The 144,179-nt window shown below is 31.5% G+C and overlaps 12 protein-coding genes across 16 annotated transcripts in view; 8 read left to right on the top strand and 4 right to left on the bottom strand.

The window, feature by feature from the left end:
* The window catches only part of LOC124543322 (SET and MYND domain-containing protein 4), a 15,932-nt gene extending 13,246 nt beyond the window's left edge, over positions 1-2,686 (top strand). Inside the window, exons 10-13 of the mRNA XM_047121508.1 lie at positions 921-1,104; positions 1,468-1,686; positions 2,129-2,270; positions 2,347-2,686. Coding sequence (XP_046977464.1) covers positions 921-1,104; positions 1,468-1,686; positions 2,129-2,270; positions 2,347-2,538 — 737 coding nt within the window. The 3' untranslated portion in view covers positions 2,539-2,686. The remainder of the gene's footprint in view (positions 1-920; positions 1,105-1,467; positions 1,687-2,128; positions 2,271-2,346) is intronic.
* A 5-nt stretch (positions 2,687-2,691) lies between these two features.
* Positions 2,692-22,365, bottom strand: LOC124543321 (outer dense fiber protein 2-like). Of its 2 annotated transcripts, XM_047121506.1 has the most exons (22): positions 21,825-22,365; positions 20,333-20,530; positions 20,022-20,246; positions 19,929-19,941; positions 19,685-19,809; positions 19,419-19,605; positions 18,842-18,951; positions 18,648-18,733; positions 17,922-18,066; positions 17,476-17,538; positions 16,909-16,989; positions 11,076-11,201; positions 10,466-10,501; positions 6,139-6,189; positions 5,913-5,993; positions 5,548-5,829; positions 5,126-5,236; positions 4,886-5,038; positions 4,297-4,445; positions 3,711-3,872; positions 3,414-3,501; positions 2,692-3,339 (listed from the first exon to the last, which is right to left on the bottom strand). In XM_047121506.1, the coding sequence occupies exons 1-22, from the start codon at positions 21,828-21,830 to the stop codon at positions 3,154-3,156; spliced, it is 2,664 nt and encodes an 887-aa protein (XP_046977462.1). In that variant the 5' UTR covers positions 21,831-22,365; the 3' UTR covers positions 2,692-3,153. The 2 variants fall into 2 exon arrangements, with proteins under 2 accessions (XP_046977462.1, XP_046977463.1); XM_047121507.1 differs by lacking the exon at positions 17,476-17,538.
* A 3,528-nt stretch (positions 22,366-25,893) lies between these two features.
* LOC124542989 lies at positions 25,894-75,068 on the top strand. Of its 3 annotated transcripts, none has more exons than XM_047120966.1 (9): positions 25,894-26,018; positions 65,334-65,425; positions 69,588-69,782; positions 70,159-70,266; positions 71,399-71,500; positions 71,733-71,865; positions 72,543-72,777; positions 73,491-73,684; positions 74,052-75,068. In XM_047120966.1, exons 1-9 carry the CDS (start codon positions 26,009-26,011, stop codon positions 74,165-74,167), a joined length of 1,185 nt encoding a protein of 394 aa, XP_046976922.1. In that variant the 5' UTR covers positions 25,894-26,008; the 3' UTR covers positions 74,168-75,068. The 3 variants fall into 3 exon arrangements, with proteins under 3 accessions (XP_046976922.1, XP_046976920.1, XP_046976921.1); XM_047120964.1 differs by lacking the exon at positions 25,894-26,018 and adding an exon at positions 32,406-32,514; XM_047120965.1 differs by lacking the exon at positions 25,894-26,018 and adding an exon at positions 64,379-64,533.
* Positions 75,069-76,994: 1,926 nt separating this feature from the next.
* LOC124543273 (selenoprotein K-like) lies at positions 76,995-80,260 on the bottom strand. Its single transcript, XM_047121435.1, has 4 exons — positions 80,048-80,260; positions 79,525-79,600; positions 79,274-79,351; positions 76,995-78,426 (listed from the first exon to the last, which is right to left on the bottom strand). The coding sequence occupies exons 1-4, from the start codon at positions 80,064-80,066 to the stop codon at positions 78,327-78,329; spliced, it is 273 nt and encodes a 90-aa protein (XP_046977391.1). The 5' UTR covers positions 80,067-80,260; the 3' UTR covers positions 76,995-78,326.
* Positions 80,261-80,917: 657 nt separating this feature from the next.
* On the top strand, positions 80,918-81,980 carry LOC124543066 (rhythmically expressed gene 2 protein-like). Its single transcript, XM_047121095.1, has one exon. It carries the CDS (start codon positions 81,169-81,171, stop codon positions 81,898-81,900), a length of 732 nt encoding a protein of 243 aa, XP_046977051.1. The 5' UTR covers positions 80,918-81,168; the 3' UTR covers positions 81,901-81,980.
* A 1,444-nt stretch (positions 81,981-83,424) lies between these two features.
* On the top strand, positions 83,425-91,949 carry LOC124543343 (ephrin type-B receptor 1-B). The gene has a single exon (XM_047121543.1). The coding sequence runs from the start codon at positions 83,810-83,812 to the stop codon at positions 86,846-86,848; it is 3,039 nt and encodes a 1,012-aa protein (XP_046977499.1). The 5' UTR covers positions 83,425-83,809; the 3' UTR covers positions 86,849-91,949.
* A 7,612-nt stretch (positions 91,950-99,561) lies between these two features.
* On the bottom strand, positions 99,562-101,693 carry LOC124542898 (UDP-sugar transporter UST74c). Its single transcript, XM_047120808.1, has one exon. The coding sequence runs from the start codon at positions 101,425-101,427 to the stop codon at positions 100,435-100,437; it is 993 nt and encodes a 330-aa protein (XP_046976764.1). The 5' UTR covers positions 101,428-101,693; the 3' UTR covers positions 99,562-100,434.
* A 133-nt stretch (positions 101,694-101,826) lies between these two features.
* On the top strand, positions 101,827-112,753 carry LOC124542986 (modifier of mdg4-like). Of its 2 annotated transcripts, none has more exons than XM_047120962.1 (9): positions 101,827-102,185; positions 102,255-102,446; positions 103,337-103,510; positions 103,599-103,786; positions 103,880-103,990; positions 104,186-104,256; positions 104,380-104,620; positions 104,841-104,906; positions 107,597-112,753. In XM_047120962.1, the coding sequence occupies exons 2-9, from the start codon at positions 102,261-102,263 to the stop codon at positions 107,712-107,714; spliced, it is 1,155 nt and encodes a 384-aa protein (XP_046976918.1). In that variant the 5' UTR covers positions 101,827-102,185; positions 102,255-102,260; the 3' UTR covers positions 107,715-112,753. The 2 variants fall into 2 exon arrangements, with proteins under 2 accessions (XP_046976918.1, XP_046976917.1); XM_047120961.1 differs by having other exon boundaries at positions 101,829-102,138.
* A 1,404-nt stretch (positions 112,754-114,157) lies between these two features.
* Positions 114,158-115,760, bottom strand: LOC124543228 (cytochrome b-c1 complex subunit 1, mitochondrial-like). The gene has a single exon (XM_047121365.1). It carries the CDS (start codon positions 115,691-115,693, stop codon positions 114,287-114,289), a length of 1,407 nt encoding a protein of 468 aa, XP_046977321.1. The 5' UTR covers positions 115,694-115,760; the 3' UTR covers positions 114,158-114,286.
* A 2,465-nt stretch (positions 115,761-118,225) lies between these two features.
* Positions 118,226-119,602, top strand: LOC124543437 (cytochrome b-c1 complex subunit 1, mitochondrial-like). The gene has a single exon (XM_047121663.1). It carries the CDS (start codon positions 118,226-118,228, stop codon positions 119,600-119,602), a length of 1,377 nt encoding a protein of 458 aa, XP_046977619.1.
* A 6,682-nt stretch (positions 119,603-126,284) lies between these two features.
* On the top strand, positions 126,285-129,000 carry LOC124543260 (actin-105-like). The gene is made up of 4 exons (XM_047121420.1): positions 126,285-126,397; positions 126,806-127,036; positions 127,165-127,456; positions 127,657-129,000. Exons 1-4 carry the CDS (start codon positions 126,285-126,287, stop codon positions 128,146-128,148), a joined length of 1,128 nt encoding a protein of 375 aa, XP_046977376.1. The 3' UTR covers positions 128,149-129,000.
* A 1,519-nt stretch (positions 129,001-130,519) lies between these two features.
* On the top strand, positions 130,520-132,743 carry LOC124542978 (actin-1-like). The gene is made up of 2 exons (XM_047120945.1): positions 130,520-130,966; positions 131,052-132,743. The coding sequence occupies exons 1-2, from the start codon at positions 130,620-130,622 to the stop codon at positions 131,812-131,814; spliced, it is 1,110 nt and encodes a 369-aa protein (XP_046976901.1). The 5' UTR covers positions 130,520-130,619; the 3' UTR covers positions 131,815-132,743.
* The last annotated feature ends 11,436 nt before the right edge of the window (positions 132,744-144,179 follow it).

Below are 144,179 nucleotides of genomic sequence, written 5' to 3'. Positions count from 1 at the left end.
GAGATTGTTAAAAAACAGGAACCATTATAAAGTCTAACGTGACCAGTGAATTATGCAATTAATTTATATTGCTTGATTGTTTTTGTAAATGATTCGTACGGGAGAAAATAGTGAATTCTTTTTTTTAATATATATTTTTAGCTTTATATATTGGACTATTTAACTACTAAAGTTGTAAATACACGTACTACTAATATTGTGTAAACGTCTTTAAATATAAATTAAGTAGTGTTCTGTCGATACCGTCAAAGTTACTAAAACCTTTTTAGAGTCATTTCGAGCTCAAAAAATTATATTAAAGGATCACAAATTTTATTTAAGCGTAATTATTTGTGACAATGATTTATCGGGTGCGAGATAAAAATTTACAAAGAAAGGAAAAAAATCGCAATATTTTTTTAATATTGTGTTTAGTATAAGCTACCCTATCCGGCTTCACACGATTACAACAATAAAAAAATCTTGTTGAATTTCTCGACAATACTGTATAGTAAAGAGTAAAGTAACAGCCTGTAAATTTCACTGCTGGGATAAGGCCTCCTCTTCCATTAACGAGAGGGCTTGGAACATGTTATATAACATATTCCACCACGCTATTCCAATGCGGGTTGGTGAAATACACGTGTGGCAAAATTTCGATGAAATTAGATACATGCAGGTTTCCTCACGATGTTTTCCTTCACCGCCGACCACGAGATGAATTATAAAAACAAATTAAGCACATATATAAGTTGAGATGCACGTGTTATAACCACTGGGCTATCTCAACTTTAATTAGTATACTACATGTTGAAAAACTGTTTATTGATTGAAACTGCATGAAAATCCGTTGCTTAATAAACTGTCCAAGTTTACTTTGTGTTATAGTATGAGAAGATGGATAAGAAATTTATATTAATATAATTTTCTCATTATTTCAGCCGAAAAAGTGATCTGCGAGCTGATCGTTCGCAATTTGCAATTACTTCAGTTTAATGCTCACGAGATCTACGAAACGGTCCGCGGCCAACACTTGTTTAACGGCTCTAAACCAATTTACATTGCAGTCGGTATATATCCGACAGGAGCATTATTTAATCACGAATGTTATCCCGCTGTGGCTCGGTAAGCTTATCACATAATAAACATAATATTTATACATACATATGTACATAATATTTACGTATGTATCTATGTACGAGAAAAAAAAAAGTATTTGGTACTGATGTGTCCCGGTTGAAATGGTGACTGAAGTCCCAACAGACAAAACCTTTGATGCCAGTATGATTATTATTTCATACGGTTGCTGATGCGCCTACCGATAATTTTAAAACCACAGCATATATTTAAATTCTGCCAGCAATCACTATGACAGTACCTCATTAGTTTTATAATCATTGTTTATAATTCAAGAAAATATGTTTATGTGTGTATGGTATATCCATTGGAAAAACTACGCCCTTACTTAATTTTATTTTTTTTAACTAGATATTTTGATCAACAAAAAATTGTACTACGTGCGATACGTCCGCTGCAACCAGGAGAAGTAGTATCTGAAAATTATGGACCACACTTTTTGATGCGTAGTCTTAAAGAACGGCAAAGAATGCTGGCCTGTAGATACTGGTTCCGATGCGATTGCGTTGCTTGTAAGGAAAATTGGCCGACCCTAAAGCAAATGAACGCGGAGTCGTCTTTATATCTCAGGTAATATTCATTAAACCATTATATTTATAAAGACGAGAAAAAATTACATGTCATCTCATCCGATATATTGTACGACACAACTTAGCATCGGCAAAATTCATAAAACCGATCACATCCAAATTAAATACGCTAGACCAAATTATCAATATATTTTTCTTATGTGAATATGATCTTTACATAAACGTAATAGCTTGTAATATACGTGGCTCTTTAAAAGGTCTAGCTAGATTTAAATACTAGTACCTATAATTGCACTGGGTAACTCACCAGCTTAACTATAGCGTATCAAGACTATTAATTTTCTGGCTAATTATTCTCGATAACTATACGGTCAATTTAATCTGTCTAACATGACAATTAAAAGGTTAAAAGTGGCTATTTAAATTAAGAACATTCTCGAATTTTGAATGATTTTCTACTTTAAAATGTCCTATTATTTTAGGTGCCCAAATGCTAGCTGTACTGGGAAATTCAAATTGACTAAGAATCCACCAAACCGATGTTACAAATGCGCTGCAGCTATTAATAAAGATTTAATAAAAACATATACAGATGATATTGACAAATGCTTATCTCACTATCAGGTAAAGGTTTTCTGTTTATATTTATTTTTTTATTTATCTTTACACGTTTGTAATTTATCATAATATTCGTTACTAGAAAGGAGCATCGCTTATGGACGAAGAACAGCCTGATGAAGCCATCAAAACGTTATCAGAAGCGGTTGATGATTTCTACAACGCTGCCCGGCCCCCCCATTGGGAAACGCATATTGCGCAAGAATCACTCCGGTCCTGTTTTGCTGTTTCAGGAAACATACATATCGTTCAAAACGAGACAGAACAAAAATAATCATCTATTTAATAATTACAAGCAGGACAGAAACAAACACTACATACCCTTATTTATGTCAAAAGCGTTTTTGTAATAAAATATCTGTATAATATTCTACAATAATTATGTTTTAAACATGATCTTATAGAAAAAAGAAAAGCATAATATTAGTAAAAAATATATTTGTTTCTAAAGTTTCATTCCAGAATTTTATTTCAATATAAAGCTTAAAAATAATTTTGTGTAAAGGAATCTAACATTATCAGAATCAAGAGGGATCAAAGTGAACGATAACAATGACCCTTCTCAACAAAAGGCAATGCTACTCCGTTGCGAAACTACCAAAGATTTTCTAAGTTTAAAATTAGAACGAATTCCAGTGGACACAACTAGTGAATTTCTAGTCCGAACTTAGTTTAATTTCACTTTATTATCATTATTCAAACATGAACAATCCTTAGAATTTATTATATAAACATTTTTCCTAATTTTATTAAGGATACAATAAATCATAAAAGTAATGTAATGTTTACCAACAAGAACTATAAAAAATACAAATTCTTCGATCAAAACTAAGAAGACCATAACGAAGACTTAAATCCACGTCAACAAATAAAATCTTACTTAACACGGTTAAGGGTTATCAAAAAATGATTTGCACGCGCATTCCATTTGATCGGCATCACCTTCGCCTTCACCTGTGCTGGAGGCCGTGCGTCTGAGGGTCTGAACTTGGGTCTGCAATCCCAATATACGTAGCTGTGCCTGCTCGAAGTTTTCATTGAGCCTCTTTATCTGACACTGCATACGACATTGCAACTGCGGAGAAACATTTAGTTACATAGAAGTTTAATAATAATTCCAATTATTTATTTCCACAAAAATAAACCTACCTCCTCTCTGTCCTTCTCTGCTGTCTTAACTTGAGCTCTCGTACTTGCTAGCTGTCTCTCCAATTCTCCAATAGACGTCTGCATGCACCTAAACAAAAATAAAAACCTTAGCAACTAGAAATTTGCTTGATTTGAACTGACTGATTTATGTTTCTATTACGAAAATGTATGCATTAAAGTGTCACACTCAATCTTTCTAAGTCATAACAATAACGTTATATTTTAAGAAGACTCAGTATGTGACACACACGACGTAAAATATGTATCTTTTTCAAAAATGTTTATTTTAATACGTACTTTCGCAAGGTTTCGGTGCGTTCATTAGCCCGCTGTAGAGCGCGTGCAGCCTCATCTCTCGCACGATCTAGCTCTCCACCTAGCTGGGCGCATTCATGCATCTTCTCGTGCAAACGTTTCTCATTAGCCAAGACGGACTCCTCCATACGAATCACATTAGCCCTGAAAGTGATAGTAAAGTATTATTGAATTAACTTGACAGTAACAACAACAACACCCCGTAAATTTCCCACTGCTGGTTTAAGGCCTGCTTTTCTTTGAAGAGAAGGTTTGGAACATATTCCATCAGGATGTTCCAATGCGGGCTGGTGGAAATGGATGAAGGTTGCCTCATGATGTTTTTCTTTACCGCCGAACACGAAATGAATTATAAACACAAATTAAGCGCATGAATATTCAGTGGTGCTTGCCTGGGTTTGAACCCGAAATCATCGGTTAAGATGCTCGCGGTCTAACCATTAGGCCATCCCCACTCTTACTTGACAGCAGTAGGGCTTAATTTAAGTTTGAGTTAAACATCTATTATTCGAAAACGAATTATCTGTTTCTCGTTTTAGTCACAATAAAATTAAGGCAAAAACTTTACTTTAATCGTTCGATTTCACTCTTCAGGCTCAAATTCGTTTCCGTAAGTTGTGATATTCTTTGTTGCAACAGAGCCATTTGTTTCTCATCGTTACTTCTTTCCGGAGGTTTCTCAGGAGGTTTCAGACTGTTATGCAAAAGGACGTGAACCTGTCAAATAAAAAAATAATTATATTTGAATAACAGCTTGTCAAATTGGAACCTTTTATATGAATTTATTAAATAGTAGATTATAATAAAACTTATGGTATGATTAATTTTCTGGATATCGTTATATTTAACGATATAAAAGAAAGAAAATATGTTTATTCTACGCCATTTATATATATTTTAATGTAATATTGGACAACATCACACACATTACCCTGATCCCAATCTAAGTCGCTAAAGTACTTGTGTTATGGAAAATCAGAAGTAACGAACAAAAACACCCACCGGACCCAAAAAACATAGAAAACTAATGAGTTTTCCATATTTACTCGGCCGGGGATCGAACCCGGGACCCATAGTGACGTACCCATGTAAATCGGTATACACACTACTCGACCATGGAGGTCGTTTTGATAAAATAATAAATTATTGAACTAAACCTTTTCCCTAGCCGAATTTAATTCTCTAGCCAACTGTTCGGCGTTGTGTTCGGCTATTGCTTGCGATTGCTGTGCATCCTTAAGTTTCATCTGTGTTGCCTTCAAAAGGTCAGGAATTGGCGCCAACTCTTGTAATTTTTCTTGGAATTTCAGCTAGAGATATATCGTTAATTAATTTTAATAAAATGTATATTGTCATCTATCCAACTAATGTAACATTTTCGTTATATTGATGCTTACTTTTACTCTTTGAATCTCGAGATTAATCTGCTCACTTATCCTAGTGTTATCCATATCCATCAAGTCCATCTGCCTTCTTTGTTCTTCGACTAGTTGTTGAGCTTGAAGGTACTAAAAGAAAAAAACATTTAATATTTATCTTTACAACAGTATACACAGTATATATTTAAGATTGAGCCTCTCTATTGAGCGTAAGGGATACTTTCTCAGAGGACCCACTCTTCCATAACATCGCATATTATATAAGCAACTAAAGAAAAAAGTAACTTTTATTTAATATAAATAAAATTAATAGAAAGTAAAACAAAACTGATATTATTACTTATTACAAAGTTCATGTGTGTTCTTGTGAGTATTTAATAACACAGTATTGAGTAACACAACAAGAATATTAAGTGACTTTTCAAAAACACCCAACTTACCTTCACTCTATAATCTTGCAATTGATTGTTCTGTTCTTTCATCAGTGTTCTCAATTCGTCTATCTCTTCTCTTGCTTCTCTGTAGCATTGCTTGAGAGCTCTCACGTTAACTTCTTGCTCGAATGCTTGTTCCTTTGTTCCCATCATCATATTCGTATGCGTCGTTAAACCTTCAAACTTCATTTCTAACTCTCTGAGTTTGTTCTGAACCTCTCGATGCTGACATCGTTCCTTTTCCAACTCCTCTTTCTTTTTTAACAAATCCGTTCGTAACATTGCGCACTGGAGAAGAAAATGTTTAGCTAGGAACTTGATATTCCAAAATATTCTCGAAGTTACCTATTAATAAGTTTCATAAATACTACCTCAGTCACTTTGGTTTTTAAACTCTCCTCAGTCTGCCGAAGCTGTATTGTAAGTTTCTGCACTTCTCTCTCCGCTGGAGTCTTAAATAACAATAAAACATTATTTATTTATTAAGCTTATATACAGATAATAGATAAACAGTAAAAGAGAATAACAAATTACAATTATTACGTCATTAAAAGAAAATAGATAAGAAATCAAATAATATACAATAATGTATGTTACCGGAGGTGCGTTTGGATTGCAAGGAGCTGGACATGGTGGACACACGCCGCACTAAAAAGTATTATTATATTATTAGTAATGTTAGAACTTTAGTACTAAGTAACTAAAAATTGTAATATCTTACTTTGACTTCAGAAAAAGATTCGAAAATAAATATTTGTCTCTTACTAGAAGAAACATAAGCTTAGACTCATAAAGTTTGGGAGATATAAATCGGTGTTTGTACAAATTGGAAAAATGATATTGATGTTACCCTCTACGTTTTATTTGCAAAAATATACAATAAAGAAAAGGGCAGGAGCGTTATATTTCAAAACAATTATTCTAAACAAATACATTTCACAAATATTGAGTAAAATGAATCTTCATTGTTATTGCTTTATTTATATAGTATACTAGCGACCCTCTCTGTCTTCGCATGGGTGCAATGCTGATAGTAAATATACTACCGAATTTGTTCTTTTACGACATCACGTTAGAAACATCTAAAATGATTTGTGTATCTTTACTATATCGTATGTATTATGTACAAAAACCGTCACGATAAACGAATCGTGCTTGCCTAATAGAATATGTAAACCGACATAAAATAAATAGCATCTTTGAGACCAACTTAAAATAGACCATTAGTGGCAATTACGAAGGTAGAAGTACTTACAACCAAAGCTGCCGGAGATATATACGATACGACAATGTACGACAATGTACGACAATGTACTATAAAACAATAAAACGGACGGACAATATTACATAGATAGGAAATTAAATCAATTTACAAAATGTTTTAATAACATCCTATTGACAACTTAATAACATATCATTTTTTAAATAAATTCTACGTAAATATGCTGTCAACGCCAAAACTAAAATTATAAATAGATTTTAATTTCATGAATTCCTAAAAATCACAAACATGTTATTTTATATTATAGTGATGCGAATAACTAAAAATAATTGAATTAAATTTCATATAATTAAGAAGTAAATAACAACACGACAAACGGCTCTACAAACATTTTATATGACGCTTCATAAATAATTAGGTCAATTAAGTATCACCAACGAGATTAATCCATAATTCCGGACGCTGCCGTGAATTACAATTACATCTAAAGCGGGAAATAATTGAAAAAAATATGTAGTATTAAATTTTTAAAAACGCTCATGAAATATAGTATGAAATTTCACTTTCATAAAAAGGCAGAGATGAAAATCAGTAATTAAAATTAGTGACTATAGCATCTTTCATCGTCCCTCAATCAGATCTACGTTTTGCATCCTGTTGAAAGTAATTCAATTTTAACTGGAAGATGCAGTTTCAGGAATACGAGCAAAATTCGCCAACTTTTCACTCTTTTAATCTATATCTATAATTTTCACTCGAAGTTAAGAGAAAAGCTATTTGTGGAAACCTAAAAAAATTCCAAAATTAGGCTTACATTGAAACTGCATAGATAAACAATTTCCAAAACCGCTCACTGTGTACAGAGCCTTCGCATAGCAAGGATATTAATGGCCGTAATTTTTACAGCCATAATCTACGCGACAGGTTTTACGCAGGAGATCCGCATGCGATTTTGATACGAAAAATACACGACAAGTACACTTCGCTAATACCCTACACAGAAAATTAACGGGCGTTTAATAAGCTATTTGACAATGCGAAAAATAAAGTGACAATTATTGTAATCAGTATTACTATATAACTTTAAAAATGGTTATTTATAAACGAAAGTTGAAAATAATTGAGCTTGGGCATGGATGTGGATGGATATAGAGGTAGAGGACGACCAAGAAAACGATGGATGGACTGTGTGAAAGACGATATGGTTAGAAAGAATGTTACTTGTGAGATGACGTCTGATAGAGAAGTATGGAAGGAGAAGACATGCTGCGCCGACCCAAAATAAAATTGGGAAAAGGGCAGGAGGATGAGAATGATGAAAGTTGAAAATAATAGTTAATTTATTCAAAAATCCATAAATAAAAATGCATGTTTTAAACGTTTGTCATATGACACAAAACGCTCCTGATTGGCCGGGCTTATGATGAAGTCACTTGCTTGTTAACCGTGTTTGCTTACTTTGTGGCTTTGTGCAAGCCCGTCTGGGTAGGTACCACCCACTCACCAGTTATTCTACCGCCAAATATCAGTACTCAGGTATTGTTATGTTCCGAGTTGAAGGGTGAGTGAGCCAGTGAAACTACAGGCACAAGGGACATAACATCTTAGTTCCCAAGGTTCCCAAACCTATACCATAAAAAAAGAAACATATGTATCACACATTAAAATACAGGTAAGTGACGTCACCGGCCCTATTGCAGCGCCATATTGTCCAAATTGTTGTAGTAGCGTTTTCGCGCGCTTTTAAATATGATAATTTTCGGCAAATATGTACTACAAATAAAAAATCAACTTTTACTGGGTTCCTTAACCTCTACCACATGATATATAATGGATTTTCAAAAACCATTATATATTATATATTACATTTAAATCTTATCTCAAACGTAAATGTTGAACTAATGTTTGTTCGAATCAATTGTTGTACCTAAATTAACTTACTTTAAAGAAAATTAAACAATTATTACAAATCGATGACAATGAACAGACAACTCAATGGTTAGATGTGTGTATGTGTAGCTTATTGTAAGATAAATTTTATTCTTCGTTGTCAGTATAGTACGACACAACTTAGATGTAGTATCGGCAAAATTCGTAAACTCGTTAACATCCTAATTAGGTGCGCTATCCCAAATCATCATTATTTACTTCTTGTCTGAATATGATCTTTACACAAACATAATAACTTGTAATATCATATTAAATAACTAGCTGTGGTCGTGACCTTGTACGCGTTTGTATTTAACAAAAAAATATATTGTAGCCAAAGTTACTCCCTATTTTATCAGTTATCTGCAAATGGAAGTCCCGACAAAATCGGTCCCGCCGTTCCAGAGATTGGCCGGAACAAACAGACAAATAGACCGACCGACAAAAATTGTAAAAAATGTTATTTTGGTATATGTACCGTGTATATACGTACATATGCTTTGAGTAAAAAAGACATTGATTATATATTATTACAAACAGACACTTCAATTTTGTTATATGTAAGTATAGATATATTCGTCAATTTGACACGTCACTGACACACATCTATAGCAACGAACAGCGTCGAATGGCGAGATATGGAGATATTTCTATTAGTTGTATAAATCGGCAGTGATCGGTTTTATTGAGTTTGCCGATGCTACATCTAAGTTGTGTCGTACTATACACGAGTGCACAACAAAAGCCTTTACAATGCAATCTAGAGTTCTGTTTGAGTCATGGCACCGTTGAAAATGTAATAAACGTAATAGGAAGAACAATACTGTTTTTTATTGTTAAAATATTTGAAATTCAGTATTAACCTCAGTTACTAATGAATATGTTTGAATAAATTAATTATCGACATTATTTACAGTACGTTGTATTGTACGTAACCTTCCATTCTCTAATTTACTTAAACCAAAGTAAATTGAATTTATTTAAGTATGGATAATTATAATAACTGGTTGATCTAAAGCGAAATTTTGCGGTTATTAAAAATATACTTTAGAAATTTCGAAACCTATAACAGGTTTTATTTAAATTTCATTTTATTTTAAACTGAAACTCACTCATCTACATTTGGCGCCTAAATTATGAAACTATGAAAATGTCAAAAATTATTCATCGGTTCCGTAAGAATTGGAATTTGTCAAATCAATTTATTTTAATTTTGTTTACATTTCATTTTGTTTTTTTCCTTCTCATACAGCCTCTAGTAGTAGTAGTAGGGCTCTCTAACTGGTCAGTAACTATTTTTCCGTTTTCTAAAATTAATATTTGATAAATTTTAACAATTGAATAAATTTAAATCCAGAATTTTCTCTTTAATTGTCCTACATATCTAAGGCTAGAGCTCAATAAAATGGAACCATAACCGATTTTTGATGTGCAACCGACTTTTTTTAAGATTTGGAAAAAATCGGTTTACGCTATTAATATATATAAGATTTATAATCATTCAAGCACCACTATATGTATATAATATGTGCGTAATTTGTGTTTATAATTCATCTCGTGCTCGGCGGTGAAGGAAAACATCGTGAGGAAACCTGCATGTGTCTAATTTTATAGAAATTATGTCTCATGCGCATTCCACCCCGAATTGGAACAGCGTGGTGGAATATGTTCCAAACCCTCTCCTTAATGAGAGAGGAGGCCTTAGCCCAGCAGTGGGTAATTTACAGGCTGTTACTTTTTATAATCATTTTAAATATTGTAAATATAACTTACAGCTCTGGTCATCGGAGGAACTGGTGGCCCTCCCGCCTGTGGATGTGATAAACATATTGTTAATCTTAAGTACGTGGATTTTTAATATCTGTGTTTATTAATTATTGTAATATAGCCTATTAGGAACGGTCCAGCGAATGAGCCACGTTGTAGCAAGTAATCCTAGTGTCCCGTAGTGTTGTAAAAAGATCGTTACCAAAGCGTCACCAAAAAATCAATGTTTTCTAGTGTCAGAACACAGCCATAAATGGTTTTGCCTAAATATGACCTGGTGACTAGATGATGCCTAACCACCCAGACTGGTTTGCACAAAGGCCTACCACATAGTCTAAGTGCCCAACAAAGTTATCTACTACCGATACAATTACCAAATTTATTAAAAATTTTGAGGGATACCAAGACAATAGCAACCAATTATACATAAATAGATTATTAGTTTCATACATTTTCTTTAAGAAAGTCCGCTATGAAGACGCATTTAAAATTATTACAAAATAAAAAATGTAAATGAAATAAAAAACTACACTACAAACGTGTTCTCTAATAGTCGAATTCGATTCGTTCCATCGAGTTAGCGAATGAGATCGTATTACGTTCGTTTTAAAATTACCGGTTGTTCGAAGCACGTGTTCCTCGCTCCGCCGCCCCGGCATGCACTTACTGCCGCCGCTTTCACGTCCGCCATTTCGACGCGGATGTTACGTACCTCGAGCTCTAAGCCGCCGAGTTGGTTCTCCTGTAATATAAAGCAATATTAAATAATTAGAAAACAAAACTTATTGAGAATTAAATTTTTAAATATCCTGTTCACTATTTTACTTTACATGGACCTCTAAGTTTCTTGCATTTTGAGAGCGTAACGGCATTATTTTATTACTAGTGCAAAACATTTACCATTTTTGATTTTGAGCTTGTAATACCTGATACTAATAAAATTATTATATTTATGAAATTTCTGTTCTATATTATTGATATAAACTACCCATACGTTTAAATGTTGTAGATTTTTTGTTTATGTTTTCTACGAGAGAAAATCACAAAAGAAAAAAATATTGCAGTAGTTTTGAATTAGTACAGTTACGGCGAATAAAATCCTAAAACTAACTTCCATAAAAACTATCATCCTACATTTCAGCCTAACACTTGATTAACATTCAAAAAAAAATCAAAGAGAAACCCTAATACCGACATTCATATCTCTAAGATCAGATATAGCACTAACCTATTTTGTGCACACTCGTATTTGACCCACTTAGGATGAAATCGCTTATTTTACCTTTTATTTAATTAAGTACGTTCGGGCATCAGTCACTTCAAACATTTTAGTTACGAGATTATTACAGTACCATTGTTTGTATTATCTGACACTTTGATGGATATACCTTCCACAGTAATATGTTACAGATCTATTCACTCCACTGCGACTAATAATTAATATATTGTATTGTGTGTTAAATTAATATTATTAAGTAGCTAAAGAGCGGAATGTGTTACAATACTACTTAGCAAATATTTATATAGAGTAAGTCGCAACACAAAATACAATCAATTGATGATTCTCAAAAGTATGCAGATCTCAAAGTGATGAATGAATGAATTAATTAATTGGCAGCTAAGTCAGAGAGTTTTCAGTGTGTGTAAGATTGAAGAAATATAAAAGTAATTTAAAAAATTAAAAAACGAGCTTTGAGCGCGCACTAAAAATTACAAATGGAACGTTTTGTCCAAAAATAATAGTTTCAAGTTTATTTAGTTTATTTATAGTTTTAAATCATTTCATTTGATACCCATATCATGGGGTGGATTTTAAAAAGCCAGTCCGCCATCTTGAGGACGCCGCCGTATTGGATTTGTAACGACGTTTCTTAGCTAGACATGTATCATCAGAATTAATCGAAGACCGGGAAGTGAGTCAAAAACATTCCAAATTTTTAACCCCCGACGCAAAAAGAGGGGTGGTATAAGTTTGACGTGTCTGTCTGTCTGTCTCTCTGTCTGTCTGTCTGTCTGTCTGTCTGTGTGTCTGTCTGTGTGTCTGTCTGTCTGTGGCGTCATAGCTCCCGAACGACTGAACCGATTTCAATTTAATTTTTTTTCTATTATTGGTGTTTTACGGGCGAGCGTTCTTAGACATGTTTGATGAAAATCGGTTTAGCTGTTTAAAAGTTATGGGAGGTTAAAGTGGGGAAGAAAAACCGAATGTCTGCAAATATGCTCAACTGGGGTACCAAATGAAAGGTTATGACTTGTACATCACAAAAAACAATAGTAATTAAATAAAATTATTAGAAAAAAAAAATAATTAAGAAACAAAAAATATTAATTAGTAAGTAAAATAAAAAAGAACAAGATTGACCTTAAAATGTAATCTTAACTTATATGTTTTCAATCGACAAGAACCTACGTATTTACAAGTTAACCAGAGATATTATAAGGATGTTTACCTTTAAAAAGTAGAAAATAATAAAAGAAAATTAAACCTAAAGTACCTATGTATAAGTATGTATTAATATATTAAAAAAAAAAACTTTCCGTTGGGGGACCGAGCGCTATTGTACAAAATAATAATAAGTGTTAGATAAAAGATGAGATAGGTAAGCATGTGACACTAATTAATTAGGAGCGGTCCCCCAACGCGAAGTTTTTTTTTTTAATATTAATACATACTTGTACATATAGGTACTTTAGGATTAATTTTCTTTTATTATTTTTTACTTTTTAAAGGTAACTTATGTTTTTTGTGGCGGGGGTTTCTGAATTTTTTTATTTTACATACATAGTTAGAATTGAAGCTAAACAAAGCATTTTAAATAAATTGCAATTGTGTTTATGCACACACATGCACGGAATGATATTCTAGACGTGCTAACCTGCGTAGTATTGAACAATTAGGAGAACATCGTCACTAACATCGATAATTGTACCTCAGAAACCCGCACGTGCCTACGACGAGTGACAACTGTTCAAAGTTTCAACTCAATCGTAAAATTTTAATACTACTTATTAGCCAGCTGTTATTTACATGCAATTAATATTGACCTTGTAGAAGTTATAACGTGCTTTGTAAATGTACAAGCTAATATAATTTTTATTGTTACTAAGACCCAACAATTAAAAATTGTCCGATATGATATATGCAAAACATTTTAATTGTTGGTATAAATACAAAATGAATGTATTTGAAAAAATCATGTAATTGAAAAAATCGTATTTATACAAATCGTTACAATACAATCACAAAAACTTGCAAACTAACGAACTTTAGTTCTATAAACTGCGATTAACCACATTATTTACTTATTAATATCTACACTAATATTATAAAGAGGAAAACTTTGTTTGTTTGGTTGTAATGAATAGGCTCAAAAACTACTGGACCGATTTTAAAAATTCTTTCACCATTCGAAAGCTAAATTAATCCCGCATAACATAGGCTAAATTTTATTTTGACAAAAAATAGGGTTCCGTAAGATATTTTGGGTTTTTCGTACAAAAAAGGAAAAAATCTACCAAATAAGATTGATTTTTTGCGTATGATACCTAAACTATAAAAGATAGTACTATAAAATGTTCTAACTCCGGTCCTTAGAGGGCATATTGGCCTCCGACAGTAAGAACCTCATCAGATTCGTGGCTGATGTTGGTCTGGCTAAGGTGTTGTGATCACGAATTTGAGGTTTATCACAATAGATCCAAGCGCCGGTTGCAGTAATTCTTCAAATGTGACCGTGCCTCAGCAGTAGGGATATTAGAAGACTGATTATGAACCGTTATCTACGCGGGCAAAGCCGCGGGCGACCGCTAGTATATAATAATAGCCTAAGGTACTCCTTACTAGTTATAACCTTTTTTTTTGTTTTACAAGGAGGAAAGCTATTTACGCCTCTCGCCCGGCCGGGGGACCGGACGGGTATGTGGGAATCAACCGGGGCCATAAGGACTCCGTGCCAGGGCTGAAGGCCCTGTCCTACCCACTAGAACCATGCTCGGGTTTCCACCATGCCGCCGAGTGGTGAGTTAACGGGATCGCCCAGGGCACGCCTAATTATAACCTGAACCAACCGTTCTAGACATTACTTTGTACAAACAGATAAACAAAAATTGTAAAATTCAATTGTTATTTCGTTGTTATTTTAATATTATAAACAGACATTCCAATTTTATTATGTATATAGATGTTCCATTAAATATGACAAAGATCGAATATAGATGGATCATATGTTATACATATATGTATCTTCTGGATGTATTGCACTGATATGTCAGAGTGACCGACGGCCAGGAGAATATTGTTATTATTGTCTTTTTGAAAAAAACTTTCAAACTTCACCTGTCTGCTAACTTACTGTTTCTACCGTATTTCGTCTTTAAGAAACATAAATCCAACAAAAATAAGTCAAATTACTATGATCATATATATTCAGGCTTCGTTAACGAAAAGCCAGAAAACATACCAAATTACTGTAACAACTTAAACAATACAGTTACATATTAAAAATGCATAATTTATTAATTCATTGAATGCGGTTTTATAGATTATGTGAATTTTATCGTTAACACATTATTGACTTAATAATATTATAAATAATCTCGACTGATTGAGATTCCATTATTCGAATGGTAATCATTGTAGTCACAAGTCAACCACAGTCAATATGCTCTGTGGATAATTGATTGCTGATGAGAATGTTTATTGATATTGTCCTTAAATACAACATAATACCAATCACTTTAAATAAAAGATCCTGGTATTGTGATCTGTATGAACTGATAATATTTTCGACATGGTTATAACGGAAGTAACTATGAAAGTATTTACTTAGGGCTTGCTTACACTAGATTCAGCGTTGCCAATGTGTGGGGAATTTCCCAAATTGCGGGGAATCGCTTGACGAGATCTACCTCGAAAATTTGATTTTATTGTTAGGAAATAAAAAACAAATATACAATAACATGATATTTTTCCTTTATTTTTGTGTGGGGAATTAGTGGGGAATTGGGACATTTTTTTTTCCCCAATTTGGGGAATTTCGCTAAGATTTTTGGGGAAAAGGTGAATAGGCATTGGCAACCCTGACTAGATCGTCTGTTGTCGCCAAACGTCAACTGCCTTCCTTGCTGCTCGACGCTCAATATTTTCGACTGCCGTAGTTATCGGGCATTTAAGCTTGTGGCCTCGTATATCGTTGCTAGCCTTGTGTATAAACCCTAACTATACTCGTACGAAATTTACTATATTGCATATTGGTTCGGAATACCCATTGAATGATTTATACCTGTATCCTGTCTAACTTAACATCGTGAACATTTTTTATCTATATGTCAACACATGACTAGCTCACTCACTCCCGATTAGACGCATGTCTATTAAACAGCTTGAATAGTCTACTTGACAGTAGCCATACATCTGACATACTTTTTACTAATAGTGTTGTATCTGCTTCTCTCGCTTTTATTCACTTTGTAGGGTGAGTCAGCCAGTATAACTACAGGTGCAAGGAACAAAACATTTTAATTCTCTATAGCCAGTTTTACGGGTGATTGTAACCATTTACTAAAAGATGATCCATTCGTACGTTCAAACAACTATTAAAAAAAAAAAAACAATCGCTACAAATAAGCATCCAGCATTACCTTTTGAGTTATGCATATTGTGCAACGTTACGATTTTCTTCTGTTTTGCTTACATTTTCGTTTATAATGTTGCAATTAATAATGCTAAGGTTTTCAATTTTTTATTTTTTGTTTCCTACTCTATAAAAGGACGTATGTTTCTACATATAAGTTATGTTTTTTTTTTCCATTGGCCACCTCTGCAAATATATCCTCTTGCAACGAGACCAGCTTATAACTATTTCGAACCCCGATGAATGAATGATGAAACCAAACTCTTGGATATATTTATCGACTTTAAGAAACATTCTACCCAATAAAAAAAAGTATCGCCAAATTCGAACTATTCCATTAAAAAGTTACTCAACTTATTTAATGGCAATGAAATGCTATTGAGCGGCGAGAAAATCACTTCATGAAAATTACACGTATTTGCCAAACTATATAGTGATCGGTCGAACGACGTCGAAGTTTAATTACCTCTAACATATTTATCGAATTAGTATATGAAAAGATTTCATACTTCCAGAGGTTAGTACTCGTAAATCGATGTTTACTGATTTAAACCAAAATTGTATCATATTACTTAATTTATATAAATTGTTCGTCTCAAGTTCAGGGGTGAAGGAGCACATTATGAAAAACATAGATGTGTCTCACAGAAAACTATTACGAGTGTGTCCAAAAATTTACATGGAAGCATAAGCCCTAAGCTCTATGAACTCTTCTACTTGGGCTAATTTACGGTCTAAATATACCTTACTATATACACCTGTCAGTTATTATATTCAGTTATCGTTATAGTTTAAAAACATATAAAACATACTTACAAGTTCTAATGTTGAAGATTTGTAATTGTTAAGCTTTGAAAGTAGATCTTCGACGTTTTTCACTGGGATTTTTTCGTTTTCCTGTTAAGAAAACATTTATTTAGATTAAAGAACATTAAAAATTACAATCATCACGTATCATCATTCTTCAAATTGCGAACATAAAACATGTAAATATAACATTAATTATTGTAGTAGGCACAAAAGTAAAAATAAAATACAAATTAAAAATAAAATACAGCAAAGACACGCACAGCATGTATATGGAGATACAAAAATGGATATACAAATATGTTGCTAACAATAAATTCAAAATAAATATTAAAAAAAAAAAAAACAAAAAAAATATGATTAAAAATAAAGCACATTAACGGTGGCCGGTACGCTTAATCTGCAGTCGGTGAGTTTCGAACCTACGCTCTCATCAAGAAATTGATTTCAATCCGATGTAAGAACCTCTCGGCTACGGCATTTGAATATATTAGTGGTAAAGGTTTAACTTATGTGAACGAGGTTCGTTTTTTAATACATTTAAACATTTCTAAAATAACTTAAGAACCAAATCACCTGACTACAATTTTCACCTGCTTGATGACATGAAAACTCTTGGCTCATCGCAGTAGCATCGCCCTATAATATACATACTTCGTTAATAGTCGATATTTCACTGCACTATTACATTAAATATATCCCTTCTTTCATAAAATATTCTACTTCCAAATATATTATAAATATGATACAATGTCATACATTACTCTGTTTCCCATGTAAGTAGCTAAAGCAAGAAATATCGACGCTATCACAAATACCCAGACCCAAGACAACATAGAAAACTAAATGATTATCTACACCGACTCGGTCAAAAATCGAATCCGTACTCATGAAAACCGGTGAATACATTACTCGACCACGGAGGTCGTCATACAGTATTAACATTATTCTAATCGTCCACTTAACTATAAAACTCTTAGAAGATAAAACAATAATCCCATTATTGTATATATACTAAGTACCTCAGGACTATTCTTATTTAGCTTTTCATGCAGCAATGCATTCTCATTGTTCATTAATTTTAATTCACCCTGAAGCCGCTTGATCTGGGACCGGCACGTTTCCAAATTCTGATCCTTTGTCATCAATTCCTTATAAAGGATGTACCTAAAATATACATTATATAAAACTCACCTAAAGTTAAACATTTTCAATTTTTATTTTTTCATGATTTCATAATTATATCGGTCCGGACTGACGGCTTTGACAACCAAAGACCTACGTGACACAACAATCTACGACAAAATAGTCAACGTTCCACTTTTGAATAGCAATTTAAATACGTCAATTTTATTAATCTAGTATGTTTAAACAAATAACTTAATTATAAGTATCAAAAAGGAAGATAATCTGGCTCGTCACTGTATTTTTTTATATACTTAAAATGTGCCTAATTAAATACATACATTATTAATATATTAATAATGTATGTATAAAAGTTGTATTCTTTCGTATATTCACTGGCTGATAGAGTATACTTTTAATATTCAAGTATAACTCTCGCACCAACGAATACATATAAAATTATGTTGTGCAAGAATGAATAAATATAGGTAACTTTATAATATATCACACATCACTAACGGTCGCCTAAAGCCTTACAATAAAGTAGACTACAAAAGGATATCATATTTCACTCTTGCAGATTTTATATTTAGGATTATATCAATTCAAATTCAAGATCGAACCTCTTGACTTCTAAATCCGCATTATCCGCGACCAACTTCTCCTGCATGTCGTAACTTTCACTCAATTTCCGTGTCAAGTCAATTTCCTTAAAGAAACGCAATTCAGCTTAAAATTTTTATAATTTATCAAAATATACATGGTATAAGGTACATGTAAAATACTAAAACCGCTATTTTCTGCATTGCACACATACAGATTTACTTCGAGTCAGCTCGGACGCGCCGACACCTGGAATCTTATTTTTACGAGTCGCTAAAAGTACCGTCGGATGGTTCATTTTCATTTCCTGGTACATTGATGAATCTGTAAAATTTGTTACGGTCGTCAAACCGAACATCAGTTAAGTTTATTATTCAATTATCTTTTTTTATGATGTAGGTAGGCGGACGGGCAAATGGGCCATCTCATGGTAAATGGTCACCACCGCCTGAAACATTGGCGATGTAAGAAATAATATCCATTCCTTACATCACCAATGTGACAAGAACTTACAAGATGCTACATTTCTTATGCCTGTAATTACACTGAACTCAACAATACTAAGCACTGTTGTTAGGTTAGGTTAGTTTAGTGGGTGGTACCTACCCAGACTTACGCAATGTCTACTATCATGATCTATTATTATTTTAAATATATTTTAAGAATGTCTAAGATTGTCTTATTATTTCTTAGGATTTAGATAAAAAAAGATAATGGAATAAAAATGTTCCGCAACTGGAATACATATGTGAAAGCATAAAAATTGATAGGAAACGCAAGATTTTGTTAACCGTAGACATCGCTTGGAATGTAAGAGGTCGGTTGGCAATGCTCCTTGGATTTTCTCATTTGCAATACTTCGTCGCCCACTAGTTTCTGTATAGTTTTAGTAAGACGATCAAAGCGTTCCATTTCTCGAAGTAGTAGTTCATTCCTTTCACCGAGTTCCTTTATATCGGCTTCAGTTAGATTCTCTTTCTGAAAAAATTACGTAATTATAATTACTAATGTTATTATTTGTACTTATCTATTACTTCGAATGAAAACACCTCTAAACCTTTTGTATCTCGGTTAGTCTTACTCTTGAATCTCTAATAATTCTTGTACTCTTTCGTGTTTCCGTATGAATGTCACGTATCTGTTTTGTGAGCGAGTCTTCCGCCTCTGCGGGTGACTGTGAAACTGCAAGTACAAATATATCCTTCTTATTCTCATGTCAAACGAAATGTAAAATTTCAAATAATCGAGTATATTTTAGCAACGTCAAATATTCGAGTTGTTCTTAAAGTTGTATCGCTTACGTTCCGGTGATTTCTGAAATAGAAAACGTTTGTGAGATATTGATTTATTTTATTCTATGTTAGGATCTTATACGATAGAAAATTATTCACTACCTTAGACGCGTTGCCGCAGTATTTGTCTGATTTATCGTTTTTCCAAATCTTCTGTAACTTTTTACAATCCTGACCTTTGATATTTGAGGTCATTTTTGTGCATCTTATTGAAGAGTCGGAAGTTATTTGCGTAATATCTGAATCAGACACTGTATCATCACCCCGCGCAGACTTATCTTTCTCTACGCGGTAATTTTCTGAAGTAATCTTAGAATTGTTGAAAGGCTAAAAAAGTATGCCGTTTTTGGGAAAAATAATATAAATTGTTTAAACAAAAAATGTATAGTGTCAAATTTATAAATGTAACTTACCAAATTTGATTCAGAAGCTGTAATCCTCTCGCGTGGTGATTTCGAAAGTACTCTCATTTGATAATCAACTTTTTTAAGGGTACCCCATAGCTTTGGCAAGACATTCAGCTTGGGACTGATATCGGTCTGATCTATTGAAGTGCAACTTTTCGGTGATTCCCGCAGACACGAACGACTTTTGCGTTGAATTTTTGAAGGCTAAATATTGTTTAATTTAAGTGAAAGCAAAGTGTTATTGAATATTATTATTTTCAATTGTCAGTGTAAATTATTAATATTACGTATACAGTTTATACAAACAGGGAAGTACAAACTCACATTTTAACGTATGTTTTAAAATAATAAATACTCTATCGAATCTTTTACTTGAAGTAATATTTAATTTAGTTGTTAACAAAACCAAAATAAAGGTATATGTTTTTTATTAATTTTCAATTATATTAATGACAATCTTGCATGTCCAACTCGATATTATAACATTGCCAAAGTAAAATATCTGAGTACATAATATTTTATGAGTTATATTTAAAAGATTTTATTTCTACTAATACTATACAGATGTATAGTATTTGTAGAAATAAAATATTTTAAATATTAGTATAAGTAGATACTTACATCTACTAATACTATAAACGCGAAAGAAGCATATGTGTCTACCTATCTGTTACGCTTTCAGCCAAACCACTGAACTTTATTCGATGATTTAGCAAGAAACAACGTACCGTGATAAGGTACAGGGAACCGTGGAAGAAAATAGACATTTCTTTCACGTCACACACACCACCACGCAAACTCATTAATCTTTATTAAACTGATTAATTAATAGGATCTTCTGATGCCATACGACTTCACAAAGGCTGTTGCAGCTCTTAGTCTAGGTAATTATATTAACGTTCGCGTATTAATTATCGCTCAAATACCAACTGAGAGAAATAACTGACAGCTATGCCGTCTTATATTGACGACATATTTATAATTATATTGTTGCAGTTCAAAGCTAAGATCTGAATGTTTATATTTTAACATAGTGAATTAACCCCGAGATAAGTACGGTGATTTCACGAGATCCAACGTCATTACTTATGAACTTTTATTTGGTTATCAATTATTAAATAATAAACGATACGAATTTATACAAAACATACTATAAGTGCTATTTAGTAGGTACAGTCAGAGTAAGAAAACCTTCGTCACTTTTCAAATTCATTCCTTTATCAAGTCTATAACTCTAAGTATTTTTTGAATCTAAGCATCGAATCATTGTCACGCACTATGTCATTCTCGATTGGTAAAGCAGATTATCGCTCCAACCGTTTCTTACCCGGACTGTACATATATAATTTCTAACATTCATTCTGACAGCTTAAAATGTTATGTGATATGTGACTGCGATCCAATGCCTTATCGAATCACAATCGTTTTAACAGTAATTGTCCTGTACATTGAATTAAAGAGCCAATTTTATAGACAACAACAATGAAAGAATGCTTACCGTCATAACTGTAAATGCACATAAGCACTACTTTTCATATAAATACTTGTATAATAAATGTTTAAAACTGGACAGGAAACTAATGTCAAATATAGTTACGTCAAAAGTGTCAATAACTTTTTTTAAAGTAAATGGGGCCAGGATGGTATTCAAAATTGAAATGTATTAAACTCTTTATTACATAAACCGCTTTAAATCAATGAACTTATTTAAACCTTGGTCTCTACAAAAAAATCTTAAGAAAAACCGTTTTTACCGGCTGTTTAAATCTTCTAAGCAGAACTTAATGTTTTGCAGTCTTATTAGCTAGCTTCCAGGCTAAGAATATTAACTAAGTAAATTAACTATAATGTAATATTATAAAGACTCAATTCTCAAATCAATTGATTAATTTAATTGATGTCGATATGTTGATTACAAGGAAAATGTAACACGCACACATATTTAAATGTTGTAGTAATATATTTTTCGAAGTGACAAATTTTTTGAAAACATACATTCACCAACATTTCCTTCGTGGTAACATGTCGTGGGTATTGAAAGACTTTCATAACTAGTGGGAGTTCTACTCGTGTTCATACAAAGTTATTAAAACCAGCTGTACCCGCTAAATCACTTATATAAAATTACTGTGAAGTGGTAATATTTATAGAAGAATATTTATTGTACACTTGTACACTAAATAATCTTATATATATTAATAATTTAAATGTGAAAGTGACTCTGTTTGTTTGTCTGTTTTTTGATGAAATTTGGTGTGAAGCAAACTTGAACTACAAGAAAGGGAATAGGCTATTTTTTTTCCTGTCACATGACAACCAACACCCTAAAACGCCTTTGTATTTTTTAAATGTTGAAAAAGAGTAACTATTGTCTTTCTTGCCAGTTCTTGTTGGTAAAATCTACTTTACCGGTGATGAAGTGAGACCGGGAGATGATAATGACAAAATATTTGGTCATTTGTATTTGGCGGTTCTTCAGGGGTCTAATTACGTAAAGGCAAAAAGGAAAATGATGGTCATAGCGCTCGCACCGGCGGCCCAATCGCGTGGGCAATCGAATACGTAAGAAAAATAATAAGCGTCGAACGATTTGTTCCACAAAAATGCGTGTGTTTTCAGATAGTCGAAAAAAAAGAAGTAGCCATTCACGAAAATCACCTTGCCATACTTTTCCGAGAGTTACCGCTGGCCGCCATACCAATGCACAGGAGTAATTTTTTTTTTTCGCTAGAAGAACCGCCATACTGGTACAAATGACCAAATATTGTGTCATTATCATCTCCCAGTCTAATAGTATTTACTAGCTCTCGAGAAAAATAAGACTGCTTAAATCGAATATATTGAATAACAAAAAAAGACTAGTTTATTCTATCAGTTAATCGTTTACTCCATACATTATTACCAGCAGTCATATAAAAGCCCGAGTACAAACTACCTAATTTAATGTCTTGTAAATTTAACAAATAATAATATTTTTTCGAAAATTCAAGTACATGCCACTCATCAGTTATTCTACCGCCAAACAACAGTACTTAGTATTGGCCCACTCACCCTTCAGGTTTGGAGGGTGAGTGGGCCAGTGTTACTACAGGCACAAGGGACATAATATCTTAGTTCCCAAGGTTAGTGGCGCAGTGACGATTTAAGGAATCGTTGATATTTCTTACAGCTTCATTGTCTATGGGTAATGGTGACCACTTACCATCAGGTGGCCCATATGCTTGTCCGCCAACCTTTACCATAAAAAATAAATAAATACAAACCGCCTCAGCTTCGTATACGTGAAACTTATTAATGAAAAAAACGTCAAGTAGGTATTTTCGTTCATATTATAACATTTATTAACGATATTATATGAGTATTTCATACAGCTTAAAAGGGGAATTTTATCTGTATTAAATACCCAAGGACCCAAATAGCCATTTCTCTGAATTAGTATTAAGAATGAATTGATGAGAACGGCCTCGCAAATAACCGATACTACAATAATGTTTTATACTAATATGTAATGGATAAAAATAGTTAATATGACTATACTTTAAATATGTACGTGCTATTATAGGCCCTTTTAAAAACTACAATTTTCTGGGACAATGTTTTCATATATTCTCTAAGGTGCTAATATTAGTCATGTAAATTTACGAAAACTGTCAGTAAAATATTTAATATTTACAAATTATAAAACAAATCTTTCTTGTTTAATACTAATTTGATAAGTGAATACAGTGTTAAAATCTGTTGAAAAGTTTATAAGTAGGGATGTACTTGTCGAAAGGCGAAATAGGTATGACTTTTATTTTGTACCATTTATTGATATTGAAAATTATCTAAAAAGTAAAGTAAGAGCCTGTAAATGTCTCACTGCTGAGATAAGGCCTCCTTTTCGATTAAGGAGAGGGTTTGGAACATATTCCACCAGGCTGTTCCAATGTTGATGGAATGCACATGTGGCAGAATTCCGATGAAATTAGACTCATGCAGGTTTCCTCTCGATGTTTTCTTACACCGTCGAGCACGAGATGAATTATAAACACAATTAAGCACATATATATAGTGGTGCTTGCCTGGGTTTGAACCCACAATCATCTGTTAAGATGCACGCGTTCTAAGAACTGGACCATCTCAGCTCTTAAAAAAAATTATCTTTAGTTAACTTTAATTATAAATAAAGAAAAAACTAATAAATGAAATAAATGTCTTGTTACATAAAAAAGTTAAGAAATTTTTTGTTGTTGTCAAAGGCGACTGAGGCTTTAGAAGAGGCTAAAGAGCAGAAGGCTCTTCTGATGGAAAGTGACTATAACTGCATATGGACATCTGCAACACCTTGCTTGCAAGTTTACTGCCCCGAACAGTGGCGACCGCAAGATTATCATTAAACGAATTCATATTATTATAATAGTGCTATTAACAGTAGCTCCTGCCACCCGGATTAACCCCCGTGAAGCAGGAGATACATTACGTATCCTGAATAACTGGTCTACTAAATATCGTGATATTCGATTAAGAAGTTAAAACTTGAATAAAAAACACTCAAACTGATAAGCAAATTCACTTTCTCATTTATCATATTACTTAGAATGATTTCGATGTCATTTTTAAACGCTAACACTCAGTATGTTAACAAATCTAAGAAATCGATTGACCTAGACCTACTTATAATGGTCGCATCGATTTGGAACTTTCCAAGTATATGTAATTCGAACGTCAATTGAATAATTTAATACCATCTTCAATACATCGATAGTGAAAAACGGCTACTAAATTAGACCTTAACTTACACTATCACGATTTTAAAGAGTTCTTATAATTTGTTTATAGAAAGTTATAAACGCATTTTTTATTGAGATATTTCATTTATAAAAGAAGGTAATCTTGAACACCACACTATTAAATGGAGTACTTAAATAGAACATTTTAAATATTAGAAAAGAAAACTTACAATTCCAGAGGCGCTTCTATCTAACACATAAGGGGTTTCCGAAATACGCATATCACACAAACGCTCGCCATTAAAAATTACGCCACATTAATAGGGAGTGGGGGTTTCAGTATTTAATTTATCCAATTTATGTTCTGTACTAGCTAATCATCCCGACTTCGATTAAAAAGATCGGCATAAAACCGATGAAAACAATTGACGAACAAAAATGCAATACAATTATTTTAATAATTATTCTGTTGGAAAAAATTGAGCATTATAACCAGTGAATTGTCGATCTAAGAAATCATGTTTTGTAACGCATTGACGGTAGTAAGTATTTATATATCTACCAGTGCTGGCGTCTATCGGCGAAGGTTACCCTTAAAATGTGTATACTGTTATATTCAATTAAAATCAAAAATAACGTCAATAAAAATACACACATTCTCTTGCGATATATATGTATTCTAATTTACAATACAACTCGAATACCTATCAATATTTTTAAACACAATAAAATATGCTTATTTGTAAATAATTAGAAATTACAAACGTAAAAACGAAACTGGTCGCTTTTAATTCTTGTCATAAGGTTTATAAAGGCACAGAAAGCAATATTTGACGTGTAAATAAAATGTTGCAGAGTTGTAAAAATAGATAATGCGGTTAATACAATTACATGCGTTCATAAGGTTTCCTTTAGTTGAAAAGTCAGTACATTATCACATCTTGTGGTGTTTGGGACGTCTACTTGAAAAATGGCGCAAGGTAAGTGCAGGATAAGATAATAATGATAAGATATCTTGCTGAGCGCTTTAATTTGCCAATTTTCTTGTTATCTTTAAACGTATTGTAATTACAGTTCTAATTTTTTATTTTACTATCAAATACGCGTTCTTTTTTCTATTTTAGATTGAACCACAGCGTATTCATGCCTTTGCGAAATTTATATATTTGTAGTAATTGCAAACAAGATATCGTATGGGTTTGGAATAAACAAAATTATTACGTTTTATATAATGTACTGGATTTTTCCTTTTCACTGAGTATCGTGTTATGATGTATTTAAATTAATAAAAATATTAAAAATATTTAGTTTCTGATTTTAATCTAAATCTGTATGGATAAGACTGTAATCCTGAATATGATAAAAAGTATCTTAAGATAATATAGCCATTATACAATTTTTTTAACCACTGAAGTCTTCCGTGCTTATAAGGCTTTAAATAAAATACTGGAAGTAAAAAACATATCGGGTACAGAGAATAATAAAGATGTCTAATTAAATATAATATATTCTTTTTTTAAAAAAAATAATTGTACTTTAATAAATATGTACGATAAAAAAGTCTTTATTTGATTTTTATCTTATAGTAATGGCATTATTCGTCGTATCACACCGTCGTCAGGTCTTTAATCTTTTTTGAAATTAATTAATTTGCATTTAAATAAATAAAAAAAATATTATTATACGCAAATTGACTTCAGAATTTCCGTGTTCGAAAAGAGAATATGTAGAATTAGCTTAGAGTTTTTTAAATGAAATTCTTAAATTCGAACTCTCCATATTACACTTTAAAAAGTAGCGTAGAGCGGGCGACCAAAGCGCTACGGGCGGCAATACGGAATGTGCATGTGGATTCATAGCAAGCAGAGTTTCATTGGCTTTTGTATGAGGCTTTCCTGTGCGATAAATTCGAAACTGGCTGAAAATGTGCAGGAAAATTTCAAGGACATTTGCTCATACTCTATCGTACCTCCATGATGCACTTACACTGAAATAGTTGGCAAATTCTATATATACAAACGTTTTGTTATTACTTTTTCTGAACACTAAAAACGAGTACATTTTCTCTTCATAATTTAATTAACAAAAATAACGCACCTAAAGCCAAATAAGCCGATTTTCGCAAATCCAATTAAAAGTATAAAGGCTTATTATTCATACTCGTATGTAAAGTTGTACGTATTAGGCAATATTATGAAGTGTTGCCATAATTATCTTTATTAGCGTATGTTATGTAACGTATGTATTTCTGTAAATATGCGGTATTTAAACAATGAATTTAATGATTAACTTATTTTTTAAATCATATAATAAAATAAACAGAGCAAAGAAACAAAGTATTCTGCGCATAAAATAACATATGTATGTAAATAGTATGTATATATTTTTAAACGATATATTGAAATCGTAGAAATATGTAATAATATATGCATATTCAATATATGTTGTGATATAACAACATAGGATAAAACAAAGTCGCTTTCTCTGTCTCTATATCCCTGTGTATATTTAAATATTTAAAACTACGCAACGTATTTTGATGCATTTTTTTAATAGATAAAGTTATTCGAGAAGAAGGTTTTTATACATAATACATGGACAATTTAGTAAAGAAACACTTATAATTTTAGAAGTTTCCACTATGATGCCATATCATTGTACCCGTGCGAAGCCGGAGCGGGTCACTAGTTTAAAATATAATACTATTCTAAGCTTGGAACGTAATGATATCTCGATTTGATATACAAAATAATTTGTAATAAAATAACAATATTATGAGAAACATACATCTTATCGTATACATAATAAAAATAGATGCATATTTCGAGCAGAATGTTCTTTATAGAATGTGAGACGAGAAATGTAGAGATAGAAATATATTGAGTTCCGCACGACTGCAAATGAAATGAAAGTAAGGGCAGGAAAAGACGCGATCCCCGTAATGAAACTTATAGAATCCAGTAGAAAATATTTTAAATCTACTTTAGGTAATGTGAACATCAACGTACGAATACATTTTACTATACTCTAACTTAGAATCATGTCAATTGAATAATATTTAATATTCAAATACTACTACTACGTAGATACATTTTATTCACCATCTTCATCATCATAATCAGCCCTTTTCCGTCCACTGATGGACATAGGCTTCTCCAAGTGCACGCCACTGTGGTCTTTCTAGGGCTAATTTTAAAAAAGTTTAAAAACTTTATTAGTAATTAAATAAATTTGTACTTTACACTTGATAAGAAAAATCAATCTTCTAAATAATATTGAAAAAAAACACACACAGGGACAAAGTAAGCTTAGTAAGATCATAGTAATACAATTACTTAAATGTAAAACCAACATGACAAGTATTTTTTTAAATTAAGTATATAAGTAGGCGGACTGGTAAATGGCAAAATGAAAGTTAGTGATCACCATTGCCTATAGACTTTGGTAAGTCATTTTAATCGTTCGTTCTTATGACCTTCTTACTTTTGGATCGAAAATGCTAAACGTCTGTTATTATAATCATTCATTAATCAAACAGTAACACAATATTCATACTGGCTGTAGAAGATTTGATGAAGAAATGGTACCAGATGGGCTTACATAAAACTCTACTACCAGAATTACTTTTAAAATATAATGTGTAACCGTAATAAATAATCTAATATTGTCATACCATTACAAAGTGTAAAACAAAATTGCTTACCGCTCTCTGACCTTATATATGCTTAGATCTTTAAAACTACACAACGGATTTTAATGCAATTTTTTTCAATAGATTGATTGATTCCAAGAAGAAATTTTATATGTACAATTGATGCACAATATAGCAGAAAAAAACTGATCATTGTAGCGGTTTTTAATGTCATGTAAATAAACATACTTTTTGCACTTACGTTGCAAACCCTTGCTGAATGCTACAAGATAGATATATCAAAATAATGTAGGAACAGAATATTGTACACCTACAAATTAAAAAGAAATTTTATATTTAATTTAGAATCAGCATTGCTCTCGTGTGAAGCCGAGACGGGTTGCCTGTTATGTATATTTCTTAGAATTTAGAACAAAAAACGGTAACAACATAAAAGTTCCACGCTCGGAATTCGTTTCCAAATATACAAGCAAATAATATATACATATATGCCGAATAATATGTAGATGCTTATATGACGAATTTTTAACACGCCCAACATCAAAGTTAAATCAAATATAATTTATTCATAAACTTAATCACATCTTTATACTTTAATATTGTTTAATTTTCGTTTCTCGTTTCGTAACTGTAGCGTCAATATATTGCCTCGTAGCTTTATTGCGATTGAATATTAAATTCAGCGGTTTTAATACCTTATACATGAGATTTAAAATGGGAGGAGAGAAAATTTAAAATGGAATACATTTATCGCAAAAAGGTTATTTTAAATACCGAATATGATTTTTTGGTTTAAAAATGGACATATATGTAAATTTTCTTTGTATTTTATATGCCCGAGTCGATGTATGTGTGAATGTTAGAAAAAAGCGATTAGTTCACATATAATCTATTCCAATCACAAAAACAAAATTTGACATCGGATTTTTTGATATCCATGTTTTTCAATAAGGAAATGTGAAAAAATTACGTTTTTAAAGTTGTTATCGGAACTTTGAAAGTAAAATTGGAATGCTTAAGTTAAATTGTGTTGTATTATAAATAAACATGAGCTAGTGGCATACAAAATAACTATCCTATTAGCAAATCGCGTGGCAAACATAAATCTAGGCTTTTTTCAACGCCATTCCTTTTTCGATTGGAACAGTCAATAAATGTATTTAATCGTGCAAATTTTAAAACTGCCATTGTATTGGAATTGGTTTTTAATGCTACCAATTATTTAGCACTATATTATGAGTTTAATAATTAGCTACCAAACCTTTCTACATTCGACAATAGAGAACCAACACCTTCAAAAAGATATATAACTAAATATCTAATTTTTACTTTTCATATATTATCTGTCAGAAGCATAGGATATTTTTTTACAATACACAAATAACCTAACTAAACTATGTTAATTATCGAACTCATTACTATCATAAAAAAAGATTATGCAACAATTAAATATTAATATCTTATTCATAGAACAAATAAATAATAGATTTTGACTAGTTAATTTTTTGTAAGGTAATTAGTAAATAAACATTCGTAATACATTCAATATACGAAGAATACTAATATTTATTTTGTTTTTTTTTTTAAATACTTGAAAATACAAAAAAAACATGAGCTACTTTATAACTGTTATAATTTTATAAAGTTATTTAAAACTTGCTACGTATAAATATTAATGTGTTTTCAATAAATACGTCTAATTTAATTATTTTCGATACTACGAAGTTTTCAGTTAATAATGAGATCAAATCATATCCTTTCCGTATTTGTAGCATTACCTATAAAAATAAATTTCCAAAAATTAGTTTGGAATCAACCCGTTCTAATTCTGCTTACAAGACTAATCATATTATTGTATTATGTCTGTGAGTTGATAGTCTGTTCGAATTAACTATTTTACTATTATTAGGCATAGATTGTGATTATTTATATAACGATTGTCAGGAGGACACGGACATAACTGCGGGTTGATAGTGAACAGAAAACAATGTATTTGTAACGTACTTGACCTAGTTATACTTATCACAGTCCTCTTATTTGTGTCTATTCATTTGACATTAACACCGATAAGAATGCTAGGCCTTCTGTAGGCCTTCTGAATTAAATTTTTTCTAACGATTATCATTAATAAGGTTAATGAAGTGATTACTGAGCCTTTCGAACTATTTTTTTTTAATAATTTTTACTTGATTTTACTGATACTTATGATTTTTTGATATATCAATTTTATTTTATTGATCTTTAAAATTTTATGCATTGAAAAGAAAAGGAAAAATTTTAAGTACAACATAAAATGAAAAAGTAATTATTACCTTTGGCAACCCAAGAATAAATATCATATAATTCTTCTATGAATAAAATATCGCTTAAGTTTTAGGTCGGAAAATAGAATTGAAAAAAATTATGTGTTTGAGCTTAGCTCTCAATACATGCACTCCATATACGCGGGAACAATAGTTAATGCAAAGATAATTAATATATAATTTTAAGTACATTAATGTAGTCATATCTTACCTTATTTTCAATAACCGACTATAGACTATGCTATGATGATTTAATATATTTGTTTCATTATCATACTGAAGGGTAGGAGAGAAAAAAACAAAACGTAATATGCGAACTATTATTACCGACCCCGCATGACCCTTGGGGCGGTAATGGTCGCCATTACATATAAAATAATTAAATGAATGCCATGACATTTTGAATAAAAAAAAATAACATTAAATCTAAATATGATGATTTCAAACAATTTGGAAGTACTTAAATTACTACAAACATATTTAATAATCTAACGCGCATGTGTGAAGTAATTATTTGGTTATGATAATCACGTATAAAATATATTTTTTAATAAAAATCAACAACGAGTAGTATGCAACAACATTCACACTTTCTGCCACATAAACAAGAAGGTTTTTATCACTTTCTTAGACTCTCGTATCGAATGTATAATTAATTTTCTTTTCATCATTAAAAGAACTTTTATTTAAACGAATAATACAAATTATCTAATTGGGTCTCATAACAGAATTTACCTTAAACCGGTATGACTTGAGCGTTACGCTGGTGTTCGTACACATAACGTGTAAAAACCTTAAACTGTAATAGATAATATTGTCCTATACAATAATTTACAAAATGTCTAACTGAACTGTGGAACGAAATGTCTTTAATTTTGTCTGATATTTCTAATTATCTATGTACATACATTTAAAATTTGACTATATTATGTTTTCCATGTCGTATATATCGTAAATCGTGTAAATAATTTAATACCAACTATGAATTATATACGTCTATTTAAGATTTATATATTTTCCATACGGTTTTTATATGACTTTAAAACAATACAGATAAAACAAAAAATATTGAATATATTTTTATAATCAAGCAATGTTTCGGATCGTAATAATAAAAACTAACATTTAAAATAAGGTTTTATTAAATTATTTAAAAAACGCTCTATTTGTTTTCACATTTACGTTAAAAAAAAGACTTTTTGTATGTAATAGTAAGAAAAATCGGTGTAGAATCGTTACTTACTTAAACTTGTAAAGGAAAATAATAGTTATCCAATCCATGTTAACACTGTAAAACTATGATGACGTCTCTTACATTGTACGCTGTGTAATATACATTTTTTTTTACGGATGATGTCCACGCCTCGCGCCTTTCTTATAGACTCACTGTTCCTTATTTAAGACATTTATGTGTCGTACTCTAAAGCGTTTCCATATCAAATAAATATTAATTTTACTATTGAGTCTGTGAGTGAAATATGAATTGCCTTACATGGAGTGTTGTGTTAGTGATATTATCAAGTAAGTTTTTTTTTTTTTTAATAATTGTCTTTTAACGATCTTTGTGATATCTATTGCTAATTATTATCTTAAGTGTAAACGTGAATTAGGACTGATTCTATATTTAAAAAACGTATACGACGTATTTTATTGGATTTTACTTCCATTTTTAAAAAATTACACGTTTTGGAATTACATTTAATATTATTTAATTTATATATTCAATAGGATTTCTTTACGTAATTTGATTACGTAGATGCTGTAAAGTTGGAATGGAAGATAATTTGAAAAAAAAAAACTTATTATCATTTATATATGTTTTATTTATAAATATCCAATTTCCACATTACATAAAAACATAATTTTCATCTACCATGAATCTTGCTGAATTGTGAATTAAACTATTATACAATCTAAACGATAGATATATTCGTCACATATCAAAGTCATTAAAGCCATATAAGTCATTTATATCATATTATAGTCTTTTCGTTCGCTAGTATTACATATACATTCGCATTCGTGTTACCAGCAAAAATGTTCAAGGGTTAAACCACTATACAGAACGTTGGTAGGGGAAAATGCGAAAGCGATCCCGTGAAACCCGCTGAAGGGGGACCGTTAGTTTTTTAGTGGGTATTTCAGCGATTAGAAAACAGGATATCTCTACATATAGGTACCAAATTTTATGTGAGAAATACACGTAAAACGTTTTACCAGCTAGGAAAATTAAATTAAAAAGTTATATTAATTAATATTTAATAATTAATACCAGATTTAATATTTCATGTTCTTATATTGAGTGACAACTTCGTATATTCGTACGTAAATATATTAAAGATATTAAAAAAAATAATCTCTGCCTAAAATTTAGTGTAAAATAATTTGGTAAAGCTAAGAATCTTTTTAAATAACTAGTTTTAGAATAATTTAAACCGTATATTTTAATTATGTTAATCGTAATGGCAATGAATTTTTTTTGTCGTTGATTTTAGTGGAATAACGATTTTTTTAAACGGCCTAAAAAATAAACACGTCATTTAGAAATAAACGAGTTTTAAAATACTAGTCGCTGATGGATTTTAATGATTGGAAATTAACTCGAACTTGGAATGATTATTTTTCAATGATTTATTTCCCAGTATTTCCTTTATCGAATACACGACTTGTTATACAACGTATATACTGCTATTACCTACGATATTTTGTATGTGTGTGTCACTTAATTCCTTTTAAATAGCTCGACCGATTTAAATGTTTTTTTTTTTTAACTGGCTAGCTAAGGTTGGACCCGGTACGTTCAAGAAGTTTTCATTCAGATTTATTATTTCACTCGTATGAAATCGGGATAGCATGTATGTATAAAAATATTGGCAAAGTATGTAATTTTTGTAATTAGTAATATCAAATTAATAACATTACGAGTTGAAAAGAAATGAGGTCGGAAAGTATGCGACGGCAAAAAGGGAGAAAAATCTGAAACTAATAGACTTCGTACGGTTAGTAACCCTACAAACGGAATACGTAAAAAGAAACGTCGACGGCACGTACACGTGTAAGATATTGCTAAGTAATTGAAAAATGCTAATCATATACGTGAATACAAAGTAGACACATGTTATTACTAGTTATATAGATTGGAAGATTGTTTGTTTGATTTTTCCACGATCGCGATAAAAAATTAAGTAAAATAATAATAATTATACGAACGTTCGTTTTACTATAGCAGAACCTACATATGTTCCTTAGAAAAGTCAATATTTACGAATACAAAGACCGCGAATTTGTGTCTGATGGTGATGAACTCTACATCATAAGGATGAAATTATCACACATCTTTATCTACCTATCCGCATTAGAGCCCGAAGCCCTTCCTTAAATGAGATTAAGATACTTATGCCCAGTAATTTTCCCTCTTTAACTGCCAACATGCTTTAAATAAAATTTAATAATTTTACGCATGGAAAGACAGGACCGTTGACAAGTCTATGATTAAAATTAATTTATGAATGAAAGCGAATGCGTAAAATTTTATTCATATACTCGTATAATATAAATTACGAGTCATACGAAACACATTTATTCATGGAATCCTTTGAAAATTCAAATTAATCTTTTAAGTGCGAGCGATTCTTAAGAAATATTAAATACGAAAAGATTTTCATCTTTACCCATATCCTCTGAGTGTTCACGCCGTAATTGGTGTAATTGCTTTTGAAAATCTAAATGTTCCTGAATTTTTCCTTACGCTTGTTAGTATAATTTTAGACTTTGTACAATGAAGCAGGTGTACCGTTGCGTTTCATCGCTAATGTAGCGTCGCCGAATCTATAATCGGCTTAAAAAAAAAGCCAACAAATAGAAATTACAACGGTTACTTTGTAGAGATCTGGATTCCAGCAATTTATCGGCTCGTATTAAAATACCAACATATTTTCTCCAATTCCTTGCATTTCAGTGAGACATTACTTACATAATTGCTATTGACTTTAAGTATTAGTATTTTGAGATTAACGATACTTTAGTAGTTGGGGTATAGTTTTTTCATTATTCATAATTTATCGACCAAAGAAACTATGGATGGATTGTTTGAAAGACGATATGATTGGAAATAATGCTACTTGTGAGTGAGTGAGACCCGAAAAAATATAGGGATAGGGATGTCATGTCAGATCTGTGTCAAAATCAAAAATCTAAATCGAAATAAACTTTATGCAAGTGGACTTTTACAAGCACGTTTGAATCGTCATTTAACAATTAAGTGAAGCTACTACCGGTTCGGAAAGTATATTCTACCGAGAAGAACCGGCAAGAAACTCAGTAGTTACTCTTTTTCAACATTTAAAAAATACAGTCATGTTAGTTAATACAATTATTTAAATTAATAATAATATATATATTGTTATACTAATAACAGGAATGCTAGTCAAATGTGGAACATTAATAAGAATTGAATTAAATGTTACGCTCTGTAAACTGCCAGTCACTTATACTTTAAATCATTATGACTAAATAATTCGATCATGATCGATATGATATATAAACATAAATTTTCATTTAGAACCAAATCGTAATCGTAAATCAAATAGTAATAACATTTTAAAACCGTTCTGGCAATTCGTTATCTTTTCATGCGTGCCTCTAGAATTAAATATTCTATTAAAGTGAAATAAAATTATTAAATTAAATAATAATTGCTGCGCCATTTTATCAAATATATGAAAGTAATAGTAATACTAATTTGACATATACTAGCTGTGCCCGTGACATTTGTATGTAAGAAGAAATTATTATTGTAGCCTAAGTTACTCCTTATTACATAATGCTACCAGTGAAAGACCCGTCAATATCGGTCCAGCCAGAGATTAGCCGGAACACAAAGATAGACAGACAAAAAATATTGACATTTAGTTAATGCGGTTATTTTGATACTAGAAACAAACACTCCAATGAAGACGATTCCTGTATATATTTGTTTATCTATACTAATTATATATTATAAATACGTTGATCTACTAAACTTATGATCCAATACTTAAAATTATTTGACTGGTAAAAACCGTCATTATTTCTGGGTGCTAAAGGTTATATTGATATAATATTATTTTGTTTATTGTTATAGTGTACCCGTTCAAAGCCGGGGTTTGTTGCCAGTTAATGTATATTTTTTTTCGCCAATTCACGAACGAAAATTGACACATGTGTGGCTATTGTGATTGAGCACTGTAGTCAAGGCTCGATAGAATTTGTGATAAAATGGATTGTCGTTAGTTTCGTTATAAATGTGCTAGTAACTTGTCTATGTACATGACGTATCAAGGACTGTATTTGTGACCACCATGTTTGTTTCAAGTTGGCGTATCGGATTACTAATGGAACATAAATTCACGAACGCCTATAGAGTTATATGATAAATAAAATTTTAACAAAAAGAAAAACCGACTTCAAACAAAACACTATTTTAAAACAAATAAAAATGCACTAAAAATTAATAAAAATAATTGCGTATTTAACGACCTCAGTAAAAAAACTTTGCAAAAGAGCTATTCGTATGCTATGTCGTACATCATATGACATCACATCATATACACAAAATTTGATTAAAGACAGTAAGAAATTCTGCCCCATATCGCACCCTAACTGTAAGCCGTTTAGGAGTTCCGTCAATACATAGTATGAAACAAAGTCGCTTTCTCTGTCCCTATATCTTTAAAAATACGCAACGGATTTTGATGCAGTTTTTTTTAATAGATAGTGTAATTCAAGGGAAAGGTTTGTGTATATAATAAATGAACAATATAGTAAAGAAACACTGACAATTTTAGAAGTTTGCAATGTGATGTCGTAAATAAACAAATTCTTTAGTTTATTTAGTAGCAGTATTGCTCCCGTGAGAAGTCGGGGCGGGTCGCTAGCTGATTAATATATTCGATTATGACAATTACATGAACATAACCACGTTCTGGAAAGTGATTCAAATATTCAAGTAACCCATAAATAAAAGATTCGACCGAGTATTGCTAACGTGCTCCTCAGAATTGTTCCGATCCCTCCCGTTCCCTTAATTTGTCATGGATCCTATGCTGAGAACCTTATCAAACTTTCACCAAACTAGCCTTAAAGTATATCCTTTATAATAAAAAAAAATCATCAAAATTGAGCCAACCAATTTTGAGTTATTCACCTATTTGTCGCGCACATACATAATGCAAATTTAAGACTTATCTCGTTTTCATACGGATACCATCATCGGAAAAAAATAAAATTAAAATGGGACCCCACGGGAAGCACTACCTTTCAAACAAAAAAAAAATATCAAAATCGGTCCACCCAATAAAAAGTTATGAGGTAACAAACATTAAAAAATATACAGACGAATTGATAACCTCCTTTTTGAAGTCGGTTGAAAATGATAATCTATACCTTTCGAAGGATATACTTACGGATATTTCTAATCCTTCATAAGACACAATGTTGAATTTAAAATGGTTTCTGACAGCAATTAAAAAAAAAACTTTAAAGCATCTATACATCTTAACCGATAATTGCATACAGATTATCGTCGCTTATATGTTTTTTTTGAAGAAAACATGCACATATAACTTTTATTGACACAGAATGATGAATTTCGAACAATATGTCACCACTGCATAGACTCGTCTTTGTATCATTTTCAAAACGGCCCTATATCGTAATCTATGACGTGACGTCATTAAGCAAAAAATCCAATAGCATTTTTTATTTTGCACCATCATCATTGTCTCGGCGTTTTAAACAGCATTCAAAAAGGATATGCCTGTTCCGTCAATACTTATTGGGAATGCCTCTACTCTTGGAATAATCCTAGATTAAACAGTAATAATAACAAAAACCTCTTATTAAATACTATCAATACCTGTCCCTGTTCGGGCGGCTATGTTTTTTACTTGCACAAAGCCCCACCGGCTTTGTGCAAGCCCGTCTGGGTAGGTGCCACCCACTCATCAATTATTCTACCGCCAAACAACACTACTCGGTATTTTTGTGTTCCGGTTTGAAGGGTGAGTGAGCCAGTGTAACTACAGGCACCAGGGACATAATATCTTCCCAAGGTTGGTGGCGCATTGACGATTTAAGGAATACTTAATATTTCTTACAGCGTCATTGTCTATGGGTAATGGTGACCACTTATATCAGGTGGCCCATATGCTCGTACTTCAAGCTAGACCATTTTCTCGTCGTTGATGTTTGCTGAGAACTACGCTTTAAAAAAGTTTATGTGCTATGTGAAAAATAAACGATAATCCGTTTTTGTTGAGTTCTATATTTTAGTTATTTTACCCGGGCAAAGTCGGGTTTTCGTTTAGTAAATAATAAAGGTCATTGTGTGTCAAGATGTAAATAATAAAATAATCAGTTTCCAAGTTACACAAGTCTAAGTCGCCATTACCGAGAGACAGTAACTGGAAAAATAAACATCCTCCGTCACGGATGCTGGTGTTATTTATTGGAAGTTTGTATTTTTCAATAGGAACTTATATTAAAGTCCATCGCTATCATACGAACTTCTTAGAAAAGTCGTGAGTTCAATACATCAACTTTTCCTTGAGCGTACATGTATAAAATACTAAAGTTTAAGTGTTCAAAGTATGATACTATAACAATGTAATTAGTTGTTTTTATTTGTTACTAAGAGCTGAGATGGCCCAGTGGTTAGACCGCGTGCATCTTAACCGATGATTGCGGCTTCAAACCCAGGCAAGCACCACTATATATATATGTACTTAATTTGTGTTTATAATTCATCTCGTGCTCGGTGGTGAAGAAAAACATCGTGAGGAAACCTGCATGTGTCTAATTTCATCTAAATTCTGCCACATGTGCATTCCACCAACCCGCATTGGAACAGCGTGGTGGAATATGTTCCAAACCCTATCCTTAATGGAAGATGAGGCCTTATCTCAGCAGTGGGAAATGTACCGCCGACGGCGCTTGATTTAATTTGATAAGTCATCTCGTGTTGCGATCAGGACAAAAAAAGCGTCTGTTAGAAGTTTGAATGAGTTTTTTGCTCATCGCGTTCACACATCATCTATTAAACAAAAAAGGTTACCTCCGGTCCACCAGTTGTAGTTTAATTGGGCTGATACTTATTGATACATCCTGTAGTACAACTCAGTACGGCTTACCACTGTTTATTTAGTATTAGAAAATTGTATCTAGATAGTGGTATCTATGTGGATCTTCAAGGTTGTGTGGGTCACACATCACACATACCCACACATAATATATTTTGCCGCAAAACATCAATGCTTAGTATTATTAGTATACAACGTAACATCCTAGTTTCAAAAATTTGGTTCATTAGTTGCTCAGTTACATTTGTCAGTCCGCTTATCCATAAAAAAAAACAATATATAGAATTTGCGTAAGAATAATCTCAGCGTAGATTATCTTTTAAATTTAAATATTTAAGAGAATATAAAAAGCTATTAACGCGGATTGTATGTCGTTTATCCATAAGGCGGATCAAGACTAACCGCTTTTGTTGTCATAAATCTCATTTCACTCACATTTGAATTATTTATTTCCAAGTCAAGTATTATCTTTGTATTGATTTCTTGAACAATTTTTATTACAGCGAATTCATTTCATTTAGCTAAATACAAACATATTAATGAACACAATACAATTATCTTAATATATAGAACATTCAAGTGCAGTAAGTTATATAACATGACAATTTTTTTTATCTAATATGGTAACTCATATTTATTTTATAAAAATGTCGGAGTATATGTACAGTCTCAAAAAAACAGGTATGTCGCAAAGATATACCCTAAATTAAAAAGTTACTTTCAACCCCGGACGCCACTCGAGCAGTGATATAATTTGTTTAAAAAGTTCTTACGGCATCTCGATCTTCGTTTGAGTGATAAGTGGGAAGTTCAAAAGGGCTGTTGGTCACGTTCGGTAACGCGAGGTAAATCCAATTTGAATTGAAAACTGGTATAAAACTCCGAACTCGAATAGACTAACTTTTATGCTATATAACGGAATTCGTTTTACTCCTTAAAACAATACCATTAAACGTTTATTGACGCCGCATGGATGAGGCAAAACGAGGGAATTAAAAATGCCCTTAGTTTTGGATGAAATTCGGAGAACTAACTGGATGTATTAATCTGTTTTTTCTAATAAAGATTAATGGTTGAAACGAAAACATTTATCAAACTTTAATAAAGAACTGTAGATGGTGATTATTACGCTTACCGTATGAAACGTAATTTAAATATGTATTTCTTTAATAAGGATTTCGTACTGATAAGCATACATTAAATATAGATAGATAAGTACTTTATATTGTAGTAAGTTCAGTGTGATAGGCTTGAACAAAGAGGCGGAATATTCTCCAGTAAAAGATTGTTTTTAATATTGTTGTATTTGGTTTTTTTTTGCGGTGAAATGAGACATTGCTCATTCGCCTCTAAACCCGTATTTTAATACCCCTGATACCTATAGGAATACGGGGCATGATTTATAGTTTCCAAGGTGACGATAGTTGGAAAATAAATGCTGATATAATAAAATATAATGGTTATTATACAAAAAAAAATTAAGAAAACAGAAATTTTTAGAGATATTTTATTTTATTCTTTATTGATAACACTTGAACAGCTTTCAAATAAAAAAAAGATTGCCAAGATAAAATAAAAGGAGAATGAGGTTTCTGTTTTGTCTTCGTGTATTCAACTAAAGATGTTATTCTGATGATGTTTTTCATTTTGTTGTAACAAAATCTTATATTGTAAAAGAAAAATAAAATGTATGTTATCGTAATCCGAAATTCAAAACAATTATAACAAATCATTTTTTATCTCTTGATATAGTATGTGACGATGAAATAGCTATGGACATGTACTTACATATCGTCGTTGCCCCTGCAATAGTCGCTATGTTTTTTTCATATTTTTCAAATGCTGTGCCCTTTTTGTTATTTCAATATATGTAAATTTCGACGTATGAATATATAGTGTGACTGAATAATAGTAATTACAAAACTATTTTTACAGTTCGTGAGTATTGATATAACGATTAAAACGGTGTGACAATTGAAAAATATTTAAAAAAAAACACATAGCATAGCATAGTAACATGCACGCGTTCTTACCACTGGGCTATCTCAGCTCCATGTTAAAACAAAACAGAGTAAAATATTCAGAATTCAATTCTCAAGGTCAAATATCAATCACTTAAAATTTAAATAAATCAAGCACAAGTTGTCACCAATTCAAATATATTACGTTTATTAGTGTTAAATGTTATTATATATGTAGGTATATAAATAAACATTGCAAGACCTCTCTAATCTATCCCTTCCTTAATTTCACATTTATTTAGAAACATTGAATAATCGTTTGTACTATATAAAGAATTTGTTGGTTCACACGTATCAAAATATCTTATTATCGTAAGTAAATTGTCAACGCATTACGAGTGATACACAAAGTAAATCCTTACAGAAATTTACTGAAGTAATTTTTGTTTCATTAGACATTTTATAAGGTATTCCTCCCGCACACCTTTAATATCGTAATGCTTATGATTGAGATAATTTTTCCGTATACCTTCTCTGTGAAAATAAAAAAAAGGTAATTTGATATATGTTGTCTATAAAAAAACAAATCTTGTTACAATGTAATATTCCAATAAGAATTCAACACTAAATAATAACTATAATAATTATCGTTGCATAAATATTTAACAAAGATTGTTACGGCTTTGTTTGAAAATATTTTACTTATTGCACTGCACAATGATTCCGATTATGCAATATTGGAATATAATCATAAATCCTTACGATACACTGTCTTGTCAAACAATATATCTAAAACAATCTATTGTTTCAGTTATATTGTATAATAATATTATGCGAAAATATTTTTTAGATATGAAACTATTTATTACAAAATATAATATATTCTTCTTTTGATAGATATTTATCATCAAGGTGTATTTTTTAAGAAATCATTTATTGACGTCTTTATAAAGACGATTACGAGTAGCCAAAGTGACAAAGTGTTAATATTACCTATATTATATTATACTATACAAATGAATCTTAATAGGCTATTTGACTTATATTGTATATTATGTGTTTAAAATGGTTATCTACTAAAGAAACTTGAAAATAATACTTCATTTATTCAAAAATCAATAAATAAAAATGCATTTTTTCAAACTTTTGTCAATTGACATAAAACGATTCTGATTGGCCGGGCTTAGGATGAATTCACTTTCTTGTAAACCTTGCTTTTCTACAATATGTACCACAGATTAAAATACGACCCCATTGCAGCGCCATATTGTCCAAGTAGCGTTTTCGAGCGTTATTTAAATATGGAATTTTTAATATGATGTTTTTCGGCAAATATGTACTAGAAATAAAAAAAAAAACAACTTTTACTGGGTTTCTTAACCTCTACTAAATAATATAAAATGGATTTTAAAAACCAGTCAAATATCCTATTGAAAATAGCACGTTGAAATCCGGTCAAGCTCTACTGAGTTTTCTTCCAACAAGATAATCACAACCCATGAAGGAGGAATGTGGTGGAATAAGAGCAGAGTACGCCTTTATCCGCATTATACAAACATATAAACTCATAAACGAAATCGGAGTAATTATTGGTAATATTGTGAGCAATCAATTTCATATATAAAAATAGTTGATTTATTACTATAATATACTCAATTAATAATTGGAACGTAACGTAACCTTCGATTGTGTTATTTCAAACATTGTGTATTTATATGTATTGTAAAAACATATATATATATATATATATATACTTCATCAGCGAAATAATAAGTATATATATCGAATAGAATAGAGATTTTTTATAAAACTCCGTATATCATGAACCGTACTCCCCAGTAAAGAAGACGAGATCATATCATCGTCAAATTAATTCGATAATCAATAATTGTCTCCTTCATTCTCATTCACTTCGTTTTTATTGTTTTCCAACAATAAGGTTCGTTGACTTTTTAAGTATGAGAACAAGTTTTTTTTATGATTGGAAATCTTTTTGAGATAGCTAAATGTCGAAATACTTTTATGTTACAAAAATTAAACAAACTTAGGTATATGTATGTATATATATTACGATATTATAAAATTATGCTTTCGAAAAAAATATGATAATTAAAAAGTACACGAAAACTAAAGTAGTATTAAACCTTTAAAGCGTTCAATTTTAAAATTAGCTTTGAAGCCATCAAGCTTAAATAGCTAAGCTATTCAAATTCGAATTTGCAGGAACTATTGTAAAATTCGAGAAAAGTCTTTCTATAAAATTCACCCGAGTATCTGTCGTCATAAAAGTAAGTAAGTAAAGTAACAGCCTGTAAATTTCCCACTGCTGGGCTAATGGCCTCCTCTCCAATTAAGGAGAGGCCTTGGAACATATTCCACCATGCCGTTCCAATGCGGGTTGGTGGAATGCACATGTGGCAGAATTTCAATGAAATTAGACACATGCAGGTTTCCTAGCGATGTATGTTTTCCTTCATCGTTTCTGTCATCATGACTACACAAAATTTGACAAGCTGCATTCATCTAAATAAAAATGCATAATCTGGTTGCATAAGTTCGCTGTATATATATATTATATTATCTAAATTAAAGAGTTCTCTTACGGGAACTATAACTATAAAAAAATACTAAATCTATGAACATAAAACTTTTACCTAAACGATGCATTTATTATATATATAATATAACACCTATTTAGTACTTACGTATATTATATATAATATATAAATAACATAATGGAAAACTACGTAACATAAGTTACTGAATCAGTATAAACTACGCGTTTGTAGTAACAATTATAATATCACTGTCTCAATTAAATCGCATACAAACGCAAGTAGAACTAAATTAGAATAACATCGTGTCCGCTCGGCACTCATTGACTTGCGTGCGCACATAGCGGCGTATAAAGATTAAGGAGTTAAGTCCTTGACAGTAACCGAAGCACTTAAGATTTTTTAATGTGATTTTCGTAACGATCTAAGTATTTTCACATCAACTGGCTAGTAGAACAAAAGTTGTTGTGAAATAAAATTTATTTTTTACTTTCACTTATTCAATAAGCTTCATTTGTCTATAACTACGTATCACAGTATTGTACGAAAAAAAGTACGGCTAGAGTGAGTCGAACTCACGCACTGAGGGTTCCGTAGCAACAGATAATATTAAAATATTGATAGAGCAAGAAATTTACAATTTGTGTTTTTTTTTTCTTTATTAAAGATGCTTCTTGTCAAATTCACCTTTGCGAATTTATGTGAAATGTTTGTAGGTTTAATTCTACGCGGCATATTATATAATATAGGTATTACTTTGATTTTTATAAGTTAATGCGTTCCTACTTAAAAAGTTATTTTTTTCCTTTAGAGGCATACAACCCCATAAATATGAATGAGAATTACCCTGAAAGCCACCTAACAGCCTTCCCTACACGCTCCCCTTACCCTCAAGAGCGGAAACTAGTATTCTATAACTTGACTGTAAATGTAAATTATGAGTATTAATAATATACTTTAAAACTAAAATAGACCAAACGAAAAACTGTCCTCAGCATTCGGAATATCCGCCCGCTATGCAAACACTTGAATCAAACACGAATGCATTATTATTTAATTCATATTATCCATGACAGTAGATAACGATCTGCCGGATCTATTTATATAACCATGATCTTGTGGTTTTAAATTTTAATTTATTTATGTGAGTAATTGCATTCGCTGTTATTGCTATTAAATATAACAATACATCGATCTATACATATAATAAAATAGGAGTGTCTGTTTGTAATATTAAAATAAACCTTTTTTACTCAATGCATATTTATACACGGTACATACACCAATCCCGTCTAATCTCTGGACTGGCTGGACCGCTTTTGATGGGACTTTCACAGGCAGATAACTGATATAATAAGGAGCTACCATAATATATATTTTTTTAAATTCGAACGCGTACGAGGTCGCGGGCACAGCTAGTTATACATAAGTTTTATTATTGAACAAATATTTATTGTCAAAGTATATTCGTTTCCATATGTCACTTTCAAATTATTCCGTAGAAGTGATCAACCGTTGAAAAACAACAATAAATAATAAAACTGTATCCAGTAAGTATGAAAGACCTTATGGGCGCGGTTCTCGAAACCTTGACTGAGTCGCGTCACGAGACTTGGATGGCTCAGAGCGTGATTTCAGGGTTAAAAATTAACACTTCTATTACACAGACCTATCCGCTCATTCGGATTATTTCTATGTTTCGAATACTATAAATATAAATTTCTTTTGCCTTTGTGTCGCTCAAGTATTCGTGATATAAAAAGTATTTATATACAAAACTTACTTATATCTATAATACTAGTAATTAATGTGATTTATTATAAAAAAAGTTTTTTTTATAATAAATCACATTAATAAAATAGGTAGTTATGACTTTTTCAATTTAACGATTACTATCGAAATAAATAGGTTATTTTTATATTTTATAGTTAAGTTGGTAAGTGGTCAACACAGATCATAGACATTAATGCCCCATAAACCTTTTGACCTATGTTTTTTCTATGTTTCGTCCCTTGTGCCTGTAGCTACGAGTACACTTGTACTCTCACACTTTAACCCGCAATACATAAATACCAAATATCATTAGTTAGCGGTAGATTATTATCTGATGAGTGGATAGTACGAAACTACGAACTCAGACTTGCTTGGAAAAAAATAATCAAATAAAATATTCGAGCACAATCAATATTCAGTTCATTTATAACACTCGATTGAAGTCTGGTGCATGAAGTAGTTTTAATGGGTTTAATTAAACATAATGGATAAACATTAGGGTTTCGGTCCCGGGACGTTTCGTGTCTCAAAGTCCCGCTTTTGTAAAATTTAATAGTCTCGTGACGGAGGCCTTTCAACGAGAAACTCGATACTTGCTTAATATTTGACAAAATCTAAAATTATACTAAAGTTTTACTCGCTGATACTTCCAAACCTTCTACTATAATGTGATGTATAATATTTATTCATTAAATTTCACCTTAGTCAAATTTAACGCTTTATAATTACATTAATAAATTTTATTAATATAATTTAGATAATTTTGCTTAGACCCCAATTAATGTTAAAAATGTTTAATTGGATTTTATGATTACTAAAACGGTTATTGATGAATAAACATATGTTAAGAAGAGGCTTGAAGTTACTGAATGTCCCAAACTGTCTCTAGAATGTCTTGAGACCGGAGACTGTATATGTGTAGACTTCACAACTCTAATAAATATTCATAATTGAATATGATAATTTCTTATTAACAAATGTCAACGAAAATTGTTTTAGTTAAAAATACTTGTGTATACTTTGTTGGCGATCCAATAAATAAATAAATAAATAAATAAACACCTAACTATGCAATATCAGATAATACATTACATACATTCTATTTATTACCAAACTCCGAAACTTATTACAGATATGATGTTCTTATATTATATAATTGAATAAAATCTAACGGAAAATAATGAATTCTCCTCAAATTAAACATTATATTTATTCGTGACAGACAATTGGAGATGCATTATATAATAATTTACACCGAAAAAAATAATATTGACTAGCATTATAATTCTACAAAGACAAAAAAAAACGTTACTATTAATAAAACTATTGTTACAAAAATAAGGATAACAACAACGATATGAAAATGATCTGTAATTTCATAAATTAAACTAAGACTACTAACGCAAAAAATATACTTGTTAAATAATTAATATTATACTTTCATATTTTTACATAACAATTGGGTTAATATAATCAAAGAGCAATCTTACCTAAAGGAAAATACCAAGAATACATTAAAAGGTACTTCCACAGTACTGCGAATATTATAATTTTTTATGGTATTGGTTGGCGGACGAGCATATGGGACACCTGATGGTAAGTAGTCACCATCACACATAGACAATGAAGCTGTAATAAATATTAACTATTTTTTATATCGTCAATGTGCCACCAACCTTGGGAACTAAGATGTTATGTCCCTTGTGCCTGTACACTGGCTTACTAACCCTTAACACCGGAACACAACAATACTAAGTACTGTTATATGGCGGTAGAATAACTGATGAGTGGGTGGTACCTACCCAGACGGGCTTGTACAAAGCCCTACCATCAAGTAAAATTATTTTACTTATAAATCTACATAAATACGTGAAGAACTCGCTTTCAAATTTGACATAGACAGTTTTTATGTGTGTTACAAATACATGATATTAAATTAAATGAAACATCATAGTTTCGTTCATACTGCCAATGTCAGCACTTAATATTACAAACTTAAAAACCAAAACGCGTTTTTTGACATTTCCTTGTTTTTATTTATTGTAATAATGACAAGGTTTCGCCCAGCTAAGCCTCATTTTTTTTTCTATCTTTCGTAATTTTTAAATGATTCGAAAATTATTACGGAGTAAAGTGATTATATTGTCGTACAGGCTTTTTAGCGGATTAGGAATTACCGAAAATTTTATTGAATGTTTTCGAAAATAAAGTTGAAAACAAAGCATTGTTTCTCTATGACATAAAGACGCTTTTTTGGAAATGAGGCGCTGTAGAATTTAATTCAAAAAACGTCTGAAATTGAAAAATATAATAAAAACTTACACTTGTTAAAATATGTATTTGGTATTAATATTTATTTTTATACTCGTATTCATATTTTATGTCACAATTTTCATTACTAAATATATATTATATAATAAAAATATTTTCAAGAGTTTTACCAAAAATAATATTTAATATATTCAAAAAATCCCATCATTGATACATATTGAAGGAACAAAAAAAAATTTAAGAACACACTTACGTGTACTCAATATTGTGTAACCATAGTAGATACAGTGAATATAACAATAGGAATAGTTGTAGCTATAGCCTTGAACTAATTATTATTTATTTTTTAATAAGGATTCGTCTATTTTTCCTTTTACATTGAAGCAAACCTTCCTTGAAACTTCGAAATGCCTATGATTTATAGACAAAGTCAATTTTGAAGGTCGAATCTTACAACCTATTTCATCAGAATCTAGCGAAATTTGTCTCATGTGGAATACATGTTAAAAAGACCTTGTTATGTAAAAAAATATTTGTAACGAAAAATAACATAGAAGATAATTTAATTGCACAAACGAATGACAATTTTACACAGAAATTTAAAAAGGTCAAACTACAACCATTAAAATGTTTTTAATAACTTATAAAATTTAAATATAAATTCTTATGTTAAAGTTATTTCAAGTAATTGTTTAAATAATTATCTACTTTCAAATGTCCTGGTAATATTTTACATTAAAAAAATACTGCATAAAGTGTGACCTAGACCGAGAACAGTGTCGCGAGATTTAATACAATCGATTTGCCACAAGTGTGCAGCAGAGAGCGTGTGTTATTTTATTACATAACGCTCATACTTTGCCATCAACAAATTAACTGTTGATTGGAGGGGCAAAGTACAATGTTTCTTACTATTATTATAAATGCGAAAGTTTGTGAGGATTGATGTACCTACATATATGTGTATGTTTGTTACACTCTCACAAAAAAAACATTGAACGGATTTCGATGAAATTATATATTTATACAGTAATATAGGTTATACATCAAAATAACACATATACTACAATTTATAATGATTGATTATATAACGATTATTAAGTACCGATACGAAGCCGGGATGGATCGCTAGTATTTATATTATAAACAAATTAATGTCTTTATATTTTATTATAATATCGTGAAAAGATAGATTTAATATCACACTCAGCGTTTAACTTTTTTTTTAGAAAGTGAAACCTCTTTGGCCGCGATAAAAGTAAAATTTCAAGGTCGAATTTAATTTCAACATTTCCAAGTGCACTTTTTTATCTATGTATTTGTTTTGAATGTCATGTTTTTGTAGTGTAATTTAAAAAATAATAACATTTAATCTTCAATATTTTTCCGTAGACACCATAAACGGTTGAAACGCGAAATTATTGAAAACGACGGAACCTTAGGAAACATTTTAGGAATAACAGAACATAAAGAGTTACATAATATCACTTGTATAATAATTTATCAATCACATTATCAAAGTGTTGTTTCGAATTGTATAAAATTATAATACGATAATTATCTCCGAGAAACTTATTATTTATATTATAAAAAAAGCAAACCGGATCGCATGAATCTTATCACAATAATAGTTTCAACCTAGGATAATTTTCTCCTTAATTGTTGTAATAAACAAGTAATTAACACGTACCAATACATTAGACACAAAAACTTAAGTAATGTGGTTCGACCTTTACCTCATACGAGGCCGACCGACTATATTACTTGATATCAATTTACATTACGTTAATGTGTTGTATTCAAAACATTACAGAACGGAACTACTTGTATTAAAACGTAAACAAACGGCTTAGTGCACGGTTTGATAGTTTTCTATTGTAAAGTACGTTCGGAACTTACAGACCGCCGGTGGACCGTCCGTGGAAGTCTATCAAAGGCTTCAAAATAGAAACTGTTATAATCTGGAAAGTTTACCCTGACAATAGCTGAACTTTGATATTCCAACACTATGTTGACGGCTATAAAGTTCGTCTAGGTACCACCCACTCATCGTTTATACCACCGCCAACAGCAATACTTTGTATTGTTGTGATTTAGTTAGAAGGGTTAGCCAGTCAGTGTAACTAAATGAAATGGATTGTGCCCATTGTCTAAGGCTAGTGATGACCACTCAGCAAGTGGCCTATTTACCAGTTTGCCTAACAATTTTAAATTAAAAAACAACATATATCTAAATAATACCAGATTACATCGATCATAAGATCGTATTGTGTTTTTTAGTATATTCTCTTCAATTAATGTTTTCTGGATACACGAAAACTTACTAATCCAATTTATATGTATCTGCCTGATTATGATTGTTTATAGTTTTATAAAATAACAGTATTAACTAATGTTTTCAGTCAATATCCTACCGATCAAAACCAAAGTCACGTTATTTATTGATTGTATTATCAAATAATTAATCTGCGACGACTATTATGTCCGACATAGGACTTTTTTTTTATAAAATAATTATAACGTTATTGTTAATTGAATGCTTATTTATAAATATATCGTATTGTTATTTAAACGGACATTGTAAGTTCATCTATATTTAATCACCGGAAACACTGTACAAAGTCATAATACAGTGATTTTTTTCAAAACTCCGCCTCATTCTGATATTTTTTAACAAATATTTTAGTGCATAGATATTTTAATACACTTGTAAACTTATTTTTCGCTAAGTCAAATCAGAATTGATGGCTAGTATGAAATACAAAATGAGTGAAATGTTTTGTATGGATGGCTAGTATTAAATACAAAATGAGTGAAATATTTTGTATGGATGGCTAGTATGAAATACAAAACGAGTGAAATATTTTTTATGTATGTCGTGCATGCGGTTCTCATCACGATCATTACAAAACAAAAATTACTCCACGTAATTTACGGTATAACCAACAGTCGGTATATAGTTATCTCATCAGTGTATAATTATCAAAAAATTGTTCTCAAGGTTCTATACATTACTGTAATTTTTATTCCTTGATTTAAACTGCGTTATTAAAATGAAATACTTTTGAGATCCGTAAGTCTCTTTTCATCTTGCGACATTCTAAATCTTTGGACGAATTTAAATGGGATGACTTATAAGTCTAGTCTATTCATGATGAAAATAAAATCTAATTCATTTCATGCGAAAAGAAATGTTTGCAACATTGTCCCGTTTAATCGCAAAACAAAATATAAATTTTCAACAACAGCAACAGCCTGTCAATTTCCCACTGCTGGGCTAAGGCCTCCTCTCCCTTTGAGTAGAAGGTTCGGAACATATTCCACCACGCTGTTCAATTGCGGGTTGGTGGAATACAAATGTGGCAGAATTTATATGAAATTGACACATGCTAGTTTCCTCACGCTGTTTTCCTTCACCGCCAAGCACGAGATGAACTATAAACACGAACACGGTACATGAATATTCAGTTGTGTCGCCTTGTTGCGCTCGCAATCATCGGTTACGATGCACGCGTTCTAACCACTGGGCCATCTCAGCATAAATCGTCTACATAACAAATTTTAAAATGTTTGGCTAACATACCGAATGAACGAACAGGCTTAACAGGTGGGTGTGATGCGATGAAGTTTGCTCAGATATTAATTATACAACCAGTAACAAAGGATTTTTCAACGTAACTATATCTTCTAAATAGCTTAATAGTGAACGCAAGTTTATGTTCAAGTTAGCACGTTTCTTTGTAAGTTAGAATTGAAATTGAATGAAATGGTCGTTGTTTGTAAAAAGTTATAACATAATTTGGGGATGAAAGATTTATATGGACTAAAAATATAAAAATCATATAAACCTTGCGTTTTTGAGTGAAAACATTAAATATGTAAAATCGGCAATGAACGTCTGTTTGATGTTAATCACTTATCAAATAATTATCTGTATTAATTTAAAACAAAGTAAATATAAAAGTTTTTAATGTAAATTATATTCATACACGCGTCAGAACATATCGCTGCCGCGGGCTCGTGCCTTGCGGGCTCGGAACGGAAATCCTTCACTCGTAATAAATAAATAATCATAATACGAACGAACCATCCATTAATTAAAATTCTTTACAATATCAATGACAACATACTCGACCAAAAAAAAATATAATTTTTCAAAATGGTAATGATGAATAAATGCCTCATGGTCAGTTTGTGTGTTTTTTGTTTAGTATTAAAATATTAATTTACTTGTAATATGACTATCTATTTAAAATATTGTAAAATTTCAAACAAACAACACACAGCTTAAGTCGTTGGGTCAAATAGAATTTAATCATGCAAAGGAATTATTAATGAATTACTAAGATTTTTCATAATGCGTCCCCTAAGGGGGCTAAATGAAGGATGAAGTTTGTATAAAAATACTTTATTCTCTTGTTAGTCACAGTTGTATGGTTCTTCAGGCTTCCTTGAATGAGTTAACGACTTTTAAAGTTTTTTTTTTATGTAATTACCTCCTAAAGGTTACCCCTTTGTAAATCTCAATTACACAGACTTTAGGGAGTATTTATTTTTGAATTATTTATTTATATATAAAATATAAACTGTAAAAATTTGGAGTTCGCTGATTATTTTATCTGCTTATAAATAAAAGACGTATATATGTCGTGTTATTGAAAAACCAACATACAACAGGGTGAATTCAGGATTGAACGTTTGTAGAGAAGATAGCCTTTTCAGAATGATTTAATTATGCAAATGTTTTAGGCTTAGTATACATGAGTATAAGGCAGACAAAATCGAATTATAAATATTTTAAATTTATCCTTTAAGGGAGTGAAATTAAGAATAAAATATTTTATGTTTTTTGTTTTAAAAATATGAAAAAGCCAGAGGAATACTCATATAAATATTGAAAAACAATTGATTAATTAAAGGAAGGATTTGTGGGTTTCGTAAATGAAGGGTTGAATCAAAATAAGAAATTTTCGGAATACTTATACACAGTAACCCTAATTTACTAGTAATAAAAATATTTTTAAAATGTTTATTTTAATTAATAACTTAATTACAAGTTACAACAATAAAAAAATTAGAATAGTTATTGTACTAATCTTGACCGCAAGAATACTAGCATCATTTTCCCGGAAGTTTCCTACTGCCCGATGATCTGGGCAAAAAATAAACCGGTTGGTTTCTGTCACCGGTTAAAAACCCGTTATATATGTATGTATCCTATGCTAAATTGCAAATGAACCGAAAGCTTTATATTGGTGTTTTTTTTTAAACTAGTTTTGAACGCATCATGAAGTTATCGAATCTTTGGCAAATAAAATTAAAGTGGATACATAACAATAGTTAAATGAAATAGTCTTTTATTATAAATAAATATATATTAACCAAGAACTGTTAGTAATAATATGTCTAAGTTATGAGTAAATTGCACGAAATTTAGGTTTGATTACATTAACTCCATACTTATTTTCCATTGGAATAGACTTTAATATAAGTTTTACAATATTTGCTGTATTGTTAATCCATTCATAACGATCCATCAACTGCAACGAATTAAATAAATTAATTAAAAGGTTATTGATAATGTCACTGTTATACATAAAACAAAATTAACAGTATTTGTCTATAAATTTAAATATATTACCAGCAGCTGATATATGTTTGTTTCCACTCGAGGTAAAGACATGTTTTGAGCATTAACATATTCATAACATTATATGTATATTCACGTTTTCGCACGTGCTTATTTATACAAATGTTTGAATATTGTGCTCCATACTGTACAAAGTGTAATTTTCTGTCATCATATAATTAATTATTATCTAGCTGAAATAATTAAATGTCTCTAATATACTAATAAAACGAATTCTGTTATAGACACTTTATTTTCGTACCTTATGATAAATAACATACCCTGTTCGATTATCTGTATGTAACAGTTGGCCACTAACTGTACGCACACTAATAAAATAGTATAATATTTAGCCAGTGTGACACCAAGATATTAAAATTGGCTCGTTTATTTTAGTTACTTTTTAGTTCGTACAACATACTACGTTCGTAGATAGAGTGTCGTCACTCTATCTAAGTTTTAAATAACATATACAATCAAGTAAGCGTAGCCTAGCACTAGAAAATTATATAGTAATACAAAGAAAATATCTCCTCGGTAACAACCTCGATGGTAATATTGACTCACCCTTCATCTTGCTTCAGAAAGAAGTAGTGTTTTTAGTGTTGCCCATTACAACATTTTCGAATACAAAGAGTTACATTTGATATTTAATATTTTATTTTTGTTTATTTCTAACTGTGTTTTAATGAAAATGCTCAACTGCATTTACCAAGCGAGTTATAAACAAAGTTTTTAGCATCGCTTTTCGTCAGCAAATTATGACTCCAATTTTAGTGCGCATTGTGGTGAATTCATGTTAAACAGCTAACTATTGCTAACGCAGTGCTTTTAGGATACATTAAAATTTCTATGATTTATAATAATGAACGCAATCAGAATTAAAAGTAACGAACTAGGCAAAATAATATTGCTTGGACAATCTCGACTTTACGCTAAACTAAAAAATAAATACAAAATTTGTATTCGAGTCGTTCTCATGTCGTACGTTCGATTGACTTGAAACTTTTTTTAACTAACGTTTTTTTTATATAGATCTATTCACTCACGAAGGCACTACCCCCTCCCCCCCATTAAATGTTCACGTAACACGTTTGAGTGACGCTCGTGCTTACTAAATGTCTTACTGTTCGTGATACGACTTAAAACTGTAATACAAATAAGTTTATATTTGTTAAAAATAAATAATAAAGTACGCCACTATAAAGTAGGTTTCGCAAGAACCGTATTCGATATTTAAAAATGAGCCAGGAAATTGCTAATCTCTATAAATAAAAATGTCTGCATACGCCCGAGAAGGTTCCTGACACGTAAAAAAAACAAGATATTTTCATTATATCTTTTATCTACATTAAATTATTCAATACAAAGCCGAGACGGGTAGCGAAAATGAAATTAAAAAAAAATACGAATTATAATTTTGACATTCAAGTATTTCCACTTTCAATTTAATTTAACACCCTTTTGATTTTTATCAGATATGTCATAAAAATTATAAATAAATTAAAATTAATTGTTTTACTTAAAATGTAGATAATAATTTAAATTTAAAAGAACAATATAGATCCATAGAATTAAACAGTCATTAGTATGTGTAACGTTCGTGCTTACAAGATGTCTTAGTGTGCGTGAAATGACTAATTTATATATGTACTAATATTATAAATGAAAAAGTAATTCCGTCTGTTACCTCTGAGACGAAATGGTAAAGAGATATTTTAACCCCCAAGAAGGACATATGCCACTTTTTTTTAATTTACCCCTCGAGAGGGTAGAATCGTTCTTTGGTGAGATATTAATATAGTTTTATACGTTTTTGTTTCAAATAAAGTCACCAAACAAAATACAGTTATAATAGATAATATCTGCAAATCTCATTTTTTATTTGTTTAACGTGAATGAGCGCTCCTTCGTAAGTGAACCGATCTATACATATTTTTAACTTTAGTGAATTTTAATTATTTTATAATCATTATTTATTTTTTGTTATATGTAATTAAACTCTGAGATAAAACTTTATATCGTGCGGTTTCCGGCACCGTAAAATGGGCCAACTCCATATCAACTCACGGAGCTGTTTACATATTCGACTACACGTTTACTGGGCTACCTGCAATTTTCTTATGGCAAGTTTATCCCCCATTAATATCAGCAGAACTTCAAGAATTGATACGGTGGTAAAAATCCAATATACTTGCTAAAACATCTTTCAAATCATTTCCATGCATTCTAAAGCAAACAAATGGTAAAGCAACGATAAATCATACAAAAATACAGCTAAACTTTATCTCTTTATAATTTGTAGATAGTATGATCTTCTGATATTCTATACTTAATAGATAAACAGAAAATAACATATTAACCGCCTGTAATAATCTCATTACTGGGTTAAGGCCTCCTCAAATTTATTTTGAGAAAAATAATGGAGCTTATCTCACCACTTTGTGATCGGATTCGAAAAGTGACAGATTCTCAAGCCGCATGCAAGTTTCCTTAAGATGTTTTCCTTCGCCGTTTCATGATGAATTGTATAACACAGACAATTTATAAGACATTTTAGTGATTATCCGGATATTAACTCGGATTTAAATCAAGATTCAGGTCTGCTAATCACAGAGCCCTCATGACTCATCTGCAAATAATAAAACTGTCACACGTTTGGTCGTCGATCTTTAATCGACCATCATTATTCAGACATCGAATAGTAAACGCCCTTATCACACAGGCCCTTCGTACGTACTCATATAAATGTAAATTCTATCATTATAAAATATCAATATATTTTATTAGTTGTCGACCTCGTCATAACACCGTAATACATTATTCTAATACAAATTACTAACGGTACGTGAGAGTTGCATGGCCAATAGTACTAATGATGCTGTCTTAATTTGATTCGGATAACGATTGAAGGATAACTATGAATGTTTTTGTTTCAAAACTTCCACATAAGTATCAAACAACTTCTCTATATATGGATTGTTTGTTTTACTGAATAGCCTCCAATTGTCAAATAAAATCAAATCAATTTTATTCAAGTAAACTTCACAATGAAGCGTTTTTGATATTGTTATCGATCTATTAAATAAATATAATTAATTTAAATGTTAATATATTTCACTTTGAAATTTCTTAAATTGTCTACTTATGATCTCATAGCTTTTTTATCATAATTTATTAAATAAGCGATTTTTATCCATAGAGACATTGGTTCTTTAAGCAATTTAAGCCACCCTAAACAACGTCATAAAACATCATCGTCATAAACCCTAAGCGGCCTACAAGAAGTCGACATAATTTTATTACCATTAATATAAAGACGTAACTATATACATTTTTACTTATATTTGGTTGCTCTTAGTAGCAAAGATACTTTGTCTGCTGGTGATTCACACTGACCTGCCGGCTTTTTCTCTAAAAAGCCCAGGTTCGTCCCCATATGGAGTACTGTTCTTAGCTTTGGGTTGGCGCCCTACAATACCAGTTTTTGACCTTGACATTGTCCATCGCGGGGCAAATCGAATCAATAATAAAAGGTTATTTAGATCATTTTAGCCTTATACAAAGGGAAATGCTCCACGGAAATATTTAACTTGGTGCCATTTCCGCCATCGTACCCTTCGCCACCGTAGTGGCGTATCGTCCACAGCACGTCGATTTTTGGCATCCCGCCAATTTGCGGTTTCAAAATAATTCTTTCCAAACACGTGCAGGCTGTAGAATGATCTTCCCCTATGGTTTTCCCAGTGCGCTATAATATGGGAGATTTCAAAAATCTAATGTTCCTTCTAGGCTGGCAACGCATCAACTATTCCCCTTGTGTTGCAGCTTTCTGTGGGCGACGCAGACCACCTATCATTAGATGGACTTTCAGCTCGGTTGCCACCTACATTAAAAATAAGAAATATTACCCACTGTGCTCTGTATTTTGTTCCGATATTAATAGCTCGGATAAATGTTCGCCCTATGGTCAAATTACGTTCGGTATCATAAAATCATGCTACTAACTAACAATAAAACAAAACAAACGTATATCAAGAGATATTTTTGTTTTCTATAGTCTTACTAGTATTGTTTGTAACTTGGTATTTCGTAGTTATATTTTTGTTTCTTACTAAATAATGTATAACCAAATTACTGTACAAAATCGAAAGTTGCGTGAAGTCGGAAATAATATAATATGTTTATTTTAAGTAGTTCTAAGGACGAAAATAAATTTTGTTTATTTTGGTTAAAGCATTGTTTAAAATTATTAATTTTAAAGTTCATGGGACGTAAACTTAAAATTTGTTTATTTAAATTATTCTATTTTTAAGGACCGAAATATTCATTTTGATTATTATCAGAACTGATAGTTCTAAAGAAATAAAATAATAGTTACGCAGTTAGTAGTATCACCAAAAAACGAAATTATCCATGACAATACAAGACTAACTAAGCATCAGGTCTCCGGATCTTCCATGAATATGATGATAAGCTATGAATTCCTTCTTTTCAAATTATTTACGGTTGCCCAAACGAAACATTCAACAATTTCATTCTAAATATTGTTAAGAAATAGTCTTTATACAATACAAGCATTTTTTAATTATTATACGAGATTAAATCAAGGAAATGTGTCTAATATAAGGTAAATATTAATTAAGCAATTAAATGCAGACCAAAAAACTAAGTCATAACATTCTATAATAAGATTTCATATTTGGTATGTATATTCAATTATTTAAAATAGTCGTGAATTGGTTGCTCTACTAATCTTGTAATAAAATAATCTCATTTAGACAAACATATTTAACATTATTCATAACATTTACCAATAAGTCCTACATTGGATTAGGTAGATTAAAAAAGAAACCGTTACATAAATATATTTTTGAATGAAATACAACGAACGAACGAAATACTTATAGGCTTTTGTTGTTTAATCTAATATAACCCACAATATTAATTTAATTACTTAATGTACAATATAAAAATAATATACAAAAATTACTTAAAACATTTTTTTGAAACGAGAGTGCTCGCTTTTTAATATATTTAGTTAAAAATAACTGTGACCTCGCTAAATACAAAAAAAAAGAAAATATAACTATCCTTCACAAATATCAATGCCTTAAAAAAAACTTTTTGAAAAATCGAATGGCGTTATATCTGAATTAAGTAACTGTTCTTAAATAATACTATACATAGTAAATTTTCATTATTGTTCAGTGGGAAACGTGAATATGTACGATATATTTACATAAGTTATATAGTTATGGTCCACGATGTTCTAACAAGGCATTCATATTTGCTGAATAAACTGACAAAATTTCAAGGTCAATGTTAAAATTGCCTGAATTACTTATAAAATCCAAATTTCCAATGTCTAAATAGTAATGTACTGGTGATATTAGACAACAGTATATGGATATAGTAGGACCTGTTTTGTGCGGAAATGAAAGGCGCACAAAACAATGATACGTAATAAAATACCAAAATATTAAATTTAACGTTGCATTTACTCAAAAATATTTTTGTATAGTTACAATTTTTCTATAAATATCTGTGTTCTATTTTAAAAGAGATTTATCGAAGCCAATGGAATGTTGTTATGTATAGCTTAGCTGGGTTAGCTTAATTCAATTTATTAACAAGACTTAGGATAAGTGGATGTAAAAGGCCATTTAGTCAGATATTATAAACATATTAAGTCTAAATATAAATGCTCAATATGTAAATTCTTTCTCGAGCTATATAAAACGTTAATAATGTTTTTTTTATTACTCTAGTGTAATTATTGTTGGAACATAATAAAAAGAAATATTACAAACATTTTTACGAACATAATTGCTAAAATGATTTTGTTTTTTTTTTGTGAAATTTGTCCTGTCCTAACTTATATTATAAATAGTAATTTGATTGCATCGTTTCTGTAACGTTTCAAATGGAACGCTTCCACCATCACTTCGAACGGGTGCAATTATTTGTGAAAAAATGAGAAGTGTCCTTAGCAATAAATTATTAAGTATTTTTATTTACTTTATAATATTTGCTTATTCACTTGTACATTTATAATGTGTCATAAATGACAAATATAAATAGTACAAAAATCGGCTTTAGTCTTAATTTTATTGTTAAACGTAAGGTCAAAAATTGTCCACGGCTTATATATTTGGCTAATTTTAATTGCAAAAGTCGATGTTTTATTGATACAGCCATATTCCGACTGCCCATTCACATCGATCGATTTCGATTGCACTTAATTTGGATTCGGCGATATCCTCTAAATTATTCATTCTAATGGCATAGTGTGGAAGACAATTTGAATCTATATTAAACGCCCCAGATAACTAACCCACTTATCTGCATGAGTATAATGAAAGAAAATAATAAAAATGAATATTGATTTGTGTTAATTAAGTCATTTTCGATATCGAAAAATCCGAACCAAAATAAATATTGAAAGCTGCAGCTGCTATAGGCTATCAGATACTAATTGATGTATTGTTTAATGAATCACTGATTCCACGATAGCGTAGATAAATAGTAATAATAATAATTAAAGAAGTTTACTCATCAAAAATCCTTTACAAAAAGGAATGATCTAAGCTTTTAAATGCTTATATTTAAAACTACAATGAATTTTTTCCATGATTTTCTGAGGTAGGTTGTCTGGTTTTACTATTCGAAAAAAAAATTAACAAAGAACATTGCTCGCCTCATAGCAGAGTGACCTACTTGAACTCGTCGGTTCCCGCTATTATTGTCCATGTTACGGCACCATATGATAGACGTGACACGTTGATTGTTGATTATCATCAAAGTATAATCGCAAATCCTTTGGTTATAATTTGAGGACGCGTAAAGTTTAAACACTTTTCCTTTCATGAGAGAGAAAAAAGATATGACGCATAGGGAAAAAGAAAGAGAGCTAATATATTCTGATACCACAGAAGCATATAAAAAGAAAGTGACGTATAAAGAACAATATAAAGGATTATAATAAGATAGTATAAGACAAATGCGCGTTGTAAATCTTCGCTTTAGACCTGAGGTAGCATGCACACGTAAAGTTATTTTTGTAAGCGTGTCAAGTGTACGATTCTGCAGGAGCATTTTTTTCATCGACCTTCTTCCCCCAGTTACTTAATCTTAATCATTTATAATATAAATAATATTTTAATGTCCAATCCAGCTTAAGTGAACATATTCACAAAAAAAATCCAGAATTATCCTTCGACTTACGTCTGTGTCGATCTGACACGTCCATTGTACGTGAACTTGGTTTTACCCAAGTTTGTATTATGACGAAAGAAATAAGGAGAATCGAAGGTTCATGGTGTAATCCCCGTTTAATTTGACCACGTATCGACTTCAAGTTCCTTAAAGATGGAAACCATGTTTTTGAACAATTTTTTCAGTAAGACACATACACGACGTCTGCAATTATAGATTTTCCTTTAAAACATATCTGCAGTAAATCGAACAATATCTAGGTTTCATTCGAGTTTTCTATAATAAACAAAAAAAACTTGGTTGCAAATCGCCATGCTCTGAGACCCGAGACCAAAATCAGGGACACACAGTTCGAGAGGGAAAAAGATCTTTAGATTTCTGAAGGATTTATAACTTTTCATGGAGTTGTATGTTTCCAAACTTTGTCACGGAAAATATTTAATAATGAACCCACTGGATAAAGTCATGGTTACAATAAATTTAAATATATATAATACAATAATGTTAAACGTCTGTTACAATAAATAGGTCCATTATTTCAAACATTATACAGATTTGTAGAGATACAGATTTACATATTGGCGGAATTAAAAAGAAAAAGAGAAAATGCAAAATTACAGATACTACGCTTACTTTATGTAATAAAAGGAAAATTAATGAATATTACATTCATTATATTTATCAGTTATTAGCAGTTTATTTTACCATTAACATTTTAGTTCTAAATAGAACAGTATAGAGAATATTTTAAGTTAGAAACAGTAGCATCTATAATGGGTATTTTTCAACGGAGGCCGAGTTGGCTATAAAGCTTACAACCTCAGTGAGCTTACTGGTTCGTCGTCTCTTCTATTTTTGAACATAATGTGCAAATATTAAATATTTTCTATATCGCTCGAAAGTAGCCAGTTCAAATCAATAAAACCTCGTTCATTTGCTATTCCTCTTCCTATTATATTATATGATTCTTCATATATCTTTTTAGAGACAGTCGAAACAATTAGTACATAAATCATATACAATATAATAACGAAAATATTTTCTAAGTTTTTTTTTATTCTTAAAACTTAATATTGATATCTTTTTGCGAGTACCGATATTGAAAACATTTAATTTTTTTCGTACCTTTTAAAACAGAACGTTTGTTATTTTATAAAGAATTGATATAAGAATCAATTATTACGTTACCTCGGATAATCTTTTTTAAACTTTTTTTTATAATTTAATTATAAAAGAATATTACCTCACATTGATTTACGAGCGAGATATTTTTTTTTATTTAAATAAACTATATCAAAATTAAAAATAAATCGAGATACGGTTTTGATGTTTTATTTTTCAACTGAATATAAATTAAAACTAAAGTTAATGTTAACTATTTTTTTATGTTACTTTATTAGTAAATTATTTTTTTAACTTTATCTCGTAAATAAATATTGACTTATTTATTTATCTATTTACTTTGACAGATCGATCAACCGAAAACAACGATATAGTATGCATACCCAAATATCAATGTAGATGAATCTAATCGATTCCATATAAAATATTTATGAATTTTATCAAATGATGTGATACATATATATTATAATTATTAAAAGGTAACCCTTTTTTTGGTTTAGTGTTGATTTTTATACTTTTACAAATAATATTAAAAATAAAAATAATTTTATCGCCTCATTGCTTTGTGGTAGAGTTTTGTGTAAGCCATTCTACATACCATCCATACATCATATATTCTTGTTCCGGTTTGAAGGGAGAGCGAGTTAGTCTAACTACAGGCACAAGGGACTCACTTTACGAGTCTCTTCGATCCAGGGAGCACCTGTTGGTCTCTTTACTGGGCTTATGGCCGCGTCGCTAGCCGCAGTAGCCGTACATTGTAAACGACTTACCTGATGCTAAAAGGAAAGCCCACTCGGGATTCCTTTTGCGCTTCAGATAAAAGAAAGAAATATTAACAAAATAATAAATAATAACACCTCGCCTCATTGCCTCCACTGGTGACAGGAGGGCTGGTTCGTTTTTAGCCCAGAGGATCGGAATTGCGATTCAACGGGGAAATGCTGCTAGCATTCTTGCCACCATTCCACGCGGTCAAGATTTATACAGTAACTAGTTTTAGTTCATATTTGTATATATATATTTAAGCATTTAATGTTGTTAATTCTTATGTTAATAAAGATTGTTAAATAAATTGATATAATTCAAATTTGATAAATATATAAATAACTTATAATTTACCTATTTTAGCATTCGTTTTTATTGTACTTATTGCACTTGTGTCTATATGGATATGTTGAAAGAATGCATATGTGGGTATGTATTCGTTTAGTACTATTAGAAATGTTTCTATTTTTAATTTTACTTTAAAGGTCTATTATTTTATATTCTATTTGTGATTATGTTGTACGCCTACTAACAACCTTTCTTGTATGTTTTGAGGTTGGCTGGTACAGAATGCTGCAGCGTTAAACCCACCATTTGTACAATCTAATTTCGTTGTGCAATAAAGTACATAAAAAAATAAAAAATCTATAATTTTTAAGTAAGATATCGTCTCTACAAAAATGCAGCAGTAAACTGATACTGTAGTCTCGAGTATTCGATATCATATAGATATCAACACAAGTAATTGCAAACAATGAACCCAATATAAATGTAGTTCATAAAACAATAAATAAATCGAGACCGTATAGATGATTTGTATATTTTTAACGGATGTAAAACAATAGGTCGCTTGTATGATGTCAGTTGAAAAAAATTGTAATATAATTTTATCATTTATATATCAATAGGAAAATCCGGCAGACGCTATCCCGGCTGATCATATTTATTTATTATTGTATGTACTCGTAAATGTTGATAACCTGCTCTTTCGTAATATAGACATTTAAACTCAAAGGATATGTATACGTGCTAAGTTAGATATAAAAAGGAACGAAATTGTATGGTAATCTGCCAAGCATAGTGGGGGAGTATCGATATATCAAATATTAGATTTATTTGTCAAACGTAATGGAAGAGTTCGTATTGGCCCATCTCGGTAGCAATGCTATTGAATACAGTCATGATTACACTATCAAGTTGCATGTTTATTTTGTTTCGACTTGAAAATGATCTAACTTAAAAGTAATAGACACATAGACAGATATTTTAGTAATAACGTTGTTTGTACTTTCGTAAACATATATTATTTTTAGGATCATTAACATTTAATGAAATAGTTAAGGTCAACATATTTTTGTATATGTGCGCTGTTAGCATTGACTTAAATATTATATCTTAAAAACCATCCATAGTTTTAGTTACGGTGTTTTTTTTATCAAAAAAATTATAATTATTTTTTACTGTTTTAATAAACATTGGCATCAAGAAAACACAAAAATATACAATGTTATCTTTTCGTTTATTTACTAAAATTTTATTATATTAAAAATAATGACAAATTATAATAAATACATATTGCCGTAAAACTTCAAGATAACATAAAATATCAAATATTAAATGTTTTATTTTTTTTAAAGATGCACCGGAAGACTCCTATTATAGATTATAAATTATTTATTGGAATCATTAAAAGTGAATAAGAAGCGACTTCGATACATATATATACAATACATACAGTTACGTTTAATATTTTCGATGAAAAATAATAGGCGTTTTTTAAAATTCATAAGCTTAAACTAGTATATTGTTAAATAACCATAACAATAAATGTCAGATGCAGATTAGACCACAAGATAATAAAATAAAAAAGGATTTCTTAAAGGATGGGAATTTCAAGGAAAAGTTCCATATCGTTTTCTAAACTGCATTCGTACGGCTGAGAGATTACAAACGAGACATTTCAGTTTATCCTCGATTGTGGTTTGAGCATACTATAACGACTATATTAAACACTGAGAACTATCAGCAGTACGCAGTGTCAATCGCGCCACTGTCAAGAGACGGCCCGTAGTGCAGGTTAATTTAAAAATTTCGAAATTTTTATCGCGCGATGAAGGAGCTGAATGGTAAGTCTGAGGCTACCTTAATGTTCTTAATTTAAAGGCTTCCACGAACGAAATTAAGTTTCAAATAAATCTTAAATTGTATATAATAATAATTTGTGATTAAAAATTATAAAATAAAACAATAAATAAGACCTTTTTAAAATACATATGTTATCTATGTAATCGATTAAAATTTTAAGTTTCAAATTAAAAAAAAGATATTGTTTATTATGACATTTAACCGAATAATCGATAATATAATAAACAAATTAATTTGTGTCGTATATTTCCAGACTCTGGCGAATTTATTTTTATTTTAATGAGATAAATACAATTACATTCGTTTTAATATTTAATCCACAATATGTTATCGATAATGCAAGTGTTTTGAACATGAGATGTTATTGTTTGGAGATTAAGATAAGCTCTTTAATAAGGATAACTTGAGATGCGCTATGAATGAACATCTTTTAAAGTTCATCGTAACAAAAAAAATTTAATATTTTGAGAATTATGAGTGCGTTAATCGATGAAAAAATTCTATACATTTATAATGTTTTTATTATTAATCAAAGTGTGGAACGGTTGTATACAGACATTATTTTATTCAGCAAAAGGTGAAAAGAGACAGACATATAAAATCATTTGTTTTGTTCCTTTCGTTAGGCATGGGAAAGTCAATGGGTACCTTACATCTCGCACACATCTCATGAATTATACATACATCAAAAATATTAAATATGCGACCTCACAAATGGTGTCAGACCTTACGATGCACGTGGGAAGCTAATGATATAAACAATTTATATTTCAACTTACAGGGACAGTGTTATGTGAGAAACAACTTGGCAGGCGTCGAGTCGTCCCCGTGATCTACCTTCAAGGTTCTCACTACGATGTAGGCTTTGACGTCGTAAGTTTCATTAATTCATTTTTATCTGTAATTTATAATACCACCGCTAGTTAATGTGTAACATATACCTGCCTATTGTATATACATATATGCAACATAAAAGTGTTTCCAATCAGCTCAACTGTCGATTTATAAGTTTGTTTCAATTGTCTATGCGAGCGTTACAATTCTTTTAAAACATTCAAACAGTAATGTTTTCCATAAATTATATTTAATATGCCTTCTCACAATTGATCTACATATGCGAGTGTTTTGATAATGCTTAATTTTTTACGTTAAATGTAACTCGTTTATCTTCATATAAACACAAATATATTTAATGTAGAATAGCGATAAACTAAAATTAAAACAGTGCATAGCGATTATTGTTTTAAATCCATTAAATAGTGTGACCATCGTTACTTTTGGGATGATTATATACTGGATAGCTAACTCATTATATTCCCAATAGCCTATTCCAACAAACAGATAAATGTAACACATTTAGATATCGCATGCAATTTCCCAATAGCTCTGCACATTATACAGTATTCAAACAGTTCTTGTTTGATATATCTTTATTTATGAACAGCGCTATTCCTATCATCATCTTATATCCAGTTTTATTATACTTCCGATAACAATTACACTTATATCAACGCCATTTTTCACGAAGCCATAACAAATACGATAGATATGATTCAAAGTCTCGACTCATTGTATCGTATTATTTCAATGTCAAAATTGTTTCTTTGTTTTTAATGTTTCTGTGATTGGAATAGGCTCTATCGTTGACATACAAAAATATTATTGGGCTCTACAAATTTTTTACCTTTCATTATATCGATAACTAGACTAGCGATCGAACTCATTAATCTGGTATGTACTGCGTAACGGATAGTTCACTATTTCCCCCTTTGATAAAAATAATAAATGATAATAGCATCATTACATGAACAAGACATCATGTATTTCAAACAATGACTTGAAAAGCGTCGCATTAAGGGCTTGTATTTGCATTAAATGCAGAAAGATAATTTTTATCAGTATGTTTGTTACGGAAATATGTTATTACGATTTCACTTCAACAAAAGGTGTTTAGCACATATAACTATAACTATTGTTGAAGATTTACCTTCTTACGTTATCTTTATAAATATAAATGAATGATAGATCTATGTTTGCCATCTATGCGTTATTACAGAAATTAGTTAGTTAGAGTTAGTTTGTGTACAATATGGTTCATGGATTGAAAACAAGTACAATTAATTGGACTGGTTTATTATTGGGAAAGAGATACAGTTATAATAAATAAATACCAATTAAGCCTCCAAATAGCTACTTAAAAAAAAAAACTAGGTAAGACTAAGTTAAAATGTACTAGTCCCCCAATTTCATCTAGACTATTATTCTACCCTCCTACATATATCAGGGAAGGATAGCTAGTCTCTACACTCAGATCTGAAGAACAATATCTGAGAATACAAATTAAGTTAACATCTACTACATGTAATCAAATTAAAAGATAGTATTTAAATATTTAATCAGATCAAGCATTGCTATCATGTAGATCTAATACAGCAAAGGTAAAAGATGGGTTAATGTCTTAAAAATTAACAAGCTCTAAACCTTTTTAAGTCTTTCTATGAGTAACTTAAGTTGTCTCGAATAATCTCTTACACGCAAGTTAAGGTGATATTCAAGGTCAAAAGTCACAAAATAATTTACTTTGTTCCTTATGTATATTTTTTAATTTTATTGTTATATGTATAAAGTTCGTGTAAATATTACAGTCAGTGTAATCAATCTATTCCGAAACAAATTCCGAAACTAAAGGTTTTAAAAATATAGAGGACAAAAAGATTAAAAAAGAGACTAATATAGAATACTAGAAAATTATAAAGAAATACTAGAGATATATTAATTATTTTCATATATTTATATTTCATAAATACAAACTAACATGAGTTGTGTTACGAACATGCCTCTAATAATCTGTTTTATTTAGACCAATTCAATATTACTATCGATAAACTCTATCTAAATATGGAATAGAAAAAATGAAAAAAAACACATAAGTTAGTAATTCATTTTAGTTGATATTTTAATGTTACACTTCTGACATAAAATTCTATAATAATATACAGTACTAAAGACATACTTGATGCACAAATAATTAAGAACCGCTTTTATAATATATTATTAACATACTTTAATCTGCTTAAAATACTCGTAGTCCATGATCATTGCGTAGGTTTGCCGCTACTTGCAATAACTTTCCTGTATCTAAGGTTGTATATTATTAAATCATAGTACCGTTATGAATGCATTTAAATTTCTTACTTTTTTCCCATCTACGTTATTTTATTTTGTTTATTCTGATCCCAGAGATAATTAATCTCAATCAGTTGACGATCAATCTTATACAGTGGTTTGTTATTCAGAGAGAAATTACTCACAAAATTAGTCGCGGATTCAATGTTGTTATCTCGCTGGAATATGCACGTTATGATAATACTAATTATTATTAAACAAATATTTGTACAATATATATGTCGTACATCGTCTTAAAGGTGTCTGTCTGACTTTGACCTAGAAGGTTGAGGCCTGAACATAATGATTGTCATTTTATATACTTTTTGAAGCTCAGTGTGCAAACATTTTTTGCTTCTAATCAACATAATTTATATTCACTCGACACGTCATTTAAACAAAAGATTAATAAAATAATGGGATAATTTTATTATGATCATCAAAATATTTTGATTATTTCTATTTAATTGTATTGTTTAGAAGGTATTGTTTTCTTCTAGTGTAGTAAACTCTGCTACACATAAAAACGTGTCGATAAAATGAATACAAGGATGCTAATGCATAAACAAGTTATATATTTATGATAAATCAAAATAAAAATGTACTTTTTTCAAAAAAGCTTTTACAGGCATTTATGAATAGTCTTTTTATAAACTAGGTATACTAAATGAAACGGGGCAGGTTCGGAATGTACATGAGCAAGAAACTCAGTATTTACTCTTTTAAACATTTAAAATACAAAATTATTTTACTTAAATAAAACTATATATGTATGTCATATATCCTGCCAGGAAATAAACATATATTAAATCAACGCTTTTTTATCATCTATTTTATCTTGAATTGGATAATATTATTTTTTATTAAATGAAATTTTACGTAATTAGTATCACTAAATAGCAATGAGTGTCTATACATTACACCACAGCGGTATAATTTTAAATACTTACCAAAAGTATTACGTATGTAGAATAAATAGAAATATATAACTCAGAAGTTAAATATTTGAACCAATATATATATGTAATATAACCTCATGAATAAAAAGAAAAGAAATAAGTAATTTAGTACAGCAATTAAAGTGCAAGATAGTATTGTCTCAACATAGATTTAAATGAAGCAAGTGATATTACTCATATTCTATTTAATTTTATCTGAGTAACATCAAAGTGTTTGTATGAAAGTTTCGACAACGTACAAAACGCATTTTTTCACCAATCGATATCGAATATCATAGATTAATCAAGCTAGACCAATTATATCACGTCAATTCGCTGTCAAATGACGTTTGTCCCTTTGTGGTTTGAATAGATTATAGATGTTGTAACTACGAACAGACTTTCCAATCCCTTTAAAAACAAATAAATTCTGTAAAATAATATCTCATATTTTCACATATTGCGATATTTTAAACCTTACCAAACAAACCCAAAAAGATAATTATAAGATACGATTATAAGTATCATAATATATTACGACTATAAACAAGTAATTAGATTAAAAATACAAATCAAATTAAATTGCATACAATTTACTTATAACGCGATTAACATTAGTGATTTTGTTGTATGATATACACGCAAATGTTCGTGGTTATAATATGATAATTAGTATTCTAGTTTGAATGTCGTATGCAATAATATTAAGTAAGATCGAATAAATCCATACTTACCCTCTTCTTTTTTTAAGTTAAAATTCATATGATGAATATTTATAATAATTATATTAGCTTAATTAATTATCTGTATTGTTATAATATTAGTTGAAACTATAAATTAAAAAGATATGTATCTTTTTATTGTTGAATACGTATTATGCTGCAATATGCATTTTTCTAAAACGAAATTGCTTATTAAATTTTGATGTCCAGGGTCGTAATTTTGCGTCGATCATCAAGAGTTTTATTGCGTCATATGCAAATCTGAGAGATTTTGAAAAAGAATACAAGACGGATACGGGAAGGGATGCATACGATAAGACACTCGCGAATATGAAGAAACGGTTTCCGTATTACGTGAAGGAAATGCAAGGAGTCGCAGACGGTGCCAATGTGCCATTTCATCAGGTATCTATATTTAAATTTATGTTCCAATTATAGTTTTGCCTTGAAAATGTCTTTATTACTTTTATTAATTCAACGTATGCGATAACTGTGATAAAACATGTAGAAAAAAAACAAACAATGTCACCAAACCGTCAAGGCTACTGCAATTCAGCTCTATTCGAACTTATGTTTTACGTCATAAGTCAAAAAGATCAAACCAATACGGACAAACAATAAAAAACATACATACATATATCTTTTATATACATTTAGACATGTGTTCTTTAGATCATATTGGTATGATTTTTTTATAAAATATTTGGATAGGATTTGTGTAGTATATCGTATTAATGTATACCATTCGAGGAAAAAACTAATGTATTTAATGTATTTTCAGCTTTTCCTTTTGCAAATGGATGACATAATCGGAACAATCAACGACAACCACCTACCTCGTAACGACACAGGGGGCTGCAGCTCTTTGGCCATTAAAACTCCTAATAGCGTAAGTATTATGCTATAATTTATCCGAAGGTATTTTTACTACCGAATAACCAAGCTTCAGTGTTACCTCATCTAAAAACACATGAAGCTTACACGTACTACGAAAAAAATATTTATTATTTAAACTTCAATACCTATTATATTATTGTAAGTAATAAAAAAGTTAACCATTTTATCACATACTTTGAAGTATTAAAGATTCTAGAAAGTATGGATGAGAAAAGTTAATAATCACTAAGCATAATTATGTAGAGTCATAAAAGCGGTGTTAATTAAATACGAGTCTAAATTTTATGTTATATATGTTTTTATTGCAATTATATTCAATCTATTTATAAAACGCATAAAATTATATTTTTAATAGAGTTCGAGAAAAAATTTTATAACATAATTATGATACTAAGCAATTCCTTGGAATGCCTTAACTTTACTTGAAGTGGGTTATAAAAATATAAGCTGACACAATTAGTAAATTTGTCGCTGGTATTACGACTAATATCTTGTCGGTCGGGGCTGACATCCTATCAGATTTTGATAATAAGTGTGTAAAGCACACAGTTCACGCCACACTTATTAGACACTAATATTTGTACATATTACTTATATTCTATTGGAATATCTGTTGCGCTGATTCCTTATATCGTCTGACTATGGACACGTATGTCAGATAATGTAACCAAATTATATTAAATAAAGATATTTAATTGTTTTTATTTTAACAGTAAATAACACTGTTAAAATATTTAGAATCTAATAATAGTCAGTTTCCGGTATAAACAACGAGTTCTATTTTAGTACATTTAATTGATTTTACTAATTTGAATGCCGCGTGCGAGAGTCAATTAGCGTTCTATTTCAAGCGTAACGTTGCCTAATTGTTGCCAGCCAAATTAACGCATAATAATTACCATAAACAACTCGGGGATATCTGGATGAATTAATCCAGTAAAAGAGGACCCACATGTCTCTTAACTCACTACATCGTCTAATACTTCAAATCGTTTAAAAAAACCTATATGAATTTGTATGTTCTATTCTTGTTTAATCTGAAATATTTTACGCATCTAAGTATTTAGTTGAAATCAACTGTAAACTCTTATGCTATCGTTACTGAATTGTTAATCTTTTTCCAGGCGGTACTAGGGCACACCGAAGATGCGTTTAGTGAAACTTTAAATCACTTCTATATAATGTCTGCGCACATCATCCCCACGCAAGAAGACAGAGAACTTGGAGTAAGTGGGAGCTTTAAAATTCTTTATTCATTGCCATTTATGAATTGTAAAAAAAAATAAAACGCATTAATATTTAGTATATATGTGAAATGACATTGGATCATGGTATCCATTGGTCGGTGCTATCACTATAGTTTGTCTGAAATACATAGATATGGTATGAAATAAGTAATGAAACATATACAATTATTTTTTCACATATCATGATTATTAACAACAAGTATTTCCTTAGGCCATCGAAGAGAGATTCAGTTCGCTTTGCTATGCGGGTCACTTGCCTGGTTACACGATGGGTTACAATGAAAATGGTTTAGTGTTTTCTATAAACACACTGAGTCCTTTAATTCTAAAACCTGGAAACACTCGTAAGTATTCTATCCATGTACATAAAACTTATTTCGTTTAGAAGTAAAATGTAAAGTAATGTAACTGCTTGTAAATTGTCAACTGTCGAAAATGTCTTCCTGTAAGTTATGACCTTTTGGTATTTATTCCAAAAATACTGCTCCAGTGCGGATAGATTGAAAGACACTGTCGGAATATAATATATCATATGTTTTCCTTCAAGGTTGAACACGACATGAATTATTACATTAAGACTCATATTTTAATATAAATGATAAAATTAATTTCTTTATTTGAACAACTGCTTTGAAAGCCTATAAGTATAAGTATAAGCTAGTTTAGTAAACATATTTTATGTGTTCTATTTCAATAAATGAAAATATTTTTATTCGAAGTCACCACAAACAAGTATACTAAAGTAATGTATATATTTGTCGTGAAGTTAATGCAACAAGATAAAGTGTCCCAATTATTCTATAATAACTATCCCAATCATCTGGAAACTTTATTCTACGATTATGATAAAGTGGTATATTAAAAGAATACCTACGTGGTATACTAAAAGAATAACAGAAAAAAATCACAACTATACCAAACCTAAATTCTAAAATGCTACCAATAGAAACTCTTTTATTATGTCACTGACAAAATTAAAAAAAAAAAGCTATGAGTATATTAAGGAGAAATTTCATTTCAGCGCGTACTTTCATTACGAGAGCTCTCTTAGCGTCTAAGAGCTACGCAGATGCGGAAAGAATTCTACGTGATGAAGGATTGGGAATCGGCAATGGTTTCTCTATGAACATGATCTGGACAAATAAGGCTGGCGAAAAGCAAATCTACAACGCCGAAGTTGCTCCCGATCTTAAGGGTGATAGATCAATTTTAAACATTCAAAAGTATATCGATGAACCATTGGTGCACACTAATATGTAAGTATTCTTATATACTTTAAATGTTTATGAATGATGAATTGATGATAATACTATCGTAACTGGAATGATGATCTTTGACACGACATATAGATATAGATAACTATTTAATGTTAACAAATAATTACTTCTACAGAAGCGAATTCAAGAGTCAAAATTAATTAGAAATACATATTTTAGAAACAAATAATATTATATTTAAAACTCCCAAATGTTTTTGCTTTTAGGATTTACTATTAAGTGAAAATATATGTTCAATAAATATGATTTCGGTGTGTGATGTTTGGTTGTAAGACCTAAATATACCTAACTACATACCACTAGTACCTATTACGGCTTTTTTTCATAATACCCAAATATCTATAAAACTTTCTAGAGTTAATCACCACATATTATGATCATAATTGAAACAATAAATTTAAATATATATATATATAACGCAGATAGGTACGCAATAAAGATTTCGTCCTATGTAATTTTTTTAACTAGAAACTAGAAACAACACTTCTGTGTTGTCATCTATGATTTACCTACAGCGATTATGTATTTTTGTTAAGTCATAATTGTAAATGTACGATCTTTTAATTTTATGCATTTAGAAATAGCTTGTATGTGAGATATCACTCAAAGCAGTATTTACGAGTCACGATCGAATGTATTTCGTCTATAACATTGTAAAGATTCAAGAGTTTACATATTTATTTATGTTGTAGATATCAACGTATTCCGGTAAAAGAAGTTATTGGGCCAATAATAGACAGCAGCACATTCCGCTTGAAGATTATACACGATCACGCGCCCCCGCATACCCAGAAAGATATCAAAGACATCCTATCGGATACCAACGGTGTTGAGTTCCAAGTATTCCAGGAAAAGAAAGATTCTATAATCAAGACTATCGCAGCGGGTATGACCTTATTTTTTTCCTTATTACTTGCTTTGCTCGAATATATATTCCGATAATTAAACATATATGTAGGTAATTATAACTTCGACACACTCTAAGTACCTACTCGAAAACACTAATATTAAGACATAGATAATTTCACAACTGTTTAATCATTTTGTATATTACAACTAACCTAACCATTTTTCAATTATTTATTTTCCAATTCAGACAATTGAATAAGTCAAACGTTATGTTAGTTAATTATATTGCCGAAATTAAGCAAGTTAATTAATCCATCTTAATTTAAAAAATAATGAAAATTTCTTTTTTAATTGTATTTATTAATTAAGCCAATAATTTATTAATTAATGTTTAAAAATTTCAGGTATTTTCGATTTAGATAAAATGACGTGGAGCGTCTATATCAACAAACCGAACATTTCGGAGCCTGTTGCCATTTTACCCATAAGATTCTCAATGTTAGATAAATCAGATCAATAAACGCCTAAACAGCGGTATAAATTAAAACTTATGCAAATTTATTAAATCTATACAAATGAAGATTTGTAAACAAATCTTCAGTACCTACCTATTTACCTACCTATCTATATAAGATTAAGTATTTTTAGATACATAGTTGTAGACTTGCTACTCGGTGTGGTTATATATAAACTAGCTTGGTTTTTCCATAATTATTTTCACGATTGTTTTAAATGGTGTTTTAAAATCTTGTACTTTACAATAGTCACGATCACCAAAGATAAAAATCACGATGTAATAACCTATAGCTAGCAATTATTATACTAAAGTATAACGCAAAAATGCTAATTATACGAGTTACATAACTTTGGTCACTACCTACTTCTAGTATTGTATAATGTATTGATTGTTTTAATAAAGATATGCAAACAATAAAAGGCGTAACTAATCGGATAAAGGCCCCGACGTGGTGTTGCATTGAAAATAATCGCGACCCTGCCTATACTGTCCACGTGGATTATATTCCTAATTAATTTATATAATCTAGACTCATAAATAAATGTTATAATTGAATTTTTCAAATCGCTTCTCGGATCTCTTTGTTAAGGAGGTCCCGGTGCACCGCACTATGCCCTATGGTAGCTATGCCTCTTAATAAAACCATATTTTTTGGCTAATGACTGTAGTATAGACTAAAAAATCCAGATAGAAAATTATTATATTCTCACTTATTATAGCGTATTAGCCAAATAATAACACTAATTGTAGATTAGTGATCATTTTTGAGCTGCAGGATTTTACCAAGGATATAAATTTATCATTTTAGAGTTACCATAAGATTGTGTAGTGATTAGAATATTTATAGCAAAAGTGTTAAAGTGTGGTAGAGAATACTTAAAAAAATAAAGATTTCGATTGAAAATATTGTTTTTTATTTATTTAAACGTAAAAGGACCTTTTGGAATACGAAACGGGAAAAGGATGATAAACCCACACACACACTACATACACACACATTTGATAAAGACTAAAAATCAAAACCAATTTAAATTTTCCCTTGATTGCCAAAGTGCAAACCAATTTTTAAACTAATCTCTTGTTTAATTTATCATTTAATGTTACCATTTTAAATAATATTCTATTTTGTTTTATGTAGTGGTACCAAAATAATAAAATGTAGACTATATAGTAGACAAATAAATAAAAGTTTTCTGCATAAAAAAGAATCTTGGTCATTACAAACTTTGCAGTAGTTATTGACACTGAGTCACTACACCCTTTTTTATCGCTGGAAAAACGCTTTACGCGCTTCCCCCACGTGATGGAAGGTGGGGGGGTGTGTGGGACTCCCCGATTTCCTGGGCGCCGAGTGCGCCCAGGTCCACTGGGTTTACCCACTAAAAAACCAGCGGTACCCTCTCCGTCCTTCGGCGGGCGCCACGGGATCGCTTACGCATGCTACCGTGACGCCCTGACGGTCGGCCCGCCTATGCGGCCCTTCAACACCTAGGGGGGATTCCCGGGGTACTGAGACCTCCCCTGGTCCCTGCGGCGCCTATTGAGGCGGGGGAGAAGGTGCGCGTAGAGCTTTTTCCTCCTCCCCGGTCGTCAGGGCGGAGCGGATCTGCAGCGGTTTCCTCTTCCCGCTCCCGCTCCGCGGCTTCCTTGAGTGCCTCTGGGGCACACTCACTCAGGGTGTGGTGCGCCGTGTCGACTGGCGCACCACACTCGTGGCAGGAGGATGACACCTCCTGCCGTGCTATTCCGTGCAGAGTCACTACACCCACCCCAACCATTTATCAATTATTACAGTAAAGTTAAGTTTATAAATGCATCATAAAAGAAAATGCCTAATCTTCATTTTCTTATTCATGACTTTTTTAATAAATTTTACTTGTGTTAAATGTATTTGTTTTTTTTTTTAAATGCATTTATCGTCATGCGTCATAAATATAATTCAAAGCCACTTATGCAGTGACGTGATCGCTGCAAATGACTTAATCGAAAACGTTTATTTTATAGATAAATAATTATTGGAAAATCTTTAACATTTACTTAAATATTAATAAAATATGTACTTATATATAAACAATCCTAAATGCTAATATTATGAAAAATAGCTAATGGTTTTAAATTGACGGTTTCGTGTATTTCAATAAATTTGACAAATTAAATAAAAGTAATATTGAAACAAAATTAATTATTTTTAGTCTTAAAAGTTATTACTAGAAAACACATATTATATATTTTAATTTTTCGTATATTCATATATAAATTCTCCTGCGTAATTGATACGACCAACAAGTTGATAATTATTTTTACGATACTATTTGCCAAAAATACCTACTTGAAAATTTCTTAACAAAGAGTAAGTAACTGATTGCACAGGATGTAGTACCGTCAACGTACTGTAATAAGCAAGATTGACATATTCTATATATCAATGAACATAAGAATTAATAAAATTAAATGCTTAAATATATACAAATATGCACTAAAACTAGTTACTGTATAAATCTTGACCGCGTGGAATGGTGGCAAGAATGCTAGCAGTATTTCCCCGTTGAATCGCAATTCCGATCCTCTGGGCAAAAAAAGAACAAGCCCTTGAACAATGAGGCAAAGTGTTATACTATTGTTGAAGCTTTTTGCACCACTACTCCAAGGACCACGCGTTTCGACAGTAAATGGAACAAAAAAGTAATTTGATCAACGACTCAACGCATGTAGCGTCCCACACATGGGCCCGTCCTCGTTCCCAGGGAACCAATGGTAATCCATGACAGGAGGCTGTCATCATCAACGAACATGATAAAAATTACATATTTGAATCAAATAAAAAACATTATACAATATATTATATTTTATTTTAGTTATATCATTATATCCATAATCATAAAGTTAAAATAAAAGGAGAGTTATCAGATATCACACTTAAATTCGCATTAAACTATAAATTTTAACAAAATTAAACTATTTACTAAATACACTTAAAAGAAACAGAAATTCTCCTAGTAAATGATCTCAAAGCAGTATTTTTTAATTCTGTCAAAAGCAATGGACGAACCTCAAAAATGACAACATTGAAATTATTTTAAGGGCATTTACAAACATGCTTTTTATGTGACTGCCCCAAAATAAGTGTACAATTTCCAACATTCATATACTTGCCGGAGTTTCTTTATTCCACCACTACTTTTAAATGGCTGATTCTCTTTACATTTTCACACTGACTACAATTTATTTTGTAAAAAATAATAATAATATGGCTGGTCTATCGCATTTTTTAATTACAATCTTCTATGTATATAACATATCCCCGCTAAAACTAATTTCACTATTACTTAGGTCAGGATACATTTATTTTTGGAACAATACCATCTAGGAAGTGGATATTACACTGGGGAATACTACGCTATAGGTAGTTTACACTTTCAGATATTTTTCACAAATAAATCTAACCTTACTAATGTTATGCCCGCTATGTCATTAGTCAAGAGTACTTTAAACAAATAAATCTGTCTTTAAGAGACACAGTAATAACTTGTAAAGTATTTTAGTACCAATAATATTGCTATGTTTTATACAAGACTATATCACTAAAAATTAATAGATAGTGAAAATTGTGACCGCTATATATTGCCTAAATATATTTCACTTCGATCTAACATTTTAGTTAACCATTACAGTTCAAAATGTTATTGGTAGCAATCTGTGACCTGATGCTAATAGGTTTATCAATAACCCTTAAGTTTTGGTAGTCAAAATAGAATCTATAAATATTTGTGTTTTTTTTGCATACTATTGTTGATATTGGTAATATAAAGCTCATAACATTTTAGCAGAGTTAACCTAATAAAAAAGTGCATAATATATATATTACAGACAATACATTGACATTAATAACGGGTTATTTATAAAATTAGGAGAGACACAAAATATTATATAATTAAAGTATATTTAAATATACTGGAATATATGAAAAGAAATACAAATATATGTGTACAATCCATTCCAATTTAATTATTAAAACCAATTTCAAAATTTTAAAGTATTTTGGAAATATCTTAAATAAACAAAAAAAAACAGAGATAGGTATCAATAAAATAAACAAAAAAATTAAGCTATCTATGGTATTAAGTAAAATTGAAATGGAATGCACTATACACAATATAAGCACTCAACCGCAACCACAGCCTCCGCCTCCCATGGGTGGAGGAGCAGGTCCTGAGCCAGATGGTCCGAAACCACCAAACTTTCTTGATGGAGGCTTTGGAGGTCTGGAAAGTATAAATAAGTTTTTAAAAAAATTAAGATAGATTGTCATTTTATAATACAGTTAGCGTGGCCGATTTACCAATAGGCTAAGTAAGCTAGAGCCTAGGGCGGCAGATTTAGAGTGGCGGCAAATTTAGTCCAAACTTTTTATTATCTTACAGAAATAAAAAAAAATATATAATTATATACACATTAATTCCGTAATCCATATACTCGTCACTAGCTAGCGGGTTAGAAAAAACCAAATTTTTTAAAAATCGAACCTTTTTTTCAAGAAAGAAATGTAGCCTTAGCACAGCATTGTAACATATACTCTCTTACTTGTCTCTATGCTAATTGGAATATTTATCATTTGCTTATAGATTTAGAAAACTTATAAGACAAACTATAAATATTATTGCTTAGTTATCAAATTAATTGCAAACCTTAAAGAAAGCTACATTCCACAGACTAACACTATGAAATAAAAAAAATTGATTTGTCATATTTAAAGAGTGATTTTTCAAACAAAACAAAGTATGACAATGATAAGTGATTGTGTTGTTTCAAGGTTGGCAATTGTTGTGATAAGTTACTTATAACATTAGTCATTTAAATAATAATAATACACATTTACATTTCTGCCTAAAGTGAGGGTAAATTTAATGATTGATTTGTTAATTTGATCAGCATTCACTGGATGACTAAGAGCCTATTAAATATATAATTATTATCCCAATTAAAAGAGTTGATAAATATCCATAAAAGAGCTTTCAAAATCTACAATATATATAATATTACATATACATTTAACATAACCTTCGGTTGAAAATTATATTTCTACAAATTTATTTAATAAAATATACTCACCCACTCCCAGGAGGACGAAAATCTCTCACATACTTGTCCCCATGTTTGCTGTAACTGGGGTTAATGAGAGTCTGGAATCTAAAGAAAAAGATAATGTGATTATGTAAACTATTTTTTAAATTACGTAAGTTTAGCATTGAATTAGAGACAATATATTAATTTCATTGGACAAGTCAAGAACAAGTTATTTAAAAATGATATGATAGTGTAGTATGTATCAATACAGACAATGAGGTTCTTTGATTACTTACAGCAAGTAAAAAAAGTTGACGATGCCCCAAAACCATCCAAAAACACTAAAAGGATTCTGTTCCATCACAGTACCATCTAAAATAAAAAATAAACCTGAAATTAGCTTATCAAATAATACAAAAAAAAGGAGAAACCAAACAAAAGAGCTATTAATGTAATTTAATTAAATCATTGTGAAATAATATTCAATCAATTGAAAATAGTGATTTTTCATAAAATATATAAAAAATACATTTGAGTCACACAGTAACCACCGTGTGGCCTAATTAATGTGACTATGCGATCTATATCATGTTATTACAATCAGCAACTAGTGCAATCTTAGTTAAACAGATATTTATAGATTTTATTTAAGTTTCGCATTTCTAGCATACCATTAAAATGTATGTTTTGTGTGTTTATTTACTAGATCCAGCTATATAGGGATATATAACAATTAACATTGTTCAATTAGTTATTTTCTCCGCAACTGATAAACCTGACGTGGCTCAAAACACATTATTGTGATAATAATATTATTACCTTTGTTTACATACACCATCTTTCTCACAACTTAACTTATTCTTGTCCAACACAATTATACTGTAAACAATGTACATGAAACCACCAAAACCAAGTATAATAATGGCCAAACAAAATAATACTTTATATACTAAATAAAATTAATAAATGTTGCAATAATAAAGTTTTGATTTGTCACTGTCAATTCCAGTATTCAAAAGTTTTAAAATAAATATAATTGACATAGACAGCAGGCATTATAGCCTCTGTGTATATATTTAACCACATACCACAAAATTAATTAATATTTTTTTCGGATTTATTTTCGCTACAGTATTAGCAATATTCTTTACCGGTAACATGTTAAAATCGTGATCAATGTATTGTATGTATGCTCAATTTTAGAATATGATACTTACAAAAGGTTTAATTTATTATCTGAAATGAATGAATATAATTTTTTATATTTATTCGAATAAATAATCATTGTACACATTCAACCTAATGTTTTACTTTTTGCCATACATTTTAAAATTACTTCTAATTTATTAAAAATATTTATTTTCTTAGGCTTTTTATAAACGGTAGTTTGCCTTTTATTTTAATTTGGTAAGTATTTTTATTTTAAATTAACACATTTTTTGCTCTAAATTCGTACATACTACCGAAGAAATTAAAGATTTTTGCTTTTTTGCGTTATGCAAAGTAAAGTAATACAATACAATACAACAATTTTTCATCTTTTGTACAATCTACATCTCAGATTTACTTTTCTTACCTGTGAACGTACCACACTTAGTGAATTGTAACAATCAAAGTAAAATATAAAATATATATATATACATAATGTGTATTATATAATACAAAATATAACAACACGTTGTTCTTAATTATTTTATATTTTTTTTTATATTTTATTAAAATTAACAACTTTATCCAGGTAATCGGATAATCGATCGACTTCCGTAGGAAGTTTGTAATCTTTGGATCTGGATTCATTATTTATTCAGTGTTTATTTTTAATTTATGTCAACTTGAAATTGATATACTTATTTCATATTTCAAGTAAAGCAAACTGAAATTTTTTTTAAGAAAATAATATAAACGTTTTCCATAATATATAAATTAAGTAATAAAAAAAAATGCGATTACCTGGTATCAAATTAGTAACATTTGATGTAACAAATACATTATTAAAGTTTCACAAACCTCCTTGGGAACATTATGCTGCAGTTGCACATAAATATGGTTTTAAAGGTGATGGTACAAGCATCAAAAACAAATTATTGAATAACTATAAACATATGACTAAGCATCATCCTAATTTCGGGAAAGATACTATTTCTTGGGAGCGATGGTGGGGAAAAGTTATTGAAATGACCTTTCAAGGAGATCTCTCCCTTGCTAATATAAATTGTATTTCAAAAAAACTCATTGAAGATTACAAAACTCCAATTTGTTGGCAAATATCAGAAGGAAGTGAAGATTTAATAAAAATATTGAAACAATCTAATATAACAATTGGAGTAATATCAAATTTTGATCCACGTCTTCATGAAATCCTTTTCAATTTGAACTTGAAAAAGTATTTTGAATTTATAATAACTTCATATGAAGTTGGAATAAGTAAGCCAGATAAAAAAATATTTCAAATTGCTCAAGGAAAATGTAAAAAAGATATTGACTCAACGCAATGTCTTCATATTGGAGATGACATCACAAATGATTATAATGGTGCTATAGAAGCAGGATGGCATGCTTTACTTGTAACAAAAAGTGTTAAAAATATTGAATCACAAGTATTAGACAAAACATTTTTAAATTTAAAAGAGTTGTGTGAAAAATTGGAAAATAATGAACTAATTTTAAGATAATTAAGATTGTTAACAATTACAAGTAATTTTTTTTTTAGAATAAGCAAATAATTACTGTGATGTAATTTTTAATAATATTTATTTAATTTTAAGTGTTATTGAATTATTCCTGTTTTTTTTTTAAACTGTAGAAAGAAAATTGCAATCATTAAATATTTTTACAAATGGAGTTCTTTTTTTTAATTTTGTTTAACCCATATTAGGAATTTTGTTAGAAAAGTCATATAGTAACTGGCCATTTAATGATAATATCAACCTACATATTTTGGGTTCCAGTTGTAAGTGTAGCTTTTAACAGTTAAATTTTTAATTACAGCCTGAGTTATAGATTTAGATTTAGTCACAATTAATTTAGTGACAGATCTTTTATTTGTGAATAGCCACTAATTAATTTTGTTTTGTAATTCATTAATATTTTTTCAAAGAATTGTGTAGCTTCATTTATGAAAACCCTTTTAACCTATTTTTAACAAGTAATTATAACAAAAAAATTATCAATCCTTATAAATGATTAAAACTATATAACATATAGGTACCATATACAAAACAAGTGTGAATTATTTTTTAAAAAGAATAAAAAATATATATTATAAGCTTTTGTTATCAGTTAATTTATTACTGAAAAAAAAATTGTAAGGCTACCTCGAAATTTGGTATGATATTATAATAGACTGGTAGATATAAAATTGTAGGTATCTTTTAAACTACTACCCAACTATTTTTTTTAAATGTACACAGACCTCATTCAATTATCTTGTAGGTCTCTTTTCATAAGACCTTTTCCTTAAAACTTCGAAGCAAATCTTTTAATCCTTTAGATTAAAGAGATATTTTCCCATAGTACTTCGTATGGAAGCATGTATATAAATTGTAAGCAAATTATAGTAACCCACTGCAATCGCAAGCGCATATCCGCTTAGCAAGGGCGTTGTAAGGTCAAACGAAATTTGATTCCAAACTCTTGTCCACATGGTTCAAAATTAGCAAGGACACTTTAATGGGGAGTATGACTTATTATCATATCTGTTCTTTAGTAGCAGGTAATATAATTAAGAAGTGCAAGCACCAATTTAGTATAAATATTTTTTGTTTTTCCCTTTTATTTTATTGTTTGCTTTTTATTTTATTTGAAAACAAATGATACTATCATTAGTATTATCGTTGTCTAGTTTTCAAATAAAATCTGGAAGCAAATAATTTTTAGTAACTGTGTATTAAATTGTTTCAAAATTGTATATTTATGATCTTTTCTACATTCCATTGCTTACATTAAAATTAGAAATGGAAGTATATAATAAGAAAACCCTTAATCGTCGATTAACAGAAATAATTGTGGGAAGAGAAATTTGTTTTTGTATTTAGTATAGAGAAATTTTACTTTATGACATTTATTAAAACTGTTAGAGCTTTATTAATTATTTTTAATAATAGCAATTAAATTTTAACAATAACAAAACATATATTTTTTACCGTTGGCAATAAATGGAAATTTATTTTTATCAATAATATTTTGCGTAGCAACACATGAAAGTGCTGCGCGTCCATGTCAAGTAAAGTAAGCGAGTTTTCGACTCGGTAATTTAAGATCAATATAAATTAAAAATGCGGATTCTCATATAAGTTACAGAAATTGTGTTTTTGGACTATCATGGACTCGATCAAAAGATGTTAGTGTGGTTATAAGTGTTAAAAGGGATTAGGCCATAATCTCTTGCATCGTGAACACTTGAAGTACATTGCCGTAGAGAAATGACGGGACAGTCCTTTATCTTGAACAAAGTGAAGTGTTAGCCCTTAATTGTGAGAACTCGTTTTTGTCATTATGTAGTAAAGACGTTCAGTTTTTATTACGTTTATTTTAATAAATACTGTATTTAGGAGTTTGCTTAGTTATTGTTATGTCGTCGAGATGATGTGGTTTTGCGCAGCGGTGGCGGCCGCGGTGATAGCCGCTTTGAATGTACAAGGGGAACAAGTTATGCTTCTTGACACAACAACAGAATCGAATCTTGGATGGACTCGTTATCCTTATGGCCCACAAGCCAATACACCTGGTTGGACTGAAGAATCTTATACTAATTTCGAGAAACTAATAAATTGGCGATCTTATGTGGTGTGTGATGTCGCACACCATAATGTTAATAATTGGTTATGGACTCCATTTATAGAGAGAAGAAATGCAAATCGAATTTATATTGAGATCAAATTTACTATTAGGGACTGTTCACTTTTCCCAGGCAATGCACTAAGTTGTAAGGAGACATTCAGCTTACTATACTATGAGTTTGATGTTGCTACTAGAGAACAACCACCATGGGAACCAGAAAGCTATAAATTAGTTGGCAGGATTGCAGCTGGAGAAGGAAGATTTAACACAAATTCAGAAGTGAATATTAACACTGAAGTCAAAAGTATAGCAGTGACGAAAAGAGGTGTTTATATTGCATTTAGAGATCAAGGAGCTTGTATTTCTATTTTAGCAGTTAAAGTTTATTACATAACTTGTCCAGAGGTAACAATAAACTTTGCTAAATTCCCTGCTACACCTACAGGGCGTGAAGTAACAGTTATTGAACAGGCCAATGGAACTTGTGTTGAGAATGCTGAAACAGCACCAGGTGAGGCATCTCCAGTATATTTATGCAAAGGTGATGGTAAATGGACCCTGCCAAGTGGTTCGTGCAAATGTCGAGCTGGTTATGAGCCTGATCATAATAATCAAATCTGTATTGAGTGTTCACCTGGTAAATTTAAGTCTCACACCGGCGATGAGCCTTGTATCCCATGCCCTGATTATTCAGAGACCACAGCCTATGCATCAGCAGAATGTAAATGTGTACCTGGGTTTTATAGGGCCAAAAAAGATCTCAAAAATATACCTTGCACCCAACCACCTTCAGCACCGGACAATTTAACTGTAACTTTTGCTGATCAATTTTCAATATCACTAGCATGGCAGCCACCCCATAAGACTGGAGGCCGTTCAGATGTGACTTACAAAGTTCATTGCTTAAATTGTGGCCCTAATGTTGAATATAGACCATCTGCTTCTGGACTTAATTCAACCAGAGTAACTATAATGGGGTTAGATCCAGTAACAGAATATAAATTTCAAGTTTTTGCTTTAAATGGTGTTACTGACTTGACTGGTGAACCAGCCAAGAAAATAGAAATAACAGCCGTTACTGAAGCCTCTGTGGTCAGTGTCATTACTAAGTTGCGAGTTGTAAGTGTAGAAAGTGACAAACTTGCACTTGCCTGGAATCCACCACCCATAGACTTAACAGATCCAGATGATGCAATAGAAAGCTATGAGGTAAAATGTTTCCCAAAAGACAATCTAGAAAAAACTGCTAATACATCAATTAAAATAACTAAAGAACCTCACGTTATTATTACTGGCCTAAAGAGAGATACAGAATATGGTATTCGAGTGAGAGCTAAGATGAAAAGAGGTTGGGGAGAATTGAGTGGTATTGTATATGCTAGAACGGGATCTGTGCTTGAGACATCATTTGTTGGTGAAGAAGAAGGAGCACAAGTGCGTTTAGTAGCTGGTGTAATGGTAGCAGTTGTTGTTCTCTCAGTGGTAGCAATTATTGCTACCGTTTTGTTTTTGCGGTCCAGAGCTGATGATGAGTGTGATAAAAAACAGCCAAGTGATTGTAATGCATTGAATTATCGTAATGGAGAAGTTTACACTGGTCCAGATAGACCTGCAAAAACAAGCAGCAATGCTACCACACCTCTGTTTGCAGGAACAGGTTCTAGAACATATATAGATCCACATACTTATGAAGATCCTAATCAAGCTGTACGAGAGTTTGCTCGTGAAATTGATGCATCTTGCATAACAATAGAGGCAATTATTGGTGGTGGGGAATTTGGAGATGTTTGTAGGGGCAAACTTAAATTGCCTGCTAGTTGTGGTCAAGAAATTGATGTGGCTATTAAAACACTCAAACCTGGATCGACTGAGAGAGCTAGAAGAGATTTCCTTGCTGAGGCATCTATAATGGGTCAGTTTGAACATCCCAATGTCATATTTCTGCAAGGGGTTGTTACAAAATGCAATCCAATTATGATTATTACAGAATTTATGGAAAATGGTTCTTTGGATACTTTTCTACGTGCTAATGATGGCAAGTTTCGCGTTTTGCAGTTAGTCGGTATGCTACGTGGTATTGCTACTGGAATGCAATATTTATCAGAAATGAATTACATACACCGAGACCTAGCTGCACGTAATGTTCTTGTAAATTCTCAACTTGTTTGTAAAATTGCCGATTTTGGCTTATCACGTGAAATCGAATCAACAGCAGACGGCGCTTATACAACACGTGGAGGAAAGATACCAGTACGCTGGACGGCTCCTGAAGCAATTGCGTTTAGGAAGTTCACATCAGCAAGTGATGTGTGGTCAATGGGAATTGTTTGTTGGGAGGTTATGAGTTTCGGTGAACGTCCATATTGGAACTGGAGCAATCAAGATGTCATTAAATCTATAGAAAAAGGTTATCGACTACCAGCACCGATGGATTGTCCAGAAGCAGTTTATCAGTTAATGCTTGATTGCTGGCAAAAGGAACGTACCCATAGACCTACTTTTGCAAGCATAGTAAAAACTCTTGATAAGCTTATTCGTTGTCCCGACACTTTAAGAAAGATAGCTCAAAACCGTTCTGCAGATCCACTTGCAGGTGATACACCTGATTTGATTCAATTTTCTTCAGTTGAAGAATGGTTGGAGTGTATCAAAATGTCCCGTTATATTGAAAAATTCAGAGCTGCCGGTATATCGGATATGAATGCCGTCGTTGATCTTACAGTTCACCAGCTAGCTTCATTAGGAGTGACGCTAGTTGGACATCAGAAGAAAATAATGAACAGTGTTCAAAGTATGCGTGCTCAAATACGCGTTAGTGGCCCATATGGTTTTCTTGTTTAATAAAGTGTTAAAGCATTGCTAGTGTGTCTGTGAGAAGAAAACCATTGGATGTTGATCTCCCATTAAACGTGATTGGAATACAGTGATTAATATTAAAAAATGATGCATTTGTATATTTTTCTAAAAAAGGACTCATAGGAATAGACAATCTTGGTGAACATTGTTGTCTTTCAATAGATTTTAAGTAAATTTATCATCTTGACATGCTGTTTGAATTTGTTTTTTTACTCTTTATACAAACATAAAATTTTTGATTACAGCTGTAAACATTAAGTCTTGCTGTCAAATGCAATGATTTTTTATGTTTTTTGTAATTAATTTCGTTGATTGGATGAAAGAAACAAACATCTTGTTTCAATAACATGCATAGAAAAGGCAATTTAAATATTTTTTAAGTTAATAAATAAACAAATACTGTTTGATCCCAAATTTTATATTTTTTACTCTTTAGAAAGAAATATGTTACAGCTAAAAGTGCAGCTAAACATAAAACAATTATATGAGGGCCTAAAAATTAAGAATATTTATTTATAAAAAAAACCATAGCTTTATAAACCGTCTTGCTGCTACTGTACATCGAAATAAATGCCAATATTTTTTTTTAGATAATTTGTATGTTACTTTTCAATACAAATATTTTGGATATGTTGAAATTACTAAGAAAGGCTAAATGATAAATGAACAAAGGAGAAATTACTTATATTAATTTATGAAATAATTTTTTGTAGTTACACTAAACTACATAATATAAATTAAATAGAAAAAAAAGTACATTAGATTTGTCAATTTTTTGATTTTCCAAGTAAGCAATGACATTTAAAATATTGAAATAGATTTGAAAAAGAAGAATATAGTATAAGAGTAACTAACATCTTTATATAGAAACATTCCGACTAACAATTATAATTTTTTTCTTTTTAAGAATATACATTGTAGGTAGCTAAATTTGCTGTAATAATTTTGATATATAATTGTGTTTATTAAAGTTTAAATTTTTATATAAGGATAATAATGTTTTAGTATAAGAATGTGTAAGAAATACTCAAAAGTCTATGCCAGTCATAAGATTTTATTTATCCAAAATTCGATTTTTATATGTGTATACTGCCATTGTGATCAGACTCAAGTACTTAATGAACTTATAAACTTGCCACAATTTAATCGCATTTGTTTAAGTTTTTCTTTACTTTTATATGTAAATAAGGCTGAATTTACTGATATGTGGTATGTGTTATGTTAGTGTAAAACTTTGCTTTAATATATTAGATTTTTCATCAAAATTTTATATGTATCATACCTAGTTTTTGAGTGATCCGAGTGTTTAATTATGGCTGTGTAGAAACAGATCATGTTAAAAATATTGTTTGAAGTATTATAATGAATCTTCATTTTTTTATATTTTAACTTAAAACTGGAAATGTAATTTTTAGTTGATCCACATGATTTGATACTGTGTCGTAACTACGATGCCTTTTTACGTGTAGACATTTTCTTATTTAGAACTTTTAAAAAACTTTATAGAATAGCCTAGGGTAAATAAATAATACTGCCAATATAGTCGTAAGAGCTTTGTATTCCCAGCTTGTGAGGGTGCGATCGCTTACTTATGATGTGAATGCTATGCGAGTTTAGTAAAATTATATATTTAAATGCTGAGCGATTTATTATTAATGGCGATGAAGTGGCTTGCGAATTTCTTATAAAAGTCTCATTAGTGTTTTGTTTGCTTTATCAGTTAATTTAGGCAGTTGAGTGTTATCATAATCAATGAATATTGTGAAACGTGTTCTAACGTCATCGATATTCTTTCAACTATTTTTCATATATTTTTTAAGGAAGCTTTCAAATGAACAAACAATGTAAAGACTTACATAGCGATTATTTTATTCAAAACACATACATTGCATATTTATCGCTATAACACAATCGCGCTATTTGATATGTTGATTATATTATTATGTCACACGAGCATTATCATTAGCAAAATATTTTTACATTTTATTGATTTAACGCCACTTCCTCAATTTCGCTTTGAAATATTTAGATATACGTCTTTCAAAACGTTGCCATTATTCATTTACATTTCTATAGTGTTATTCTATAGTTCTCTGTTTGATTCCACTTATAGTTTTTTTTTCATTGTCTCAAGAATTTGAATTTTTAAAGTTTTTTTTATAAACAACAGCTATATCATCCGAGTTAATTATATAAATTCCTATGCCACTGATACGTGTTTTTATGCAAAAAAAATATGTTAGAAAATGTTTCGAAGAGTTTTGAAACGAGACGGAAACGTTTAAAACCATTCGTATGTCTTCGTTAAACTTCGTCACGTATGTATGTAGCGTCGCGATTACTTTCGGCTTAAAATTATTCGCCACGAGATACTCGAGCCCGATGACGTCATTAGGCCACTGTCTGACTTGTCTTGCAATTTGTTTTTTTCGTTTCATTAACAGGTAAATCTCTAAATATTCTGCTTGCATATAATACATATAAAACATAATAAGCACGTATTAATTGTCAAATAACTAAAGTTTATTAAAAACGTTACAGATATAGCAGGAAAACAATAAAAAAACGTTTATGATTGAAAAATATTTATTAATCAGTTAAAATAAGAAGGAACTGACATACTCATATGGTAATTTTTTTTTCTCAGTAGAAATGTTAGTCTTATAAGTCTTATGTGGAAGTCTACCATCTTCCTAAGAAAACTTTCTCTTCCTACAGTTGAAACTATTGTTTCCTTTATAGTTCCGTCTTGTTCTTACCAAACTTCGCTTGTGTTTCTAACGTCCTCCCTTTTTCAAATAAGTAGTGCAAGCCGGCGAAAAATAATGAGAAATTTTTAAGGATTAATGTTGAAAAAATCTTCTACTGAAACATTTTAAATTATTAAAATCCACGACATACAATAAAATTTTAGTATACAATTTAAAATATCAATAATCGGATTATTACTTAGGTTTTGTCAATTTAGAGCTATTTAAATTGAACGTTAAACTGTAACACAATTGGAATTTGTTAATTTTGATGTAATATTGGTAAAAATAACAAATTTATTTACTCAATAAATTTCAAAATACCACGTTCCAGTGTAAACTTCAAAATCATGCGTCTGCTACATATTACACCGATCTTATAACATATAAAACATCTTGAAGAAAGCAATAATTCAACGATTAAAGTTTAATTTTCAAAAAGTACGTAATTGGCATTGAAAATATTAAAATTATTTATTTAAAGCAAGGGTATTTTTGTGGTTTGTCAAATATATATTTTGTTAAAACACCTTGCCAGTGTCTTCCATGATCCACTTCTATAATGAAGTAGTCTAAATTAAATTCTTCTTAAAAAATATACTTGAATATATGATAAGTATGTGTTAAAGCTCGTTGTATAAAAAAAACACCTTTAAGACATAATAACAATTTGTTAGGTTGCCATATAGGTATGAACTTTTATAAATTTCTTATCTCCAAGCCTTGTATAAACTAGTCACTATTATTGCCACAAAATTTCAGTTATGTATTTAACGCTGTTGATTTGATCCTATCCAGCTGTGCTTAAGTTTTTCATTGTGTATCTGATGTTATACAGTGTGTTGACTTACGTGGTCGCTGTGTGCTATGGTCGAATAATCTAATTTTTAATAAGACGCCGGTGTTTCGTATCACATTTCCGAATTTCCCTGTTATGATATTTTAGTAGTCCAATTCAAGACACTAGTACATCTCTTCAACTCTAAAGTGTTTGATCATATATCTAAATACCAATCAGGACCTTGGGATCCAATACAATCAGGACCTTACTCTTCTCTTTTATGTTTTTCCATCTTCACGCCGTTTTTTCCTTCTTTTCCTGTATTACCCTCTCACCTCTACTTATAACTCTTTTTGATCACCGTCATCTGTAATCCCGTATTTGCTAATCGTCTCGAATCGCCGATTGCTCTTACCTACAATACTGTAGTTCGTCTTTTATATAAATATAACAAGAGTGGTCAATAAAATGACTGACGAAATCGATCATTCAATTTATCTTTATGTTTTCAAGTGTCGTTAATATTGCTTATCACTTTACCCGTAATATTGTTTCATAGAAATATATATTCGTTTATATTATAAATGTATTTGCCAGAAGTACTTATTACTTTGAAATATCTATGTACGTTTGTTGTTATTTTGCATTATTCCGGTCAACCAACTCCTATAATCTACAGTAAGAGATTGCTCATAGCAATAAGACCGTCTTTGCATGCTTCTCGTCTGATTATTATTTTTTTTTTTCCCTAATAACAGTACGTTTGTATAATTTTTGTGTGTGCAATAAAGCAAATAATGAAAAATAAATAAATATTCATTACCTATATAAATATTTTAAATGTAACTTGTAAAAAAATTACAAAGTCGGTCTTATAACACCAATTATCATATCCAATAATCAAAGTAGATATAATATTTATATTGATAGTAATATTAATAGGTCGAAAGCATATTATTTATGACCTTGATTATTTTCAAAGTTATGGAGATGATACGATTTTTGATACAATGGACAAAAAAGTAGCTATTTATAAAAAAAAAATTGCTTGTCCAGTATTGTAATTGGTTCTTAGTGTAATATTAAAATATTTATTTTTTATTAATATAGTGATATAGAAAGATTCAATTTTTTTTCTTTTCAATTAAGTGTATGAATGTATTTATGTTTATAATCATATTTTAATGTTAATCTAAAATTCAAACATAATTGTTTCTCAGTATTGCTTTTTTATTTTATACATTTTTTAACTTGATGTCGTTATAAATGTATGTGATTGTACATTGTGTCTCCGATAATAATCTGTACGCCTAAAGCAATAAATTCGCCTCTTTTAGAAGGATATAAGACACATTTGTACAAGAATAAATTTAAATTACATAGTTTGTATATTTGTAGCGTCTTTCCTCGTCATTTTTTTATTAATATTTAATTCACATTTTTGAGTAAGGGATATAACAGTTTTGTTATCCGAGTATTTATAAAAAATGTTTTAAAACTATATTAATACGTCGATGAGGAAAGGTCGCATTCTTTATATGTGATACTGTAAGAATAAAAGCCATACTCAGAACTAAATGAATATTTAGTATGTAAAATTGCTTACGCGAGAGTTGTCGTAGGGCTAATCATTATTGTCATTTATTAAATTGAATAGTTGAACTGTAGTAACACCAATCATAGCCTAATTACTTGTAATTCATAGAGTGATCTTAGTTTAATAATAATAATTATAAGATTTTTTATATATAGAGCTATTACGGGGGTACTGAACGCGCCTTTTGGACGAAGATGTTTTAATTTATTTAAAATATCTGTTATACATTGAAATATGATAAGATGATTTATAATGGAAATGACGTGAAATAAATGAATATGCTAATATCATGAACCGATTGTGGTTTTCACAATGCCCCCGAGTAGTTACAGATCGTTAAAGTATAACTTAGGCAGCCTAAATTTTTAAATCGGATTAGATACAATCAATGAAAGTGTAAGCTTGGCTATAATTTATGTAATAAATATTGATACTTATATAAGTTGTTGTTATTTACTAAATCCCTTATTATAATAAACGGCACATTCACCTTTCCGTAATCCCAAAGACATAACAAGGTAATGACTATGTGAGATTTAATACATTATGCAGTATGTGTCATGCATATGCATCATAGTATCTTTGGCCAGCGAACCTTTGGAAAAATAAAGTCGTGTACGTGGCATACTTAAATATGCATTACAACAAATGTAGGAATTCACGGTGTTTTAGCATTTATAAATAGCAATAGTTGTTTATCAATCCATTCAGTAAACATACCTATCAGAGTGAAAGTACTATAAAGAGTTTAAAGCATGACCTCAAAACTACTGTATCGCCATCTACAATTTGTATGTCGAGTTATTAAATATTCAGTTAATATCTATGATATTGAATAGGTGTCGCTACTAGCGTTATTGACTTTTACATTAGTGCATATTTAAATAATCACTCACTTAAGTAAACCTATATCTCAAATAAATAATATTATGAATCGCTTTCTTCGTTACTTTATTAAGTCAACTAAATGTAGGTAAGGTTCTCTGTCTGATCGAGCGCGGAGCAGGACCCGCTGGTAGTAAATAGAATTTAAAGTATTACTTATTAAGGATTATGGATACATTATTTTAAAACGAAAAATAAGTCAGCGTGGGCCACGTCTCTTCCATAAAGAAGACGATATTGAAGTACAGTGTAGATACTCTGCTGATGTAAAGTGAATGTGTATGTTAATATAACACGTCAAAATGTAAACCTGTGTATGTTGTAAATTAAATTAAAAAAATAGGTAATGAAATACAGCGTTTCCTAGTATTTTTTGACTATTTAAAGTGTCTTTTTACGATCTAAAGCTTTATCGATAACTGAAATATGTGATTAATTGACAAATAAAGTAATTGAATTATATTGCTATGATATCGTTTTAATACCGCAACATAGGTAAAACGATATTCGGCTTCGGTATAGACATATTATTTATGAAATAATTATTTATTTTTATCAAATTTCTTATGATCGATATAATATATAATTGCGTTAACCAACGTTGTTGAACCCACAAGATTAATACTGCTGGCTTGCTTTTCAGAATCAAACTTACAAATATTATTACAGCTAACCTCGTCTTGGCAAGGTTACTATTTATTAAAAACGTAAATTGTAATTTATACCCTACAGCATTCAGTAATGCATCACAAGGCTTGTTACCTGCCTTTTCCACGACAAATTTATTTTCTATCAAACAAAATTGACATCAACACTTATTAAACGAAATTATCGTTAATCCTTTCTTATATGGACTTAGTCGCTTATCGTGAATTTGTATCGTTTCACCCTAAATAATTAGATACGTCATCTATGTGACCGTCTACTCAGTTAAGTCATCTTAATATGTGATGAAAAAATTCTGATGTACCTATAGTTACTTACTACTAGAAGAGACTGCCCTAATCTGCAGTGTCAACTACCAATACCGTAGTCCAGAAATCAGCCTATCGTATAACGTGGAACTGAGTCCATTATACGTTACATTAAGCTTTAACATAATGTAATTGAACCAGCATACTAATAAACCCCACGACTAATCTTTAAACTAAAGTTGTTAAATCGCATTTGTATAAAACATACTTCTTGTAATAGGTATACTTACCTAAATTATCACTCAAATTTAACTCTATAAGTCTGTGATAAGACATTTGATTATAATCCCCCTTATCCAAAGTATAATTTTCCTTTCCGGATAAATATAAATAAATTCTAATTCCCGCCTTCTGATAAGTTTTTAGAATATTTTTAAGATTATTGTATCTTCGTTTATTGGAAAGATAAAGGCATTGCAACAAAATAGTGTCACCCTCAAAACGACAATGGAAATTAGCAGAAAGGAACTTCTTCCACATTTTCAAAATTCAAAGGACCTCGGCCCCAGTGTTTATCATCTGTTTCCAAAATGTGTCATAAATATAAGAAGACACAGAAAGATACTTTAAGGACGATTTAAGAAACAAATGTATATTTATGAGATTCAATTAAATGGAGATTGATGTCAATAATCTAGAAGCGTAGCAAAAATGTCACGATTGATTTCGGTCACGACTATTAATCGCAACGAGGTATATCTAACAACTCCATGGTGTAGCAGCAATTCTACTTCTAAACAGCACTACTTAGTACATTCGTGTTGCGTTTTTAAGGGTGAGCGAGCCAAGGGCACGACGGATATAACATCTTAGCAGGTTCTATCATCAAGTTGACACCAAAGTCCATTTTTTAACTTAAGATTTACTCTATGGAAGTCTAGTCTACAAACTCAAGGTTATACAAAAGATTTATAAAGTATTTGATGCATTTAGTCTGACACCAAATACGACGGGTATTTGGTGTCAGAATCGTTGTGCTCTCTTGTGCTCCACTCCAATCCAAAATTGTTACCTGGCTGTGGGCTATGCGTATCAATTAAATAGAGACATACTTATAACATTATAAGGTGCGGTTAGGTAGCATTCTGACGATGGCAATGACGATGACTTCTTGAACAAAACGTCTATGTTTTGTAGGCTCGTATTGTTCTATTCTTCGTTACAAAACGATCGTCTAGATCCTGCTTTTAGCAATACATGTACTTGGCCTTATAATGTTTGAATCTCCAACTGACACGGTTAGTTCCCCACATCTGTTTTTTTAGTTATCGCTTCTCTTTGGTTTAAGGAACAGAACCAGCTTACATATTTTAACATTCGATGGTTGGAGCATCCAGGACGATTCGCCGATGTGGGTATTCAATATATAGTAATGACAAGCTTTGTATCGACATTAATCTAATCGTACATGCATGGTTCTGGACGAATGATACAATATCAAGAGACGTGATGTCTCAAGACATCTTTATAGAACATAAATATATCACGAGGATAACAATTTTGGCTCCTATAAGTTCCTACATAAATGAAAATTTTAATATTTTTAGGAGATTATCCACATGTTCTATTTTTTCAAGTTTTGCCTCGGAATTCGACATTTATGAACCAAATAATAATTATAAGTGAATATAAACACCATTTTATTTCTACATATATTTATTATATATTATTAATTCGATTATACAATAGTATGGCTTCAATATAAATGCGTTAATTTTATAAACATATGAAAATATCTAAAAAGGCAATTGGACAAAAGCTGAAAAATATTTGCTATTTGCTAATACATAATTTTAAAGTATTTTTTTATTGTTTAATTTAAAATTCTAAACACATCATTCTTTTGTGTCAATTAAATACTTAAGTTATAAAGGAACCTAGCAATTTTAAGTCACGGATTTGACTATAGTAAAATACTATAGAAAAATCTAATTAAAAACTAAGTTAATTTGAAAAAACATATTGCTTTTCGAAGTGATCGAAGAAATTTTATATTTGACAAACATAACGCTGTTACTCAGGTAACTGATGTTAGTTTCATATATTTTAATAACTAGCTAGTTTCTAGATTTTTTCCATATAAAACCTTCCTTGACTACAAAAATTAAGAATTACAATAAATCCTCTTTTGAATGTAAAAGTCAAAAATATTTTTAAAATTTATTCCAATTTTTTTCGTTATGCTACAGACATATTCTTTATGAACTGAAAAAGGTTTTCTCTGTGGTAGCTGCATGAATTACAAGTATCTAGACGACTTTATACAACCCGTACCTATCTGTTTAGTAATGCTATCCACGTACACCGCACTTATGAATAGCAAAAAAAGACAAAAAATGTTGATGTGTTGGAAGTGGCGGCGTTATGGCTTACAGCACGATATTTTAGCGTTAAGATATTATTTGTAGGTATATATATTTGAAACCGCGCAGGCGTAGTATTCTCGAACATGTTGTTATCTCATGTGGTCGTACAATGTTTCTACGTAGGTACAATTATACTACCGGCACTATTAAATCACATAATAGCCGTGACGAACAAAAACATTTAAAGATCATTTGATTACTTTATATTAACTTATTACATTATAGTTAATACACACAGCCTTATATTTTGATCACATAATAATGACCTTAGGGTGAGCCAAATGTGCAGCTAGCTAACTAATTTAAAAACAGAAATCTTTATTGAAATTTGGCCTTTTTTAGCCTATAATCTATACTATGTTTTAAATTATTTTTACATACTGACAACATCAGCTATTACAATTTTGTTGAGTGGTCAATGAGACATTTAATTAAAGGCACATTTTAACACGATATAAAGTGTTACAGAAAGTACTGGCTTTATGATCATACCTGCGCTAAATATGAGGTAACTTCAAGTGATTTTCTTCATTAATTTATGACAAAAGTATGATAAAAAGGCAACACCATATGAATATTATTTTTTTGTGCGTATCATATTGAATATTTTTAAATTACCTTCTATTTGTATTTAATTTAAACATTTTAAGATATAAATAGAATTGTTGAAAACATCGATTAGGAAGGTTGCAGTGTAGGAAAATGCTTTAAATCGCCTTATTAAACGATATTTCAAAATGGGTGTCAATATAAGAGGGCAATTCCTTAAACTTATCAATACATCTAATCTAATGGAGTAAACAAATTCAACAAATTAAAAATGCTCTGAGGGTTATATCTAATACTGAAAATATTGAGAAAATTAGTTAGTACTCCTATAAATAATATAAATATTTGTCCAATGTTTAATATAAATCGACACAATAAAGGAGACTCCGATATATGAAAGTGAGATTGAAGGATTTTCAAGCATTTAATATTAACAACAATAATATTGATAACATAGTATGTCCGTCGGAATAAGTATTCTCCTTTATTGGCAATATACATACATTATATAGAGCTCTGTTATATTTAACAATGTTTAAATGTATATCGGGGCAATTAAACAACGTGATAAATTATTAGGAAAGAGATATAACCACTATCTTATCGGTACATTACTAGCTTTTTGCTTTTACATTTAATATATTTTATGTACTTATACGTATGTCTAAAAACATTTCGTTGTTATTATATTAAAATATATATATTATTACATTCATTTATAATAATATATTATTTTAATATATGCTTAAAACGTTTTAAATAATAAAAAATTGAATTACTATTATAATTATTACATACTTAACAATATTTCACCACTTAGTTTACATAACAATTCTTATAATAAAGGCTTCAATATTATTGCAATAATATCCTATATAATAAATAAATGTATAATATATACTGTTTAACCCTAGTTATCTCAAGTAATAATTCTGCATTATGCTATGGACATTGTTGGTTTATGAACACATGAATTTAAAAAAAATAGACAAGCAATCTAATTTAATATTTACCGCTTCTAGGTAACATTAATCAAAATGACTAAGAACGAGCGTGAATTAGATAAACGAGGCAAATATTTATGATAATAACTATTCATATTCAATGTCAGGAATTAGAGGCAAATAATTGGTATAAAACAAAGATTATCCTCTAATTTCTCAAACTGTAATCGTAGTCAGTTTAGTTTAATTCCGAATGATCATTGGTCGAAGGCAATCGGTGACTCAACAAACACCAACGAGTTTTTAGTTAGATTAATAAACCTAAATCTCTTCTATACAGAAATCTATTACATCAGTATTTAATTATTGATTGTGAATTGGCATAGGTGCTAATAGTTTTTTTACACATCATCTAAACGTATTAAACAGGTTTTATGTGTTGTTCAAAAATAACTATTAATGTCTTTGTGTTCCATTAAAATTAGTTAGGAGATTATTTATTTAATTTTTTTTTTAAATAATATTTTAGTTGTCTACGTGAACATAAACTTATCTCGATTTAAGATTTAAACTCAATCTGGCATTCAGAAAATAAATTATCCCATATTTGTAAGTTCATGATTGCTATGGAAAAATCAAAATGCCCCGAATTGGTAATTATTAAATCTGTAGACGAACAAAGGTAATCACTGTATGTCGCAGTTATTATGGTAAAAAACTGGCCTTGTTGAATGAAAGAATAGAACGGATACCCGTCCTGTAATGGAGAGTACGAAATAGAAAATGTATTAGTTTTAACTACAATCAGGATCCTAAGAATAATTAAGCCCAGAATTTAAAAGTTGTAAAACATCATCAGTAATATTATTTATTTGTTTCAAATACCTAATTTAATAATCTCATTTGTTTCCAAATATTTTTGATTATGTTGTATTAGTTGGAAAACAGTGCCAATTCAGTATTTATTGTAGTGAATATATTTTCTCTTTGTAAAGCAATTTATGGATCTCACCATACAAGTGACCAATACATATATAAATGATGTAATTAATAAAAACCAAACAAAGTAATGAATGTTGTTTAAAACAATTAAAATTGTATATTTAAATCTATGAAAAATATACTAATTTTATCATTAATTGTAAAATATTATATCGATACTTTAATATTATATAAATAGTTTCCTACAACTTCATCGTAACTGATGTAAAAAGTCCGTTATAATATTATATTTACTATAATGTATCACTAATTACATCTGCAAGTAAGTAATAGACACATAACTAATTGATTAAATATATGTACCTACTTTATATATCAAGTTTACATATGCTTCCATCAGATGTATATTTGTTTAGCACAATTCAAAATGATATAAATATATACAATCTGCTCCTTATTATTGGTGTTCAAAATTGATCATCTCACATATTAAGAATGTCAATGCTTAACTCTATCCCTAACCACATGTTATGTTATACACACTGCATTAATCAATTTATAACGATGACATGGAGCAATCAATTGTATTTAAAATAATTTTGGCAGTTGAATTCAGACACATTATTTCAATATTAGAACAGGCATTTCTAATAAAGATTGTGATAAGGTTTTCAATCAAAATCATACATTATTGTTTAAAGAATTGAAACATTTCTAACCCATAGTTAAAAAAATTTCTTATACAAAATATTAGGTACATAAAAAAATATTTTTATTATTATGACATCTAGTTTTCAATTATGGGACATTATTCAATCACAATAATTTCATATGATTACTCTTTCTTTACATTTAGATACAACAAAAAATAAAAACAAAATAAGTTGCCAAATTAGAAGGAGAATGGTCTATTTATGTATATTTTAAGCAATCAAATTATATCTTTTTTGGAAATATAATCAAAATATTCAACTTAACTCAACTGTTCAACTTTATATAAATCTGTAAAAATTTTCACTGTATGTCATGATTAAAATGTTCATTCACTAAATTGTTCTGTTATTTTCATGTTTTAAAAAGTGAACAATTGCAAGTTTAATACAAAGTTTCTATTTTATCTTAAACTGCTATATAAACTTCCTACTGATATTACATACTTCATCAAAAACATTATAAAAAATGTAGAGCACTTATTATTGCTCAATTTTATTATCTATGTGTCCCTTATCCTAAAATATATATATTATATTATGTTAAATTATAAGAAACACATAATCAGAACCAGATTAATTATCTAAGGGCCCCCAGGCAAACAACGAAGTTTAATTCATGATTATCATGTTTTTACTAATTCAGTTATCCCATCACCATATTAAATTAATTATTTCCCAATTCTTGGTTTGCCTATGGGCCCTTGGCAGTTGTCTACACTGCCTAATGTATAATCTGGCCCTGCACATAATATAGAAATTCAATATCACTGTGTAATAACATAATTTTATTATGTTATGTAAACTATTATGTGCATGTACATATATACACACCTAACTTATGTTAAGTTTGCTAACGTTTTCTCAATATGTAGATTTTACAAATTTATTTGTTCATTAAATCTTAATTAGAACTATGCCAGCTATTTATATAGTATGCTCATTATTTGTATTGAGCTCATTCATTTGTTTAAGTATCATGACAATACCAGGCAATATAAATCATCTTTGGCAACAACCCCTAACTACACAATACAGGTAGGATATTGGGTTGATCGTCTTTTAACACACTGCTATACGGTATCAACTTTGCTATTAGCATCATTCAGCAGCATATATTGGGCTGGTTTACGCTTGAATGTAACATATGTATAACCTAAACTGGCTAATACACTTATATTTAAACCAACAAAGTTGAGCCATGAGTATACATAATCTCCACCTATTATCATTCCTAAATATGTAACTAAAATATTCTTTAAACAACCAATAATTGTTGTTGTTAAGGCACTATTGTATTGTGTACACATCATAACACTGTAAGACAAAACAAATCCCATAACACATGACATTAAGAATTGAGCTAAAAACAGCATATCCGACCAATGAGGATAAGCTGCAGAACTTTCCAGATCTCCGGTACACCAAGCAATTGCTGTGGCTGGCACTATCATGAACAGAGCATTATAATACATAAGTCCATACTTGCCAAGCTCCTTTGAATCTAGTTTCTTTTTCATGTAAACACCATTGGCAGCTGTGAACCCATCATTTAATAGCACAAGGGTGTAACCTGTCCAGGAGAATGTAACATCATCAGCAGCTGCGAGCAGTGCACCTCCAACCATGGCGAATACACTAGCCTGTACAGGCCAAGATGCTTTAACTCCAAGTACAAATCTTTCAAGAATCATCGTCATAAGTATGCTGAATCTTCTTAAAGCTGTAAACATAGGAAGGCTTAGTTCTTTTGTGCCTCCTAGTCCCGTAGCCATGTTGCCCATGTAGATCAGTGGTAGTGGCCAAATCCGGCGAGCGACACTACTGTCTAAAGATGGGAATTGTACCATTTTCATGGATCGACTGCACCATAGTACTATAATCGTTGCTAACATTTGTCCTAAGCCTAATACTTGGTAGGAAGGAAATGCATACGATGTTAATACTGTTTTATTCACTACCGTTATCATAAACGATGCCAACGCGTAAAAAGCAGCACTCAGAATTTTTTTCACCATTAGAATCCTGTCAGCTTCGGCGTCTTCTTGTGAATTATGTCCCGACATTGCGTGTCTTGCAAATTTACTTTATCAGTATAGTTTACTTGTGTTTAAATATCATGATCAGTTTAGCGGATAATTTACAGATTGATGTGATTTGTGAAAGAGGGGTCGTTTTAATCACGAACGATTCGTTTTCATGGTCAATTAACCGCTCTCGTCATTAAACACAAATAATAGAAAAAAAAACCTTGATTAATCGGCATACACGACAGCATTCATCACTTTATCACATATTGACAGATGACAACGATTATCCGACGTTTGACGAAGTGTTGCTACTTGACAGAAATACAAGCTTCCATTTTGAAAAATAGCTATAACTCTATTTTTTATTTGTCTATGATATTTCTAGAAACTATAATTAACATAAAAAAAATTATTACGTTTTATTTCTTTATAATAAAAAAACGTAAATATTGTATTATAATTTTATAAAAATAAAATAATAAATTTCAACGACAGCATTCGCAAGTCTGAAAGTTTTCATTGTGTTAGTGAGTGAGTTGAGTTGTGTTAGAGCAAGCGAGACGCGACATTTTGATACGGAACTTTTCCGAGTATTGATTGCCATGCCAGTTAGAAGTACATATTTATTGCCTACGATAGAAGTATAACACTTGATATATATTAGTTAACATGTATTTTTGCCAGACTGATTGTACCTGTGTTTAGTTAGATGCATACGTAGGCAGTTATATTTGTGATTGATTTTCAGTAAGTGCCCAGTTTCATTGTGCAGACGCGTAGTGCGACTGAAAGTGGTGTGTACTGTTAGTCGCGAACGGGCGTCGTCAACTCGTCAGTCCTGATTTGAGGGTGACGTTTTTCAGGCGGCGATGGCGATGCCTGAGCAGTTTTCACTACGTTGGAACGATTTCCACTCAAATTTGTCCCAGTCATTTCAAGCATTACTGGAAGGTGAAGATCTCGTAGATGTGACGTTGGCGGCTGGTGGTCAATACGTACATGCTCACAAACTCATTCTGTCTGTTTGTAGCCCATACTTCAAGGAGCTGTTTAAGGTATGACTCATTATAAATTGCCTTTGTCAGCAGAAATATTTTCCTCAATATCTGCATAGATATACATATATGTGTATTACAAAAGGCAGACATTTTCCATATAAATCAATACTTGTTCTGTGATTATAACAAATTTTTATCAGCAGAGATTGTTATTTATATTAATAATAATGCTTAGTTTTATAAACAAAAAGTGTAAATAACTTGTTTAAGTTGAGTTAATTTATTCAGTGAATGATAAACATATAAAAACATTATAGTAATCATTGATTTTTCTTAATATTACATTTAGAAATTCTATTAAATGATAAATTTATCAATTCAAGATAATTAGTAGAAGAAAATGTGTAACAGTTATAAAACAATGGGTGTATGATCAATGAAAATATTATGCGATGGAAAAAAAGTTACTGAAAAATATTTGTTAAGTTATAACAAATACATCAATAATATTGATTCTGGACAGAATTAAGAAACCCTGGTACTGTTTGTGATATACAAACTATAAACAAAACTGTTTTCTGTTTGTTTGTTATTTGTGTTGAGTTAAATATTTTGTGTTTGCCAATATGTACTGCTATAGATGAATGATATTTGTAGTTTTATTAATCAAATTCTATAAAGATTTATAATATAACTGTCTAAAGTTTGATATTATCCAAACAATGAGTTTGTGATGAATGAAACACTTTTTTCATAACTATACTCATGTTTTACTATTTGAAAGGCAAATTATTAATTCAAAATATAGAGTAGTAGTAGATGAACTTAAATAAATATTTGTTAATTTTACTGTAATTTAATTAAGATAATGTTTTTTTAAACAATTATGATTGATAGCTATGTACACTTTGCGTGATATGAGACTCATTAGCTTATTACTTTTGTAGATGAACCCCTGTGAGCATCCCATAGTAATCCTCAAAGATGTAGCTCATCATGAACTAAGGCAGCTTCTGCAATTCATGTATCGTGGTGAAGTACATGTTCGGCAGCAAGAGTTATCGGGCTTCTTACACACTGCTGAGCTATTGCAAGTCAAAGGGCTTACTGGTGGTAGGGAGGTTAGTGGTCATACTTTACAGTGCTATAGCATCAATTTAAATAATATACTTAAGTGCACAAAATGTAATATATTTCATGTGTCAATAGAAGAGCGAGTCACCTCCACCGTTAGCAGAAGAGGATTCATCTAGTACACAACCATCAGTACCTGAACCAGTAAGTGACAGTCTACCAGAATGGGTTCCGCCAGGAGAAGAGATAACTGCCGAAGCTGCTTTGGAGACGGTTGGACCAGTAGTACCAAAGGAAGAGGCGGCTCGAAGTCCTTTAAAGCGGTATGTCATGTTATTTAATTTACAACTTTGTAGAATATGTTGTTTATGGTACAGAGGAAATCATAACTGATCTATATTTATATATATCAACAGACTATTGAAAAACACGACAAACAAGAACAGCTTTAACATTAATAAGAAGAAACCACGGCCAGTAAACGACATTCCCGCACATGCTGAAAATACAGAATATGCTTCAGATGGGTAAGTTGAAATATTGTTAACATCTTCCCTTATAGCAATGTCTGAATCTAAACGCGATTGGCGCGTTAAAAGTACTTCGCTTTTCTTTTTTAACACATGTTTTTATTTATTTTATATTCTTTATTCAGTTAATTTTAAGTTAAGTTTTGTTTTTTTTTTTCTTTATTTTATTTTCCCCTTCATGCAACTTTACAGTGAACCCATGATCGACTTTGACAATGACATTTTTCACAACTTGGTGCTGCCAGATTCAGGAAAAGAGGCCGGTAAGTTAGTCACTCATTCCTGTACGATTCGCGAAAGAGTTTTATTATTTATTAATTTATTTAATACTTGTTAAATTGTGATTGTTAAAAATATAAAAGTTAAACGTTATTTTGTATATAAAGGATGGAACTGCAAAACGGGCGGGGTTAAATGTCCATCTTGCCACCGATTTTTCGCGAATCGATACAACCTAAAAGTACACATACGAGACAAACACGACACCAGAGAAGGGACGTTACAATGCGATATATGTCAGAAGCGTATGAGAAATCCCTCCTGCCTCCGAGTTCATATGTACCACCACCGTAAACAAGCAGCTTATCTGGCCCAACTGAGCGCCCAAGGAGATCAAATGCGACACGTGTGAGTATATAGTCCACTACAATATGCACCTTTTATGAAGTCATTTAGTTAATTTAATTTTTTTTTTCTTGAAAGTTTTAATCAAAGATCTCTTACAAATATGTTTTATGCATTACAAACTTTTTAAAAACTAAGTTATATATTAATAAATATTCCAAAATAACATAGTTTGATTTCAGTCAGATTGCTGATATTTATAGTAATATAATATTTTTTTTAGGGTTCAGAATATGGTCGAGAACAAATGGCGTACTGAAGCAAAAGCTGAGTTCAGGGAAGCTGAAAAGTAAGTACATACATATATAGTTATATATGTTTATAATGGCTGATCTCGTGTTATAAAATTTGCATTGCGAAAGTTAATTATGATTTATTGACTGGTTGTTTAAAAGAAAGTAATTAGTTACGAATCAAACCAAGTAATTTAAATAAACAAATGTTCCATGGCGATTTTTTGAACAATATATGAATAAATACATAAAGATCTTATATATAATAATACTCTTTGCGCTGCGCTAAATCATAAATTAATTGTGTTTCTTAAGCTGCGAATACTGTAATACATGACGCTACTGTTTACATATATTTTCATATATGTATATTTTATAAACGTTCTGACACGCTTACATTCGGACCTCGAACTCCAAAACTACCGGACTGATTTTAACGAAAAATATTTGTGTGTGTTTGTGTGGGCTGGCTGTCTTAGATTGAACCGGTAGCGACTGCGAACGGCCTCCAATATATTTTATTTAACAAAAATAATAATAAAATTAATCATAATTTCACCCATAATAACACATCTGGCTAATGCTAATATGAAATCTATCGATTAAAACCGTACTGAAAAATTGCTAAACCGATAAAAATAAAAGTTATATATTAGTAAAAACATTTTATAGTATTAGTATATCAGTAGCTTCGCTTTGCAGTTTCACCCTCTTTAATTAAGACTGGTGACTTACATTGCGTGAATTTAATGTTGTTGTATGCTAATAAGTTATTAAATAAAATGTAAGAAGCCTGTATCAGACTGGTTTATAGTAACCGCTTTACTTGTAGTGAACTGATTACTAAGAGTGAACTGACAAATTAATTATTCAAATCGCTGTTGCAGTGATTAGTGTGTCCAAGCATACAAATAGCTTTTTGATAATTTATATCCAACATATATATTTATGTTTGATAATATGAAATGGTCCTAAGATTGCTTTTTTTAATTTTAATTATGACAGTTTACTATTGGAAACAAATTAATTGTAATTTATCCAGTTTATATAATGTACTATTGTTACCATAGTGCAAGTTTCTTAGACGATTTGAATTATTTCTAGACGTAAGACTCGTAGTGCTCGCAAGAGTAGGCTGGAGAGTGCGAGCGAGGTTGTACTTCCGATTAGGATACCCGTTCCTAAGTTCTTTGTGACAAAACCTCGTGGTCTTAGAATGAACAATCGGTATGTCGTGCATCCGTTGATCAAATTTTAAAAGCTTTTCGCCAATATTGACGTATATCGTTCATTTGTTTTTTTCGTTATGATTCGATTTTTTTATTAGGTGTAGCTCGTTTTTTTTTTTTTTAATATAATCGATTTTTTTTTTGTATTGATTGATATTTTTCTTACATTGCCTCAGCTGATCGATGTTTAGCTTAGTTGTTTTATTTAATCTATACATATAACAAAACTGGTGTGTCTGTTTGTAATATTAATATAGCCCTTTATCACTAAATGCATATGTATGTCCATATAACAAAATAACATTTTTTACAATTTTTGTCTGTCTGTTTGTTCCGGCTAATCTCTGGAACGGCTGGACCGATTTTGACGAGACTTTCCACTGGCAGATAATTGATATAATATAATTTGGGCTACAATAATATTTTTTTTGTTAAATTCAAACGCGTTCAAGGTCGCGGGCACAGATCGTAAAGTATAAAAGCGATACGCGTTCGACGCACGTTTTTGTCTTGTATACAAACGCCCCCGCAGTCTAGACTTGGCTATACATAAACATCTAAATTCATATAATGCATTTATCGATCCGCGCGGGGGTTATTGCGCCGATTCTCGAACTGCCCAGCCAGTCTGACGCGTTACTGGGGGTTGGTTCGTCTGGACCCTAAATAAGGGATGTGTGCGACATTGAACCTAAAAGGTTTGCATAGTAAGGATGAATTTCGGCTGCGATTGTATATGTTACCTTCTTCTGGCGCGCTGCATCCTAGCTATCATGTTTCAGATGCAATTATTGATCCGCGCGGATGAAATGCGCCGATCAGTTCATCTCGGCACTGACCCTCGCGCTGTGTACTTACGTTTCTCGTAATATTATACAAAGTGCAAACGATTTGTCCTCTGTTCTGTGCGTGTGTTTCGAAGCGGGAATTGTCCGCTTCGGCAAGATCAAACGTGTAGTCAAGTCAATTGCCTCTGATTTGAAAATGGGTATAATGCTTTACGACGATCTCGATGCGAAAATTTTATGCGCGTAAGATTACTTTGGATACGTTTCGTTTGGCGAAGACGCTTACGCTTGTACAGTGATGCAAATTGAAAGTTATATGTTTATGTTGATTATGTGAATGTTTATCGAATCTCTCGATGTTTTATTTAAAGTAGTAAAGTAAAGTAACAGCCTGTAAATTCCCACTGCTGGGCTAAAGGCCTCCTCTCCCTTTAAGGAGAAGGTTTGGAACATATTCCACCACGCTGTTCCAATGCGGGTTGGTGGAATACACATGTGGCAGAATTTGTATGAAATTTGTCACATGCAGGTTTTCTCACGATGTTTTCCTTCACCGCTGAGCACGAGATAAAGACAAATTAAGCACATAAATCAGCGGTGCTTGCCTGGGTTTGAACCCGCAATCATCGGTTAAGATGCACGCGTTCTAACCACTGGGCCATCTCTGCTTATTATGTTTTATTTACTACGTTTATATACAATGCTATATGTATATTGTTTGTTTTGTAGTTTCCCGGCGTCAGCGCCGACTGGGGAGGCTAACAACTTGCAACCGGCTCAGCAAGACGTCAAATTCGCCCCCGATGCCATCCTTCCGAAGACGGAGGCAAACCACGAGACAGTATGATTAGCAACCAACTCTACGATCGATTACGATTTCGTAGACCCCCAAACCTTGGCCGACATATTCACCCAACAATATGGCTGGAATTCGCTGATTTTCGGATATGTTGGTAATTCCAAATCCAAGAAGTAAATACCAATTCGATTATTATGTTTTACGTTAAACTCAATCTATTATGCATCATATCGTATCGATTTTACATGAATCGATATAGTTGTATTTCTTTCATATCATATTTGATTTAAATTTTTCGATTAATCGAATCGTCTATCATATCGATTTAAATTTTTATCATGTTGAGTTTTTTTTTATATGGTAACAAATCAAATGTCATGTCGATTTTATAACGTCGATGTGTTAATATCTGGAATAACATTTTGTAAGAATTTAATCGTAACTCGACTCTCTTATTAATACAAAATTAGCTACGAGTAGCTATATATATATTTATATATAACAATATGCATAATCTTATAACATAATATTAATCAGTTAGCGTAAGTTTTATCTATATTTAGTCTTATGTATTCATGCTGCGTACCAGTGTGTACTGTTGAGCTGAATATTGTATATTTTCTACATTCCACCACATAAGTTCCAAAGACTGAAACATAAAATTGCACATAGCGAACCTTGCAACGGTTATATTGTAATGATATATTTACAGGGTGTGTTTCGTGACGTATTTAGTTTTTAGCTCGTCATAAGGCGCTCATGGTATAACATTTTTCGATAAGTGTACCATTTATTGAATATATATTATAATATATACATACATAAATATATACACATCCTGTAAAGTGTAATAGTTTATAAGTTACGGTTTATTCGCCGCCTCGATCGAAGTAGTTGTCTCAGTCAGCTGCAATTAATAGTTTAGCTAGAATCTCGACACATCCGTGATCTGAAAATAGACGATTTCTTTTTTTTTTTTTTTTATTCGAGTTCTTTAAATCGTATTTCTTTGTGAACGCTTATAGCGTACTTGCTTGGGGTTACAATTTTTTTTTTTCATTTAATTTGACCAGTTTTTTAGTCACGGAAAAATAATTTAGTTTTTTTTTTTAATCTGTGTTGTGATACATTGTGGGCTGCAAGTACAAGTTTGGTTTAAATAGGCAGCTCGTTCGGTCAGGACTAGCTATATAAATAATGTTGCCATTCCAATTGAAATGTACAAAAATATTTTTATATAATTTTTTTTTTGTTTATGTAACACTTGTCACGATTCACGAGAACAAGATTTTAAATAACCTTACAGTACAAAATACCTTATTGTGTATATTATTCATTTATAAAATATATGCTTTACTTAGTAATTGTAAGATTTTATTTTAGGGTCACATATTTTCGAGAGAAGATAACATTTTTTTTTTCTAAATGGACCATAATTATTTTAGTCTGACAAAGATGTATAATTCTTTTTTTTTTATTTTATTTTATAATACAAGGGTTCTAGGTATATTTAAGTGGATTTTTGTATGTACCTCATGTTCGAAATGACTGTTTAGTTTTGTAATTTGTTCACCATTATCTGGTGTTTTACAGATGTGACGAGATTTTAATGACAATATTACAATTATAATTATAATATTCCGATTAATCGTGTGATTTCCGTATGCTCTCGTTGTAGTAGAAAGATATGATTTTTCTATAGATATTATAGGATGTAGAGAAATATCCAGGCGTGTATTTACCAGCGTTCAATGAAGCTTTAATTTTAGCGATTCGTCCCAACGTTTTTTTAAAATCGAAAATCGGAACATATTATAGTCATTAGCTCTCTTCGATTAATCGATATTTATCGATGCGATTATTCGGTTAGTCGACTGAAACGCGTCGTAATAAGTTGTGTGTGGCTTTAGGTTGATTAGATTTACTTTTTAAAATGATAACTTGCGTTATGCCGTCCCTTTTGTAATCTCGGTTCCAATTTATGATAAAAACATCATTTATAAAGCTCAATATTTTCATATCTTATAAAATGCCGCCTCTCATAGTTGACTATGATATTGTTTTATAAACCACACTTACGGAGAGCTCAATGTAAAATGTTGTGACTGTGTGTGTAGTACCTCTTTTTAGGATAGGATTTATTTGTATAATTGAAGTATAATTAAATCGAAGTATCTGTTCTGCCGCGTTTATATTGTAGCGGTTGATAGGTCTAGTGTATGAAAAATTAAAATTTATGAATGTATTAGACGTCATAAATTTAATTTTTTAACAAAAAAAAAAATTGAAATTATATTATCGTGGTTTGGGTATTTCTAACCATTAATGTTAAGGGGTTATAAAACTAACATGTCTTTTCCCTCGTAGGATTTCTATCTTTACATTCCATTAGTCTTAAGTCTGTATAATCAACCTTATGAGGTGTAAGTATTTTATAACATATTAGTATGGATATTTATATAAGTACTCCTAGAGTAAGTCACTTTAATTCTATATTTTTTATCGAAGGAGATTATTTTTGATTATGACCATTGAATAAGGAACATTCCATACTTTGGTAGCTGTATTATTATTTTAGAGTATATAGGAATATTTTTTACCAAATTTTTTATATACCAATGCTCTTATGTTATGTGACCAAGGGTGCAGCTATCAACCCCTCCGTACGAAGTCTTCGTGGCTCACTTTGGAGCCGATCGCGTCTCTCGTTTAGTTAATTTTAGGATCTTTTTTTTGTATCGTTTAAATGAATACTCAACAATATATATAACGAAGTTAGTTTTTCTAATATCAAAGATTTACAATGTGTCGTGTTTATAAAATTTATGTTGCTGTCGAATTTGATGAGAGATAACTTTAGGAATCAATTTGTTTTTTTGTAGGTGACACATTTTTCACACTTACTAGTCATGACATCGCTCAAATTAAACAAAAACCGAATTGCACTCGATGAATGACGAACACAATTTTTTTTATAACAAGATAGGATTTTGTTTTTTTACTTTTCATATGTTTTCGATTGGTACATTAAAGGTACGATGTAATGATAAGTGCTCAAAATATTTATATCTATTTAATATAATATTTCCATGACAATATAGCTATTATGTATTAGTTTATAAGTGATGAGGTATATTCGTAATTATCGACGTGTTAATATGAAATAATTCCACGTTTAAGGATTGTATTCTCTTCCGGCGGTAAGGGCCCATGACGATTTTACACGAGCATTTTATTAACGGTTTGCGAATGTGCTTCATGATATGTTTTTTATTCGTATAGTTTTTTTTTTTTACATTTCCGTCAGTTTGTCGTCTCTCGCCATATGATACGTAATAAGTGTGTAGTTCTATATTTATCTTGTATTTCTAACATTCTCAAATAGTATTAAGATAACATCAATCTGTATTCACTCCTTTTGTTCTATCAATACCAGGGTAACAGTTAAAAAGGAGCTTTTATCGAAATTATAATACTTATCGAAACATTGTTGTAGTATTAAAATCGATTAATGCCATTTTAGAATCTAATTTTGAAAGGGCAATACATAAGAGCTCAGGCGAATTTTTTATGAATCAATCCTGAACTAAACTTAATGAAAATAATTAAATTTTTAAACAAGTTGCAATATTCCATTAGTTTTTAATTTTTTATATAGATTTAAGAGTTAGATCAGAATAAGTATAAATTAGTTCAGCGGTACTTAAAATTTGCATTTGTTTTTTTGTTTGTTCTTGTACTGTATTAAAACCATAGATAACTCTAAACTCACTCAACTTGAAAAGAGAAAGGCTCTCGTTCTTTTCGAATAACTCGAGTGATATTTACAAACTCAAAATAATGACTCGATAATAAAATATCATCTTTAAAAAAATTCTTATGGTTTATAATTGTATTATTAAATGGAGTATTGCATCTTTTTTTCTAATTGACGAAGTAATTTTGTAATTTGCCAGTATTTGTAAAGATCTGGGCTTTAACGAGGTGCAGTGATAAATTTCGTCCCTTTAAGAGATGGAATCTCGTAATGTTAAAGGCTGCTTTCTGTGTCAAATGTGATAACGTTGGCGTATATTGATGAAAGAATGTAGGAAGTTTTTGAGGTTTTATAAATTTTATAGAATATGATGAAAACGTTCAATCGTTGCGGTTTAAAATTGTCCTGCCAGCAATCTAAGTGTCAGAGCGAGCTTGGGTCGCGTCTCTACTGATAGCTGAAATATATGAGTATAATATTAATATTCAGCTCTGACACTAGAGGGCATTGGCTTGAGGAAGTATATCACGAGGCCATAGGCCGGAATAAAGGACTGCATGAGTAATGTAAAGACCCACGTCGTCTAACAAAGTCATTTAATGAATTGTGATTGTAATGAAAAGTTAAATTTTTGTAGGTTGTGGTATTTTTAAATTTTAAAGATACTCGAAGAAATACCATCTCGGAGTATAAAACTTCAATGTAACAAAAGCTCAAAGCTGATAAATCGAATCGCGATAAATAAAACGCGTCCCGACGATGGTCGATTTTAGTTTCTTTTTTTCATTTTTAGTACGTATTTTGTGACTCTGGCCTCAAAAAAGCTGCATTTATTCATTTACATTTCAATTTTTCTAAGTTGTATTTACAAGCATTTTATACATTCTTTTATGTGCTATGTCAAAAATTTACAATTATTTTTTTTAATAAGATTAATCAACATAGGCGATCATGTAACTTTTAAGACACGATACTCTCGAATTTTCTTTACGAACAAATGCGATGCTCTCTACAGTTGTGATCGTATATATATATTTATTATTATAAGATTATTGTATAAAATTTTCTGTGATGTTTGTCGATCTGTGAAACTGGTATTATTTAGTCTGCTTATTCAAATAAAATGTCATATGTGTTGATGCATTTCCCCGATATTTGTAGTCAATTAAGATCAATGTAGATTGAAGGTCATTCTTCGTATTAATTTGAATATTGTTTATGTCGTTAAATGTCAAAGTAAATAAAGATATTGTCGGCGATTTAAAAATGTACGAATATTAAGACTAGAATTATAGATGACTTTGTAATGGAACAATTGAACCCATCGAGATAAAAAGAAGACTTTAGAATATCAGTGTGTATTATGCTTTATTTGCGTACAAGATCGGCACTCACCTCTATACATTCCAACGTTTCGATGTGTCTGTATATCTTGTTTTATCGAAACTTTTATACTCGTTTATACTCATTATCAATTTTTAATTTAGATCTATTCGAAATAATAAATTATAATTTTCTAAATGTGTTATTTTATTTATAATTTCAATATATACCTATACGAAACTTAATTTAAGATATTCGTTGGATTAAAAGTAATATAGTAACTGTGACTTTAATCCTTATCCTTTGTATTTATGGAAATACATGCTAACAATCTAAATTGTCACAAAGATTAGATTTTAAAAACCAGTAATTATATCTTATGCATAATTAAATAAGCACCATATTAAGGTTCCTTTGTCCGAACATATTTACTAAATAATCCATTCGCATAATAGTACATATTAAGTAGTATTGAAATACAAAACATTTCATAGGTTTTGCATACTGGTTATCGTGGTAATATAATTTTATGACGTAAGGTCTAAATATAAATTTATAGTAGCGCCACCTAACGGATTTTGTTTGAACTAATGCAATATAACAGGAAAGCTACACTTCAGAGCGTCCGTAAAGTCCTACTTAAAAGCACACATTTGCTTGGAACCGCTAACAGATGTCGCTCAGTGAAATTATTTGTCGTGAGTATAATAGTGAAATAGTGTTGTTTATAGTATCGATAGTTCTTTTATTTACATTTTAATTTATTCAACCAAATCTAATTTATACAACATTTTATAGCAATGATTGTGCAAAAGATTTGTTTTTACAAAAGTGATCATTGAATTTACGAAAAAGTAAAAGTAACAGCCCGTAAATATCCCACTGCTAGGCTAAGGCCTTCTCTTCCATTAAGGAGAGGGTTTGGAACATATTCCGCCACGCTGTTCCAATGCGGGTTGGTAGAAAGCACACGTCATTAACCGATTATCATGAATCATACATATCCTCAGGGGTACAAAGAACATATGGCACAATATCTACCCTCTTAATTCACGAGAATGAACCCGCGTGCGTTGTTATTAAAAAAAATCCTTTTTGCTTTAAACAGCCCGTTTATTGAGAAAGGATGTAGTCACAGCAGAAACCATTAACGTCAAGCAATCTAAAATACTAAAGGACTTGTGTTGACACGCAGCGACAGGCTGCATTCATTTAGTTTTACGTTATTCCATAGCATATAGACCGGAAACATAGTTAGTAAAAACAGGTTTTTTTTTATGAAAAAGTATCGTTAAATATACATCTAGGGAAGGTACGTATGAATTGTACAAATGTACAAACTAATCTATTTTGTTAAATTCATTTAATCGAAGACAACAATTATCGAACATCACAATTGCCCAGTAAATATAAAATCACCAACTATCACAAACATCTAAAAAAAATTACACTCATGACTGGAGTTGACAGCTAAACCAACAGTGAAAACTTGTTGGGCTATAAAACAAAAGGTCCTTTTTTTAAATTCATAAAACTATTTTCATACTCGCAACCAATACATGTAACTTCTAATGCGTGGGTACGAAAGTAAATTTTCTGTGGACCCGATACCCGCGACGACCGGGCACCTATCGTAAATGTATGCATTACAAACTTTTTGCAAATCATCCGCTGTTATTTTATCAATACTATTGATTTTTTCCGAAAGGTCGATTGGACAACCAGTACGGAGAATACTAAAGCCAATATTATGACAAGCCCCAACCGCAGTTTTTAGTTGCCTGATTAATTGAGATTTCATTTCGTTTTTAGCTCTTATTAACTCGCCATCTGTTATCATATAGCATAGTCGCATCCATTCATCCTGTACCGTTAAAAGCATATTATCCACTTCTTCTTTTGATGAAATAAATTCCACACCCCAAAGTCCAACGTCCTGATAATAATAGCCGAATGCTTTGTAGGATTCGCAAAGATTGCCAGATGAAGCAATATGAGCGATGTTTATTCCATGATTAGTTCCACCCGGCTGTGATTTGTCCCAACCCCCCAATACCGACGAAGCAAGTTCCATTACTATTTTATCATTGTCTTTAAAACAAGGACCTTCCACGGCAATGGCAATATGTCCAATACCCATTGAATCGTCCCTATATACGACTTGAGAACCTGTATATCTATCAGGACCTGTTGTGATAGACTGTCGACATTTCGTCGATTCAGACTCTGTTTTGGTAAAGTAATTTTCGCCTAAGGTTAACATCATAGTGTGTTTTACTCCACCGACTGCTACTAGCACCATTCTCTCTGGTACAAACATTTTGTCTATGTAATTCGAAATGGATGACGCTTTCATATTATAAAGATTGTAACTCGGACCCATTACAGTTTGGCCTAATGGAGTACCCTGAAAGGCGGTTGAGTGCAAATAGTCATGTAAAACCTTACCAGAAGATTTGTCGTATTCTATCATTTCTTTGTATACAGTGTACTTTTGAAGTTCAATTTCAGAATCCGATAATGCATTGTTAAAGATGCAATCGAAAAAAATATCAGCGACAAGGTTTATTTCCGATGAGAGGCATTGCACGTAGTAAACGGTGCCGTCTCGAGTTGTGAAACAGCTAAATTTTGCTCCAGTCTTTGATATATCACTTTCTAAAGCTGTTTTTGGTCTTTTCTTTGTGCCTTTAAATGCAAGGTGTTCAAAGAAATGTGTTACGCCATTCAGAGTTTCATTTTCATATCTTGATCCAGCAGCTATATAAATTCCCATGCACACATTGTTGCACTGTCTTTCTTCTGTGGCAACAGTTAGACCATTAGATAGCACGCAACATTTTGTTCCCGGTAAGTCTTTTAAAAAACGTCCATAGTTGTAATTGTTACGGAAATATGTAATACACGGACTTTGAATATTTTTAAATATATTATAACATCGATTCATATCTATTTTAGATCGATTCTATATAATTAATATTGTTAATTACAATGTTGACGTTATAAGTCTACGAACAAAGACACAGACTAATGCAAAAAGTTCATGATTTTCCTACGGCCTCCTTTAAGAGATAATGGATGTCAAAAAAATTATTGACGTATATTACGACATAACTTAGATGTAGCATCGGCAAATTCAATAAAACCGATCATCGTACCGTTACCGATTAGGTCATATGATAAAAAAAATGATTACGTTTGTGTAAAGATCATATTCGCATAATAAATAAATATATCTAATTTGGGATAGCCTACTTAATTCGGGTGTGATCGGTTTTACGAAGTTTAACGATGCTACAGCTAAGTTGTGTCGTATTTATACTTAACTTAATAAGTAATTAAAAGGAATGTAAGCCATCTGATTGTAGGTGGTCATCACCGTCACATTGGTATTGAAACCAAGTTGTTTTGTGCCTGTAGTTACACTGTCTCATTCACCCTTCAAACTGGAACACAACAATATCAATTATTGCTGTTTGACCGAATAGCGTCGAGTGGTGGTCTACTCAATCGAGCTTGTAAAAAACTCACCACTGAGTACATAAAATAATGTTTACAATTTATTTATTAACAAGCAAAAAGTTAGAAAGCGATGCTTGTCATGTATCCTTATTAAATAGTATAAAACAAAGTCGCTTACTGCTCTCCGTCCATATGTATGCGTAGATCTTTAAAATTAAGCAACTGATTTTGATGCTTTTTTTTAATAGATGGAGTGATTTGAGTGGGAAGTTTTTGCATAAACAATATAGAAAAGAAACATTGATAATTATTTAAGAAGTTTCTAATGTTATGTATTCAACAAATTCTGTATTATATTTAGTATAAGTTTGCACTCGTTCAATGCCGGCGTGGGGCGCTAGTTATATAATAAAATCTGTGCTGAAACGCGGTGCATCTTTTGAAGAGATCTATGTATCATCTATCATCAGGTAATTCATTGATGAAACATGTTATGTATTTATTATGTATCTACCATTGGCTCGTCCCGGCTTCGCACTTACTTACTTAGGCACCGTTTATGTTATTAACTTTTTATTTTTAAACGCAGTACCGTATTATCTATGCTTACAATTCGAATTTGTTCAACGTTTTCTAATTTAACATGGTTTAATTTACGTTTTAGGTTATAAATATATCATATGTTAATCAAAGATAAATGTAGCTTTGCAATGGTGGAAGGATATTTGAAATCGGCTCGGTAGTTTATGAGTTTATGTTTTACAAACAATACAATTTTTTTTCCTTTTTATACTCTACCATAGTGTAAAATTCTGTTAACTGTAAAGTGAATGTATAAGTACACACTTAATTTACGATTGACAAAATAATATATACATACATACATTATATAAAATACGTTTTTCGCGAATACTTTCTGTTTCCGTCAGTATGTCAAATTTCTTCTTCTAAATGTCTCAATAGATTTTGATACTGTTTTCAAAAATTAAAGGGCGATTAACGATGATTTATGTATAGTTTTTAAGATTTTGTAAAAAATAGCCAAAGTATAACAATATTCTATCCCTAAAACTAAACACTTCGCGGCTATACTGTTCAAATAGGAAATATATCAAAACAATGTACGTATGGTATGTTAACTATGTACAAAACTAACTAGAAAAAATTAAAAGACTATAGTTTATTTGACAAGCCATTTTACTTGGTGGTAGGGCTTTGTGCAAGACATTATTTTATACTATACAAACTAAGAAAATGATAAACGTTTTAAAATGAATAAATATACGTACATGATATTGTTTTGCAAAGCGCACTTTTCATTTTCTTTATGACCTCGAGGCATCCGCGTAAAACCGGAGCCGGTTCATGCTTAATATAAACATATTATTAAAATCGTACGATGTTATTGACTCAGTCATTCTCGCTATGGAAAATTAGATCTACAATTGTGGTTTTACTAATGATTAATACGAATCATTAGTCAAATCAATAAGCCTCACCATTATATATAAATTAGCTTTTATACAAATTTAGTTATTGAAATGTTAGTTTCGTTAATGTAAATAACTGTGAATTTCACGTTAAACATTGGCAAAACCTTATTTGTCTAATTTCGAAGAATTTTCAATGTATTAGTAGATCGTTAATAGTTAATAAATGTTTTGCACGTAGTGCTTATTAGGTACTATTTTATCAAAACATTTTCTTATATTACGTAAGCGAAATGTCATAAATAAGTTTATAATTTTTAAAATAAATATTTTGTATCAATATAATTCAATACCCGTATATAAAATTTATATTTATAGAATAACAACAAATTAATTTCCCTAAAAATATTTTCAAGGAGTACGTATATATGTATGTATTTCAAATAGTACAAACGTGCAAAGAGAATAGAATCACTACATGTCACATAATTGTTTGACGTTATGAAATAATATGTTATCTAATAAGTACACACAAAACAAAACTTTTGTTTTGTGTTTAATTTGAAAACATATAGTAATCGTCGATAATGTTTAAATTTTTATTTAAACCATCTATTAATAGGAGTGAAAATATTCGTAAATTTTTTACTTCTTATAAATTATTGTCAGGTTCAAAAATCTGCGTGGAACAACTGAAAAACGGTGTAACAGTGGTCACTGAAGAACAATGTTCTCCTATAACGTGCTTATCACTAATTGTTGAAACGGGTCCTAGTTTTGAAAACAGCTGTAATAATGGCATTTCTAACTTCATTGAACATTTAGCCTTGTCAAAAAATGACGTACAGGAGTCTTGCTACAATAAATGCATAAAAGTTGATTCTGTCACCACTAGAGAATTCCAAAGATTTTCGGCCGTATGTCCGGATATACACGTTTCGGAAAGTATTGAAATATTGACAAAATTTGTCTGTGATCGTGAATGGGACAATGAAGACATAGAATTGCAAAAAAATAAAATATATCAAGAAGCAATTGATTACGATAACAATCCAAAATTATTAGTGTTCGATTATTTACATCAAACGGCATTCCAGGGAACGCCTTTAGGACAGAGCGTAATAGGTCCAACCACTAACATAGCGAGATTCGATAAAAATCTTATTTGCAATTTCATGCAGGAAAATTATCAGCCACATCGAATTATTCTCGTTTCGTCAGGGGACGAATCACATTACTCGATTGTTGACAGAGCAAATTCAACTTTGGGTTACATGAGACCCGATGAATGCAAAAGTTTCAACGCTAGCCCTCAGCGTTACACTGGCTCAGAGGTTATTTACCGTGACGATTCAATGCCTTACGCTCATGTAGCTTTAGCTGTTGAAGTCCCGGGATTTAATAGTCCGGAATATTTACCACTTTATGTAGCAAGCTGTCTGATAGGATCGTGGGATAGAACACAAGGTGGAACAAACAGACATGGCTCTCCCCTAGCACGCGCTGCATCAACTTCAAGACTTTGCGAGTATTTTAAGGCATTTTACATACCTTATCGAGATGTTGGATTGTGGGGAGTTTATTTCATTGGAAATGCAATGTGTTTAGATGACATGGTAGCGAATATACAAGATCAGTGGATGCATATGTGTATAACAACGCAATATACTGATATCGAAAAAGCAATAAATACGGCTAAATTAAAATTAGCGAAGAGAGTTGATGGAGTTATAAATTCCTGCTATAACATAGGTTTACAAGTTTTGTATTCATCGGAGCGAAAATCATTTACGGATTTTATGAACATTTATGATCGAGTATCGGATATAAAGGAGGATACTGTTAAAAAAGTTTGTTTAAAGTATTTATATGACAAATGTCCAGTAGTTGCAGCAGTTGGTCCTACAGAGGCTTTGCCTCATTACAACAGGATCAGATCTGGTATGTATTGGCTGAGACTTTAACATATTAGTTCATGTAATTTTATGTTAACATTTTAATTATTAAATAAAATATGTTCAAATTGTATTTTAATTGTCGTAGTAATTTTAATTATGCACTTGTAATTCGTTGGTTGTTGAATGCTATGGATTATTCTAGCTGTATTTACTACTTTACATACATAAGTGCTGTAAATTATCCGATTAGGTCACCTTGAGTCTGCGTTTCCAAAGCACGAGACGTGACTTGAATTAGAGTTTAACAGCATATGGTCTTGGAATCGACTAATTTGTGAATTGTTTAATCGCCCTGTTATATCGTAGAATAAATTAATTCCAACATGAGGTTTGGTTTGGTTTTGATTCAGGCGATTAGGTTACTTTTTGAGAATTACAGGATACTGATTTCCTTATAAATTATGCTTGTAATAATTTGAAGTATTTAACACTATAACAAATAATAAGGATACTAAATTATTATTCCAACTCTATATATTTTAGTTTATTATGGTTGGTCAATATACAATATTAATATGTTAGAGAGTTTTAATAAGTGATATTAACTGTAATAATTACTAGCCGTTCTTGTTGTTTGGTTGGTAAAGCAATCCAAAAGTAAGCTTAGACGTAACTATTTACAGCTAAAATAGTTAATTAAATGACAAATGACAAAAGGTACAGCCTCTTCTAAATTTCTCGTCTGCTTGATGAGGGAACACAGAAAAAAATAACAATTAAAATTTATTAACCTCATGTGTCTAAATATGATATATGAGGTTTTATTTGATGAATGACAAAAATCCATTCCTAATCCCTACTTGAATTATTTTAAGAAAAATATTATTATTAAACGCCTTTTTAAATATGTAATGACGAGCATTGGTGAGGTCACGTTCTTTTTTATCGAAACTTTCCATAGTAACAGTAAGTTAAACCGACTTCTTCAAAATAATTGCCTTATTTAGATAATACTGACAATAGAGAGCGCTGTCCTGTTCGGCTACTTGTGACCGAAGCTCGAAGACGACAATCACTCATGTATATAACTAAAAGAGAATGGGACAATCTTATGATTTTATTTATAATTACCCTACTGTGTATATGCGCCGTATTTATTCATAATAATTATAATTTAACGCAACTAATTTTAATATTGATAGAATAATTAGACACTAATAAATATAGTAATCAGTTAATGATATTATGATTTTTGAAACATAATTGAAATGATTTCTAACACATCAACATAATAAATAATGCTGTTTCGCTGATATAAATTATTTTAAACACGAGTTTAATACTAATAATATAAGGTATGGCTCGTGCTTAAAATGTGGATAGAAGTGTGCATATCTAAGTTCGAAATTGACGTATCACACTTTTAAAACTTTCATCACTAAGAGGATGACCAGTAGGTGCTTTCCTTATTTCCAACATTGAGATAGAAAAAATTGTATACACTCTTGAAAACTTACATTTTAATATTAAAACTTAAAAATAGGAAAATATTTTGTGGACTCTACACATTATTATATTGTTTTTATATAAAACGCTATATAGAGGAATTCCGTATTTAAAGTTGAAAAAATATCGAACTTCGATCCTATTCACCTAGGAAGATGAAAGAGTAAGCGAAAAGTTACAATTGTCTTAAATAATAATATACAAGTAGCAGTGCTTATAACAACAACAACAGCCTGTAAATTCCCACTGCTGGGCTCTCCCTTTGAGGAGAAGGTTTGGAACATATTCCACCACGCTGTTCCAATGCGGGTTGGTGGAATGCACATGTGGCAGAATTTCTATGAAATTTGTCACATGCAGGTTTCCTTCACCGCTGAGCACGAGATGAATTATAAAGACAAATTAAGCACGTGAATCAGCGGTGCTTGTCTGGGTTTGAACCCGCAATCATCGGTTAAGATGCACGCGTTCTAACCACTCGGCCATCTCGAGTAGCTTATAGCAGTGCTTATAGCAAATCACAATCTATGTAAATCAGAGTTTTGTTTTACTCTTCTCTTTCAAACAGAATAGGCTATACGAAGTTGGTTCTTAAAGATTAACACTGTTTTGTTGAAACATGCATTATCCTCCTAATGGAAACGACGGCGGTTTCGACGGAGACTAGCTAACTATGTACGGATACTAAAATACACAGTGTAATATATGCTTGAATTCCGATGACGCGGATTTTTGTAACGAGCGAAGAATGATTGGCAAAAGCGACAACGACTTTACCTGTTTTATGAGGCTCGGGACTGAAACACACTTCCTAACTGATGCTGCTCAGAATTTATTAGTAAATAAATCCAATTATATTTATTACGCCAATTTGGGACTTGTCTGTATTCGTATGAGACATTTTCGACAGATGTTTTCTGTTACGATCAAGGACGAGATTTAATAATATATAGATAATTAGCTTGTAGCCCACCGCTTTGGTCGCGTATTTTTATCACTTTCCCAAAAATAAAATCTCATGTTTTTAACTACAAAAATGACATACTTCCATACAAACGTTTAATCCTTATTTCACTCTTTTAGGGATAGAATATCTAAAACGCCGAAAATGTATCGATTTATTTTTAATCAGTATTCCAAAAATAAAATTACACGTCTCTAACTTAAAAAAAATTACAAACTACCGTACAAACTTTCAACGCTTATTTTATCCCTTTAGGGATTGAATATCCAAAAACGCTGAAATAGGTGTCGATTTATTTTTAATCATTATTAGTTATTGTTATATTTGGAGTCGGTGTAAAATTAAAAAGAGATACAGACGAAATAATAAAATTACACCTTTTTGAAGTCGGTTGAAAATGATGGACTTCCATACAAACGTTTAACCGCTATTTCACCGCCTTAAAGGTAGAATTTTCAAAACTCCTTAGTGGGTGCCTAGTGCCTACTCAATAAATCTATCCTACTCAAATTTTAAGGCCCAAACTTTAATAGTTAACGCTCGGTGATGAATCAGTCAATCAGGACTTGTTATTTTATATATATATAAACACATACAAATCCAATGTTGTACATTGAACTTCTTTTTTTTAGGTTAGAGTTTACGCGTATCAAACCTTAAGCATACTTGGCTCTTTCGAGTCCATTTTTTTTCACTTCGAATGCTGTTGTCTTTTAAGCACTACTGACATACTGGAATTTGGGTCAAATTTTAGTCTTGCGCCATACATATTTTATATGATTTAAGACATAACTTTGTACAAGACTTTGTCGACTTCTTTCTTTCTTTATGAAATATGTAAATTTTGAAATATAAGTTCAGAGCACAATGACTTATGTGGTGATCGACGTTCAAAACTTTATTTCTTCATAATCGTATAGAATTTTTACTTTTCAAGTATTACAACAACGGTACCGGGTTATTAGTATAAATATTATTTATTTGATGATTTGTGCAAGCTCATATGGGTAGGTACCCCCAACTCTTCATTTTCTATCGCCACACAGCAATACAAGGTATTACTTACTGTATTCCATTTTGAAGAGTGAATGAGCAAAATAGCAAGGGTCATTACACTAAGTTACCAAAGCTAATGTGTGGGGAGGCATTAGTGATGTAAGGTATGTTTAACTCCTCTTACTGTGCCAATATTAATGGGAGGTAAAGTCCACTCATCATCCGTTATTATACATGCTTACCTTCATTATTTAATTCAAATAATATGTAATAATTAATATTTTTCCAAACGTTTATATTAGTTTTAGTCGAAAGGTTACCTGCTTTTGTTTTTAAACACAAGAATTAATTTAAGTGAAACTGGCAAGTCGATTATTATTTAAAGCGATTCACTACTGTTTTAGAAAAGAAGCTATTTCGTCTTAAAAACTGTCTCTCTATAAAGTTCTCGCAAAAGATTCCAGCTTTATTAGGTTTTCTTAGAGACTTTATTTACTTGTATCATGTGTGGTTGAAATTCAATTGCGTTTTTATAAAGTTTGACTACATAGGCAGTAAGTACCTTTCGAATGACATAATTTTTATTTTAAAATAAATTCTAAAAATCATGGTGAGAATGAGATGGCCCAGGTTAGAACGCGTACATCTTAATCGATGATTGCAGGTTCAATCCCAGGCAAGCACCACTATATATGTGCTTAATTTGTGTTTATAATTCATCTCGTGCTCGCCGGTGAAGGAAAACATCGTGAGGAAACCTGTATCTAATTTCGTCGAAATTCTGCCACATGTGCATTCCACCAACCCGCATTGGAACAGTGTGGTGGAATATGTTCCAAACCCTCTCCTTAAATGGAAGAGGAGGCCTTATCCCAGAAGTGGGAAATTTACAGGTTACTTTTAAATGCTAAAAATCATTTTGATAGTAATAAAAACCATTTTATGTTATTTTTGTTTCGACTGATATCAGATAACCTTTTATGGTTTAAGTACTGTGGTCTTCACTAGGTAATTAACGAATGGATCTTCGATTATTCACATGAAAGGTTGTGACCAAAATTCGGCTTATGATCTCGATATCCAGGCTAATATCGGAAAATAAATTTAATGGATTTCCATTACAGAATATAGGTATGCCTTTATTCGTTTATGAACGGATAATTGGCATCACAAAATATATTCGATAAATAAAATATTTTTAGATCATTAAAGTTGGAAATTGAAAATATATTCTATAAGATCAGAATCCACATATCTGTGTTTTGTATTAAACTGGCTGTGCCCGCGATCACTCCTTATTATATCAGTTATCTGTCAGTTAAAGTTCCGTCAAAATCGGTCCAGCCATTCCAGAGATTACCCGGAACAAACAGACAGACAGACAGATAAAAAATGTAAAAAGTATTATTTTGCATATACCATCATACAAAAGCATTGAGTAAAAAAGGGCTATTTTAATATTACAAACAGACACTCCAGTTTTATTGTGCGTATAAAAGATATCTATTTCTTATAACCACAATTTCAGTATTATCTAAAATGCGTTGGTATAAAAATGAGGCGTTTTGTTGGGATGATATAATTCTTTTATATGTTTTCTTCAAACTGGAGCCTGTAATAGAGATTGTCCATAGTGAATATGATGTTATTCTCTAACTCAAAACGCTTTTAGATTCTGCTCGTAAAGAGAGGTCCACCAAACACATTTCAACGATCTAATAAAGATAAAACAAAGTTCTGACGCGAACTTTCGGCTCACTCTGCGTAAAGTTTATAGATGCTACTTTAATATTTGTAGATCAGTAGCGCTAACCGTCACGAATTCGCACTCAGCTGGTTAAACAAATATGTTCATATATTATCATCGCGACTTTTTTATACCAAAATGTTATGTGATCATATATGTAACATGGAATGTTTAATGAATGACACCAACAAGGATAATAGAACACAGACAAAAGCTGAGTGTGTAGAACGGCCCTAGTAGTGTGTACACCGGTTTGCATGGGCATGCTACTCCGGGTTCGACTCCCAGACGAACCTATGTAGAAAAATGTTCATTAATTTTCTATGTTGTACCCACACAACCAGTTTGAGGTACCGTTGTTACTTTATTATTTTCCATAATACAAGTGCTTTAGCTACTTACATTGGGATCAGATTAATGCATGTGATGTTGTCCAATAATTATTTATTTATTATACATGAAGTAGCAAAATATGAGTTACGTTTTTTTTTATTGGTAAAAACACAAGTAATATGATACAATCACATAAAAGTTAAATTTATCTATTAATATCGAAATGTTTTTTTATTTTTTAAAGAGTTCAGACTCGAACTAGGCAACTAACTTTAATATTTGTTTCTATTTAATTAATCATTGAAATAATTACTATTATTTATGTATAAAACAAAGTTGCCTTTATATATTTGAATATTTAAAATATATGAATTACTATATTATTTTCTTCGATTACTTACTTGTCTATACATATTCATCATATTCGTATGTATCACAATTAATATTTACCTTAATGTGTTAGCAGTAGAATAAGATTTATTTTTAGAGTATGTACATCGCAATAACACAATATTCGTTTAAAAATCAAAACTAGTTTATTTGAAATTTAATATAACATCACGAAATATTTTTATACTTTTAAAAACTACATACTTCTTTTGAAATACGTACAGCTGAGAAAATAAAGGTAATATAGTAGGTACTTTTTCCTTCCGTTACATGCAAAGCGGTTTAATTTTTAATGGATTTCAGTTGGATAATCGTCGAAGCGTCCAACAAGGCTAAATAATCCCTCAGGCAACGATGAGGGATTTTTTATCTTACTAACATCGATTTTGATCCCCACATGAACATTTACCGACATTTTTGTAAAACGGCACACGTCGAACAAATTGTCCGGTCCGAGAAATTGAACTTTTAAATCAAATACGGGTGAAAAATTGTTTTACGAATTTTATTTTTAAATTTCGAATGCATTCGAAATATACGTATGAACTTCGCGTTTTCTTAAGACTTACAATTTTTTTTTTTAATTTTACTGTAACGGTTATTTAACACTTCATATTAGATTCAGTGAAGGTTAGTTAAGGTCATTCAATTAGTCTAAAATTAATTTAGCCTGATTATTTAAAACATTAACACATTTAATGGATTACAAATAAATCTATTAAGCTTCGCTTATAATTCAACTAGGCTATGCATATGTTAATAATTTTATTATAACCCAATTTAATTTAAGTTGTCTTTCAAAGTATTATAAAATGCCGTCTCACGAAACTGTATCGGTGGTTCTCGATACAGGGTCTTCGTCTACTAAAGCTGGATTTGCTGGAGAATCATTTCCTCGATGTATAACACCAACAACGGTTGGAAGGTTATATTATTAATGATCATATAAACAATTTTGATTTGATTTATAATACTATCTCCTGATGGTATGACTTTGTGCCAGGCCCCTGGGTAGGTACATACTCAACATATATTTTGCCGCCTAAAGGCAATAACCGGAATATAACATACCGGTTTAAAAAGGTGAGTCTGTCAATGTAACTAACAAGGGACATAACATCTTTGTTTCCAAGGTTGATGGCATGTGGCAGTGTGTGTGTGTTTTGAGGGATGATTAATATTTTTTACGGTACCAATGCCTACGGTTCGTGGTGACAGATCAACAACAGGGGGCTAATTTGTCAATACGCCTCCTTATGTATATAAAGTATTTTTTTCATTCACAAACGTACAATCACTGAAGGTATCTAATGTCATTCTATTATATCGTTAGGTTCCGACAACACGGTCTTATTGATGGAACCCCCGATGTATACTTTGGCACCGACGCGATAAAGAAGAGAGGGATATCAAAATTGACATGGCCTGTCAAAGATGGCATGATAGACAACTGGGATGAAATGGAGAAACTGTGGCATCACATATTCTACAGAGAACTTCATGTTGCTCCAGAGGAATCTCAGATAATGATTGCAATTCATCCACTTACTTCAAGAGAAGACAAGTAAACATTTAACTCTGTACAATATTATGCCCATTAAAATAATTACTAGTATTTTTTTTATTAATAACAAAACTTTGTACAACAAACTGCAAAACCGATTTGTTAATATATATCCTTTTTTATTATAGAAAAAGAATGGCAGAAATACTTTTCGAGTCATTTACGATTCACGATTTGTTCTTGGCAGTATCTACTTCATTAGTATTACATGCCAGCGGTAGAACTTCGGGAGTTGTCTGGGAAAACGGTCACTCATGCTCATATGCTTCGCCAGTTTTCGAAGGATTTCCTTTAAAACATGCAACTGTTTGTTCTAAAATAAATGGAAACGTTTTGACAGACCGTCTTCAGAACCTCCTTGGTCAGATCGGATATTCATTTACAACTCCAATTGAGAGAGACATATTGGAAAAAATGAAGGTATCTTATTAGAATATTTAATGCATAAAAAAAGTTTGTTATGCTTTCACGCCTTAATTGCTCAACTGATAATTATGAAATTTTGTATTGTATATGAAAAGGCAGAGAATACCTAACGCCTAACTCCTGTCACGCCACAAACAAACATGCGAGAAAATTATCTACTATAAAATTTAGTATATATAGTTTTTATTTTCCAGAGTGGATTATGTTATGTAGCAACTGATTATAATAAAGCATCAACCACCTCAAAAATTTCCAAAGAAAGTGTCCCTTACTATCTTCCGGATGGTCAGCACGTATTGATTGGTTCCGAAGCGTTTGATTGCCCTGAATTACTTTTTCAGCCAAATTTACAAGGATTCGATTGTCCTAATGTAACGGATGTTATTTGCTCAAGTATTTACAAGTGTGATATGGAGTATAAATCTCTTTTCTTCGATAATATAGTACTATCAGGTGGATCGAGTATGTTCAAAGGATTCTCAGAACGTTTGACAGTCGAATTGTCTAGAAGAGTAATAGATTTGCCAGGTGTTAAGGCGAATGTCGTTGCAATGCCTTCCAGGAACTTAGGAGTCTGGATTGGCGGATCTATTTTAGCATCACTCGAATCTTCCAAAGGCTTTTGGATGACAAGAGATGAATATGAGGATGGGGGAGCGGAAAGAGTTCTTTATAAATTTTATTAATAAATTTAACAAAATTTATTTAATCGTATTATATTATTTAAAAAGTCTAGTAGGTTCATATAGATAATATACATGTTTAAAAAAAAGTAAAAATGGAAACATAGCAATGTTACCCAGTATAATTTATGATAAGGCCATAAAAGTTGTCGATAATTCGAGAGCTCGAATCTTCAAAAATAATACGCCTAAATTAAATTTGAATATTTTTTTTTGAAAGAAATAAAGTAGTTTGTTGTAAAGTACCAGCGAAATGTGAATACAATATTATAATTTGGCGGTAGGTTTTTGATAAAGCCAATATAGGTAAGTTGCATCAAATATTCTGCCGGTACACTAAACATTTTTCAGTTCTCGTTCAGTTTGAATGGAGAGAGAGTTTACGCTGTATATACAGGCGCAAGTATCCTATATTCCAAGGTTGGTTGCGCATTGGCGAATGGATGGTTAATATTTCCTCTAGCACCAATGTTTAAGAGCAGCGGTGGCTATTTCCATCTGTCAGTCTTCCAGTAAATAGTCAGTCTGCCTACCTATTTCAATAAACATGAGACTTTTCTTTCTTTAATTTGAAGATAATGTTATCCTAGTTCTATATATTCAGCGAGGGAAGCGAACCCGTAACACCCGAGAGTATTTATAGTGCTATTGTTTTTTTTCCGACTGCGCCAGTTTCACTTCCCCAGCTCTCGGTTTCACCATCCCTTACAAAGGGAAGAGTCCCTTTGTATGTTGTACATACGTATTCGTGTCATATTAATACTATATCTATCTATGTGTGTGTGTTTATTAAGGTGGCTTCACGTACTGAAATATTTTTTTTATGTATTCATTATAAAAGGAGGTACGTCTACGTCTCAGTATGATGATGATTTTTATTAAATAGTTAAGTTAAAAAAAATAACGTAGCTACTTTAATGTATTTCATGTTTTGCATTATTTTATTTGTATTACGAAAAATATATTATATTATTGTAAAAATAGTTAATGAATAAATTATTAATTCGTGGTTTAACTTAACCAAAAAAATTATAAAAAACTTTGGGTATGAATCTTACTTTCATTGTCCGTAAATAAAAATTGCAGTTACAAAAATTAACTGCTTCAAAGTCGGATAGTAAATTATAATTTATGAAATTTGTATGTTTGAAACAATTCTACAAATTAGAAACAAATAAAATATATCATAATAAAGAATAACAGATACACAGGCAGACATATACAGTTACTATCGCACTTATAATGATATGATAAGAGTAAAATATTATAATTAAATTAAAAAAAAAAACTGCCATAAATTAGAAAAATCTTATATATTGAGATCCTAGTATCATATCGAGTTAAAACTTTCTATAAAGTTGTTATACTGAGCGGTAGCACTTTGGTGAATGTTTCTGACATCAGGTAAGAAAGTAGTATCGGCTAATTGATTTTAAAGATACATTATTATTTTCACAATGTAATGCATAAGTAATGTGATCTATATTTTTACATTTATTTGTGTCTAAGAACCATATATGTTATAATTCACTTTGTATCTTAGGTATACCTGTAATATTGACAACCAAATTTTGCAGATACGTTCATATAGATACGAGTACTATAATTATTGAACTGAATATCGTGTAGCATATTCTGACAATTCATGCTCGTATTCTTCGGCGAGTTTCGAGTTCCTTCTCACATAATACCACAGGTCACATTGTCGATCGCCTCTCCTCTTTAATTCATGTTAGCTAAATAAGCACCTACTTCAATCAAACCTGTGATTCGTAATTGACAACAAATATTGTGCTCTAAGTATATACATAAAACATTAAAAGCAAAAGTTGTAAAAAAATATTTGAGCGCGATAATTAACAAAATGAATATTTAGAAAAGGTTTATTGAATTAAGACACTGCTCAGAAAAATTGGGCCAATTGAGAGTTCTTGTCACCTAAAAGGTCTGCTAATCTAATTTCTTATAATTGTTTCACTTTTTATTTAGGATGTTATATGGCGTCCACAGGCGCAAAATATTGTCTTTATAATAAATATTATTTAATCTTCGTTAAAATTCCTTGTTTTGAAGTTATTAGTGAACGGTGAGAAAGACCGGAAATTAAGAGATTATTGTACCCTTTATCTAGCACAAGTAGAAAATTGGTACAGCATGTAATATTGTCTTGTTACATGGAAATTAAAAAAATTGAAGCGATTTCCAGTTTTACCCTGAAGCAATTATCTCGCGTTCATCTAAAATTTTGAAAGATTATGGATTCAAATTAGTGGTATCTTGTCATCTTAGACAAAGGTAAGGAATTTGAATGACACACATAGACCTATTGGGATTTTTTTTTAAATAAATGAGCAACAATTGTTTACGTCAAACTTCATTTCTGACATTAGGAAACTTATCATTCTTAATGTAACAACATACGATTAATACATTATAAAGTAACAGATGTTGAGAAAATAAAGTATATTATAAATATGTCCTTCGAAAAACCTGCAGTTGTAATTGATAATGGTAGCTATAGTATTAAAGCTGGGTTCGCGTGCGACAATCATCCTGTTGCGATTTTTAGAACGTTAATTGGAAGACCGAATTACTTACATGGGAGTTACGGACGACAATATTACGATGTGGCCGTTGGAGATGACGCAATAGCAAGAGTTGAAGATTTGGAGCTAAGTCATCCGGTGGTAAATGGTAGGATAGAACATTGGGATAATATGGAACGAATTTGGCACCACACTTTCTACAGAGAGTTGAAGGTCGCACCAGAAGATCGTGCCGTCATCTTGGCTTGCGGATTAACTGCAACTATAGAGGAAAAGTATGATAGAGACACATTAAATTAAAAGTTTAAATTAAATAAGAATATATGTCCTAATAATTTATTGTGTTTTGAAAAATTTCAGAATTAAATGCTGTGAAGTATTCTTTGAAACACTTAACAATCCAGCCGTGTGCATTCAGTCACAGAGCGTGCTAGCGATGTATGGTTCTGGAACTACTACTGGTATATGCGTCGATATCGGGTACGATACTACGGATATCATACCCGTGTATGAAGGAGGAATGACAAAGTATGCTCATATGTGTACAAATCTAGCAGGCTCACAAATTTCAGACTACTTAAAGAAGTGCCTGGCTGATCGTAATCTTCTACAAGAAATCAAATCACCTCATCATATTGAAGATATAAAAACAAGAACCTTATATGTTACACCAGATGGCGCTATGTCAAGAAATGACTATAAACGGAATTATAAATTATCTAGTGATGATGTAATAGACGTAAGTAATGAAGCATTTATGGCAGCAGAATTGATATTTCAACCAGATTTGGTTAAAGGAGAGAAAACTAATATTATACCACTACACGAGGCTATAGTTACTGCTTCATTAAAATGTGATCCGGAAATAAGAATGGAAATGTATGATGCTATTGTACCTTGTGGAGGTATGGCAGCGATACCTGGATTTAATGATAGGTTACAAGTTGAATTGGAGCGTTGTATTACTAGTCCTTTTACAATAATTTCATCACCTGAGCCATATGCTGTATCTTGGTTGGGTGGAGCTACGTTTGCAGGACTTCCTGATACTGGAAAAATTTGGGTGCAAAAAAAGCAATTTGAAGATTACGGTGAAAGAATCGTTAGGAATAGGTTTTTGTAACTGTGTGTTTTTTTAATTATTCTGGTAACGAAGTTTATTTATTCATGCTACTTTTCTTAATGTGTACATAAGTTAAATAAAAAATACTATAAAAGTAATTTCGATAGTGTATAATCAACCAAGATAGAAAACGATATTTTTAACAGTATGTTAGGGACCACATTCTTGCGATAATTTACAACTTCTTTTCAAATATTTAAATTATATTCAATCTTGTTCTGATATCTTTTGACTTTCTGACAAAAGATATCCCTTAAAAATAAATTCCAATACAGAATTAGATCTTACATTTTTCGAATTATATGCTTTTCCAATCGAGATTAAGAGGTGCTCAAGTCTCTTTTAAACTAATATGCGATTTATAAATATCCGACGAAATATTACGTACTTAGTGTCAGATATTCGCCATTTAAATAAATAAACTTTTCCAATTTTATATTTTCAAAAATTATCACATTCTTATAACATGCAGGCTATTTATACGAAGTTTTCGCGTATCAATTATAATTTTGGCAACATTTGCTTGGAAAGCACTACGACCGATAAATTTGTTTCCGTCTACGCTGACATAATAAACTATATGATATGTGAAAACAAATGCAACTTAGCTTTGGTTTCATAATATGAAAGTTCCATATGAATAAGATAAGTTTTTTTGTGGATCCCGAAAAAGTAGAAACTAAAAGTTCACTATCGTTAATCTTTCGCTTTGCTTAGAGGTTAGAGCAGTGTGTATAATTCGAAAAATATAGTTTCGTCCTTTTTTCTGACCAACCTGCCTTATCTACGTGCTTTGGTTAATACCACTTTACCTGTTGCCAAGGTGTTGTATAGCCGGCATCGATGGGTGCACGCAATGAAATGTCCTTTACGAATTTCGTGAATTTATATAGGATCGGTAAATTACACGATTCACTAATATTACTACGACTATACATTGCTCATTTTTGGAGGCTAAGATGAAAAATATTTGTAAAATTTTGATTCTATTTATAAATACGTATTTGGCAACTGGTAATGCTTAATTTCTATTTAATAAATAGAATTGTATATCTTTTAGTAAACAGCGGTTATTACCGAAATACTAATTGTTGCAACTTTTATCAGATTTAAAGATGAAGTTGTTGGTTTTTGGTACTCGTATATTAGGTGGTTTGTACTTACACGTCAACGATTTAAAATTTTCCGAACTGAAATGTATAATCAGGTTTAAACGGTGTTTATGGTATTAACATCGATCCTTCCGTTGCTTTGAAGTCCGATATTATAGTAGCTTTTATTAGATTGAGCGATAAAACGCGGTACTTATAGTGTGAATCGTTAAATAGCTTCCGCTTTTTGTTTGTTCTCAGCCAATGACTCTATATTTTTTTATTGTTTCAGTGGTAAGGGGTTCGTTTTCAGTTTATTCTTCAAAATATTCTAACAAGTTCAAAATTACACGTTAATTGAAGAAATTAATTTAAGTTGTCAACAATTTCATAAAAATAAATTTCCAATTTTTCTGTTTTGTCTGAGTCTGGTTACACAGTCGTTTCTTAAAACTTTTGCGTAACTCGTCTATTGAAATGTTGTTGTTGTCTTACTAATACACAGTCTTATAAGTCTATCAACAATATTATTGATGCAATAAATTGTCAAATTTACAGTATTCTTTGTTATCTCTGTTTTAATACCGACAAATAATGTTAGTATGCTATCTTTCGTTCACGTACGCAAAATATTCTACCAATCTCAAACATAATGGAGAAGAGATGGAAGAAACTAATCGCTTGCCATTTGCGGACATTTCCGATTACCTCATTTTTGAGCGCTCTGGAATAGTCGTAAGTTATTTTGCACGTACGAATTGTAGACCTGACCTACAATTCTATGATACATCTAGAGCCAAGTCCTAAAATTGTCTGACCTCAAAATTTCGTTTAGTATTATACTCGTAAATTTTATATTGCTTTTTTAGTATTATATATTATTATTTAGGTACCTCACCTACCACGTAACAGATATCTTCACCGATACGACACGGCCAGGTATTAACCTATTTTTCCATTGCCAATTGACAGTCAACCTCGAAGTAAGAGCTATGTATGTATGTCCCTTCTGTCCTAGGCAGATTTGAAAATGGGCTAAATGATGGCATGTGGTCATAACTCACCATAGATTAACAACCATTCAAGTTAGAACAAACGAATATTAAGCATTGCTGTTTGGCGGTAAAATATGTGACTTGTGATTGAGGGTCAATGACCCATCAATGACCGAAAGGGGTAACTTTAAACCACAAGAGTATTACATGACAAATAATTGTTTTTTTGATATTTTCTTTAAAAATACAATATATTCAAAAAATAGCCTTCTCGGTTTATTTGCATTTCCAAAAGTATATAATGACTGGGCTAAAATATCGATGACTTTGAGTGAAAATATTGTCAGCTGAATGATTGTTATGAAAACAGTGACCTATAGATTATCGTATCGTAAATGTATCACGTGAATTAATTTAATGTGGATTGGCATAGGCTCATATGAATCAATTGACTGAACGTAATAATCACGAACAATTTGTACACTTACAAATTTTAATTCATGCATATATAAAGTGTTTCAATTGTTCAATGTTTCGTGGACATCTGTGCCCGAGATGAGTTATATATTATAAAATAGTTATCGTTGCGGATTCACTCGCATTTTAGGTGTTCGTCGTTAGGTATTAGGTAAAAAAGAAGCCTATGTCTATTCTTGGATATAATATATTTCATACCAAATTTCATATAATATGGTCCATAAAAACAGTGAGTTTCTTAGGTATTCATAATATCACTATGGAAGAAGCGTATGAATATTTCGTGGCTCTTAATCATTTCAAAACCCGCAAAACTCAGTTAATATTACTGAGTTCAAACAACTGCGTCATCTTGGATTTATTTTTGATACATTTTAAAAGCAAAACTTACTAAGCCGAGAGTACGTGTCCAAACTGGACTTCTATTGTCTGATCTCATCCTTAGCTGCAATTGAGACACACTTTTCTTGCTGTGAGCCAATTGAAAAATAAAATTTAAAGAAGGAAAATGTTCGAAATCTAACCTTATATTTTTATCAAACATAATAATGTAACTGTTCTCTTGTTTACCTTTTGTAACCAATTTATATTATCATGTCGAGATTTATATTATAATGTTATTAAGTATATATATAAACTCAGTTTTTTAAATATTTTGTTCATACTAACCTTATCGCGGAAATTATAGATACAACAAAAAGAGAATTAGCTAAATAATGAACCGATTTGAAGCACGGACAAACATGTGGTAATTATTTTTTATGTGTATAATATTGTCAGCTCTTGTCCCTGGCTTTGATCGCGTTGTATATATTATTTCAATATAAGACCTATTAATATAATACCATATTTGTGTGTATTTCACTCCTTAAAATCGAATATCCAAAAACGCATAATTATGTATCTACTTATTTTTAATCAGTATCCTAAAATTAAATATCCATGTATTAAACTTAAAAAAGGACTTTCACACAACATTTTAAACCTTATTTTACCCCCTCAGTATCCCAAAAATAAAGTTTCATATTTCTAATTTTATAATGAAGGACCTTCATAGAAACCTTCAATCCTAATTTTACCCCCTTAGGGGTACAATTTTCGGAATTGCTTCCTAAGTTGGTGTTTACTTAATAAAACGATTATGTTTACCTAATTTCATGGCTCTGATTTTAACAGTTTAAGTTTGACGATGATGAATCAATCAGGCAGGATATATTATTTTGTAAATAAGATGTAGAAGATAAAATAAATTTATGTAGTTCTTTTTATTTAGAAAAATCATATGTCTTTTCTTTTATTATCCAACTGTACTCTAAATAAATGGAACTAACGGCGATTGCACTTAAACGAATTTTAGTTTACAGGCGATCTCAATTCAATTCTTTAAAGGAAATTGACTTATGTTGTATAACCGGGCATATTCAATAAAGCTTCGCTTGAAATGAAACCACTGTTAAGTCCTGATTAATCTTTTAAAGAGAAAATGCGTTTAGAAAGATTTTTCTTATGCTCAAGTTTGAAATATTTTATTAAAATGTTTTTTTTTTTTTTATAACAATTTAGTCGAAGGGTTGTTCTCAAAACTAGCTAAACTAATTACTTTATTTAGTCCGGTCATGTTTCGTTTGTTTGTTTGAGTAATATCCTAGAAAGGAAAACAATAAAAACTGCTTTAGTAGTACTATGAAAGCGTCGTGTCGTAGGAACGGTTTCTATTGCTTATGATGTCACAAAGACAACAAAAGAAATGTTACTGTAAAGACGGTAACATCGCTCCCTAGGAGGGTAGTTGAATGGGAGGTTAAAATTGCGTCGCACGGGAAATTACGTAGCGTCGACCTTTATAATATAAAATAAAGGATATAAATAGAACTTAGCAGATTTTCATACAATACAATAACATAGATATTATCAAACACTGATATAGACTGTCAAGTATAAGTTGGCGTTCCTGTGACAGCACCTGCTACCTTTGTTTTGCCAGTTTTTTGTTTATTTTTCCAATATCTCCCTAGAAAATAATTTTCTACGTCTCATTTTTAATATATTTTGGGTAAGTTTTCTTAATAAGGGTAAATAAAAAAAAAAAGATATTAAATGAACAAAAAAAAATAGTACATGTGTTTGCCCAACGCCTACTTACACTTAACGCGCTATAGTATACACCGCATCCATAATTTTTTTAGCGATGAATAGTTTTTAAAAGTACAAAACAAAGTCCCTATTTGCGTGTCTTTTTATTTGTTTAATATTGAAGAGCAACACGATTGATTAAATGGATGCGGCTTTCACTATTAAATGTAATTATTTAAAAAAAATGTGTAAAAAATGTATTCTACACTAATATTATAAATGCGACAGGAACTATGTTTGTCTGACTGTCTGTTGTTTGTTTAAAAATATATAAACAAGTTACATTTCGAACATAATCTAAAATTTGCTATTACAAGTACTTTTGTTGCAAAAAATACTTCTAATGGTACTTTAAAATTATTTTACAAATCGGCTAGATATCTAGTGAAATACGCAACGATACCTTAATGTACTTTATATACATGACCGAGCAAGCTGTAATAGGAAAGGATCATTAAAATCGGTCCACTAGTGAAGGAACAGATTTAAAAATATAATTGGACTTTGTATCTTTGGACGAAATACACTCAATCAATGATGTTGTAGTAAACAGATATGTTATTAACGCGCAAAAAGTGAAGACTAGAAAATGTCCTAATTGGGACGTTTGCCTTTAGTTGTTTTACGTAGTAATACGTTATAATACATCATAATTACGTAGTAATACGTTTTGCGTAATTAAAACATCTAGTTAACCTTTTTACTTGTTGTTTTTATCAAGCTATCCTTTTTACTTTTAACGAAATGTAAAAATAAACTAAAACAAACGGTCCCCGCGCGGCACACTTTTTTCTGTTGTTTAGTATGGATATAACATATCTGATTATTAGAATATCATTGCACTCAATATTTTTTTTCGTTTTATTTTCTTGACTAGTTATTGGCTATGTCCTTTCTTGGACTTCAAGTTTAGTTCGTAACAAATTTCATCTAATTCGGTTACTTGGTTTTGTAGTGAAAGAGCGACACACATACAGACAGACTTTATAATATTAAGTAGAGATATAGATTAATGAAAATTGTATTGTAATAAATTCCAATGACCACTGGATCCTATTATTAAGTATTTATGATATACATATGTAATGTCATATATCTCATATTCTATTTTCATCCCGAAATTATCATATAAAAATGCAGTATCTACGTACTTAGTCATTGCGTGATTCTGTGAAAAAAACAAATATTGATTTCATATTAAGAGCAGTAATAAACATAAAAAAAATTATTTAAAATGACTGACATACATCACGCTGACTAAGCCAGTGAGTAACGGGATGATATTTTGCACAGGAATTCCATGTGGTACGTAGCGTTACGAAAGGACTTTTCACAATCCATTTCCTGAGGGGGTTAAATAGGGGATGAAAACTCGTATGAAAAATTTATCATTTCTAATGTTAGAACTGTGGGAATCGGTATATAGGCTGTCGAGTCGAATGAGTTCCGTGAATTATTTATAGTTGTCTCTATGTATTGTTAGATGTTTACTAAGATATTTCGCCATGAGCTATGTATAATACTGCAATCCGGTGACCTCCCCGAAGAGACAAAGTGGGTACCGCAGATGTTACTGTTGGCTGGGGTGTATCAGGTGTTCTCGGCACCAACGATTCCTACATTCTTGTCTTTCCCCAGTGTGGGCCTCATATGGAAATACGTAAAAGCGTTTTTACAGCGAAAAGTAAGGTTATGTACTATACAAATTACTTACAACCTCTAATACTTTATAGAATAGTTTTTTTTTTAATACTGTATCCCGATATACCCCTTTTGTTGTCTCTATTTGTGAATCGATTTTAGCGTTTTACGTTTTTCTCATTTCAATAACGATTACTATCAAATTATAACCAATCGGCGAACGCTGGTGATACTGAATCGCGAGGTAATGTCCAATTATAATGTAGTGTTTACAATCTAAAGTTGACTATGAAATTGTATTAATTATAGGATTATTTGCTACCTAATTTGACATCGGATGTGTTCAGTTATGCTAAGTCGAAGTCAGATGCAGCTTCAGCTAGTAATTTGGTAATTAAGACGCTGAAACGGTGTAATTTAACTGAAGTCATTCCCTGCGGAGACATATATTCCCTGAGAACTAATTTGAAAACCTTTTACCACCAGACTACCAATTATTACGCTTACGTTAATGTATAAATACATAAGATGGTAATTAAGTAGCAATTTCAGCCATTAAACTACGTGATATTTAAAATAAAAATGGTGGCTTATATAGGATGTTGGCAAGATGTGAAATATTGTAATAATCTATGATATACAGTTAAAAAAAAGAATAAATAAACATGTTTTAATATAAATAAAAGTTGTCGTAAGTAAATTTGTTACATTTTTTATTATCACTACATATTATATAAATTTTTTAACAAAAAGAAAAACCGACTTCAAACAAAACACTATTTTAAAACAAATGAATATGCACGAAAAAGTAATAAAAATAATTTCGTATTCAACATATTTTTTAGAGTCTTCCTAAGTTAAATGAAATGAATAATATTAGACTACTTAAAAGTCGATTAACGATTATATCATGTAGTTATAGTTATTGGTATATTTGGAGCCGGTGTCAGCCACGGTGCCCTTGCCCCAACAATCAAAAGAAAGAAGCGATACGAGCCCCTTGATTGATCCAGTATATTATTGTGTAAAAGGTAATTTGTAAAAAACATATTTGTTAAAGTATTCTCGTATTGTTTTTTGATAGATATACTGTAGGGTTTTATTGGCTGACACCGACTCCAAATATAACAATAATTATAATTACATGATATAATCGTTAATCGACTTTTAAGTAGTCTAATATTTTTCATTTCATTTAACTTAGGAAGACTCTAAAAAATATGTTGAATACGCAATTATTTTTATTACTTTTTCGTGCATATTCATTTGTTTTAAAATAGTGTTTTCGCACCCTAACTGCGAGCCGTATAGGAGTTCCATCACTACATAGTATAAAACAAAGTCGCTTTCTCTGTCCCTATATCTTTAAATCTACGCAACGGATTTTGATGCGGTTTTTTTTAAAAGATAGTGTGATTCAAGGGGAAGGTTTGTGTATATAATACATGAACAATATAGTAAAGAAACACTGATAATTTTAGAAGTTTGCGATATGATGTCGTAAATAAACAAATTCTGTAGTATATTTAGTATCAGTATTGCACACGTGCGAAGCCGGGGTGGGTAGCTAGTTCATTACAATATTCGACTATGATAATTACATAAACATAACCACGTTACGGAAGGTAACTCAAATATCCAAATAACCTAAAAATAAAAGATTCGACTGAGTATCGCTAACGTGCTCCTCAGAATTGTTCCGTCCCCTTCCGTTCCGTTACTTTGTCATGGATCCTGTGCTCAGAACCTTACCAAACTTTCACCAAATTACCCTTGAAATATATATTTTATAATAAAAAAAGAATTATCAAAATTGGTTAACGTGATTTTCAGTTATTCACCTATTTGTCGCGCATATACATAATGCAAATTTAAGACTTATGTCGTTTTCATATGGATACCATCATCGGAAAAGAATAAAAAAAAATGGGACCCCACGGGAAGCACTACCTTTCAAACAAAAAAAAAATATCAAAATCGGTCCACCCAGTGAAAAGTTATGAGGTAACAAACATAAAAAAAAAATAAAATACAGACGAATTGATAACCTCCTCCTTTTGGAAGTCGGTTGAAAACCAAGTCCCACGGTCACGTCTGTCTGTCGGTATGTTTGTGATAAACTCCAAAACTACTGTACGGATTTTCATGCGATTTTCACTAAAAATTATTTAATAAAGTATGTCATAAAATGACTGTGCCTTAAACTATTCTTAAATACAGCATTATAGCCAAGTGTGTGTGTAAAGGTCTTCCAGATATTTGTGTGCATTTTAGGCAGTGGTTTTGAAGAAACGCGCTTTGGAGAAGGTGGACTGACTGTTTGTTGTTCCGGCGTACAAGTGATGCTTACGACCAAGGCGTGCCAAAATAAGTTACGAATAAAAAAGGCTTAAATTAAATATGCTCTAATCGCATATTCATATTAAATTACTTTTATTAATAAAACACCATTAAATAATATTAGTTCAGATATGTTTTCAGGCACAGTGGTGCTTAATTGGCCTCCTAGTTTAAACTTCTGATACACTAATCAAAATTGTAGAGTAGCGTTTTCGATTCCACACGTATGCAATTTCCTGATAGTTATTTCACCGTACTGAATGTGTAACAGTGATTGTGTGATAATGTAAATTATTAGACACATTAACAGCGGATTACGAAGTTGAATTATACTGAGATTTGTTAAACGAAATATTGAATAGTTAAATTAGAGATTTCTGTCTGATTTATTTAAAAGTACATCAAACAAAACCTATAAACATTACCTTAGTAAATTCAACAAGTTTTAATCATAATGTATTTATTATAAAAAACTTAAAAAAATAATTAAAAAGTTATTTTAATAGTATATAGTTTTTCTGATTTTATCCACAAATTGCTTCTGGCTGTGTGTATGTATGTACAGTGTAAATACATATGTATTATGTATGTATGTTTTATATCAGTAGGTAATATTTTTAGATAGTAATGGATGACCCTATATTTAGTTTTGTCAACAATAAATACATATATATTCCTATTTTTTCATGGATAAGTACAGTTTAGATTGCAGTTTATTTTCCGTAAAATCTTTAATTAAATAGATAAGATTTGAGTATCTACTGCTGCAGTCCATGGCGGAGTGGGGGATTGACCTGGCTGTGGCCTGCGAGCCCTATTACGTTCCTCCCTTAACTCATTGGGTAGGGGACGTGGACGGCACTGTGGCGGTCCTCGCGAGGAGTGGAACGGGGCCCCCCCTCTCACTCATCGAGAGGGGCTCGGGCTACGTAGTGGTGGGATGGGGGAAGTACGTCATCGTCGGTACGTACTTCTCCCCTAACCGCAGCCTGGCTGAGTTCGAGACATATCTCGGCTTTGTCAGAGCTGCGGTGGCCAGGCAGTCGCTGAAACCGACACTGGTTCTCGGTGACTTAAACGCGAAGTCGCGTGCCTGGGGCAACCCCGCTACGAATCCGCGAGGGAGGGCCGTTCAAGTGTGGGCCCTGCTCTCCAACCTGTCCCTTCTCAACAGGGGGCAGGTTCATACCTGCGTTCGCCAACAGGGGGGTTCCGTGGTGGACGTATCGTTCGCCACCCCTGTGGTGGCTCGCATAGTGCGGAACTGGAGAGTAGAGGAGGAGGCGGAGACTCTATCGGATCACCGCTACATCCGATTCGAGATCTCCACCTCTCGCAGGCCGGCGGAATCCCAGAGGGTGCCGACCACGCTGCCGAGATGGTCTCTCGGCCAGGTCGATCGAGAGCTGGTCAAGGAGGCCGCCATCGTGCAGCGGTGGGGTTCCGCAGGGAGGAGGGTGGGCGCAAACGCAGAGGAACTGGCGGGCCGCATGCGCAGTTCACTCAAGAAGATCTGTGATGCGGCCATGCCTCGGACCCGGCGCAGAGTAAAGCGCCGGCACGTCTATTGGTGGTCGCCCGAAATCGCCGACCTTCGGGCGACGTGCTGCCGGGCGCGGAGGGCCTATGTCCGCTGTCGAAGGCGCAACGGCCTCGACACGGATCTGGAGGGACAGTTGCTAGACATTTATCGCCAGTTGAAAAAAGATCTGCAGCTGGCGATAAGGAAGGCTAAAGAGGAGGCCAGGGAGGAGCTTCTGGCGGGTCTCAATCACGACCCGTGGGGGCGTCCGTACCGCGGTGTGCGCGGGAAGTTCCGCACCCAAGGCGCCCCTCTCACCGAGACGCTGCCGCCGGAACTCCTTCTACGCCTGGTCGGGGAACTCTTTCCCCACCCAGGCGAGCATGTCCCTCCACAGATGGCCCCCAGCTCCGTGACCGAAGACGCAGTGGCTTCACCATTGATCACGGAGCGGGAAATGGAGATGGCCCTCGGTCGCTTGAAGGCCAAGAAGACGGCGCCGGGTCCGGACGGGGTTCCTGGGCGTGTTCTATGCGACGCCCTGGAATACCTAGGTGCAAGGCTTCGGGAGCTGTTCGACGAGTGTCTGTGCAGTGGGCAGTTTCCGAAGCCTTGGAAAGAAGGGAAATTGGTCCTGTTGCCGAAGGAAGGTCGGCCGTTAGATTCCCCTTCGGCATACAGGCCAATCGTGCTGCTGAACGAGACTGGAAAACTCTTCGAGAAGATCCTCGCAGCCCGTCTCGTTCAGCACCTCGAGGAGGTCGGTCCGGGTCTCTCGCAGGCTCAGTACGGGTTCAGGGCAGGCCGGTCGACGGTCGACGCCTTGGACGCCCTGAAGACTCGGACGACGGAAGCGGTGGCTCAGGGGCAAGTCGTCTTGGCGGTTTCACTCGACGTGGCTAACGCCTTCAACAGTCTCCCCTTTGAGACTATACGGGAGGCACTTCGATATCATGAGGTGCCGTCCTATCTCAGGAGGCTGTTGGAGGCGTACCTCCAGGACAGGGAGATCCTCTGGGCGGGGGTCGATGGGAGGCTCATCCGGCATCGAGTGAGCTGCGGCGTTCCACAGGGGTCGGTTCTCGGCCCAATTCTGTGGAATGTCGGTTTCGACTGGCTCCTGCGGGCTCCCGTCCTTCCCGGGATGGGGGTGTTGTGTTACGCTGACGACACCCTCGTCACGGCGATTGGGCGGGACTTCCGGGAGGCGGCTCGCCTCGCCGAAGTCGGAACGGCTCTCACCGTGGACCGAATGGAAATGCTGGGCTTGAGGGTCTCCATATCCAAAACGGAGGCCCTCCTCTTCCACGGTCCACGGAAAGGACCCCCACGAGGTGCGAGTATCACCGTCCACGGGACGGTGATCAAGGTGCAGGCCCAGATGAAGTATCTGGGCCTGATCCTGGACGGTCGATGGAGTTTCGGGCAGCATTTTATCCATCTCGGCCCGAGGCTCATCAACGCCGCCGCCGCTCTTGGTCGCCTCCTTCCGAATGTGGGGGGGCCGGGGTCACTATGCCGGCGTCTCTATTCTGGCGTAGTGAGGTCGATGGCGCTGTACGGTGCCCCGATCTGGATAGATGCCCTCACCACTAAAAATCGGGCCCTGCTGCGCAAGCCGCAGAGGGTCATAGCGGTGAGAGGCATCAGAGGGTACCGTACGGTGTCGTGGACTGCGGCGACACTTCTCGCGGGCGATCCGCCCTGGGAGCTCCAGGCGGAGGTGCTCGCGGAAGTGTACCGGTTCCGGGTCGAGGCGAGGGACCGCGGCGAACCTCCAGGGTCGGCGGAGATCGGGCGGATCAGGGCTCTAGCCCAGCAAGCCCTGATCGTCCGATGGCAGGAAGATCTGGGGTCACCCACGGCGGGCCTAGCGACAGTGGAGGCGATCCGTCCCCACTTGAGTCGCTGGGTCGAGAGGAAGCACGGCACACTGTCGTACAGAATGACGCAGGTACTTACTGGACACGGATGCTTCGGTAAGTACCTGCACGGGATAGCGCGGCGGGAGGAGACACCCTCCTGCCACGAGTGTGGTGCGCCAGTGGATACGGCGTACCACACCCTGTACGAGTGTGCTGCGTGGGGGCCCCAGAGGCACACCCTTGCGGCGACTATGGGCGGAGACCTTTCGCTGCCGAGCATCATCAACGCCATGCTCGGTAG

The sequence above is a fragment of the Vanessa cardui genome, chromosome Z (genome assembly GCF_905220365.1).
Source record: "Vanessa cardui chromosome Z, ilVanCard2.1, whole genome shotgun sequence".
Lineage (NCBI taxonomy): Eukaryota > Metazoa > Arthropoda > Insecta > Lepidoptera > Nymphalidae > Vanessa > Vanessa cardui.
Note: the sequence above shows the minus strand (reverse complement) of the source record. Positions and strands in the feature narration are given on the sequence as shown.

Excerpts from the sequence above, each read along its gene's own strand:
- LOC124543321 (XM_047121506.1), bottom strand. Across the intron at positions 18,952-19,418 it reads CATTCCAAGCGATGTCTACG|ATTCATCAATGTACCAGGAA; the intron begins GTTAACAAAATC and ends CAAATTTTACAG. Across the intron at positions 4,446-4,885 it reads TAAATTCGGCTAGGGAAAAG|GTTCACGTCCTTTTGCATAA; the intron begins GTTTAGTTCAAT and ends TTTATTTGACAG.
- LOC124542978 (XM_047120945.1), top strand. The coding sequence starts at position 130,620 with ATGTCCTTCGAAAAACCTGCAGTTGTAATTGATAATGGTAGCTATAGT. Across the intron at positions 130,967-131,051 it reads ACTGCAACTATAGAGGAAAA|AATTAAATGCTGTGAAGTAT; the intron begins GTATGATAGAGA and ends GAAAAATTTCAG.
- LOC124543437 (XM_047121663.1), top strand. The coding sequence starts at position 118,226 with ATGTTTAAATTTTTATTTAAACCATCTATTAATAGGAGTGAAAATATT.
- LOC124542986 (XM_047120962.1), top strand. The coding sequence starts at position 102,261 with ATGGCGATGCCTGAGCAGTTTTCACTACGTTGGAACGATTTCCACTCA. Across the intron at positions 104,621-104,840 it reads GGAGATCAAATGCGACACGT|GGTTCAGAATATGGTCGAGA; the intron begins GTGAGTATATAG and ends TATTTTTTTTAG. Across the intron at positions 104,907-107,596 it reads GAGTTCAGGGAAGCTGAAAA|TTTCCCGGCGTCAGCGCCGA; the intron begins GTAAGTACATAC and ends TTTGTTTTGTAG.
- LOC124543343 (XM_047121543.1), top strand. The coding sequence starts at position 83,810 with ATGATGTGGTTTTGCGCAGCGGTGGCGGCCGCGGTGATAGCCGCTTTG.
- LOC124542989 (XM_047120964.1), top strand. The coding sequence starts at position 32,472 with ATGAATTGCCTTACATGGAGTGTTGTGTTAGTGATATTATCAA. Across the intron at positions 71,501-71,732 it reads AAGAAGACAGAGAACTTGGA|GCCATCGAAGAGAGATTCAG; the intron begins GTAAGTGGGAGC and ends GTATTTCCTTAG. Across the intron at positions 71,866-72,542 it reads TCTAAAACCTGGAAACACTC|CGCGTACTTTCATTACGAGA; the intron begins GTAAGTATTCTA and ends ATTTCATTTCAG.
- LOC124542898 (XM_047120808.1), bottom strand. The coding sequence starts at position 101,427 with ATGTCGGGACATAATTCACAAGAAGACGCCGAAGCTGACAGGATTCTA.
- LOC124543228 (XM_047121365.1), bottom strand. The coding sequence starts at position 115,693 with ATGAATCGATGTTATAATATATTTAAAAATATTCAAAGTCCGTGTATT.
- LOC124543260 (XM_047121420.1), top strand. The coding sequence starts at position 126,285 with ATGCCGTCTCACGAAACTGTATCGGTGGTTCTCGATACAGGGTCTTCG. Across the intron at positions 127,037-127,164 it reads CTTACTTCAAGAGAAGACAA|AAAAAGAATGGCAGAAATAC; the intron begins GTAAACATTTAA and ends TTTTTATTATAG. Across the intron at positions 127,457-127,656 it reads ACATATTGGAAAAAATGAAG|AGTGGATTATGTTATGTAGC; the intron begins GTATCTTATTAG and ends TTTATTTTCCAG.
- LOC124543273 (XM_047121435.1), bottom strand. Across the intron at positions 79,352-79,524 it reads GTCAACTTTTTTTACTTGCT|ATTCCAGACTCTCATTAACC; the intron begins GTAAGTAATCAA and ends CTTTTTCTTTAG. Across the intron at positions 78,427-79,273 it reads TTTCGTCCTCCTGGGAGTGG|ACCTCCAAAGCCTCCATCAA; the intron begins GTGAGTATATTT and ends TATACTTTCCAG.
- LOC124543066 (XM_047121095.1), top strand. The coding sequence starts at position 81,169 with ATGCGATTACCTGGTATCAAATTAGTAACATTTGATGTAACAAATACA.